Below are 110,187 nucleotides of genomic sequence, written 5' to 3'. Positions count from 1 at the left end.
AGGAAATGGCACCAGTTTTGCGACTGTGATTTCTTATATCCATGAGGCTGCCTAGCCAGTCCTGTGGTTCTCTTCCAGGCCTTGCTTCATTAACAACTACGACAATAAGACAGGGTTGAAGTTTCTATGCTGTAATTAAGAAAGTATCAGTGTCAACACTATAAATTCCCTTTTTGAGGGATTTATGACTGAAATGTAAAAATGTACTCCCAGCTGAACAACTCTCTTTTCAGATCTTATTGTATGAATTGTGATTATATTTTTTAGCAATTCAAAGAGCCTTTTAGAATTATAAGAAGAAAGTTAAGCTGAAAAAGAAAAAGAAAAAAAAAAGGAAGGAAGATTTTATTCCAGTGGCTAACCTTCTCCTCCTCTTTAAACACACAGGCTTTGCTGGGGCCAGATTCTTCAACTCAGAGAATTAATTCTCCCAGACACCTCTCCTCAGCACATGCATACAGGGGTTTTCGCTAGAAAACCAGAAGAACTGAACATGTTACCTGATAATTATCCGTGACTGTGAGGTCCATGCTCTTACAGGAAATTCTGTTTTCTGTGTGGGTCCCGCTTTCAAGGTTTGAAAGTTGGATGGCAGGAGCTGCTGATGCTGGCAGTAACTTTGAATCTTCTGTTGTGATTGCGAGGGTGTCTGAGTACTCTTACTCCTGGTGTACTGGATGTGCTGAGCAACAGCTGCTGTTTCTAAAAGTTACCTTTTTATTGGTTTGGTTTTAAGGATTGCTTACTCCATCTATATGGCTGAGATATTGTGACCTTCAGCATTTTACCGAATTCTATGTTAGGATCCCCACTGCAGCTAGAATTTCCTTCCACGTACATATTTGCTTTGAACATATAACGACTCTGCAGCTTTAAGAGAGAGAGTTTTATCAGGGAAGTCTAAGGTTGTGCAAGAAATGCTGGGAGTTGGTAGGTTTTATTCTTCCTTCCAGGACGCCACTGAGGCAGAAGCACACTGCAGTATCTCTAGACCAAAGTCTGGTACACTTTGCAGCAGCGCTTAACTTCCGCGGCACGATCTCCGAGTATCATCAAGAAGGTCAGCGCCGCGCCTGTGCGGCTTGCAGGTTGTTCAGGGGTGGTTCCTGCGCTGACGCTGTGCCGTATGACTGGTGAGGAGACTGTTGGTACCTGGCCTAGTGAAGCAGAACCAGGAGGGGCTGCTGAGGCTGGTATTTGCTGGGACTTGGATTCACTGTCCACATACCCAGATGAATCCTGGATCTGGCAGCTGGGATTCAGAGAATACTCTGATCTCCTGCTTGTGAAATGTTCGGGATCTGCACCTGCATCTTTCTGTGGTGTGTACCTTTGACCACACAAATGTTTTGGTGTTAGCTTTTGCAGCTGGTGATGTTGGCCACTTGATGCTAGCATTCTGTCACTGTTCATGTAATTTCAAAGGCAGCTTCAGCACGAAGTTTTGAAGGCTTTAGAGACAAAGAGCTAAAAATAAATTGTGGGAGAGACACCTTGGTGGGATTGATACATATTCTGCTATTCTTGTTCTTTTACTATCATGTCTCCTGTAAGATGTTGTTCTGTAACTGCATCACATGTTATAAAGAGGAGAATTTTCCCAGGTTTGGCATCCGGAAAAAATGTGAAGAGTCTTTAGCAAGATGGTTCATGAAATAGTGAACAATGATGAGATTGTAGTGGTCATCTTTTTATTTTGCATTTAAAATGATCCACGCCTTCCACAGATATTGGGCTTTAGGCTTTTTTCCTTTTGTGGTGGTGTATTTTGAATCCACTCTTCAGTTCTGATAAATCATGCTCATTTGAAACCCTGTGGTGCTTTTAACTGTGATAAAGGCTTGTTTGTTTTTGGGAAGAGTTTCCTGAATTGCTCCTACAGCTTTTGTTAGATACAATGGTTGTTTTCTTCTCTTTCTGACCTAAGCATCCAGGTAGTGTTGCTGCTGGTGTCTGTTGCAGACCTTTTCACTACGCTGTTCCAGGTACCATTTTGTTCCAGTGCTTTCTAGACTGTAGGGTGAAGGTATTAATCAAAAATAATGTTTGACTACACTTCAGTTATAAAGCTGACTGAAATGATGGAAAACTTTTCCTCTCAATAGATCAGACTAGATTCTAGTCTGTTAAAAGACACGTCGTTTTCAGTCCCTTGTGCCAGCGAGCAGTGTTGGAAGAGGAGGAGATGAAGAGCTACCTCTGCCAGACTTGACCTCTGTGTTTGGGAATCAGCGCCTGGAGCGCGGGTTCTGCTGCCGTACCACGGAGAGGCCCTGGCACAAACGGCCGAGAGCTTCCTTGGCGCAGGGACGTCCGCTCCCTGCAGACACGGGGCCATCCCCAGCTCTCGTTTCTAGGCGTCCGTTTCGCAGTCTGCGCTGGCACGACTCGCTCCCCGGGGCGACTTCGGTATTCTGCCTACGGACGTGGGAGTTTTCCCCAGCTTTACCCCACAGGTCTGGGACAAGACCGATACCTCGGATCTCATGGGCTTTGCCCGACAGCAGCGTGTCGTGTCCGGTCACCCCTCTTCTGAATCCCAAGCAGGGAAATGTTTTCAGTCTCGCCAGCCGTAAGCTGACGTGGTTGTGATCTCACGCACCTTGCAGTGGATCCCCTCAAGCGAGCTGATTTTAGCCTGAAAACGTAGCTCCAGTGGCAGGAAAGCTCTAAAGCCTTTTCCTAACCTCTCTCTCTCGGTACGGTGCAACCACTCGGCGATGCTCAGCCGAACGAGCAGGATCTCCCCCTCAGAGGAGCCGCAGGGCACGCCGAGCCCCAGCGGACCCGGCCGCCGGACCGCCCGCCGCCGCGCCGCTCCTCCCCGCCTCAGGTGGCAGCCGAAGGGGGACAGCGGCAGCGGGGAGCTCGCCTTGACGCCAGCCCCGGGGGCGGTGGAGGGACGGGGGCGAGGAGCCCCGGGGCGCGGGCCCCGCGTCCCCGCTGAGGGACGGGAGGCCGCGCCGCCGAACCGCCGCCCCGGCCCGCGCGGCCCCGCGGGGGGGGCCGTGAGGTGACACCGCCCCTTCCCGGTTCCGGCAGAAGCAGAAGTGGGAGCCCCGGCGAGGCGCGGCGGGAGGCGGGGGGACGAGGCGCTGCCACGACGTCGCCGCGGGGGCAGCTCCTGCCGCCGCGCAGGTGAGGGCGGCCCCGGGGCAGCGGGGCGGCGGCGGGAGGCTGCCCGCGGCGCTGAGGGGAAGGGCGGCCCCGGCCCCGCTCGGGCCCCAGCAGGTGCCCCCGGGCTGGGGCGGGGCAGCCGCGTCCTGCGCCGTTGAGACCCGGCGGGGATGGGTGGGCGTGAGCACGGAGGGTCTGCGGAGGGGGGCGGCGGGACGGGCGTGAGGGACCGAGGGGACCCCGCCATCCCGCACCTTCCCCGCCGCGGGCCAGCCTGCCCGAGGAGAGGGACGGAGACCTGCCCGGGGCTGCGGGCCGCAGCCGGGGTCCCCGGCCCGTGCCAGGCCGCGGCGGGCGGGCAGCCGTCTGCTGCCGATCTCCTCCCCGGCCTTCCGCCAGGCCGCGGGACCCTGCGGGCAGCACAGCGTCTGTCGGCTGTTACTAATTATTAGCGTCGTGGTAATGAGCCGGTGCTGGTGGTGGGTATCCGTCCTGGCAGTGCCTGCTCGGGTGAGGTGACGCCCCGAACGCATCAGAAGGCAGAGCTGGGGGCAGAGGATCCCTTTCCCCGAAGTGGAGGCTTCAGAGCCTGCAGCACATGGGAAAACCTAGCAAGGGACCCGAGTGAAACTTCGGATTGCACTTCTTGGTTGACCTGGTGTGCCTGGAAAGCACCGGCTCTGTCACTGGGGTGAAGTTACAACAGAGCGTGGATTGAGCAGCGTGATCTCTGCTAGCCTGTGCCTTTATAGTTTGCCTTTACTACACTTTTCCCTCTCTTTCTTTGTTTTATCACAAAGAGAGTTAAGAGTTGTAGGCTGATCTTCAGATAAGAAGGGTTTGTTTTCAGAATTCTGAAGTACTGAAATAAAGTAAAAGTAAATATACAGGTTTTTGGATAGACTAAGCAGGTTTTTTTTCCCTGTGTCTGTCTTCACTTGGTTACTTGCAGTGAGTCTTTCTTTTTAGTCCAGATTAGTCAGGCTCTTCAATAGAAAACAATATAGACAAACAGTAACAAATGGTTCCAATTGTGTGTGTGGTGCAGGACACTGTCACAGTTTTGCTCCTGTGGTGCCTACAGTCAGGGGGAAAGGGTTACGTGTTGGTGTCTGTGTCTCAGCTAGAGCGTATGGTATGTGTCTGTGGCTGTTAGCTCACTTGCTGAATCGTCAAAGTGATGCTGGACCCTTCCACTTTAGGCTTCAATCACTCTTCGGTCGAAGAGCTTCTGTTGCACGTAAGGGTGTCTTGTAGCTCATACCTCATGGGTTTAGAGGTAGCCAGGTGATGAGGGTCATGACGGAGTTCTGCTGCGTGAATGGGTAGAAATACTGTTGATTTGAGTAGCTGTGCAGTTGTGGGTGCTAGAAGGCTGAGGGACGTCTGCGGGGGGGTGTGAACAGGACTCAAAAAGATCAGGTCTAATATCAAGGGCTTCCATTGGCTCTTTTGAGAGGTTGAATGTGTTTTACTGTTAGGAAGCTCTCTGTGACGTTGTTCTTAAACTGGAGCAGGTTGCCAAACCAATGTAGGAACGGTCAGTTAGATTGATCAAATATTATGATATTCTTCCCACCTTCTACTGATGAAGTAGATATCCGCAGCTATGGTACTGTTTTGTAGTAAGTTAAAAGCTTGGCTTATGACTTAGGATTTAAGTTAGACTAATAACACCATTTGCTCTATTTTTGGAAGAAGGAGCTACTCTAAAAGGGGAAGTCCTGTAGATTATATTCAGCGGAAACTGTTTAAGAAGCCACCTCTGAGAGGCAGTTGCCTTGTACTAAGGGACTAATCTCTCAAAAAAACCTGCTGCGTTACCTTTTATTAAATAGCTGTATTTTGAAACTCTTTTTCATGTTGTTCTAACTCATGTTTAATTTTACAGCTACACCTTGTACTGTAAAAGGCAGAGCGGAAGTATATTTTGTTATAGTCTCCTGAAAAACTACATTCATTTAAAATTTGAGGTTTTTATTATTGCAGTGAAGTGTTACTAAAATGGTTAACCCTTGTTCCAAATCATGGCATATTCATTTTATTACAGTTCTTAATGAAAAGAGCAAAGTGAGAAGACAGGGCTTCTTTTTTTGTCAGAAAAGAGTACAAAGATTTTGTTTTAATTTTTTATTTTCTCATCCTTTCATTTCTGTTCTTACAAGCTGTTGTGGCAAGACAAGATGACTATGGCTCTCTTGTTAGGTGCAAGCCCATGATAATTTAAATGATTATCTGATCAGTTCCAAGGAGTTGAAAGGGATCAGGTGCATTCTGGCTAAAATCTGCCATTGCTTACTACCCTTAAAAGCTGTCTGCTCTCTCTCAGTTGCAGGATTGGGGTATATGTATTTTTTCCAGTGTTATAAGGAAAGGGTACTCCATTTTCTTGTTACAATAACAAGCTTATAGCTATTAAACACCAAAACCTGTGTGATACTTTGCAAAACATGGAGTGAGACATGGTTCCTGCTGTAGAGCACTTCAGGTTCACTGTGGGCAGTGCAGAAGAGGCCACCCTGCAGGTAAGAAGCGACGATTATTTGCTTCTGTGTTAGCTTACAATAAAAGTTGTTCGTTGAAGTGGTAGAGTTCAAAAAGGGATTGGAAAGATTGCACCAGACAGCTTCAAAGACAGACAGATTACACCAAAAGCAGTTAGTGACATGATGTTGAAAGACAGTTTTGTGGCATTATTGAGAGACAGCAGAAAAGAGCGCTCTTTAGTGAAGAGCAGGTCAGGAGATAGTGACATGGGGTGAGGGGGAGGAGGGTTGGAAGAAGTTATGAAGGGGAAGCGAGAAGTGGCATGGTCGAATTAGCTATCAGCACGGAAACTGAAACTGCTTGTGATGGAGAGTGGTGGACTGCAGAGAGAGGAAGAGAACCGGAGGAAATACTGTGGCTGGTGGCTGCATGTGGCCAGAGGTTCTTTAAACCTGTCCTGCTCGGGGATGTGGTTAAGGGGGATGGTTGGGAACTGTGTGGCAGCAGCTCTTGCTACATGTGTGAAAATGATATGCTTCCTTCTTTGTGCATGGATGAAAAAGCAAGTTCCAGGGCATCCTGTTTGTAAATAAACTTGCTGAGGAATAATCAAGCTTGTAATTAGCTGTTTGATGCAATGGTGTGTGGGAGACCAAAGCACAGAATCTTACTAATATTTGTGAGAGCTGCTGCGTATGCCTCTGTCTTTTGGCTGTTTTGTGCCAAGATGTGTCCTGAGTGTATGCGCACAAATACCTGCCACCTGACCGGAGAGTAAGGAAAAGTAGACTGTGTAGGAGAAACATAGCCATGAAGTTTTAAAAGTTCGTAAACTGAGACTTTCTAGACATAGCCAACATTTGTTTCAGTATTTACTCATATTTTCCCCTCATTTTCTTTACAGTTCACAGAAAGACAGTTAGCTGGTTTGAATTCTCGTATAGGTCAGACTGTAAGAGTTTACGCAAGCTGATGTCATAATTTCTTGTGTTACTTTGTCATTGGATTGCCAGGCTTCAGTGATTAGCACTTTTTCTTAGCTCCTCCTAATGTCATCTCCTTGATGTAATATCAAGAAGACAGCAACACTGGCTGCAGAGCCTGTGAGGCTTCTCAGATTTCAGAGGTCTCTTCAGGCAGAAAATTGATGCTTCTTTAGGAATATAGGGCAAGAAGAAGAACAAACCTGCGGCAGTTCACCATGGGGACAGCATTTTGGTTATCTGAAGATAGCATTGGCAATATTTAAAAAAAAATAAATTCATGGGAGGGTAGAAACATTTTGAGTATGATTCAAATCTGCTGTAAGTATCTCTTCTCATGCTGATATCTAGATTGTCAACACGTAGGACAAAATGGATTTCCAGATATTTCTTACAGTAGTGGAAATTAAATTATCCTTTGTTTCAAGAATGAAAAGTTTAACTTCCAGCTCGGATAGAACTCATGAGGTTGTTGTGGGACATAATTCTACAAATACCATAAAACAATAAAGAAATTCCTATGGGAATGGTGATTTCTGGTAAGAGCTGCTGCTGTCTTTACGTCAGTTAGAGAAAATCTCTGTGAGCAAAGCTATCTCACTGTATAAAATAAATAAAAGCAGATCTGATGCTTGAAAGGAATTTGGTAGGGTTGAAGTTTGTGGTTTTTGATGTCTTAGGATACTTGTGAAGTCATCAAATAAAGATGAATATAGTCAGGATTGGAACTTCATTGAAGGTAGCATCTCTTACTTTGGACCTACCAGTAACAGTTGCAATTTTCTGCCGAAAAAAACAGTATTGCTGTTTGAAGGCTTCAGAGGTGCTGTTTTGGTAAAGGTGCATTTGGATAGAATGTGTGGTGTGTTATGCTTGCATTTTACATTTGATATGCATGTGTGATTTGTAAGTGGTATACTTACTACAGAAAACCTGCTAGATATTACAGAAGAGGATTCTATGCGTCATTGTACTAGGTACCATTTTTGGCTGTCTAATCAACAGTTGCTTGTGTAACCGTCCCAGGAAGTAATCCTTCCCGGCTGCTGGTTATACTGGCAAAAAAAGCTAGAGGCTTGGTAAGTGAAATAAACTGCCAAGGTCAAAGCAGTTTGTGCAGTGTGATTGCATTTAAGCTATTTTGGGGTAGGAGATGGCGGCAGAAAATGTTACTGAAACACCAAATATTGCTCCTTTAGAAGATGTTTTTAACATAGTTCTGCTTTAGTTTGAACATTTTTTTGTGTGTTTCCGATGTGTTCTTTAGTTTTATTTAGGCTTAAATACTTTGTTTCTTGTGACCTAGGTATTATTTGTTCTGGCATTTCAATGGTTTGCATTCTTTGTGTTTTTCTCTTTTGCGCTTATTACTCAGGTATGCTTACATGTGGTATTTCTTCCAGGTCTTCTTTCTTGTTTTTTTCCCTGTGCTTTTTCTGTCACATTTTAGAGATGTAAATCTGTGTTTGTAGCAGTGGGGTTGTACATGCCGTTAGAGATGTGCATACAAAAGCACAGGGGGAGTTATGGCCCTTAACGTGATTTTTCTGTATTTTGGGCTAAACAGATCTTGGCTGACTTTATTTTGGTCTGGAACACTGCGTACTTCTGTGTTAGAAGACTGAGAAAGCAGTTAGAGGTATGGTGCAGCTGGAAGAGAGGCACTGGTCTTGCTGGGATATTTAGATCACAATTCATTGCATGCAGTAGCTGCTCCACCCAGCTCTCAGTTTTTAATAGATTCTGCAGCAGCGCGTCTACCAGTGTCACTGGTACCGCTCTCTGGGAAGGCTGTTGGGACTTTCTTTCAGGATAAAATGGCAAGGATGCTGTTAATGTTAGCCATGTATTTGAATGGACAGGAGTCTCTGTGAGGTTGCTTTAACTTACACAAATGTAATTTTTAAAGAAATAAAAGTGCTATTTTAAATAGTGAATGTTCTCACTTTTCTTTCCTTTCCTTTTTTCTTTCCAGGACACTGAAAACTACAAAAGTTTGATTAAAAAAAAAAAAAATGCCCAGAAAGAGTATTGACTATGGAGTGCTGCCGGAGTATGAGAAAAGCCAGATCAAAAGGACCTTGGAGCTGGGAACTGTTATGACAGTATTCAGTCTTAAGAAGAGTAGTCCAGAAAGGAGGACTATTCAAGTCATAATGGAAACCAGACAGGTAGCATGGAGCAAGACAGCTGACAAGATCGAAGGTTTCTGTGAGTATTTGCAAAGTGTACCTGAACTTGGAGTTATTAATAAATTGATGTATTGATTTAATGAGACTTTGTTAACATAATGAAGTTTTTGGCTGAAAAGAGTCTGGTAATTTGCTGAGAATTTTCTGAATTGTTGCAATGTAGGTGAAGAATCTTCTGCAGCTCATTATTTGGGTATCTAACACTACTTAAAGATGATTAACGTGCTTTTACCTTAAGCCCTGTTCTCAAAGTTTTCATCTTTGAATATGACAAAGCTTGTATTCTCTAGGAATTGCGTTACCGAGTGACGACTGTTTTCCATCATTAAGCCTCCGGAAGTATTGTAAATTCAAGCAAGTAGTACTTCTTTACCCCTTCTCTCTCCAAAAAGGAAAAAACTCCACTACAAGGAAACGGAATTCAAATTTCCATTTTCTTAGGGAATTTGCTGTTTCAGGATAGAAATCGTTATTTAGGACCATTATTGGAAAGTACCAATGACTTAGGAGGATGAAGCTGTGAGGTGTAAGAGGTGGCTTCAAGGTCCTGAGCTGATACTCTTTAGTTGATGTTTCAACTGACTAAATGAGATCAGGAAATAGAAAGGGAGAGTAAAGCTACATAGGACTGCAAAAGCTATGGTACAAGAGTAAAGTGAGACTAATTTTCAGTTCTTACTGAACACAGCTGATGTCAACCAAGCTCAGCCTGTGCTTTTTGGGATTTGTACAGCCCCTGTTAGTATAGTGTAGTTACAGTGCTTGCCTATGACTATGTGGTAATGAGTTTTATTTATTGCGGGAATGATTTTACTATGCAACTACTAAACGGTGTTTGTCTTCAATAAAGGTATTGAATTGTTTGCTGGAGTTGCCAGAATCATTTATTGGTCAGCCTCAGCTGATACGAGAAGCTTGGAGTTGAGGAACTGGGGCTATTTGGGAAAAGGAATTGTAATAAGAAGTGGGAGTTTGGAGTTGGAGAGCTGGGAAGGCTGAGCAGGTATATATCATGCTGTTTCAGTGCTGTTTCAGTTCTGTGCCGCCCACAGAGCAACCGTGACTGGCACCAGTTACTCCAGTAGTGCAATGGACAGGAGCTGTGCTCCTGGTATTCTCTCTGGATGTGAGCACACACAAATGCGAGAGAAACTGGGAAGGAGCAGAATGGAGTTTTGTCTGTCAAGTTGTGGATTTTTAGAAGGTTTTTTTTTGTAAATACACAGTAAGTTAAAAATGGGTCGATCTGTAAGGTTGCAAAGACAGGCACTGAGAAGTTGCATAGTTTTTGGATTATCTGTGCAGCTTCCCTTCACGCTGCTTACTTACAAGCATTAAAGCTCTGTTTGCTACTGTTTCCATTGGCTCCTGTCTCATTCCTTGTGCAGAGCGGACCTGCAGCTGGAAATAAAATGCGATGGAATGAAAGACCGGTTGTCTGGAGGATGATTTTGTCATTGGTGGTGAAAATGTGGTTATATGCAGTGTTCTGGGGAAAAGCAAGCAGGGCTGGACACCCTATTTAATAGGTACTCTGGATCATAATCTTGCAGTGCCCCTGTTTCTCGTGTGGAACGTGAGGCTAATTATCCTTTCCTATAATGATGTGTGTGAGTGCAAGTACGTTACTGGTTCTGATATGCTCAGATCCTGAAGTGATGTGTGCCAAAAAAAGAAGTCCTGAGAGGAGATGAAGGTTTCGGTTATGAGAGCATGGCTTGAAGATGCTTAGTAGATAAAGCCTGGGGTTACACACAGAACAGCAAGATTAAAACAAAATAGAAAATGACCACTTAGTGGGTGAACGAAGCATTGTAGTCCTCTGGCAAAACCAATATGTGATCACATAGCTGAAGACTTACTGTAGCCATTTGCACAGAGGGGCCAAATTTAAAGCCATGCAGGCTGTGCATTCCAGATTTTGGGGTCAACTTTGTCAGGGCTTGACTTGTAATCTTCTTTTATCAAAGCTTCCCGAGGGTGGTGTGTGTTTGTGGTAATGCATCCTGATAATTAAAGAGGTTGCTCTATGCATAGTTTTAAACTTTTACAATAAGGTGAATATTATAACTTAATTCTTATACCTGGATAATCTAGCAGGGTAATGGCTTGCTTCAAGTTACACAGGCAGTCATTACTAGAATGGGAAATATAGCTATAGACCTGTGATTTACCCAAAGGCCATCTGCCTCTCTTCCTGAAAATTGTAGTACTGTAGCAGTTTTTTTCAATTGAGCAACATTCAAGTGGCCTTTATAACGATGGAAACTTTAGGTCGGAGAATATGTTGTACTCTAAAGCACTAATTTGTAAAACATTGTTTTGTTGTCTGAAAGAGCAGTGAATCTGCCCAAAACCAAGACGTATTTTGCAGGCATTGTTTCAGAATATGATGTGTAGAGTTGTTTCAGTTAGCCATGAACTATATCTGCTCTACTTGAAACAAAAGCCACTGCAGTTTTAACTTGCTGACTGTGTTTTTCGTGAAGAGGAAGGAAATAATTATTTATTTATTTAAATTTTGCTACTGCTTCTTTCGACTGAGGCTCAGGCTTCCTTTTTGCTTGAAAAGTGGAAAGATTACGGATTTGAAGCTTTCATATTTGATATTTAAATAGATGGACTTCTTGAGTACCGACGACGGGAATTAAAATCTTTATTTCTCTGGAACTATACTGAGGAGATGGTACCGACTTTGTGATAGGAGAATAGTTGATTTGGCTTGTATACATGAATGACCCCAAGTATTCACTAGTGGATTGTGTTGACCGTGAAAAATAAAACCCATGTTTTTGTGTGTGGGTTTGGGTGGTTTGGTCTTTGTTTTTTTTTTTTTTTAGTGGCCGAGGGCATAGAATTATCATCTGAAGTAGTATACTGTTTAATATGCTTGTCCTGTCTAAGAAATAATATTTGCAATGTGATCTTAATGGTTTTTATTTGCGTGTGCTGCAGTCCAATAAGAATTAATATCGAGTATGGGTGGGAAAGTTAAGATGGCTTCCTGTTGTGTGTGTGCGTGCCTTTTAACGCAAGTTTGGCAACTGCTCTTTGCAGAAGGCAGAAAACTGAATGTTTGCATCTGCTGTGGGGTTTGTATTTCTAAATCAGATAGTGAGGAGAATTCTTAAGCTTTGGGACACAAAAATAGGCTGCTAGTGGGTAGAGAAGATGGAGACCGACTTTAATACTTTATTTTAATACTCTTCCTTTGGAACTGAAGAAAAAGATTTTTTTTCTCTCTGTAACTGCCCCATATAGTGTTGGAAATTTTGCATGTCATAGTGATTACTTTCTTGCTGGTGAACTGTAAATGTGTGAAGCATGCTCAAATTCCTCTAAGCCGGAGTTGCTCATATTTATTACAAGGGCCTTTTTCAAGTTTGGTTAATATTATTTTGGAAGTGGTTTAAGTTAAGCCTTACAATAACAAAAAGGCAGCTACTCTTATTCTGAAATAAATTGACCTGTGAAAGGGACATGTAGGATTAGCTATACTGATATAAATGTTTAGACAACCCCATGGCCCCAAAAGTGGCAGCACTGTGTATTTTAAATTGCATTACTCTTGAAAGGGTCCCTTTCATTAAAAACCTGTCAGCATTTCTGTTCAGAATAGAGCGAAAGTGTTGCTAAAATTATGGCTGTTTCCTGCTCAGTGCAGATGTGTTTCTCTGGATGAGCAAGTAAAATGGAGATACCTTTCCTTAGCAAATTCTTTCTAGACCCAGGCCTTTGGTGTGGTAACAAGTGAGGATGTACAAAGGCTAGGAAATCTGGTTTAAACAGTCTCTGTCTTCATTGTGCAACTCAGACCACACAGTGTCTAAGTACTGAAGGTTTTACATTGACCTGCTGAAAGACTTGAATCACCATATACAAAAGCAATTTTCTAACAAAAATGAACTATTTCAGCAGTAGATCAGAAGGCCAAATTTTAAGCTGCTACATATCAAGTAGGTCGCCTCACTTTGATAGAGCAATTGAGATTTTTAGTCACTTTTTTTTAGCTTGGGAGTGACTGTGGGGCTGAGAATAGTGCTGCACAATTTCTTGTTTCTTCAGATGCAGGGTTTTCTGTTAGCTTCTGGTAAGTTCTAGCTTTACCAATCAGAGAGGGAGCATTATGTACCAGCTCTTCCATTAGTGCTAGTCCTTCCCTGCTCACTTGCAAGAGAGGGGAAGGAGCAACCCATCAATGTCTGCTCACACCATTCCTGAGTTGTCCTAAAGGTGTTGGTTAACCTGGGCATGAACAGTCTTTCTTTCCTGTAGAGCTGTGCAGCCAAGAGTTGTTCAAGTCACGTGAGTTCTTGGATGGTGTCTCAGTTTTGATGAGATCAAGCTAGCTGTTGAGCTTGTCCAAGATAATCAGACTTGCTGAAGATGGTAGATTTTGCTGTTTGTAAGGAAACTCTGATCCTCATGTGCAGTCTGCGTTTCTTGGGTTTACTGTGATTCTGCTGTTGTAAAATGTAATGCTTTGTAGGCCCAAACAAAGATTAAGTTATGTGACTGCAGGCTGTCTTTCCTTTCCTTTTAGCCTGTAAGGTTAGGATGGACTGGTAAATGAGCACCTTTCAAGAAAAGTTAAATCAAATTAGTCCATGTTTTCCATTTTGTGGGAGCCTCAAGTTTCCGTCTAGATGAAAGCGGAAAGATTAGCAGTGGAAAGAGAGGGGCTGCCCATCCTGGAGTGTTTTTCAGGTTGACTGGAGGCCAGGAAGGTTTTTAGTGCTGCTGCTCTTTCAGTCACCCGCGAAGACTGCGGAGTACCTTACGCATACCTTTCCTACATCAGCTGGGTCCAACACAACCCATTGCCAAAATCGAAATGGATAGACAGGAGGTAAATTTGAGAAATGTTTTTATTGTGGATGTTTGGCGTGCAGGGTTTCGTTAGTGTATTAAAATGAATGCCAGCAACATGTGCTTCCTTATGTGGGCCTGCAGAGAGCTATGCAAATAGCTGAAAGAAGCAGGTCTGAGCTAGACGTGGCTGTGTTCACCCATGCTTGGCCTTCTTTCAGTCGTCTTGCTATTGTTCTATACATAGAGACATTTTAGATGCCCTAATAGCTCTAAGATCATCTGAGGGAAATACTTGTAGACGCTGGATACAAAATGCCGGAACTTTTTCTTCTGCCTCTTATTAATAGCATTTCTTAGCATTCTCCATTGTCCTAATTTTAAACTGTTAAAGATAGCCGAAAGTTTGCTAGGTGGCTATTGGACTGCTCATGGGGCTCTGAATCTCAGCTCTGTTGATCTAAGTTAGCTAGGTCGTCAGTGCCAGAAGATTGGTTTAACTTCTGATGTTTTTCCCATGAGGAGTTGTGTGGTTTTTGTTTATGTGATTTTTTTTTTTTTGCTTGTTTTGTGTTGTTCCCCCCCCACCCCCCTGCTGTGCTTTGTGTGCTGCAGTGTGATATTAATACTTCATCGGATCACCCATGCTTTGAAGCCGTTGTGGTTCTTTTTTTCCCCCCGTTCATGTTTCTTGATCTGCACACTAACTCTGGTTTCAGTGGAGTCCCCGTCATTGATTTCAGTAGGAGAAATTCATCTGTTTCTTGGATAGGAAGCAAGTTTGGGTGAGTGTTGCAGGACTGCTGCCCTGTGAATAGACTGACCCGTTGAGAGGTTAATGACTGATGCAGAATGCACGGGGTCTTGGGGAGTGATGGCTATAAATAGGAATAGTATTTCTGACTGCGTATGAAATAACTTTGAGGTAGTATTTTCACAGCCTAATATTAAGCAGATGACTTACAAGGCTAGTCTCACCTGTCCACCCAGATGGTCAGCTAAGAGAATGAAAGGATCCTTCAGAGTGAGGTTTAGTTCCTGCTCTGAATTACTGTCTGCTGGAGTCCCTTGCTCTGGCCACTGAATATATAAAAAGCGTGTAACACTAGCTTCCTAACTGTGAGTCAGTGTGGGTTTTTTGTGCTTTGTTTCTTTCATCTATAGAGTTGGTTTAAGTATGGGAGTTCTATTGCAAAGCATTGTAAATGTGAAAATGTAATTTGAACTTTGAGAGGAATTTTGAGTGTAAAAGACAGCACAGAAAGCAGAAGCGCTCTTTGCAGGGCCATGGGTCTAAAAACCATGGCACTAGTTCTGCGGCTGGTATCGGATATCGTTGCCACAAACAATAAGCAAATCTCCTCGAAGTCTAGGGTGGATCACAGGCTTCCCCCACTACTTTTCCTTGCTGTAGCACAACCTGACTTAGAAGTTGCCTGGTGCTAGGGAAGGCGTTTGGCAACTTTAATTACGTCGCAGGGGAAGGTGTGTGGTGGGAGCATGTGGCTTTCACTGAATGAGACCCTAGTGCAAGTGGGACCCAGTGTGACTTGGCTACGGAGTGTTTACCCATAGGTTTTGTTCACCTATGGTTCATGGGTTTGCAGTTTCAGAACTACAGATCTTGGTAACTATAGCAGAGCTAAACTAGCTTTTGCTTTGCCAGCACATGAGAGAAGGAAGCTTCAGTTCCCTTGTACGGAGGGAGTTGATTTGCTCGTTTAATTTGTAACAGGCCCTTTTCTTGCGGAAACTGATTTATGCATACTGGGTACATGACTGCGAGGCTGTGACTTAACCAGCATGATTTGTTGCAGTGTGTTGCTCAGCGTGTCACTTCCTTATGGTTCTGCTGTGTATTTTATTACATATTTACCCTTTACAACCGTGTGTGGGTCTGCACAGTGGCCTTGGGTCACACACGCCCTGTATTTTTTCTCCCCCCCCTTCAAACTGTCCCAGGCAAGCCTCACAATGGACGTGTGTTGTACATCCCCGTGCTATCTGAGGGTCACTTTTGCCTCCACATCAGCTACTCTGCTGCACTGTTTCTTTGCTAGGATACCAAATGGCCCACAAACAACTGCACTGTCATAGCTGAGACAGCGCTGGAGGGAACTGCTGGATAGCAGTGAAAGGCAGAGGGGAAGGGAGGGGTGGCCAAGAGGGAGAAGGACTCGTCAGTCCTCTGCCGAGAGGCACGTCGGTGCGACCAGCACCTGGGGTTTGCTGACAGAGAGTACGTTTCAATAGTACTAATTAAGGCCTCCCAAATTTCCTCATATTGTGGTATACGCATTTATATGCATGTGAATGAATTAGGGCCCAAAGAGATTACGGTATTTAATGTAGAGCAAGTAGGTGGCAAGGTGTAAATCTCCAGCAAGCTGATCCGTAGTGGGTATTTCATTCTTTATCAGACGCAAAGTGCTTAAGGAACAATTATTGAGGGAAAGTTTGTGGCCACTAGAGTTTGGTTAGTCACTGGAAAATACGTGGGTTTCTTTATACTCTTCCATGAACCCGTGTGTTAAGTGATGATTCACAGCCAGGAGAATTTATGCTTGGAGAAATCAGTGATGCCTTCCCTGAATGTGCAAGCATGTTTCTCCGTAATAAAAGCACGCACACTTCAAGGAAGATTCTGTTGAGGACATAAGAAGATTTCTCTTTTTTGATTACCTAGGATTTTTTTTTTCTTCATGTAAAGAGGTGACCTACATTTGTAAAATTATTTAAACTATATTTTAATCCCTTAATCTTTGGAAAAGAAAGGTCACCTGTCTTTATTGATGTTCTTGATTTATTGCAAAATACTCAAGAAAAAAAATGTAGTGACCATTTAGTTGCACAAGAACACAACAAGAAGTAGGTTTAAAGCATTGGAGGGCAGTGTTTAGAAAAAGGTCATATATCAGCTGTTACAATGCTCTTGCTGTATGTGGACCACGGGGTTAGGGTGTAAATAAGGTTGGAAGAGAAGGGAATAGATGTGTTAGTATTAATTTATTCTGAAAGCCTTCTGTTTCTCAGAGAATGACATACCTGTTTGGGAATGGCATATACAGACCTATTGTCAATGTAATTGCAAAATTACAAAGCAGAGGAATAAAGGCTACTTAAATTGAGGCTTTTGATGCTAGTGATAAGGCTCACTGTAACACATAGTCACCATTTCTTTTTTCTGCAGTCCAGACCTTTATTAATGCAGTAAGATTGTCTTACAAGTTTTTTCAGTTTTAGTAGAAAGTTGTGACCTACAATGTATAATGCTTTATTTTAGGATTAACATGGGCTGATAGTTTCACATTGTCTGTCTTCTGTTTTTTCTGTAATATTTTTCCAGAGTTTGTAGAACAAAATGACTGTGGCCTACTTTTTAAATACATCTGCCATCTCAAGTTCATTTAGTATTACTGATCTTTTATGTAACCTATGAAAAAGAAGTATCAAAGATTGTTAGGTTTGCTTGAGATTTTTCTTCCTGCTGAAAAGAGGAAATTTTATAGAATTTGTCCTCTAGAATGTGATTAAAAAAAACAACACAAAAAAACAAGTTGAATTTTTGTGTTTCACAGGTATATTAAGAAAGGGAGTGAATGGAAACAAAGAACTAACTTAGTAAATTCATATTATATGTAGAATTAGAACCTGTGGGAGCTGCTCTGTTTTTTCTCAATCTGCAAGATTGCACTGTGTTTCTCTTTTAAGGGTGTGTTACATTGCCAAGCAGAAATCACTAGTTTCTGCAAAATGTTGCACCTGGATATTGGATGATCAAAGCTCACTGGCGACGCGGTGCATCTATGATATAGTCATGTAGATAACAGGACCAGGTCTGGCCACATACAATTTACAGGAGAAGGTGAAATGCAGGGATGTACAATTTAATGTAATGGCAATCTTATGTGTGTTGCCACAGGTGATGCTGTTCTAGCTAAGGGTTGTTTTGTTTCGTTTTTGGTCTTTATTGTTGTATTTTGTGCATTTTATCCTGCAGCATGTTTTCCGTGAATTTAAATTATGCTAATTTTTCTCTTAAATTCTTTGCTGAATTTACCTGCCAAAGAGAGCAAGTTTAGATTCCATGCATCCTTTTGGCTGTCAGATACACTGGGAAAATTAAAAAAACTAACACCTAAGAGACCATTTTTGCTAGTGGCTTAGATTCTTAAACAGAGCTGGGGGGTTTAAAATTTTTTTTTCATAGGTTAAACAGCTAAGTCATTTAATTAGTAGAATTGTTAACGCCAGTGTGAACTTCCTCTGTGGTGGAAAACTTTCCCCCCCCCCCCTCCCTGTGGAGAATATGATATAAACGTTTATGGTATCTGTAGCTTTCTGGGAGAAGTGATGAGTATCTACATATTCTGCTGAGGAGTGTGAAATGAGTGCTGCTTTTGGCTTGAATGTTGTATTTGACCTTGCTAGTTTCTAGTAGTGACTTTTTTTTTTTTTTTGGTACTAGCAGAATTTCTTTCCGTCTGAATTTCCTTACTGTTTCAGACATAAAGTAAGAAGAAAATTTAACTCGCACTGAAAATCCCAAGTCCATATTCTGTCATTTCCTTTCTGTATTCTGAATACTGTTAAAAAATAGTATGTCATTGCAAAAGTGAATCCAATTCTTGCTCTTTGTGAGTAGCTTTTCAAAGGAACCTTTTTAAAATTAACCTTTTTTCTGTTTAGAAATTGCGATGTTTCAGCTGTTACCCCCAGGGTATGTTTGTGTAAGTCTTCAGCTGAGTATTTAGAGCTTGGTTTCTGTGGTCAAATGAAAAAATGAACGTGTGTAGCCTTTAGCTGTTTTCAAATCATTTCTTCCCTTTAGCAGCTCAGTTCTGCAATGTTTAATGCTAACTTACAACGACCAGACTTCCTGTCATGGCCAGCCAGCGAAACGAGGATGGCGTGAACCTCATAGACCTGAGCACCCCTAATGTGATTGATCAAAGTGAGTGCGAGATGTAGGTATTCCAGTACACTTTCCTCAAAGTCAAAGTTTTGTATGGCAACATTTTTGTTTTGTTGCACGAAGCAGAATGTAAACTTTTATGGGCCCATATGTAAATTTTACCCTATTCCTACCTCATTATGTGAAGGCACCTTTTGATTTTTAATATGAAACCAATAGCTGTTGGAGATGTATGGCCCCTTGAATTCAGAGCTTAAACTGGGAAGGGCCATAAGATGTTTTTGCTCTACTGAGCAGTCTGGTGAGAAGTTGCTAATTTAATGGTAATTTGTTGTTAGTGCACGACAGCTCTGTGTGACCTGATTACTTAAATCTGTGGGTTTAAAAGGTGCACTTCTCTAAAGCTTGTGTCAGTCACACAGCTAAACTCCCAGAGGACCCCTTGGAAAGGTAGTCATATGTGCTTTCTCAAGATACACCGCACCGTTTCTCATATTCCATCCTTGTAACTGTCTTTTCTGATAATTTTGTGGCTTAGCTATAATGACTTCCTTGGGCCGCTGAATGTCTCGCTCAATTTCACTGCTTGTATGAGCTGAATTACTTTCCATGCCACATCTGTGCTGTTGTGCTGCAGGAGATTTCTGCTTTCATGTGACTTTGTCCTCTGTGGGAAGCCTCACCTTGTTCACTTTAGAGTTGCACAAGATCTGTGTTTCATTGCTGTACACCTTGTGTAGTTAATCTTTAATTCTGCAGAAGTGAGAACAAAGCCATTGTCCTCACTAAGCACCATGAAGTACATTTGCAAAAGGGCACTAAAGGCTTTCTTCATTCACTGGGCGCTCATTTGCACATAGCCTGTGTTGCAGTGGGCTGTTTCTGCCTCTCCCAAAATGAAACCTTCTTTGGAATATTTTGTAATGCAAATTGTTGGGGAAAAAAAAATGAATTCTGAAAACTGGTTCTGAAGTGCAGAATGTTGCTATATACACATGAAAATGCGCATATATTTATATAGAGAATTCCCACCTCATGTCTTGGTCCACAGCACTTAGGTTATCAGAGCCCCTTATCTTTCTCTCCAAAGCATTGCCAGTAGTTTCCCTTTACCCTTCTTGAGACTTATTGAAAATACCTGCCGAAGTAAATAGTTCTCATGGCCTGATTTGTGACTCTGTAAGCCTCCTTTGAATCTCTCTGTAGGCTTTTTCTTCTCTTTCATTAAGTACAGAACTCTGAGCTCTGATGCAAGCATCGTTTGTGGCCACAGATGTTGAAAGACTCTTGGGGACTTTGGACTTTGAATCGGGAGCCTTGACTTACAAGACTGTAGTCCGTAATGCCAGTCTCAGTTGAATTTTTACACTGTTTATCAAGACTCTTCTGTCAAGGATACCTTGCTAGGTTGACAGCCTCTAAGGTTTTTTGGCTTACCCTATTTACATACAGTCTGCCTGACTTTCCAGCCTAAAATTACCTGAATTGACCAAAGCTGATCTACGCAAACATGCCTTCCTACAGTGAACTTACATGGGCACTTCCAGCTAACTCAAGGTGTTCTGCTGTTGTCACTGGCTGGTTTTAAGTAGGGTCTGTTCCCTAACCCCATTGTTGGTTTGGGTGCTGAATGCTTGCATTCCCAACCAGAGGTGGGTGTTGCGTGGTGAGCAAAGGGGCAGAACTTCTCCCTTTGAACAGCAGGGCTGGTTCTCTCCTGGAAGGAGGAGCACAGTGTTGTTTTGTACAACAATGTAATGTTTTTTGCAGTTCTCCTGATCACATCGTTCTCTACCTGTATATACCTTATGTCTTGTCTTCTGCTCAGCTTGCACAGCACCTACTGTAGTGGAATCCAGGTTCTGTTTTACCATCTGCCACTAAGGGTAACTGAAGGAAAGGTAACAGCAGTCAATACCTAGAAGTGTGTAACCAAGTATGATCCCTACTGCCAGGTTATTTGAATGGAGAGCAGTGGAGATGTCAAGGATCAAAAGTTTATTGTTACGTTTATGGCAGCAAAGAGCTCTGGAAGGCACTGAGCAATTAATCTGTGCAGTCTTTGGAAAGTAGCTATGTAGTAGTGTAATGATCCATTGAATTAACTGATTTGCTGAACAACAGACAACAGCAGGAGCTGAAGTTCAGCAGCTTCAGGCTCTGAACTGCCACAAATACTGCACATCCAGATCAGAGCCTGAAACAGGATGGTAATTGAAGGTGCCTTGGAGTATGGTCTTGTTAAAGAGCCACTTGAGGGAGCTGTCAGAATCAATAGGTGACTGATGAGGCTGCCAAGGAGATCCTGGAAATAACCACATAAAAGAATTGATGAAATATAAACTAGTATTGTAGGGTTTTTAGAGTGGCACTAGACTTCTGAAGTGTTTGTCTGGGGACTGAATGCGTTGGAAGCGTCCTCTTTGTCTTGCTGGATGTGAGTCAACTTCTCTACAGAGCATACTTTGATTGACGTTTCCTTGGGAAATGCATTAATCTTCTTGCACTGTTTTATGGAAATTGCACCTGCAAGCGTATTGGATTTGAACTGACACTGCAAGCTGCGTGTGTCCAGGTCTGTGCTTTTTTCAGGTGTGTCAGGCTGCAGGAGCCTCTGTCTGCGAAGCCAGGTCAGGGTATGGCTCTGCAATTTGCACGTGGGATTGAGAAGAAGGAAAACTCCAGTACTTCAAGTAAGAAGATAGAGTGTCCAAGGCGCTGTGCTTGTAGTTCTGGCACAGGCATGAAGTTACATTTTAATTGTTCAGTGACAGATTGTGCTACAAAAAGTTCACAGTAACTGTGTAACAGCTAAGGTGGTACAGCTCATTTAGTAATCTGAGTCTGAAACATGTTGCAGCTTTTCCTGGCCTGTTCCTTTCTTGGTTCAGTTGGGATCAGCCATTCTGAATTTAGTGGGTGTTGTGTGGAGGGTGCCAGGTGACTCCAGCCTACCTGGGGAGACAGCAGAGCTTAGCGCGAGACCAAAGTTTGTGTGTGCTGTGCACGTCTCTCTTTCCCCCCCTCTTGATTTTCTGCCGTGGCTTTTCTTTCAATGATATAGAATAATGCATCCTAAATGACACTATAAAATGTCATTAAAATATACGCAGGTAGTTTCTATTAATTTTCTGAAACTATAACGTGTATTATAGCTTTCTTTTTGTAAAAATGTAAAGAGTGTTTAATAAAGCTTGTGTTTTGTACATCTGCTTCATATATTATTTAAGTAAACGTAATGATATCTTGCCAGAATTTTGTAAGACATATATAATATGTTACCTGAAAAGTACAGGAATGTAAAATTCTGAATTTGAGGGGTTTAAATATAAATATCCCCCCCCCTCCGTTTTGTTCTGTTTCTGAACCATTCCTCTGTGTACTGAATTTTTAGCAATTAGTGTACATTAATTTATTTTTCAAAGATCAGTCAGAGAAACATTAATACAGTTAGCAGTGTGAAGCCTGTGCATACAAAAATCCTTGTGCCTATATGTATATACACATTCACGCAGGAGAGTGGGATGGTAGGGCTGAAAGGCTGTAATGCAAGGAAAGAACTGTAGTGAGTACATGTAAGTGAGGGGAGACATTGAGTAAGTTTGTGTGTTTGTTTCAGAGGTCAGTATGAGGTAAGAGCAACTTGAAATGATAACAGCAATGCAGGTTGTGAAACCTGTTTTAGCACTGCTTATAGTTTATACTTTGAGGGGGTCTTTGTGGTGTGTTCATATGTGTGGATTTATTGGAGTGTGAAATGAAAGGTGTGCATCTCTTTTAAGTTAAAACTGTTTTTTGGCAGGGATTTGTTGGGTGAAGGGAAAGCAGAAGTGACTGGGGTTGCTCTTGCCCATGATTAGAACGAGCCAGCATCGTGCGCAGTCCCATGTCGTTTATTGCAGCCATGCAACCTCCTTCCCTCTCCCATTTGGGTGCTTTCTGTCTCTGCATCCTGATTGTTCTCTGCTGATACTAATGTGAATTGGTGGGCTTAGATCGTCTTTTTCAGATGGTGGCGTTTTGGGATAGATATTTGGATACACCACTAGGGATCGAAGTGAGATGCTGGGTGGTAGGGGGATCAGAGTCACCACGAGGAGCTTTTTGTTGCTGGTCATTTATGGTCGTGTCATGAATTTATTTTGGAAGTTTGCATCTAAATTTAGGGGCCTTGACCAATGAGATATGCAGATCTTAGGAGATGTTTTCAGGGTTTGAGAGGGTGGTTGAGACATGGAGGTTGAGACATTAAAAGCTCTATCTTGAAGATAGTTATACTTGGAAAAAATAGTTTAAGAAAGCTGCTTGTGTCCTGTGATTAGTTCAGGTTAATCTTTGAGGTCCCATTTTCCCAAGGTAAGTTGTCTAATGACTGGGAGAAAGGAGTGTCTGGTGGAGAGTTTGGCCTGGGATACTTTGCAGAGAATAAGAAATTCCAAGATGAATTAATGTTTCGTTATCAGGATTTTATTGATGAACTTCCTTGCCAGTCTCTCCCTCCTTTCTATGTTGGTATCTTAGAAACTCAGCGTTACATAGGCTGAAGTTTTAACCAGTGTTCAGCTCCCCCTCTGTTGACAGCAGGGTTGCTTTTTTGTTATGTTATTAACTGTGTTCTGTTACTGATGAGGTGCTCATTTAAAACAGTTTTTTTGTTGCGATTTTTTTAAATTCACAGACAGAAACCCTCGTCTATTTTCCTTGGATCTTGCTAGGTCCGATAAACACATTTCAAGAGCAGCAGTGAAATGTTTTTCTTCACTCTTCATCCTGTAGGTTGTAAGTTAAGACTGTCCAAAAGTGGGAAGAGCTGTTTATTTGTCTGGTCCACAGGCAGAACAAAACCACTTCCTCAGTTTTCTAATAAGTATCTTATCTTGAGGGTGCACGTATTTCTGTTTCAGTGCTGTCTCACTGCTGTTTTGCAGGCCATGTAGCAAGGGTTTGATAAAAAGGGAGCTGACTTGAGAAAATGTGTGCTTGTGCAGTGTTCCCATTCTGCTCTGCTCTAATATGTACCTGTGTGCTGTAGAAAGCAATAAGCTGAAAGTGATACAGCAGGTTATGTTAGATGACAGAGATCTCTGGATTTGGCCAGGAAGGAACTCACAAATGTTTTAATTGTTAGGCTGGATTTTCTCTTTATATTCCTACTTTAAATATTGCTCTTACAAGTGGCAGTGACTACACTAGCTGACGAGGTTAGCTGACTATCTAGGATCGGATGCATAATTTTTAGATGAGTAAGTTAGAAGTTGTATCTATTTTTTTTTGTCTCTAAACAGTCGTCATGGCAACTGGAAATTTCTTGCTTTGAGTAAATGCCATTTGGGAAATCATGTCTTCTGTAACCCAAAGGGGCTATGTGTATACACTTTGTCTGTGGATAGTCAGTGACAATGAAAAATATGACAAGTTATTTTTCTTCATCTTTTGGTCCTTCTCTACTGTTGTCTGTTGGTCAGTAATACATTTAGTTGTGGATTTGTGGATTGCGACCTGGTGCAATTTGCATTTCTTGCCCAATAAAGATCTGTAAGTTTATATGTTTATATATTTAGATATTTCATGTATGTATGCATGCTTTGAGTTGTTCATCTTATTGTTTCAGGCTCTGCTGGAATGCAAGTGCAGTTGTGCTGACTGAATGTTGTTTTCTTTCAGTGGATCTGATGGAAATAAAAGAAATTCGCCCAGGAAAGAATTCAAAGGACTTTGAGCGTTGCAAAGCAAAGCAAAGGGAAGAACACTGCTTTACTATTTTTTATGGTACCCAGTTTGTCCTCAACACCTTAAGCTTAGCAGGTACTTTTTTCTTCTTTGTTTCTTCTATAAACCTACTGATGGAACAGTGATGCAAAGAATACTGTGGTTTTGACTTCTGCTGTTCAGGAGTGCACCAGATGTTTACAATGTGGAGACAGACCTTTTACTTGGCCCTTCGTGTCTGTGAACTACTGTATTTGTAATGCTTTGCTTTCAGGTAGTGTATCGTGTGAGTGTAGATTCTGATTTGCTCAATCATTTCTGGCAAGGTAGACTTTCGCTGGTTAAATATCTCCAGTGAGGTTTTCAACACTGGTTTACAGGCTGCCCAGGGAGGTTGTGGAGTCTCCTTCTCTGGAGATATTCAAGACCCGCCTGGACAAGGTCCTGTGCAGCCTGCTGTAGGTGACCCTGCTTCGGCGGGGGGGTTGGACTAGATGACCCACAGAGGTCCCTTCCAACCCCTACTATTCTGTGATTCTGTGATTCTGTGAAGAGCAGAGGTGACATTATTCGCTTCAAAGCCAGCAAAGGATTTGCTGTTGTATTCAGTGTGGCCAGAATATTGCCCTAGCACTTTGAATCTGGCCAAAATGCTTCTGGAAACAATAACCATAAAGAGTTAGACTGCAGCTGTATCACAGAAACTTTCCTATCACCAGTGAGCAATTGCAGACTAATTTGGAAAAATGAAGTTCTGTTTGGGTTGTGTGTGCACATGTCACATGGTAATATTAAACCTCTTCTAAAGAAGTACTAGGGGACCATAAATAAAACTGGAAGGTGTTAAGTTGAAAATGAAGAAATCTGTGTGAAACAGAGGGAAGTTGTATGCTGTATCTGTGGGAAGGGTTGGGGCATTTCATATTTCAAGTGAGATTATCCAGGGTTGGAAAACCAAAGATTTTGAAATGAAAAGGGATAGAAGTTCTTACAGGCTAAGCTGAATACAGTTTCTCACCAGTGGAGTTTACAAAGAGCTTTCTATTCTAAGAAGTTTGTGATGGATCCTTGGTTTAGAATCATACAGACAATTTATTGGGAGTGGTAGTTCTCTCTGTCCTGTGCAGGAACACACTTGTCCATTTAAATAATTAAATTAATTTCAAAATCTTAATTAGAGGAGTGCTTTGTAAGCATTTCAATGTGAACAGTAGCTTTAAATGGAATTAATTGCCTATAGATTGCAGTACTAGAAGACTTTTTTATGCAGTCTAATGCACTGGAAATTAAGGACTGCTTGTGACTAATCCATTGTTATACGATTTTAACTCTAAATAAGTTTTACTGTTGTTGGCTGCAGTCTGTGAAAATTTTGAGTAAGCGGCTGTGCTGAAGTGCAGCTGTGCCAGGTACTTCAGACTGATTTCCTCAATCAGCCACCGCCATCCCTCCTCCATGGTGGTTCTCAAAACCAGGCCTCTGCCAGTAGCTTGAGAACACGCGGTACCAGGAGATACGTTGTTATACTGCCAAACTGCAGAACAACACAATACTACTTTCAATTACGGGGGAAATCCTTTTTGTTGCTGAAGTGCTTTGTTGCGGTTTCTTAAAACAGCATAAAGTAATTGTTACTTAAAGGGAATGGTAGCTGTCATAAAGGGCAGAATTGTCTTGGGAGAAGAATTGGTTTGGCAGAGGTAGTGGGTGTTCTTTCTGAAATTGTGACCAATTGAAAAACATTTCCATGGGGAGCTGGGGCTGGGCTCTAGCTTCATCCTTGGGGGATAAAGCATTGTTTGGAAGCATGTTTCAAAGAAATGTAATCTTCATCTTTTGAGAAACTGTTTTACTTTGAAGGCAGTTAAAAGAATTTGCACAGATTACAGCTTCTGTGTGAAAATAATTTTTCAGAACTGCTTTAATTAAGAATGCCTTCCTGAAGTTTCAGAACCAGTGTGCGAAAGGAAAAGGACTTTGCCCAACTGAAGGCTGTAGTGATAGAATCTCATCCAAGGCCCCCAAAATTGGTTTTGGCTTAACTGGTGTTCCCTGGGGAAGGCTATACCCAGCAAGCAGTTTGTCATCTTGCTTCTGCTGGGTCGAAGCGTTACCAAATGCAGTCATGTTAAATGATGTGGAGGACTCTTCTGGCTTGGGAAATGGAAACTATATTTAAAACAAAACAAGACAGTGATAAACCAATTTGTAAGGGAGGAAGATGTACTTGGCTTCTAGTGTTAAGCCGTGTAAGGAACTTCAGATCTTTTTTTAACTTAACTCATATTAAAGTGTTCTATATAAGCTACACCAGTTTTGGTCGTTGCTCCCTTCCTGTTCCTCTTGCCTAACTCTAATCTGAAACAATCTGTGTTCACATGCATGGTTGGGATAGACAGGACGTGGTTGTATCCATCAAAACCCAGTACCATTTTCTTGAAGGTTGCTGGAGTATAATGAACTAGCTTTATGCTATAATACACCGAGTTCTTTGGTCTGTGCACTTCAGGTTGCTCTGGATCTAGATCCCTGGGCTTTTGCCACTTCAGAGACAGAAGATAAGAAAATGAATTTTGATTGTGTCACTACAAGAGCTCAGCAGTAGTTTCATAGTCTTTCTGCTGAGATATTGACACTTGCCTGCCCTGATAAGCAGGCTTCTAAAAGGAGGTATTTTTTGACAAAGCTTCCAGAATTAACCTTCCCACCCCCAGATTTGTGCTGTTTTTAATTAGTTTTATTATTAGCAACATAAAGCTATGCAATGAGTTTTATCAAAGAGAAAGGTTAACCAGCAGCTTTGTATACTAGGGTTTATCTAAATATCACAAGTTATGTCTTGGTTTTGTGTTGATTTTGTTTTGATGTTTCTCATAGCCTATTGATTTTTTTCAGCTGACTCTAAAGATGATGCTGATAAATGGTTGTGTGGCTTGAATATCTTGTATCAAGAGGTCATGAGCGCTCCCACACCTGCGATCACAGAGAGGTATGTGGACATATTTTCACTTTGTGAGGCTTGCTGTTTCTTTGGAATTGAAAGTGGAAAATCTGAAAGAGATTTTTAAGGTGCAACAAGTGGTGCCTGCCAGTTAGCTAAAAAACAACTAGTCTCCAGTTAGTGTATGATACAGAAAGCTCATATGGAAATTCTCCATGTCTATTTTGCTATATACATGTTCTGGAATTGCACTCTGTGGCATCCATTGTTGTGGACTTGCAATTTACCATGTTCTGTATACCAAAACCAAATCAAAACAACTCAAAAATCTCTTAGTGAGGTTGCAAGAACATCTGGTGTAAGTGTGCATTGACTTCTTGGAAAATTCAAATGTCTTAGGCAATCACAGTAGGCTTGCTCTGCTAGATGTCCATGTGTCCTGCGTCCCAGTAATGCACAGGTGCTCTTTTGGAGTTTCTCCTTTTTATTGGACCCATTCCATTGTACGGCAATGTGGTCAGCGGACTCGCAGAGCCAGGCTGAAGATGAACATTTTCAAGGATTACTTTTGAGCAGCCAGCCAGATGATGGTGAAACTGTGCCTTGAATGCTTCTGAGGATGTTGCACATGAAACTGCTTGTGCTCAGAATGCCAGCTTTATTGACAAGATTTTAATGCCGTCTCCCTACCTGATTGCTTTTCATCAGTGCTGATATTTTTGTTTGTGGTCACTGCTGTTAGCTGTTGTGAGCCTATACCCTGTCCTCACTTGTTACCTGACCAAATTGTGGCTTTTACATTCGTGTTGTCTCTACCAGCTGCCCGTTCCAGTTGTGGAGAAAGTGTTTGTATTTATTCTTATCTGTTGTATGGCATTGCAGCAAGCTGTTATCCAAAGTGCTATGGGGTTCCAGGCTGTTTGTGCAGCAGAGTGATTCCCACAGAGACTGAGGATAAGCTTAATAATGACATGCTGTGTTCATACATCAGATCAAAATCGTCTGTGGGTATATTTACTTTTAAAGCTGCTAATAGTATTTTGCCATGTACCTAAAAATGATATGTGCTTTAATGAGGATTTTCTCTAAAATTCTCTAAACTGCTCTTCTTCCCTCCTAATTTTTATATATCTAACAGATCTTTGAGCCAGCAGCCTCAGCTGGCATAGATTGTTGACTTGATGAAGTTACTCCAGTTTAGATTAGCTGAAGTTTTGGCTTGCTTTATCCACTTATGTTTTTACAGCTTCTGGTTGCTCATTCTTTTCTGTCCTGTCCGCCCTTCCCCTTCCTGTGTTGTTTATGTGACTTTAAAATGCAGTATTAAGCAGCAGAAAAGCATGTATTTACAAATACGGTTATGAAACTGGCTGAATCCTTAGATGTTGTACTGTAAATATTTTTGCTTTATTAAAACAGATGTATCTTATGATTTTTAAATATTGCTATTCATTTCATCTATGGATTTTGGTATTTCATTGGCTGTGTTTTTGTTGTAATTCTTAGCTTAAACCTTTTTTTTCCTCCACTCTTTTCCATAAGCTGGCTGAGAAAGCAGATCTATTCTGTTGATCAAACCAGAAGAAGTAGGTAAGCTCTCTATTTGTTCAGTTTGTTGTTAGTGAACTTTTGTTGCAGATTCTAACATGGAATGAAAAGAAAATAATTCTTCATCCACGATGTGAAATATGAGACCCCTGAAAATGGCATTTGTGCTTGCTTTAACAACTTGAGTTTTGCCTTTTGCTAAATGCAACATGTTCATAGCACTCACTCATATTCTTGTACGTGGTACACTGAGGAAGCAAAGGATGAAAAGTAAATGGTTTTGCTTTCAGCCTAGAATTACCCTGCCAGAATGATGAAAGAGAGTTGTCTTCTTCCAGTCTTACTGTAGAGATTCAGCTCAGCTGTGTGGGTATGTTAGGCTGCTTGCTTTACAGAGGCCTTTGCCCTTGCATAGCCAAGTTGGAGCGCAGCAGCTCGGACTGTATAAGCTGCTGTGAGCTTTCCTGTGCAGCTATGCCACCAGTTCTTCCTTCATTGCTGAAGCGTGTTTGCATTGGAGTGACTACACTAATTTAGGCAGACCAGAACCAGCTTTTAAAAGCTTGTTTGGTGATTCAGAACAGTGAAGCTGCATAAGCAGAGTTCAGCATGGGCTGTTCAATATCTGGGGCAGATGTTTAAATTATTAGCCTTCCCTTGTTCCAGTCCTGGTGGGGTCTGAATATGGCTAGTATGTGTGGTGTCTAGTTTGAAACTAGTGACAGCAGCGGTGTCAGATAGACCCAGAGGTAGGGTTGTCCCAACAATAAGATGAAATCTTTCCTGGAGGAGTCAGAGCTATGAGGAGGACAGAACAGAATATTAAGGGGGAGAGGAGGGAGCAGAGATGCCTGAGGATGTTAGGGCAGAGGAGGAGGAGTTCTGGTATGACAGGGTAGTACCATGTGAAAGAGTTATTTTAACAGTGGGAAACAGAAGATACTTTTGAGGATAGATATAGAAAGAAGCCAAGTTAATGGTTTGGAATAAGGGCAATTTTTTTTTTTTTTTTCTCAGTTGGCCTGGCTACATGGGCTTGTCTCGTTGCTGCATATTCGAATAGGCCAAAGCCAAAGAATCGCCTCTGACCTGGTGCTTCTCATGTGAAGAAGTCCCACGGGTTGCAGCTGCCAGTGTGCTGTGCAGCTTCGTATGTTTGAGTTTCAGTAGTTCATTTCACATTCATGTGTGATGTGGGTTTGTAGCTTTTGCACAGCAAAGGACACTTTTTTTTTTAATGAATTCAGCTGCATACCTCTCCTTAGAGTTGCCAGAAATCATGTGACACTGAGAAGAACGTTAACCCGTCCTCCCCCATGTCTCTTACTTTGCCATGATTTTGCTCCTTGTCTGGAACATGCATTTTATTCTGAAGTGTAATTCAGTGTAGAAAAGTACACGCGTTTCCTCTCATTTAGGCCTTTTCCTAAAAGCAAAATAAAGTGTGGTGTTTTATTGTGTGAATGAGACTGTGTTATTGCAGGAAATAACACCATTCTGCAGACAGCCTGTCGCATTGTGCAGCTGGCTTCAGCATGAGCTGAGACACCATTTCAAAGCAGTATTTCCTAGGCTGGCCAGAGTGGTGAAGGGGAAAGTAGCATCCTTTACTTGTATCTCCTGATGTATTTTGAAAAACTGGCCCTGCAATGGCAATATGTTGGCGGGGATCATGAAGTAAAAGCAAGTGTTAGGATAGAGAAGCTGTGGCTGACAGTGTATGTCTACTGAAGAGGTTTCGTTTGTTGCTTTAGGGTTGTTTCATCACTACAGGGCAGTCTGGTTAGAATCAAGGGGACTTGCACTGTGAAGAGGGCAGTTTTTCGTTCACTTGGTAGGTGATTCACGCTTTTAGAGAAATTCAGGAAAGTGGTTTGGACGGAGTTTCATTGTGTTTAGTGTTGCAGTTTCTAGGGAGGTTAATTGTAAAGGTTAGGCTTCCAGGCAAGTCCTGTTTCACAGGTTGAGTTTTTTCCAGTGGTAATGAAGTACCAGCTCTTTGTTTCAGCTTGCACTTGTCTGGCTAGAGGAAATTGCTTGTGCCTGGTGTTTAGGGTACAAACAGTGTTCATTCTTGCTCCTAAAAGTGTGTTTTTCCAGAGGTCTGGCGACAAGGCGGAAAGCCAGGAATTTCCCGCGTTCTAATCTGGCTTTGTCATGGACTTTGACTAAGTTCCTTTTGCTTTGCCTCCTTCCCGCTCTACACAATGGAGATGAGAATATCTCTCAGGGCAGCTGCGTGCATGGGCACTGTGGAATAGAAGTGTTACTTTTTGTCTAGGTGCTAGTTTTTTTTGTTGCTTTCAAGTGACACTGTTCTGACCCTGAGTTTGCAGGGTGTTAATGGGTTATGAATTGCACTGTAGGTTAAGAGTACCTTAGTCTTGTTTTCTCGCGTACTGTTGGTATTACCTTAATGTTTTATGGGCATTGGCAGTAGGACCCACAGATGTTGTGCCTGCGTTCTCTTGACTCTTCCCTGCTTCGTTTTGCTGTCATGAATTCTCCTCATCTTCTATTCTAGAACTTGTCCCCATGCCCTTCACATGTCCCACTGTAATGCTGTGTCTTGTTGAGAGCTCACATCAGTGCCTACGCTGAATACCTGGAGTTTGATACTGTGTCCTAGAAAATGTGACCTGATTTCCGTTCCTTGCTATCCAAAGATAAGTTGAATAGCAGGTGACTGAAGTGGGGCTACAGGAGACAGCTGAGTTGGTGTACCAGCTTGGTGCTGCTGAATGGATGAAGTCTCAGTCTTTCCTTTTCTAGCATCTCGACATGCTGCTAATTGGGCACTACAGCCCCTTTTCTTATTCTGGCCATGACGCTGGTCTGGGCATGAGGTGAGCTGGGTGACCTCATGAAGCCGGTAGAAAATGTGCTCTCTCTTGGGCACAGCAGTTTTCTGCTTGCCTAGCAAGTTGAGTCAGGTTAGCAGAAAGTTTGATGAGTGTCACAGCTGGCCTATGGAAGCAGTGGGACCATAGCAACAGGAGAACAGCATGGGGCACAAAGAGAGCAGTTGGGGTTGCTTCTTGTAACAGCAGTGAGCTGTTAGATCGGCTCACCTGTACCTATGGCACATTTAAAATGCTTTGACATCCAGCTCCTTTAGAAATCACCCCTCTCTCTGTTCATACATGAGTTACAGTAGCATTCCCCTACCTTCTATTTCGTTTTGATGATAAGTATAGTAAATATTGTGAGCTCTGAGCTTGCAGTGAAGGATGCCATGGCAGCAGCACCTAGGACACTTCAATAAAATCTGAGGTAGGTGAGAACTGGAAGATGTGAAGGAAATTGAGATTTTCGAAATAAGCTATTCACAGGTTTGTTTCTAATACAAAGCCTTCCTTCACCAAAAGCAGTTTGATGTATACATCATACATGATTTGATGCATAGTCACAAAGTATGCATGGCCAGAAAATGTTACAGTGATTAATAAATTTAGCTTTACATGTAAGTATTGCTGAAATACTTGGTGTATGTATGCACTGTGTTGCTTAAAACCTGAAATAAGTATGTCTTGCTTGAAAGGTCTTGCTGGTATCTAGAAAACTTTGTTTTTTGAAGTGTTGCTGGTATATCACTGGACATTCTGAAACTCTGTAAAAGAGGTCAGCAGGTCTGTGTAAATGGACCTGGAAGGCAATCCTCTCTGGGAAGACTTGGTTGTGAGAGGAGGATGAGGTCATGTTCAGATGTTGCAGAAAGGGAGAGTCTTGCTGCTGCAAATCAATTTTGCCATCCGAGTGAATAACAGCTGGAGAAAAAAGTTATAATGAAAACGGGAGCTTTTTATTGTCTGTTTCTGCTCGTTCCTTTGGTATATCCTTTGTGTAATGTTTTCTGTGTCTATATTCCAGTTTCAGTGGGACTGGAACAATGGAAGAAAGGTTGCAGTTCATATGACCATGTGTAAACATCTATATTTGAGCTAATCATCTAGATTGGATTAATTGTTGATGGAGAGAAATGGGTGTCTCTGCAGCATGGTTCTTTTCATCCTAACATGGATGCCCAAATTAAATGAAATGCCCATATTTCTCCCCACTAACTAGAAAACATGTGTAGCTTGCTCGCATGTGTTATGTTTATAGAAGTTTACAGTTATGTGAGATGAGCCCTACCCAAAATGTTTCAATAGTCACATTTTTGTGTTGATCGAAAATAAATTAATAGTTGACTAGGCACAGCAGAACTGTGGAGTTTTTACTATCTTTTTTTTTTTTTCTTCTTTTTTTTCCCAGTATCAGTCTTAGAGAGTTGAAAACTGTCCTTCCCCAAGTAAACTTCAAAGTGAGCAGCATGAAGTTATTGAAGGATAAATTTGCGGTAATTGCCTGATAACTTATATCTGTTTAGTGTTATCTTATAGGTATTGGTTGTTTTTTTTTTTCAGGATACTGCCTATATTTTTGCTTCTTGCCATGTACAGTTAAATAAATTATACCAGTTAATTTCTCAGATTGGCTTTGCCTATGTCTAAGGCTATAAGAGAATATAGACATAAGTGTTCCTTCTTTCCATTGTATGGTTGACCAAAGCCAACACTGGGTTTTAAGCTCCAGTGCTGATGCTGTGCAGGTGCATAGGAAACTTTTATGTTTAAGATAAAATTAATGTATAAGAAAAAGATTTTTTTTTCAATAGGATCAAGTAATAACCTCTTCACTCCAACTTGTGCTAATATTAATAACTTCTGAAGGTAGTTTCTGTTCCTAAAGGAATTTTAAATATCTCCACCTTTTCCTGCTTTCCACCTCTCCACCTTTAAAGCATACATTCTTGCTTCTGTTGCTCCAGCTAACAATGACTACATGAGGCACTACTTCACTCTCAATAACGTGGCGGAAATGGAGTCAGAGTACAAAATGCAAGGCCAAAGATGTAGGCTAGGAGCCCTATGTCACAAACCAAGAATCTGTTTACTTGGTTGTATCCTTACATAAATAAATAAATTTAAAAAGCCCAAGTGGTTATAACAAATGAAGTTGGAGTAGAACAGAATGCATGAGAGGGTGGCAGCTGGAGTAAGAGTAACTTGTTTGCTGTGCAAATGCAGTGCAGGGAATTCTAAACTAGTTATGTGATACTTTCTGTTGTAGGAAATAGGCGCTCACAAAGAAGAACTTAGTTTTGAACAATTTCATTTGTTCTACAAGAAAATTATGTTTGAACAACAGAAATCGGTAAGCTTTTTCATAAGTCGTCTTCATACTGTTAAACTGCTTCATCAGAATAAAGAATGAATGCTGATTATTTTTTTGCTTCTGTTTGTTACTAATTTTTTTTTTCCTCATTCTTGTAACAGAAAAACGGCATAGTACTGTACTTGATGTGTAGATAACAGTCACCATCAGCAGTTGGCTTAAGAAAATGCAAAAGTCATTGCTGTTGCTGCTTGTGTGTTGGCAGTAGAAATATGCACAGATATAATGGGGTTTCTAGGAAGAACTTTTCTTCTGAGTATGTTCAGGATGGAGAATGTCTTTTTGTTAGGCTTGGCTGATCTCTTTTCTGAGAGGAACAAGGTTCTTCCATTCTTGTATTAATCTTTTATTGCTAAGAACATTCTGGAAATCACGGGCATGTATCCTCAGTATCAAATAACAGCTATTGTTCTCATAGTCTCTCATGCTCGGAGACTACCAGTGGTGAGTCCATTAGAAGATGGACATCAGTCAGTCCTCGGGAGGCATGAGTGCAGTGGAACTACATTTTAGCTAATTTATACAGGAAACTGCCTGAATACTGTTTCCATGCATTCATTGCACAGATTTGTGAAGCTGGTGGAAACTGCATACATTTAGTGACTCTGAAAGTTAAGAACCCTTTGAAACTGTGTGAAAACATGTAATTTGAAATTACTTGTATAAATGTCCTTGTTGACGATGTGCTTATTGTTGATTCAAGTTGCAGTTGCTAAAATAGAAGCTTCGATAGTCAGAGTCAGTGCTGTTTCTTTTGGCAATTGAGCTTTCTTGTGCTGTTTAAAAGTGATGCTGAAATTATTGTGAAGTAATAAAGAATCTCCATTTAATTACAAGGGTTTAGTTTTGGCCATGAAAGTCTAGTTAATTAGCTTCAGCAGAAAGTTGAAGCGTAAAACACAGAATGAGGTGGTGATCTGACTTCCTTAAACTTTTGTTATCGCCCCTTGTGGATCATTTCAAAGAAACTCCTCAGTTTGCTCAACGGCTGCGTTGGGTCAGTTGATAAGTTTCCTGCGATCTGTAACTATGTTGTGCCAAGCTGGAAACAATATAGGTTTTCTATTCTCATGAATAAATGTGATGGATGGTACATAATTCCATTTTTTCTGGGATATCAAACAATAAAAACTCCCCAGAAGCTTGACTGATTGTATGTATAAGGTGCCTTACCAATAGCAAGTTTTTTGCCTGAAAATTGCGTGTGTTCACACTGAAAGGCCTGAAGTACAGTCACCAGCCTTGGCAGTAGGTTTTTTCTTATGCATTTAGTTCAAAATGGGTCTTGCCTACTTGTATGCCACTTCTCTGGAGCAGATAGGCCTGTATTTCCCCTTCCCAAACCAACAGACATTATTAGATGGAATTAGATAGAAAATTGCATATTCTTTTGTTATTTATCTTTTCCCCCTTTTTTGTGTTTTTTGTTTGTGCTGTTTTTTGTTTTAAGATTCTTGATGAATTCAAAAAGGATTCCTCTGTGTTCATTCTTGGGTGAGATTCTTCATTTGTATTATTTTTCCACATTTTCATATGGTTGTAGTGCTGCAGGATTGTTTTTTAATGACATCACTGTGTTTTTTTCTTCTGATGCTTTAGTAAGTGAAAAGAAATGCTACATCTTTTTGCATTCAGAAAAATGAACTTATCGTGGACGGAAGTTCTAAATATAATTTGATAAATGTTTTTTACTTTCTGATAAGAAAAAAATGGTATGGACTTGAACAAGTGGATTGCCTATCCTCTGATTTTACTAAGAGCAGAACAGAACTATGGAAGGACAATTTGATGGGGGAATTTTGACTTCAGTCTGGAGACTGGTGTGGTGCACAGGCTTTGCCTAGACTTGAGCAGAATGCTGATAGTAACAGTTTTTGCATCTTTCACTTTATGGACTTGAAAATTTTAAGATGTGTACAGCATGAAAAAGGAGGTCACAGGCATTGCTAACATTTTGACTGAATTAAACTAGCTTATCATGGTTTTTGAATATTACACTAACAGATTAAGGAAGTTACTTAAAAAGTTTGCTCTGAGTATACCGTATATTTCCTTAGCCCTTGGTCATGTCATATGAATTAAACTGCTTAAAAGCACATTTTTATCAAGGATGTGTAGGCCATAAATACCTTATTGGTACCAAATGATGTGGCATTTGTGTCCTATGAAAGGGAAGGCAGTGGTGCAGCTGCATCTCGCCTCATTTTTCAGGAGGTTTTGATCTGTCACAGTAGATCATCTGAATAATACATGAAAGGAGTTATTTGTGGAAGTGTGGCTCTATGATAATTTAAAAGAACACTGTCTCTATATGCCTCAACTAAACTTAACAACACCCCAGTCAAGTGAATGCTGCTCATTTGCTACAAAGCGGTGAGCACAGATTTGGTGCTTTTCCCAGGGAAACACTATCACAAGTACATCAGGGATTCAGGATGCTTTATTTAAAGGCTCAAAATGCAGTGATTAGATAATACAATATTGTAAGCATAGTCTAAATTTCATTGAAGTTACAACAAATTTCTTGATGGTGTCAACACATTTATACTGTAAATCCAGGATACAAATCCATGCCATTTTCTGCTATAACATTGATGACACTTGCTTTCTTATTTCTTTAGCTTCACTTTCCCTTTCTTTTTTTAAGAAATACTGACCGTCCAGATGCTTCAGCAGTTCATCTCCATGACTTTCAGAGATTTCTGCTACATGAGCAGCAGGTAGGAAGGTTGCAGAAATTCTGAGTTCATTTTCTTGAGGTTGTCTCACAGAATTCTGTGCTCATTAAAAAGAAATGTGATGCATCATAGACTGTGATTGATGTCAGCTGTGATACTAGGCCTTGGAAAGATTTCTCCTTCTTTGTTGCCATTGAAGTTCAAAAGAACTATTATTTTTTATCTGTATAAAGACTCTGAAGTTGCGCCAGAGGACGAGAGGGAGAACAAAATAAATAAGGTTTAAACAAGTCTCCATTTATTCATGCAGATAAACAGAGAAGGTTAGAAATAAGCACCGGATGGATGTCAAAGATAATAGCTTGGCCTAGTTACAGCTGTCATCGTGGGTATATCTGGGGTAATGCCTTGGCCATGGCCCCATTTTAGCAATTTTTAAATAACAAGCTGAGCTGACTGCCTGCATTCAAGTCAAAGGTATTTTTCTATTGAATGGAGACAGTTTGATGTCCCATAGCAGCAAGCAGGTAAGTATGGAGGCAGGGATTGGAACTGTGTCTTCATGGTCTTCTGTAATGTTATGTAGCACAGACACCATGGGAAAAAATTGTGTGACATTTCGCTAGGCATTGCTAAGCTCTAGGTTTGCAAATATGATTGAAAAGTGAGACCTACACTTCTTGTATAAGCTTGCTACTTTCTTTTTCTCCCTATTTCATGGTGTTAAAAGGGTGTTCAGATTGCATTTAGAAATGAGAGATATTAGAAGTACGTATGTAGTATGTATCTTGTGGGCCCCCAGCCTATATAAAGGTACTTAGATGGAGATCTTCTTTTTCCTCCTTAGACATCGTAGAGGAAACTCTGAAGGTACGTGGGTACAATAAAATATATTGGCAGTAAACTAGTCAGATGAGAGCAAAGTAAATCACATCTGTAGGTCTCTGTTCCTTATCTGATTTTTATATAGAAGAACACCACTTTTAGAATTGTGGGGGGGTTTTTTGTTTGTTTGTTTGTTTTTTACTGTATTATTGTTACTATCTGAAGGAATCTTGGGCACAAGATCTCAGTAAAGTCCGAGAACGAATGACAAAGTTTATTGATGACACTATGAGAGAAACTGCTGAACCCTTCCTCTTTGTTGATGAGGTGAGATAGTAATACTTCTAATATTTCCTTGTGGACTTTTTTCTTTCACTGCTAGTTCCTAGTTTGTTAATTGGGTGGCAGATCCTCTAGGCTTCTCTTGCTATGTTGCTGGGTTGCTTTTAGCCCTGTATGGTAAAAACATTTAAATTCAGTCTCTCTCTTTGTATTGTAGTTCCTCACTTACCTTTTTGCAAAAGAAAACAGTATTTGGGATGAGAAATATGATTCAATAGATGCACAAGACATGAACAATCCTTTGTCCCACTACTGGATTTCTTCCTCTCATAACACGTAAGTTACCAAAAGTCCCATTGTGTATCCCTGTTCAAACAGACTTAGCACATGTTAGGAGAAAGTAATGCTTCTAAGCTGTACCAGAAATATACTATATGAATGTGCGAAACATTCCTGAAGCGTGATGTAAATGTGGCAAATAGAGTTTGTGGGACTCCTTTTTCCCCTTCTTGTAAGATCTTGGAGGTTTTGAGGTATAACAGAGCTCAGCTGCCAGAAAACCCAAACCCTGAATCCTGTTACAAAAATAAAAAATCTTGAGTTGAAACTGTTCCAGCCTCTGTGCTTTCAGTAATTAAAATTATTGAAGGAGCTTACATATTTTCCAAGCACCAACAGCCTCGTTGAGCTAGTGTCAGCATTAGTTGTAACTGAATGTAAGAATGTCGTAAGGACCCATTTGTCCTGTGTGAAAATCCCATACTGTTGGTGTGATCTGAAGGGCAGTGGATTTGTTGCCTTGGGAAAGGAGGCAGTGATGTGCACTATTGACAGATACTCTGACAGTTTACGGTGTCACAAAGTGGAAAAGATTTGGTCCTGAGCAGGAAAGGAATATGGAGACCTTAAATTAGCACATCTGCTGAGCAGGACTTGGCTATTCATGGTCTTTGCCTGGATGATAAGGATTAGAGCAGACAGAGGTGCCTGAGGCAGAGGAAGAGTGCAGTTTGCTATTCTTACTCTTCTTTGTTATTTGGATTTAAAGTCAGAACTTTGAAGGCCTGGGGACTGTATTTTTTTTGTTACTGTTTTATAGAGTTTTATGCTTAGTAACTTAGCTGCTGATTTCTGTGGTTGGTGTCTAAGGTATCCAGCCCTTTTCCTTGACAATCTGTGGTATGCAAGCTCTTTAGCCCAAGTACAAATCTATGTGATGATGAGTTTGAACTGTCTTCAGATGAAGGAGATTTGCTCATCTACCATTGTAATGAAAAGAAAGAAGGTCTAAAGAGAGGGAGGAGAGATGAACAAATAAAATATTGCAGGGAATGAAATAAAGTGGGTGTGGATATAGCTTATAGATATGTTTTGATGTACATGGTGTGGTATCACTCTAAATACCCTCCGCATCCCTCCAACATGATTATGCCTCAGCATGATGAGGTTTAGGTATGTTTCAAAGCTCATGATTTCCTCTCCAGAAAAGTGTCAGTTAGAGTTGATTGGTATTTAGATAGAGCCTTTAACTTCCTAGAATTTGGTCCATTCAGAAATCTGATAGCATCAGGTTCAGTGGAATCCAGTTTTTCCATTGTAAGTAAAAAAAAAAACCACCAACATACATTCTGCATGACAACAAAAAATCTCGCCCAGTGAGCGAGTGGGCAGTTGTTGAAATTGACTGACTGCCTTTTACAATTTCTTTTTACTCCTTAGATATCTGACAGGAGACCAGCTTCGAAGTGAATCCTCCACAGAAGCTTACATCAGGTGCCTTAGAATGGGATGTCGATGTATTGAGTGTGAGTAAAGAGCTTATGGAGTGGTTTGTAACATGCTGTCCATATAAGCAGAGGTTCCCCTGTTTACCAAGAAAGAAAAAAGAACTGAAATCAAGAACTAGTTTGTTTTCTGAAGTTGAAGTTAGTCATATAAAAAACACCGATTCCCTAAATTGCTTTTCTTATGCCTCACTATTGCCCTGTTCACTTGCTCTGATTCTTGCTCTCTTGGAATTTGAAGCTAAAATTTCATCTCACTGTACACCAAAAATTCAATCTTGGATCTACTATATGAAAGTGTAGCATTTAAACTGAGTTACTTGTGTAGCGTAAATAGGTAGATAGTTTATTTGCCTTCACTGTAATACAAACAAGCCTTAAGGCACAGAGATTTTTTTTTTTGCAGTTTGGTGCCATTTGCCATCCTGTTTAACATCCTTGTAAATCAGTTGCTGTCTTTGTGCATTTGTTTTCTGCAGACTGTGGATGCATCTTCATCCCTATGCTTAAAAAGTTTGACTTTAATTTCATGTTATTTCATCAGTTACTTCATAAAACTAGTTGCTACTGCCTGTTCAATTTGGCTAATGCAAAATGTATCTCAAGTTAGAACTTCAGGGTTACAATCAACAAAAAAGATAAGCTGTCAACCTGACAGCTTGTTGGAGTGTTTTGTCCCTGGAAAATTATTGTTAACTAGCAGACTGACAATATAGCTGCCTGAATTCCTGATTTCCAGATTCCCATATGATAATGCTTCGGGAAAATTTTATGTTGTATTTTATTTGTATTGCTCTTACTTAAGTGAACTTAATTTCCCCTGTGAGAGATACAAATTCAAGTAATAGAATATTTTATTAGAACATTAAAGTCTATGACTCAGTATGCAGAACGCTGAAGATTTGGAAGTATTCTTTCTGCTAGAGTTATTTAAGTAACTGCTTGGTCTCTTCTTTTTTCCACTGCTTGTCTTTCCTAGTGGATTGCTGGGATGGTCCTGATGGGAAACCCATCATTTACCACGGATGGACACGGACAACAAAGATCAAATTTGATGACGTAGTACAGGCAATCAAAGATCATGCCTTTGTTGCATCTGAGTAAGCTTTGATTTTTTTTCCTTAAGCCTGTTTTTATATGTTTAGACCTACCTGAATTTTCTCTGTGATCTACAGCAAAAAGTAATAGGAGAATAATGAGGTTCCAGCAATCTTCATTATTGCCAAATGTGGGTCTTTGATGGATTCAGTTTTGAGGAAAAGTCCCATTATATAACAATTTGATGTTAAGGAAGATACTGAGTACCCTAAAGTGGTTCCCATCTCCTTGCTTTGGTTGTCTTTTACTAAATTCAAGGGTGAAATTTCAATGCTGAATAGTATGTCTTAAATTTTTTTAAAAAAATAATAAAATACTATAAGTGACAAGCACTTTGTCTATCAGGTGATGTTTGTATTGTAGGGGAGGTCTTAGCTGAGAAGATGTAGAATTCATAGCATGCTTCCTGAACTGATAACATGGGTTTAAATCTGCATCTCTGCTCTGCCCTTCTGTAACTTGGTGCTGACGTGTCCTTAATGTGACAAATATCACCCCGAAATTGGGAAAGAGATAGGGCTGTCAGTGTCCTGTTTTTCCACTTTACCAGCTGGACATAGAGAAGCGTTATTTTCTCATATGGGACAGTGTCTACACAGGCATATTGTGTTAATGGCGACTATAATACGTGATGCATTATGGTTTCAGACCATCAGCAGTGAGATGCTTTCCCTGCTTGCATTAAGGGATAGGCTATCCAGAAGGAATATTGAAATTTTTCCTGGATATGCAGGGACAAAATTAGAAAAGCTGAAGCTCATCCAGAGATGAAATTCGTGAGGGTTTTGAAGGACAGCAAGAAAGACCTCTACAGGTATAATTTCAGCAACAGGAAGATTAAGCAAAATGTGAGCCTGCTGCTGAATTGGACAGGAGACTTAGTGCCTGGAGAAGGCTGAAATATGCAGTGCTTTCTCTGCCTCAGTTTTCAATATTGGGGCCGGAGCACACAATACCAAGGGGTTAGCTCACAGAACTAACTTCTAACCAACTAGCTTCAAGAAGAGGTTAGTGAGCGAGTCTGAGTGCTGTCTTCCACTACCCAGTGGATGATTATAGAGAAGATGGAGACAGACTATTCTGTGAAGGGAAAGAGACAATTTTCAGGAGAGGAGGAACAAATTGACACGTAATAGTGCCATAGCACTGAAACTCTGCCCAGAGAGCTTGGAAAGAATCTTTGTCCTTGCAGATACTCAAATCTTGGCTGGACAAAGCTCTGAGCAACCTGATCTAACCTAGGAATTGGGCCTTCCCAAAGAAGGGGTTTGGACTAGATGGCTTCCAGAGGTCTCTTCTGACCTTAATGATTTTATGGTTGCACATCTGTTATTATTTGTTGTGTGTCTATCTCTATTCCTTTTGTCGTCTTGTTTGCTTTAAATATTTTCTTTGATCTGGGAAGGGTGAAAGAGGATGATGTTTTCCTGACCTTGCCAGTTGTAGCAAGAATAAATTGTCTTCATTCACCTTTGTTTTCTCCATCAAAGATACCCAGTCATTCTGTCAATTGAAGAGCACTGTAGTGTGGAGCAGCAGCGACACATGGCCAAAGTGTTCAAGGAGGTATTTGGGGATCAGCTTTTAACGAAGCCTATTGAAGCCAGTGCAGATCAGTTACCATCACCAACCCAGCTGAAAGAAAAATTCATCATCAAGGTAGGCTTGCTTTGTGTGCTGGTAGATAAAATAGGAAAAGGAGCAGGAGCCAGAAATACTACTACTGGCTTTGCAGCTTAGCTGTTAGTTTCTGTTGAGAGACAAGAAACCATGTGCTTGTAGTAGTGCAAGTGTGTACTAGTAACATTTTGCAATACTGCACAGAGTACTGTAAAATTACATATTAAAGTGCTTGCTATTGGTGTTCTTTGCAGTCAGTCTTGCTAGTTCAAGTGCCAGATTGAAAGTCAGCTCTTTTTTAAAGGTATTCCAACTCCTGAATTGTTGCTGTTAAATTTCAGCAAGGGTTCACTGCTGAGGATGCTCATTATAGACTTCTTACACAATGTGGCCTGCTTAAAAATGATAAAAGGGTGTTCTTGAATAGAAAGTTAGATTAGTGTTATTGACTTCTTTTTCAAAGAATGCCTTTCATTCAAGTGAAACCCAAAGCACTTGCAGGCTGCACACTTAAGTTGTCAGGATTGCTTGTAAGCTTCAAAAACTGATGGGTGTTTACTAACTCAGCATGATTTAAATATGCAATTTTGTGAGCCACTTGTGAAAGATGGAGGTGCTCCTGTTGGAAGGGAGTCACTGTTAGAGTGTCTTACCTTCTGGGCAATACAGATGCTTTACTTAGTACTGTTGTGCAACAGCATAAGGCAGATAACCAAAATAAGATTTCTCAGATTGAAAGTGCAGTAGGACTTTTTGAAAGGCAAAATTAGGTGGAGAATCTGAGGGCTACTCATGATCTCTGTAGTAAAATAATAATTACTTTTGTCCATGCTTCAGTGTTCCGGCTCTTGTAACTGTACTGCATCTTGTGTATTAAACTTCTGCACAGAAGAAATAAGGGTAGATAAAGTGTGCAGCTCTTGAATGTAAGACTGGAAATAATAGCACCTCACTGTAAGATGCAAAAGTCCTGTGCTTAAGTTTTTTGGGTTTTTTTTCCCTTCCAAACTGTCTCTTGTTTCCTTGCAGAGCATAGAGGGGAGTTGCATAGGCACATGAATAATAACATGACAGATCTGATTTAAAGGGAATTACAAACTACTACAAGTCTGCACAAGAGAACATCCATATCACTCTGTCCTGTCTAAAAGAGCATTAAAGAGTCTTTGAATAGATCAGCACCTGCCAGTGAGCTAGTTGTGTTATTTGGCTTTTGTTTGGAAAATGTCGTCAGTAAACAGTCAGAGGCAACTGCTACTTCAGGGGGCTGTGGGATTTTTCAGATAAGCCTGTCAAATTGAGATCGACCTACAGCAGGCTGTGCAGAACTGAATGTAGTTGAGAACTGCTAGGTAGGAGATGAGTAATCCCATCGTTAATTGTAGTTAAGTATTTGATGTTACCCTTAGCCCCTTGCGCCACCATTTTTTGTGAACACTCTCAAGAAAGTAGAACTTACCCCTCTTTTCATAAAGTATGTCACTTCTGCTCATTTTTCTTGTAGGAGAGTGAATTCCCTGTTCTTTTTAATTCTTTATCATTTTGTTTTGGGTTTTTTGTTCCTTATGTGTTGCTCTCTGCAGAGGGATTTCTTGTTTTATCTGTGTTTCTTGGAATATGTCACTTCATGTTGTCTGTCCTCTAAAGAACAGTGAGCTCTTGGGAAAGTATTTGTTTCTGTGTTGCTTGAATGATACTTCTGCTAAATTTTTAACCTTTATTATGAGATTTAAATTTTAAAGAAAGAAATTCCAGCCAAGTTGCATAAAGTCTTGTGGAACTGCTGCTGTTATGGTAATGACAGAAGAAGGTTGTGCAATGGAGGGAAATACTTCCAGTAATACTGAGTATGCTGAAATATTGTGACCAATTTTATATATGATTCTGTGTGCGTGTACGAGTGTGGTGAGTTTCTTTTGTTTTTAAGCACAAAAAACTGGGGCCAAAGGGAGACATTGATGTGAACTTGGAAGACAAGAAGGAAGAAAAAAAACAACAAGGAGAACTTTACATGTGGGACACAATAGAACAGGTATTATTTATATGACATTTGCTACAGTTTGTTACTAAGTTGCATTATACTGGAAATTCACATGGGTTTTCTCAATATTTGTGTAAGTAATGTTGTCAGTTGAACAGAGGTGAATGAGGGGAAGAAGGTACTTTGTTTATTGTTACACCTTGTTTTGAAATTGTGGTTAGTGAGTTTCCCTCTCTTGTTAATGGTTTTAATATCTCTTGACTTTTAGAAATGGACTCGGCACTACTGTGCTATTGCTGATGAAAAGCTTTCATTCAGCGATGATATAGAACAGAATGCTGATGAAGATTCGTCAAAGGTGGTAGCTGTGTTTTGTTGTTTAAGCATGTTCTCTTTATTCTCTCAGATTATTTCGGTGTCTACAGATGCGTATTTTTTTATGCCAGTGTTGAAGTTGTAGAGGATCTGTGTCAGCTAACAAGTGTATCAGGAAATAAAAAAATTTAAAAGGGTCTTTGCCAAGGTACCCTATTTTTAATAAAATAACATTTTTCCATGGCTAATTGTGGACTTGCAAAGAGGAATACAAAGACAATTAAATATAATTTTGGTACCTAAATGCTAATGCTGAGGCATACTATGACAATCAAAGTTTTATATGCCTTTGGCTAAGTATTATTGCTATTCTCAAACCAGGCAGTAAGGTTTGTTGTGTTAGTAATACAGCACACCTCTTACAAGTGCATGTTGTTCATTTCACATTTCAAAAATGTTTGTCACAGGTGAGCATGTGTTGCTTGGCTGTTGTGCATGGTGAAGCAGAAGCGTGAGACTCAGTAAGGGTTGCAACAGCGGTGATGTTCAGCATGGTTTCCTGTTCTGATTTTTCGGGTTTCCATGCACGCTCTTTCATTGCTAACATGTATGTGCATGGTTCAGAGATCTCTGCACATGCAGAACTTTTTACCCATTCACCTAGATGTTAATGTCAGTAAAATAGTTAACGTGTGACGAAGAACACAGATGAATCCTAGAAAAAAAAACCATTAGAAACTCTGTGAATTAGCAGTAGGGTGTTTTGTCTTGAAAATGTAGATCAGTGTTTGCATTGCTGCATTCTTTCACTTTCTGTTGATTATATATTTTAATAAGGCTGAAGCTGATCACAGCTCCAAAGAAATGACTTGACTGGGGAGGAGAGGGAAGGGTGACTATAGAGGCGATCGGCTTGTTTGTGGAAGGAGAGTTCAAGGCTAGGAAGAGCTGAAATCCCGAAATAGTAGATTGTTATATCCATAGCAAGTACTCTGTTTCCAAATCATAAAATTAGACAAGCGCTACAAAAATTCTTATTTTCTGGTCTAGGAGGTGAAACGGACTGAGCTGCACTTAAAAGAGAAATGGTTCCATGGGAAGATGAAAGAGGGGAGAACAACTGCTGAGAAACTGCTTCAGGAATATTGTGCTGAAATGGGTGGCAAGGATGGGACATTCCTAGTTAGGGAAAGTGAGGCTTTCCCTAATGATTGCACCTTGTCATTCTGGTATGGTGATTGTCATAAAAATTGTATGTGGGTTTTGTTTGTTTTATGGCATTGCACAAAACCGTGTGTATTTTTCAAGTATGTGTGTCTAGGAGAGAGGAAGTAGGAATAAGGAGTTGCTACAATTACTAGAATGTTACAGGTGGGATTGTGAAAGACTACTTTCTAAATAAACTTCAGTGTAGCATAGTGCGTTTTGGCAGAGTAGCCTTTATTTGGAATGTTACAGTTGTCAAGAGAGGACTGACTGGTTTGACCCACCCCATCCTCCAACTTTTCTAGTGCTCTGGCAGGGTATAGGATTTATTATTTCCTTAATGAGTGGGCTGAAATTTAGTCTTTCAATTTAGGGATAAATTACTGGTTTCTACACAGAAAAGGGAGTTTCATGAGTGTACCTTTATTAGCAGAGATTGATCTCTTCAATGAAGGGATCCTCTAGAGGGAAAATAATAAAGAACTTTCAAGGATGGGTTTTATTTGGCTTTTTGGTAGTCTGGGTTGTTTTTTTCTTTGATTCTGGTTGGGACATTGTGAGGAGTAGTGTAGCAGGTGGTTTTCTGACCCAGAGAGCTGTCAGAGCAAATTTTGCAGGAAGTAAATGTATGCCAGATTTTAAACCATTGTGGGTTGAAAATCATTATTTTTGGTCCCGTAATCTTGTCAGGATTTTTATTGCTGTTCTTACTTTGGTTGTTTTATGTGATGATACAGATTTCTTGCCGCCTTGCAAGCTCACCAAGTAGTTGACCAGGAACGGGTGAGGAAATGCTTCAAAAGCAGAAAACCTGCTGTAAAACCTTTCTTTTTCTTATGCCCTTCTTAATTTGTTCAGGAGATCAGGTAGAGTCCAGCACTGCCGGATCCGTTCTTCAAGTGATGGGGACACTGTGAAATACTACCTGACGGACAACCTCACTTTTGATAGCATCTATGATCTCATTCAACACTACAAGGAGGCCCACTTGCGATGTGCTGAATTTGAGCTGCGTCTGACTGATGCTGTGCCTAATCCCAGCCCTCATGAGACTAAAGAGTACGTACAGGAGAAGGCAAGCACCAGGGTTGTTACGTCAGTGTCCTTTGTATTGTTTTAGATGGTGTTGGATTTTTGCATAGAGAATTCCCTGGATTCAGGAGCATGCCTGAGTGTCCACAGATGTCATAGGAATAGGCTTCCCTGAAAGATGCTGAGTAAGATCACTGGCTTTGAGAACCTGGTACAACAGAGAGCTGTCACTGGGAAAGCAATTTACTAGCAGCGACTAGGAAAATCAGCGAGAACTGTCGTGCTGTGGAAGTGTGCTAATTCCTTCTTTCTCTGCTCAGTGTTTTACAACACACAGTGGGTTGGATTAGATATTTAGTAGTTGCCTGCGGTCTGGCAACTACGTGGTCGTGGTCTGTGCCATCTGGAAACTCTAACAACTCACCGGGGCAGTGAGGCCAGTTATGTTTTGCTAATCCCGCCCTCCACCTCACCCCTGTCAGAGTTGGTTAGGCTGACTTCGCCCCATGCTGATAGGAAGTAGTATAGCTTGGTGTTAGTTTCCAGCTGGTATTTGCCTGATGTAGTTCCTGGGCAGTGCTAGCTCTTGTTTGCTGGCACAACAGTGTAATCACTGCCCTTTGTTCTGTTTTCTTTGCAGTGAGGAAAAGTAAATTTCCTTTGCATGTGAAATATTAATCTGTGACTAAAACTTCTTTTTTCACGTCCCCTCCAGGATCTGGGAGTCACTGACCAGCCACAGATAACTTTGGAAGCCAGTAAGAGGGGAGGGTAGAGTTTGAGGGTTAGGCTTCCCTGCCTTTCTGTGTAAGCTGGAGATGTCCTGCTGGTATAACTGGCCACAGCTTCACTGAAGGCACATTAGATTCAAGATAGGTCTAACCCTACAGTGAAAGATTAAAATCAAGCTCTGAATAAAAGAATTCGAATGCCTGGTGTTTTTCTTTTGTCTGTGTTTGGGCTTTCCATTAAATCTGCTATGTCAAAACTGAATAAACTAATGCAAACTGAATGGCAGACTAAAAGCAGGATCAGTGCCTTTGTTTCAGGAAGAAGTACAGATTTGTATTTGATCGTTTCAGACAGACAAGGTGTTCTGATATGTTCTTGATGCTTTCATCCAAAGTAAGCTGCTGTGTTACAATGTTTTGTAATAAGCTGCTGTCATAAGTGGCAAGATGGGGAAAATCTAATGTATAATTTTTCTTGTAATGTTTGAAACTCTATTGTAATAACACTGTCCATTACTCTTACTGAATGACATTTGACAAGCTTTGTAATCCTTTGTCCATTTTAACTGTTGTAGTTGGTACTATAGCAACCTGAGTCGGGGAGAGGCAGAAGACATGCTGATGCGAATTCCTCGAGATGGAGCTTTTCTGATTAGAAAGAGAGATGAGCCCGATTCCTTTGCCATGACTTTCAGGTGAGAAAAGGTTTCAGGTGACTATTTGACATAGTAGCCCAACAATGTTCTGTTTTTTCGTGTTTAAAAAATACTGTGGTATTTTTAGCATCATAAAATTCATGCTTTCAAACTTTGAGTAATTAGCATGGTTGATTTGTGCAGGAGGTCCATGTATGAGAATGTGTACAAGAGATAATTTGTGACTGGAATAAACCTTTATGCTTTTATAAAGAATATTTGGGCACCGGCTGTCCCTTTCTTCCCATACAGAACTGTACATGGCTCTTCTTCCCTTCCTTGACGCTCCTTACTACAGGGTGTTATTTTTAAGTTTTCTTTGGTGCTGGTTCAGCAGTGATTCTAGGTCCTTATCCCCTGGAAATCCTACCCTGTCATATAGCTGAACAAAATGAAATGTCAAAATGAAATTGCCAGTTTTTTTTTTGTCAGGGAAACTGTGGTTCTTGCAACATTATTATTAAAATGTATAGAATTGTGTTCTCCACTGTGCCTTGAAATCAAATTGAGTTTCTTTGAAAATGCATATTTCTGCAACATACAAAATTGCTTTGGAAAAACAAATACTTGTTTTCTCTTGTTTGCATGCCTTACTGTGTATTGAAGATGTCCAGAATTCCCCAGTCTCCTGTGTAGTTTGGCTTTAAGCTTTCTGCTGTTACCAAGGTGGATACTGAAGTAACTTGAGCTGCAGCATCTCAGTAAAACCATTTCACAGTGGCAAAACAAGAAGTACTGAAGCTTCAGCAGCTTGAAAGGGATGCAGGAGCCTTCTGTGGGTGGGTTGGTTGTCAGTGGCTAGTTTTACTCCTATCAGTGCAAGTACAAACCTTGTGTTTAAGCACAAGAGGCTTTTTTTTTTCTTTTAAAATTGATTCCAGTAGTTATCGAAATGAGTATAGGGAAGAGACAGCTACTCGTTCTGAGGGGAGTGTGTCTGTCGCTAAGGGACAGCAGCAGACCATCATCATCAGATTCCAGAGGGACTTTCCATCTGATCAGAGACCTCTGTGCTGGTATAAAGATGACACCTATCTGTAGAGGGGAAAAAAATAGGGAAATTTAGTCTAAGCAAAACCATGGATTTGTCCCAAGATCCTGTACATTGTAGAAAAGTGAGAATGTAATTTTGTGAGTTCAGTCAGGCAGCTGGAATTCAAGTTGAATAAAAGAGGCTTTGGAACAGGGAGAAGTTATTTCACATAACCAGTTTAGGTCCAGCGTGTAGCACTGGTGCTCTCACTGCAAATACCAATACCTTTTACAGCACCTGCACTTGTTTCACAGAGCGGAGGGGAAGGTGAAGCACTTCCGAATTCAGCAAGAAGGTCGTCATTTTGTGCTTGGAACCTCAGCCTATTTCGAGAGTTTAGTGGAGCTGGTAACGTACTATGAGAAGCATCCGCTGTACAGGAAAATGAAGTTGCGTTACCCGGTGACGGAGGAGCTGCTGGAGCGGTACAGCACGGTGAGTGATGGTCTTTGTATGAGTGCCGGTTGCTGTAGTGGGCAGAGTCCCAGATCTAGACCTGAGGTGGTGGGTTTGGTTCTGGCTGTGATGGATGACCTTTGGGGGAGGTTAAACAGGTAGTTTTCTTACCTGTGAAACTGAGATGGTTATACTGACTTCTCTCACAAAGGTTTCGAGATCGGTGAAGGAAGGAGCTTCATCTTTGATTACAGGTCAACTCTCGCCTTCCTCATGATTTGATTAGACAAACTGCTCTGTGATGCAAGGGGGGATTGTTGCTCTGCTAAAACGAGTTTTTGACAATAGCCTCACCTGCTGTTGGCCCTGTCGTTTGTTGCTGGAGCAGGAAGAGATCTCACAATGATCATACAGATGCCAAATGCTAAGCATCTCAGAAATATTCTGCTGTGCCTCTTGCTCTGGATGGACAGTGGTGTTCATTTCACCGTGCTGGAGCCATCTCAGGGGTGGTGTCCAACTGCCTTCTGTGGTAAAAAGTGAGAGGTATCTCTGAAGGCTCACTCTTTGAGATAAGCATGAGGAAATCTCCCCAAGAGATGTTGTCTCTGTCCATTGACTAAAATTGAAGCCTGGGTAATCAGCTTAGGATAGAGGTCTGCTTTCTGGATGGATGTGTTTCATGACGAGAGACCTTTGCGGAGATAACTGGCTTTGGAAAAGCCTGAGATGCTGCCTTTTGTTTTCAAATATATATCTGTTAGAAGCTGCAGGAAAAACACATCTGGCTTGTCTGAGGAAATCAGTCTGGGTTTTTTGTTTCTTCTGGGGAGACTAAAAGGGACAGAGAAGATTTTAAACCTCAGGATTTTTTGTAATGTTGCCTATAGCTAAGGTTCTGTATCCTAGGACTGGATCCAAATGGGAATGCAAGGAGAGACAAAATTACAAATATAACTGTGTATATTGTTTTAAAATTTTTATCTAATAGTGAAACCAATACTGGAAATTAAGTACTGTAATACAGAAATTGTAAGTGTAGCTGTTGTCTTCCCTGGTTGCACATAGAAGGGTACTCACAATCTCAAAGCTGTTTGGCTGGTTAAGAGATACCTTTGTGAGATGTTGTTGTTTCATTGTGTTTTACTGTTTGTTAAACTGAGACATAGACAGGTTAGATACCAAATTCATGTTCAGCTATGTTCAGCTATAGAAATGAGCATAACGTAGGTGTCTAGCTTTCCTCCTCTTCTGTTTGCCTATGTATTGTGAGAAAGGTGGTTTCAGCAGTGAGTGTTCTATTAACATTAAGTACCTCTATGATTTTTGGTTCCTGTAACTTGTTTTTTTTTTTTCCTCCTTCTTCCTGTTTTTAGGAAAAAGATATTAACTCCCTCTATGATGTCAAGATGTATGTGGAACCCAGTGAAATCACCCCAACAGTGGTATGCTTAAAGAGAGATATTCACACTTACTGTAGACTTCTGAAAATTTATGAGACTTGTTTATTGATTTCTTGTTAGCAGTAATGAAAAGGATAATTGAAAGTGTTAGGCTGCTTGATTTACAGGGGACCGGACAGCAGAAATTTAAAGAGTGTGACTTTTTTCTAAAATATCTTTAAAATTTATGTCCACATGTTTTCTTGTGTGCAAATCCCATATTGATTCATCCATACTGGGAATTTGGGCATTTTTTGCTATTGGGTCTGTGGAGGCGATATGATTTGGCATGCTTGATGCCCCCAGATTAAATAACCTGTGAGAAGGTTCAATTTGAGAAGGCCAAATCTTCATGGAAGGGAAGTACAACATGTAAACCCTAAGTGTGTGTGTCTGCGTGTTTATGAGCACTATTGTTTGTGCACAAAATTATCGCAGTTCCATTAACAAACATGGCATGCACGCACAAATAGGTGCAGAGTTTATTTATGTGCTTTCTATATGAAAATGGTGTCTTTGGTTTATTAATGAGTTATTAAAGTTTTTCTTCTTTTAAGATTATATATAATGTTTTAAAAACAAGTGGCACAGCAAACATCTACTTACCTCTAATTCTTGTTAGGGCTTGGCTACTTGTAAATTCTTATAAAAGTTCACCTGCTTATAAATTTTGTGACAGTAATTATTTTTAGTCTTTTTGGCCAATGAATTTGCATTGCTGCTGAAGAATTTGGGTAATAGTAAATTCAAGGTAAAGAAATGCTTGTTCTGCTAAAACTGGGTGCCTTCCTAAAGGAAATGTGACCGGCAGGATGGCTGATGTAGTTTTGAAGTGGAGGCTTTGTAGGCATATAAGCCTACAAACTCCAACTGCATATATGTAATGAAGATAGAGGATTGATATTTCACTGTGTGGTTTTCTCCCCCCCCCACCCCCCCCCGTAATTATGTTGCAGCACCCAAAAAAAAGAAAGATTCCTTTTTCTTTTTTCCAAGCTGATACTTGAAGAATAGTGGTTAAGTTGCATCACTTGCTTCCACCAATAGATGTCACTCTGAAACCTGAGTATTATGTTTTCTAAGCTTCATAACAAAAAAGGGATCAATCCCTCCCCGTCTTTTTTTTTTTTTTTTTTTTTTTTTACGATTGCATTATTGATCATTTTATGACCTGTCCCCCTGGATGACCCCTTTGCCCTGTTTCTCTTAAAGCCTCAGAGAACGGTGAAAGCCTTGTATGACTACAGAGCCAAAAGAAGTGATGAATTGAGTTTCTCTCGAGGAGCTTTAATTCACAATGTCACAAAGGAAACTGGAGGCTGGTAAGGACAAAGATTCCTCGTAGGAGAACTTCTGGTGACTTACTAGGTGGAGTGAAAAATTGAGCTGTGGGTAGTAGTTTTTACAAACTTTGCCTGTTGTCTGATTTCTGCTTATTGACTGTGGCCTTATAAATCTTAATGCTAGCATATTTGAAAAAAAGCAACAAACCAAACCCCTCATCTTCAGGTCTCCTTTTGCGTCTTTTCCATTTTTCTATCCTACATCAATAACCTCAGCATGCAGAACCTCCATAGCCCACTGTATCCAGTATTTTTCCTTTACTACATTCATCCTTCCTGAACACCTGTATATTCTGGGAAGTCTCGCATCTGTTACCATTGTTGTCATTGCTCTGTTTCTTTCCTTGCTCTGCTAAGTACTTCTCAGGAATCAGACCCACCTTTTTTAGTTATCTGTACAGTCTCCTGTTAAAAGACGTTTTCTTTCTTAGCTAGCTTGTAAATTGCTTGGAAAGCTTGGGAATCTAATTTTTCCCTGTAGTTTCTGCAGGGTAATCAACCACATAATAGTATTTTTAGTACTGGATGGGGAAAAAGCCTCTTAAGTCATTAATTGCAATTTACAATAGCTATAATCCCTCTGAAATCATCTGTTACTACAGTTAATGATCACTTTGTTAGAGCTTTTAGCTGCTTCATCACTTATATTTTGGTGATAGCCAGCTAGACAAGCTAGTATGGGGTATTAATGACCAATTTTTTTTAGGATTATTGCTTCATTAATGGCCTATTGAAGCTCTTTAACTATTTTTTTCTCTATGTATGCTTTTCTTTTAAATTCAGGTGGAAGGGGGATTACGGAGAAAAAGTCCAACACTATTTTCCATCTAATTATGTTGAAGACCTGTCATCTGGTAACTCTGCTGAGCTTGAAAGCCAGGTGAGGGTTAAGGTTTGTCCGCTGTGTTTCCCTAGAAGATGCTGACTACTGGAAGTGGAAGTCTGGTTGATAAAATTATGACTCTACATGCTGTGTTTGAGAGAACATAGCATAGAGAAATGAGTGCATTCTTCACTGTTCTCTGCTGCTGGATATTTTTGTCAGGACATCCCTCAGAGAGTACTACTTAAGGAGGTAGCTCATTTGGTGGGGTCTTAGGAGATTAAGATGGTTTCCTGCTAATGAAAATCATACCAGTTTAGATTTTTCAGATAGTTCAGCTAAGCAATAATGTGCCTGAGACTTAACTAATTTGCCTGTATAATTACTGCCTTAATATTTGCAAATAAGAAAACCATATGTCCCAACATATCTTACTAGCCATTTCGCACTCCATTATTAAGGTTTTATGTATAACTTACCCTATACTGTTTGTCAAAAGTGTCTAAAAATCTAGTCCCAGAGTCTTGGACCAAGAGATCTCTTCAACAAAAGAAAACAAAACTCCATATTAAGCAGTTTTGGCATTTTTGAGTTTTAAAAATAAAACATTGAATTCTTTTGTTGTTCTGAAGCACTTCCAATGATTTTCCATGAGTCTTTGGAGGAAAACACATGTGTTAGATTTACCCCCTGGGTCACTGGAGCCTTAAGCTGACTTGAAAAACGAGGATTTGTGTCGGGACAGAAGCTGCACTCCTCATTTTGACGAATCTCGCTATAGAGATTCTCATATGTTTCTCAAAACGGGAAATTCTTGATATGGGAGCAGGCTTTTAAACATTATAGTGAGCATGCTTTCAGTGAAACTGAGGTTAGATTTAATGATGTGTGTTTATTATTTGTTAATGTCCTGCGGATATTCACACAAGAGAAGATTCAAAATCAGATTTAACTCATGTTTTTTCAGATTATCGAGGACAATCCATTAGGCTCTCTGTGTCGTGGCATACTGGTACTCAATACATACAACGTTGGTATGTATCTTTTGATGCTTACACGTGGACTCCTGAGGTTTCTGCATTGACTCTTTTATGTTTAGCAGGAAAGTTTTTTTGTTTTTAAAACAAAACACCTACTTGTATTAACATAGCTAATACAATTAATATGATGACACTTTATGATACTAACTGTTGCATAAATCAACAATGACAGCTTAGAAGAAGAACTTTTGGATTTTAGTATAAATTTCTTGCTACTATGTTGCCTAACAGTGAAAATGCCGCAAGGGAAACACAAAAAGCCTTTTGTCTTCATTCTGGAACCTAAGAATCCAGAAGATCCATGTGTTGAGTTTGCAACTGATAGAGTAGAAGAACTCTTTGAATGGTACCAAGGTATCCGTGAAATCACTTGGAAAACTGCAGAAGAGGTATTGATAAAAATCTGTTGTTTTTTATAATGTACTGCTAAAAGTTCACAATATGATTTGTCTTTAGCTGCCATACGATGCTAAACCTTGCTATCACTTGGCCGTTCGCTCTCTTGCATATTGCTGTTTGTCTGTTCATTTTATCGGTGCTGTGAATCTTGTTCCCTAAACTCTTTTGGGAACGATATGTAAATTAGCATTTTATGTAAATTTATGTTAACAGGAGTTTTTCAACAGACTACTGTCTGTTTTGCAGCCTGCACCTCAGTGAAGTGTGCTAAGTAGTACAAAGTAGATACCATTACAATTTAATATCTGATTGCACTGGTTCAATCCTAGTGTTAAGCAGAAGAAACTCGGGTATCAGACTGTTCTGTTCAGGCTTGTGAATCCACTAGTGAGTATATGTGAAATCTGAGCTGCCTTTGGCTAAACTATTCTTAATCCTGTTTACTTACTCTGCTTTCCAGTGAATGCAACAGCATTGATAGGCAATTGTTTGGCTAATACTTCATTTATTTGTAACTAATAGGCACTTCCTGGATTTCCCAGATCTTCAGTAGTAGTATTTCCAAATCCTTGCCTAAAGATTTAAGGATTCTGCCTAAATTTAGCTTCTACGACTTTCTACAAGTACTGACAGTTGAAGACATTCTTCAGAACTGGTTTTTCCTGTTCTGACGTATTAATTTACCCCCCTGTCATCTTTTCTAGTATTTAAGAAGTCTTTGACATGACCAAAAAGCTCTTACAGAGACTATGCTTAAGTATACTTTTTCCTTTGTTGCTTTTATTCACTTTTTATTGTTAGGTGGGTGATATGAATGATGGAAAATGTGTTTCAGTACCATGTTGGCTCGTGCTGTTTATCTGTCATCTGGAGTGGTAGTGCTCTGAGGGTCATCATAATACTATTTATAGCAGGCAAGTTGCTGTCTCAAGCAGAGGACTGCAAATTCAGCAAGGGAAGAAGCAACAGGAGCTGTTGACCTGTTGTTTGGGGAGGAGGGATATGGCTCTTAGGCCAGGCTTTCATTTAGAAATAAAAATGAGAAAAAGAGAAGCATAACCTAGAAGAAGTGTCTCTAAATGGAATGTTTTTATGGTACATCAGTGGGTCTTCAGGAGCTTGGCAGCTTTTTCTCCCTCTGTACAGTACACCGTCTGTGTTCAAAGATGCTTTAAAATTCATTTCTGTCAATCAGGAGGCTTTTCTGACAGTGTGGCCTCTAGAAAGTTCGCATGATAGACTGCTGCGTGGGGAGGGGGAAAAGATGAGGAAAAGCCCTTTTTGCCAGTAGAGTTAACAGGCTGAATTTTGCAGAAGGAAAAGGCATAGTGAGTCAAAACTATGCTACAATACGATACAGGTCTTTTATGAGTTTATTTTTGAGCTGTGTCCATTATACACAAAAAGTAAAACTAAGCTTCACGTATCTTGTCATCTCTGTTTAATACTGACACTTGGCATGCTCTAGGCGTGGTTGTTCATTGCTAGTTCTCCTGCTTGGTTATCACTAGAGGGTTATGTCTAAAGATGAGTTCATGGCATCTAGAAGTGGTCCTTTGCTGTTTGGACCTCTGATTACTGTTGAGCAATGTCTGGGAAACTGGTGGATCACTAAGTACAGTGAGGTTTGTACGGCTTTTTCCCAAGGTTATTTCCAAGTTTAAATACCGTATTGTTCTTTGCTTTTCTTAGACTTTGATGTATAATCTCTGGTTCAGTGAAACATTCTGGAAACCCATGGCTCCCTAGCTCTGATTTTCATTCCTCTTCAGTTTGTGCTGTTGAGGGAATTCTGTTGGAAGACTTCCTAATTGCTGCTGCTTCATAACTTCTTGTACCAAAGCTAATCGCTGTTCAGTGTGGGACTCTTCTAACATGTTTTATCCTGTAATTGCTTCTTATGTCTGAAAAGCCTCCAACCCAAATGTCTCCACTCAGGACAAGTCTTGCTGATCTCAGTAGCAGATAATAAGATTGCATGTGATTTTCCATACATAACATTACTTGTTTGGTGCGCAAATAGAAAACTACAGGAACGATGCTCATAGGATTTGAATTTAGCTGTTTGGGTGTTACTAACAAGAATTAACTCCTGCTCAGGACTGTAAATAAATAGACACTTCACTACCCTGTGCATTTTTTTTTTTTTGCATACAGTTGCATTTATATGTGATATAGAGTTGAGAATGTAACTAAAATTGAGTAGAGCCACATTAGAAGAAAAAAAAAAATTGTTGCCAGGATTCTGAGTAGGACTAATTGGGGAAGCACCAAAATACTGGCTTAAACAAAAAAATCACCACCACAAACCCCCTCCCCTCACCCCCCTGCCCCGGAACGCACTGAAACACACTGACTTAAATAAAAAACCACAACATTACAACCCCCCGTCCCCCCCAGAAAAGCACCCTCAACTAAACCCTAAAACCACTTGGTTAGCCTGTTCTCTGATTTGGGTCTTAAAATACACTAGATCTGTGCAAGTGCCTAAAGTATCAGATAGGAATCTGGGCAACAAAGAATGTTCAACTTTGTCACTTCGTTACAGTATACCCTGGAGTTACTGTACCATAATACTTGGTGTATCTATAATCTAAAACTTTGTTATGTTTTACAGGAGAACAGGAGGAAATACTGGGAAAAGAATCAATTGATTGCTATTGAATTATCTGATCTGGTAATCTATTGCAAGCCAACAAGCAAAACCAAGGACAATTTAGGTATTTCCTTCGATATTACATCTGAATTTTACCCTTTCTACTATCTTTACAGATGTTAGTTGAAATTTTAGAACTGAAGATAAATTCTGTCCTTTCTCTACTGGAAAACAAAGTTCGGCCTCACCCATGCAGTTTTCAGTGTCACTTTGAAATTGAACACTAGGGAACTTGACGCTGTTCAACTGTCACAAAAAAACTGTCACAAATTTCTAACTAGTTAACTAGAGACACCCTCCCATTGGTGTCTTTCATAGGGAAGCTCACTAGTTATGTGTCAGTTGACTTTTTTGAGATGAAAAACTCTGGCTGAACACTTCTGATTTGTTTGTAAAAACCTTCAGAAGGGATTTGTTGTGCATTATACAATTTTACTGTAAGAATGTGTTTGCCGTATATGTAAGCTATTGGAATGCTACAGTTTCATAATATAAAGGAGAACTGAGGTCTGTGTAAGTGCAGGTGTGGAATCTGACACTGAAATTTGTACTTCTTATTCCAGTTTTTTGTCATTGCTGCTGGAGAAGCCAGCAAATGTGCCCTCCTTCCTGAAGTTTCTTTGCAGATGTTTTTAATAAGCTGTCAGTGTGGTTAAGACATTATAGTCATTGTTTGAGGCATTGGCTAACCCTAGCTCACCCTGTCTTCTCCCCATTTAAACCCAGGAAAAGATGTCTCATTTAAATATGTGTTATAGTGGTCAGAAGTGCATTATTAGCAATGTTGAGATGAGAACATCAGTATAGACTCTTGTGTGCCCTGCTGCAAAGCATGTGGCAGGCAGGCAATTTTAACTTTCACACTCGATGCTCATCCAATTTGACGTGTCTGCATTAAAACTGTGCCAATTATAGCATTAAAGGAAAAAGCAAAACAAAGTAAAACAAAGTGTTAGTAGAAATGCAGTGTAAATGTTGACTTCTTTCTTGCTTTAATAACCACTCATTTTTCCTCCCTACCCTGTGTAGAAAATCCTGATTTCAAAGAAATCCGTTCTTTTGTGGAAACCAAGGCAGAGAGCATTGTTAAGCAAAAGCCAGTTGAGTTGTTGAAATACAACCTGAAGGGACTGACGCGTGTCTATCCAAAAGGACAGAGGGTCGACTCATCCAACTACGACCCATTTCGCCTCTGGCTTTGTGGCTCCCAGATGGTGGCTCTTAACTTCCAAACTCCAGGTAATATTCTCTTTAAAAAAGGATCTAATCCGCCTACCATTTCACCATAAACGAGCCCCTTTGTGGCCCCTCTGCCATTCTCGTGACTGTGACTGTCCTGTTTACTGGTACTTTGCAGCAAGAAAAGATGTGCAAGAACTAAAGTTTGGTTTTAAATGTGTGGATCGCCTGTTAGAGCTGGTCCCCGAAAATCAGTCTCCAAAAGCTCTATCTCTGAGCCTAACTAGCCCCGAACTCTTAAAGGTTTACTTCCCCTTGATCTCTTAGTGATAAGCAAGCAGAGATATCCACAGTAAGTTTCAGGTGGACGAACAGTTGTTCAGCCACAGGGAAGGCTGTACTCGACTTTGTGGCAAGGGCCAGCTAGCTTATAACACATCGATAGGAAACTAATTATGAATGAAGATGGGTTTATCAGGATTAAAACTGGTGAGAAATAGTCTGTCAGGTTCAGTTACCGAAGGGAACAGAGTCTTCCAACTTACCTTTACAGCTCTTTCTGATAAAGTGGTGACCAGGAAGAACTGCAGAGAGGAGCCACTAGTCTGGTACTTCCTTAGCTTTATTCAAATGGAGATCTTCTGTTATGACTGTTTAACTCTCTCCCTAGATAAATACATGCAACTGAACCATGCCTTGTTTTCACTTAATGGACGCACTGGCTATGTTCTGCAGCCAGAAAGCATGCGAAATGAAGAATATGACCCAATGCCAAATGACTCGAAGAGGAAATTGCAGATGATTATGACAGTGAGGGTAAATCTCTTTTGTAAATTATGTTTTTACAAGTCATAAATATCTATAAAACTAAAAATAAAGCTATTACATTTCAGAGAAGATCTGACAGATTGTCAAAATACTGTTTTTAAATGACAGTGTGTTTGAGAATAAAATTAATTCCACAGGTTCCTGGAAAGAAATGTATACCTTTATCATGCTAATGAGGTACATGCTATAGGACTGAAAACACAATCCTGGGATAATTTTATATAATTGCAAATGAAAATTCCAAATGAACTAATTTGCATTTCCAATCTAATGACTTCTCAATAGAAGGGTCCTACTGGAGATGGGTTAGCAGCAGACTAACTAGTTCAGAGATTTCCAGCGTGGACGAAAAATATTTATAATGAAATATAGAAACTAAGCAGAAAAAATACGCTGATCCCTCCCCTCATCATATTTAGTACACTGACTTAATCAGTATGTCATTCTCATTTTTCATGGAGAGATGGGTTTATCATTTGAAAATTATGCCATGTTGTCTTCTGGTGCCAAACAGGAACTGAACTTGTTTCGGTTCTCAGTTGCTATACAGTAAGACAAGTCTTTTAAAAATACGTTTTCTGAGAAAGAAGAAACACATGAACTACTTTTCACTACAGTTTAGAGAAGAGGTAAACAGGGGCTGTGAATGTAAAGCAGGAAAGTCTTTAGACAGATATGTAATAAAGGCTGAGGAAAGATAACAAAACTTCTGTTACAGGCCTGGTCTGGAACTGCATACTGTGTGTAATGAATCGTAGAATCATGGAATGCTTTGGGTTGGAAGGGACCTTTAGAGGTCATCTAGCCCAGCCCCCCTACAGTGAGAAAGGACATCTTCAACTAGACCAGGTTGCTCAGAGCCTCGTCCAGCCTGGCCTTGAATGTTTCCAGGGATGGGGCCTCCATGACCTCTCTGGGCAATCTGTGCCAGTGTTTCAACCCCCTCAGTGTAAAAAATTTCTTTCCTTGTATCCAGTCTAAATTACCCTCCCTTAGTTTAAAACCATGACTCCTTGTCCTGTCACAACAGGCCATGCTAAAAAGATTGTCCCCATCTTTCCTACAGGCTCCCTTCAAGTACTGAGAGGCCACAATCGGGTCTCCTGGCAGCCTTCTCTTCTCCAGGCTGAACAGCCCCAGCTCTCTCAGCCTGTCCTCGTAGGAGAGGTGTTCCAGCCCTTGGACCATTTTTGTGGCCCTAATGTCAGCAACAGTGTCTTACAATAAAAATCATTGGGTTACACAAACAATGAAAGATGATATTATTGGTGGTACAGATAGTGTGTTCAATATGTGCAAACATATTCAAGAGAGGGAGTGTGTATTTTTGCATGTTTTTTGGATTCCTCCCCATCCCCCCAGTTCTGTTGGCTACCTGCTGTACGGAAATAATGATGCCAAGTTTCCCTTGGAGGTGGTTATAATTTACAGTTGCTTTTGTAGGTTCTAGGTGCTCGGCATCTCCCTAAACCTGGTAGAAGCATTGCTTGTCCTTTTGTAGAGGTAGAAATTTGTGGGGCTGAATATGATAACAACAAATTCAAGACAACAGTTGTGAGTGAGTATCTGCAGTTTTCCGTCTTGTGGGGATATGCTTCCAGTGTGCTTAAATAAAGTGAGTAGAGGATGACCATGAATTTATGTTGTTTGTAACTGGCCAGCAACCTATAGAGGGAGAAATAAGTTAACTGTTACTCTGGACTGATGAATCATACAGTATTATTCTCTTGCTTGCCTCAGGGCCAGTGAATTTGAGAAACTCCAATGTATATAAAATTTAGGGAAAAAAGTACTGTTGCAGTTTGTTTAAAAGAAAAAAGTCACATTTTTTTTATGTTTTCGCCTATGCATAAGTTTGTGTATTTGCATATTTTACAAAATTGCTCTCTTGAAAATGCCGCCAAGAGTGCCAGTCAGTTCCCAAAAGTCTGGCCCAAATTGGGAGGTACTACTGCGAGATCCAGACTGTATTTATTTAAACTTGGATTCTAAGACTGGCATCCCTTCAGAGACTGCTTGGGTGTATATGGCTGTAAAGTAGTATAACGTGCAACGCAATAGAATTTTGATCAAAGCGCAGTCCTGGTGAGTTCTGGATAGGGGATGTGTGTTTGTGTGTGCCAGTGCTTCATTTAAGTGCACTGAAAAGGGGCGATATTTCAGCCACTTAATATTTCACCATTTAATATTTCTAGATGCAGCAGTGTTCCTCTAGTAGACAAGAGACTTTAGTTCTAATTATCCAAACCACTAATACCAGTTGAAGATAAACACACGATCAGAGGCAGAATGTGCGTTGTGGCTCTTCCAGTACTTGAGTAGAGGATTATGATTTTAACTTTTTGTGGGAAGTGACCGAGACTTTTGACAGTAAACTTCCTGACTGTGTCACAAATACAAACTTACTCTGTGTTCCGTAAGTGACTATACAGATTGGGCCATTGTACATTAGTCTTCCCAGTGCCCTTCATGCTTTTATGCTGATACAGAGCATGAGGCTCATGAATATATAGCAATGAATTAGTTGTGTTTTTTTTTTTTTTTTTTTTTACAAAAGACATGTCCAAGGAGGTTTTATATGCTTAAATACAAATAATAGCTTTTCTTCATGGATTTCCATCCCTGCCAAGTTTCATTCTATCTCCACCTGCAAATAAATAAATACAAACCTTCTGAAGCAAGGTTACAACAGCAGACAGATGGTAAATAGGATTTTTGGGCCTTTATATCCCCAGAAAATGTCCTGGGATACATACCCATATGTGAATGAAGTGAAATTATTGCTTCATATTGCAAATGTTTCCTTTTCATTACAGATGACAATGGCCTCAATCCAGTTTGGGCACCCTGTGCAGAGCAAGTGAAATTTGAAATTTATGATCCAAATCTAGCGTTCCTGCGCTTTGTTGTTTATGAGGAGGATATGTTCAGTGATCCCAATTTCTTAGCACATGCCACTTTTCCCATCAAAGGAATCAAATCAGGTAAGATCAGTGGGTAGAATAAGGGGCTAAGTCAGAAAGATGCTGTTCAGCATCTTTATATTGTGACTTCGCTCTCAGTAGCAGCTACAACATGCCAAAGAACAAGTGCTCTATTGATTTGAGTTCCTTTAATCCATTGTTTATTATGATACTGTGTAGCATATGAGTATTTAAAATAATCTGCTCACCCTCTTGAGATTACTTTTGTTTAATTTGAGGTAGGAAAGCATTATGTAGAATAATTTGAACTGTCTTTACTGCATACTCCATTTCAACGACAGATTTATGTGCTCAGAGTAAAATCTGGGAAGCTTCTTTTTCTGTTTTGGTGTCAGTGCATTTGTTTTGTTAATTACCTTAGATGTGGATGTATGTAGAGCAAGTTTTCCACTTTGCTCTGCTTCTGGCTTTAGTTTTCAAGAGCATGTGAAAAATCATGTGTTTCTCAATTTTGCCATTCTTGCCTTTTGCTATGACAATTACAGGGGAGAAAAGCCTGCCCTCAGCAGTGAAGCATTTGAGCAATGAAGGATCTGTTAGCCCTCAGGATTGAATGCACTATTTTTGTGACTGCAGATAACCCTTTGCCTTAACTTTAATTGTCCTTTGTATATATCCCCCCCAGGTTTTAGATCGGTTCCACTCAAGAACGGCTATAGTGAAGATATAGAGCTGGCCTCACTCCTGGTTCACTGTGAAATGCAACAAGTTCTGGTGAGAAGCACTGGGATGGTTTTGTGCACTTAGAGTGTACGTTATCAGTTTCTTGTGGAAACCAGGAAATGAGGATTTAGTTTTCTGTTCTGTGCCTGATGTGCTATTGTCAGGCATTTCTGCTGTAGGTACTGGGGAAGACCAGTAACACAAACTGAGTTACTGTCCCTCTGGGTGGACAGATTACGCAGTTCTTAAAAGAAATAATGCACTAACAAAGCCTTGTTACTTCCATTAGTTTTTGATGTAACAGCGTGGTCATTGTCTTCCCCTGTTAACTGACTGATGCCATGTGAAGCTGGCTAAATTCAGCTTTGACTTTGTAGAATAATCTTTTTTTTAAAGGGCCTACATAAAAAGAGATCACTTTAGGAAGAGAAGATAGTAATTTCTCTCAGTATTTCATTAAAATAAACAACCCGTCAGGTGGAAGACATATTCTGGTTCCTACAGAAGTGCTAATCTGCTTCTTTTAAGCCTTTCTAAAACACCTAATTGAAGTACTAGTGGTTTTAAACATACAAGGGGGAAAAATAATGATGCATCCTTGCTCATGAAGCCAGGCATTAAAGTGGCTGATTTGTGAATAGCATTTGTTGGTGTTCCAAAGTTGTGGCTGTATATGTTGATTTGAAGCAAGATTATTCTCAGACTCCCTCTACATCTGAATAATATTTTATGTAATTTAAATACAGTAGTGTGGAGGCCATGTGATGAAAGTTTAAAGATGCTTCTGGGAAGTGGATATTTCAGGGTGCTTTCCAGTACCCTTGCGATTCAGAGAGGGAAAAAAAAAAAGTCCAGCTTCTTGTTATTTGTAGTCTTTTACAACCACTCAGGCTTACACTGCAGTTTACACCAGTGTGCATTATTTTTCCTGATGAAAACACCAACTTCTGCTAACTGTAAGTCATTATGTCTCTGGAAGGATTTGTGCCTGCAGTTGCATACACTGAAATGGAAATTACTGAATTCAGTCACATTCTTCCTCACAAAGGAGTAGCAGCCTTTTTCAAACATCCTTTGTCAAGATTTTTACAAAGCTGCCTTGTAACACATGATGTAAAATGACTGCATGTAAGGACAGAGTTTGGCAACCATGATAGGTCCCTTCTGTTGGCTGGAGTCACGAGAGCAGAAGAGGCCTAGAAGCTGAGACCAAGAGTGTGTGTGTGTAAAGAAGAGGCCTGCGTTCCTTGAAGATAATGTTTAAAATGTTCCTTTTTTATGGATACAAGTCTGATAGAGGAGGCCTGATAAACTGCTATTTTTTGGCTTGCTGCCTTTGAGAAAACTGGCAGCAACTCACCATCGCCTAGTAAGTTGAGCATGGACATCACTTGTAGATATATTGCACATTCCTCCTGCCGTGGTTTCTCTTCAGAAATTCAGATCGTTATTTGCCTGGGGCAGGAGTAGCTCCTGAAGTGTTGTTCATAGCAGCAGTATGTCTCCCAATCTGTCAGCACAGAGTCCTTTGACAGTAGCACATTTCGCACTCTTGAAGCTCCTTCTGCTTGTTAAGCCAAATGAAGATGCAGCACAGCTCTGCGTTTTTACAATGTCTGATGTCTCTGGGTGGTAATGAAGTGGCAGGAGAACTTTCAAAAAATTTCCCGTTTGTTTGGCAGTCTGCAACAAACCAGGACTTGCCATGGTTAATCAGCGTCTAGAACTTTTGCCAGATAATTCAAGAAGCATCAGAAAAGATCAAGGCTGTCTCCATCTGTTCTTCTGACCTTTTTTTTAAATGATGCCCCTCCATAAAATGATACAATTTAATAACAGGCCTGTTTATATACAGAGCCCACCTGCATACTCTTGGAGATGAAATACAAAATTATAAAGGGGCATTACAGATGGCTGTGGAATTTCTCAGGAATAGAGAAGCAAGAATATTGTAGACGTGAGCATGCACATTTGTGAATTATTATGTGGGGCCTTACGCATTTTCTGTTGAAGTTAACTGGTTTTCTTGATATTGTAGAAATTGTACTGTACTGAGGTTGCTGTTACATATAGAAGCATGTCTTACTTGCTTGAAAATTGATTTACTTGCTTCAGAAAGTGTGTGCATCTCTTCAGCATTTTCTGATTACAATCAGCCTCAATGATGTATATGTTTTTAACATGAAGATTGAAGTGGACATTCTTAAATGGGGTTTTAAAGCCTAGCTTTGTGGATACATTTATTTACAAGAACAAAGTAGTACATATGCATCTTGATGATTACACCTGCAGATTGGTAATTGGCAATCTGCTTTTCCCTTTGCAATCTGGGAATGCAAAGTTTCCTTCCCCTTCAAAAGAATAAATAAATAAAATAAAGTAAATTACTCTTTAAATCTCTATCAGTAGCATTGCACTGAGGAAGTTGCAGTTGCTTCAGCCCACACCTGGGAACTGTAGGAATGTGTTTTAGGAGAAAAAACAAGGTTTAGGAAAGGATCTTGTTGCTCTAAGTGAAATCCCTTGGGTATGTTGCTAACCTGTCAGTTTTCCTAGATCTGGACTGAGTGCAGAAAGAGGTATTCTTATTAGTATGCTGCCTCTGAAAATGTTTAGATTGATTACATTTATTGATTGCATGTCATTTCTTGTAGGATGAGTATCTTGTTTTGCTGATGATGTGAAAATTAAGACTTCAGTCCTGCCACTACTATTCCCCACTAGTAACTCTATAAAGGAGACAGCTTTTGCATCCAAAGTTTTGAAGTATTGAAATATTTTGAAGCCATAAAGGGAATCATGATGATTATTTTATGCTTGTGGAGTATTTTGAGAATTTCTGCTGTGGGCCACATATAACAACAGAAGCTCAGACTGCTGCAAAATAGTCTTCAAATACATAGCCAGTTCCTTTGCAAGTACTGAATTGCCATATCTCCATGCAAACACTGGATTTGTCCTGCTTTCTTGATCATCTGAGTACTTGCTGCTATCAGGGGTCCTATTTACTAGTTGGTATTTCCACCTTTATTCTAGATTTCAGTAGGAATGCACCAGGATTGGTAGTATGTCACGTGATACACAATTATGATGGAACAGTCAAAAACTAAACTTTTTTCAAAAAGTATTTTTAAAACTGTTATAATCTGATATCCCACTATGATGCACCATTTACTGTCCTGTCCTCAACAGATTGACATACTTTATTAGGGAAAAATATTCCAGTAGATGTTTTTAGATATACACATTTCATAACTTGTGCTGGAATGTCCCTGATGCCCCTGTTAGAGGGTATGGCTGTTCATTTAGTGGGGCTGGGGTTTTTTTTAGTGCTTTCTTAGTTACTTTGATTCCATAAACATTCCAGAAACATCTTGTAAAACTAATTTCATAAAACATTCTATATAAAGCTAATGGAATGTGCTTAGGAATACAAAATAATCCCCCAAACTGTTGATTCTGTATCATTTTGGGTACATGTGTTACAAGTTACATTGATTTCTGATATTCTTCTGAAGGAAAGTGAAGAGGAGCTTTATTCCTCATGTCGGCAACTTCGGAAGCGCCAGGAAGAGCTTAATAACCAGCTGTTCCTTTATGACACCCATATGAATTTAAGGAATCCTAACAGAGATGCTATATTAAAAGAATTCAATGTGAATGAGCACAAACTACAGATATATCAAGAGACATGCAACCGCAGGTGGGTTGATAATCTTTCTTTTTCCAAGGCAGCTCTAGCTAGACATGATTTATGGCAGGGAAATTGCAGGTTTATCAAAACAAGCACTTAAAGAGTGAGCATATCTGAAGCAAACAGGGCTTCAGTGAAGCAAGGCTGGCTGCAAGCCGCTAGAGGCCAGCAGATGCTATGAAATGCCTGCTCAGTGAAATCTCAGTTTCAGTGATTGCAGTGAAACACGTACTCCTGTGAGTTTATATTCCTCTCTTCTGCTTTCCAGGAGGAAAGTCTGGAAGTATATACAGCCACATAAATAAACCACCTCATTCTTTCTATACTATCAAAGTTATGTCCCTGGAAATGTCGTTAGCATATTAGATGTGGGGGAACAGAACATGCTTCCAGATACTCAAACCACAAAAGATAAAAACAGTATTGGTTTGTAAGAGCATAGAATTGTCAGTTAAGTGTCAGTACATTATCCATAGATTAGGGAAAGGATCTTTCTCCTTCGCTGCCACCTTTGGGCTGGCTGTGAGGGAGACAGACAGAGGCTTCATATACCAGGAGGAAGTCTTGAGTAGATCTTAAGATGGGATGGGAGGAAGACTTTTCTTTAAATATTTTTACCCAGTTTTATGAATCACTGGTTTACTCCCATTTATTGAGGAAAAAAAATTGTAATATTTGTTGCTGATACATTACTCGCCGTTCATATCTAAGTAAATTGAACTTGGTAGACTGTTTTCCTCTGACAAATTCATAGTAGACTTGACTTTTTCCTTTTCTTTTCCCTTAAGATTAAAAGAGAAGAAAGTCAGTAACAGCAAATTCTACTCTTAAAGCAATTGGTCTTTGACGCATGCTTTATGGTGCAATTCAGGAAGCGACATTAATTTATCCTGGTCATCCTACTCAGCGATGGTCCCATCAGACTGAGTGACTGGAAGAAGAGGAGGAGGAAAGATGGGTTTCCTTAATAATTTCTTGTTACAAGAAAAACTGTTTTAATTCCTAGTAATTTATATTCTGCACAAAGCACATGCTCTGTGCAGACTAGACCTTCTGTGTATTCAAGATTTTTAAAATTTGAGGGCATGTAGTTGGATAGACCTCACTTCTTATTTTCCAGAACTGAAGTGCAAGTATAAATCATCTACTGTATTTGTGTATGCAGGCTATAAGTAAGACATTCACAACAATTTGCATGCATGGAATCACACCACTTTAACAACCTCGCTCCTTGAGATTAACTGGTAGTGAGTTTTTAATTTATTAAATGCTATAAAAGCACTTCTGCACCAGCATTGTCATGTCATGTATGTTACAGTGCCCAAGGCAGCAGATTGTACTTCTGATGCTGTATAAAATATTTTGGGCAGCTGATAGCTCACACCGTATTGTCTCTTGTTAAAAGTCTTCTGTTACATTTTTGAGAACGAGAAAATATGTTAATTTTGTTGAAACCAAATGGTCTTTGTGACTGTAGTTGTGTTTTTCCCATTGAACTCTCTGTAAATGTTGAAGAAAGGAACGATGTGCGAACCTCTACTCATAGCCCCTGTGAACATAGGTTCATAACCTCAAGGCACTGGAAGGAAAAGTTTTAAGATATGCAGTAGGAAATAACTGTTTGTCTGCGGAAAGGAAAGGTATTTCAAAGCATTTACATTGGTGTAGTATCATTTTGCAAATCCTTTCAGCTGCTAATGTGCTTAGAAATTATTTTTTTAATGGACTGCCCATTTTTAATCTTGCAGTCCTACTTAGACGATAGCGTCAGATGATAGTGTTCTGTAAATGTAGGCTGTTTTCCCAAAACATATCTAATCTGAGAATGATAGTATGCAGAAGTATAGAGGTACATCGGTCTTGAGGCTTTAATCAAATGAAGAACATGGAGCTACAGATGAGAAAACTTGTTAGATTAGCAGGTGTTTTCCTGCCAGAGCAGAACCAAAGTCCTTTGGTGGGTATTTAACACCAATGGTCTTAATTTTTGTATGTGTTGATTCTTTGTACTAGCACTATGTTATTATTATCAAACTCCTAGTTGCTTTATCTCTACATGGGTGGAGTTTTGCTATCTGTATGCTTGACTGGAACTTTCAAATGTGTGCAGAGGAGTTAAGCTTTTGTAAGTGACTGCCTGAGGCATAAAATGCTGCGTGCATAGTGCTGTACTTGTGATCACAGAAAACTTGCATGGATTTGGGATTCATGGCCTGATGAAGCTGCCTCAGCAATTTTCAGTTTCTCTTGCTCCCCACGCTGTGACTTCTGTTGTTTCAAGTGGCACTTAATTGATGCCATTGTGCGTTCACAGATGATGGTTTGAGGAAGCCCCTTGAGGTTTTAGTTATTCTGTAAAGATGGTCTTGTCTCGAAGATGAAAGTGCTATAATAGTGTGTCCCACAATGGGGTGGCTTCTGTAAATTTTTTATCATAAGGAATTTAATTACTAGTCATCCAACCGAAAAAGAGAAGACAGCAAAGTTAAAGGCAATTCTCTGCTTTGCTTCCTTCTGCCTGAAATCTCTTCAGTATACAGTTGTGATTGACCTCTTTAAGGGTTAGATGGGTGCAAACCCCCCTCAGACAAAGAAAAAAATCACATCAGCTGTGGATTTGGGAGGTGGAGCTGTAACCTGGACTGCTGTACAAAGCTGGGCTTATCTGCGGTATCCAGGTGTAATGGAGTGATCTAGTTCCTGCTCCTTAAGGGTGAAGACCTTCGGTGTGCATGCATCCTGTAGCATGTTCCAGGACGTGGTTAGTTTGTCATACCATCAGTCCCTGTGCTATGTACTTCATTCAACAGCCTCCATGATTCCCATCTGACGTTGTGAGAGCAGTGTGGTGTCGGTGTTGATCAGACAAGGTGGCCCAAAGCCTTGTCTGGAAGGTCCTGATGTTGTTGCTACAGGTGGGACAGGATTTATAGGCAGCTGAGTACCAGCTAGGTTTGGACTGACCACAAAAAATAGGAGACTACAAGACGCTAGGCCTTAGGAAGATCAAAGCCTAGAGCTCGAGGCTGTTGCTGTGGTGGGTTGTTTGTTTTGTGGGGACTTTTTTTTTTTTTTAAAGCTCAGTTCCATAGCAGACATAACCAAATTGTCCACTTGTCCTGGCTTTGTTCGTTGGTATGTATATTCCTAACACAGGACAGCCATTGTGTGATGAACACAGGAATTCCTTGTGCTGCTGCTATGCAAATATTTAAAAATTATCACATTTTATAGTCCTTTGAAAAGTCCTGTGCACATTGTCCACACATACGTGATATCAGAAGTTGTAAGAGGCACTCTCTTGGTGTTTATGAAAATGCATTTCATTTTATAGTAAGACTTTTCCCCGCAGTATAACGTTACACGATATTTGGAAGGAAAGTACTGCACTGACTGTTTTGTTGACTTGCAAGTGATGGGCAAGGCTGTGTTCTAACTCTCTTATTTCTTGTGTTCTGTGTTTTAACTCCAAACCTCACCTCTCAGTTCTTTGTAGCAACTTTTTCACAGTTGCAACTGTTTTAATATGAAAGTAAGTTTGAATGTGTGTGCTAATTTTATAATCTAGGAGGAAAAACATTTATAAATTTTTTGAAGTTAACAATATCTGTTAAATTGTTATATTCTTATAGAAACTGTTTTAAATCCTTAAAATAACTTATTTTTAATAAATAATTTTTGATATCTCAGCAGTGATGTGAATGATGCCAGATGCTTCTTTGTTTAAGCATTGCTCATTGAATCTCATTAATTTTGCCAGTTCGTTTGAGGCAGTATGAGTGAGTTCTTATCGAAAAGTGGTTTGCTGGTGTGAAATGGTATGTTCTGCTAGAGGTTGGAGGAAGGGCATTTCTGTGCTTTTAAGACGAACTGACTTATTGTTTCCATAGACGTGGTTATTGTTGCACTTCATCTGGCTGCAAACAAGCAAGGCAGAAGAAAGAGGTCAAAGATCGTGTTTAACTTGCAGCTCCTAACCCACCTTTTTCAGTGATAGGTAGATACAAACTTCAGCCCTAGTGAGCATCAGGTTTGGATCAGCTCAAACAGTAAAGTCCGAACAAGGCAAAGATAAGTTTGTAATAATTTCGAAGCACAATAATCTTGACGTTCAGCATAAGATTATATCAGCATTATTTCTGCCTGTGAGGTTGCCTTCATCCCATGGGCAGAAGTGCTGCTGGGTGAATGCGCGCTGTCTTTGTGTTGTGATTTTCTTCATTGTTGGGAGTCTTGGGAACAAAATTTTTCTTAGTTTTTAAATAAAAAATATCTACATATTGAGCAGGAATCAATATGATGTATCTGCAGCTTAGATCTTCTTAGAGGAAGTGATGAGTGAAATGGTCTTTATCGCCTTTTAATTTGTGAATATTGGTATGCACGAGTTCTGAAGTCCCCAAGAATTGCTTCATTCAGGTGTTTTGTTGCCTGTGTTCTCACATTTTTCCACCCCTACGCATCTGTAAGTCTCTCTGTTGCAAACGTTTTTTTTTTTGGTTTTTTTTTTTTTTTTTTCAGTTCTCAAACTAACCTTCTAGATGGTGAGGTGGCATTAGCTCTGTACCAAAGATTATCTTTCAATTCTTCAAACTAGTTGTAAAAATCTGAATGCGGCATGGAAGCTGAAGTACGTTGTGGAATTCTGCTGTAGTCATGTGTCAGTATTTCCAAGTGCAGTCCAACTAGCTGACTTTGTTCCAGACTGAAATTCCATTTCTTTCATTAGAAATAGAAGTTACATATGATGAAAATTAACCTTCAGAATCAGCTGGGAGCCAAATTTATCTTCTGATCCATAACAGTATTTATAAACATGCCCAGCTATTAGTTTTAAAAGAATTTGAAGTGCAGTTTCATTCATTGCTAGTCTATGTTCCTAGGTGCTACTCCAGCAAAACAGGGAATCATGAGCTTGACCAACATAAAGCAGAAGTAGTTCCCTTAACACTTGTGTACTCCTGAATTGCAATTTAATCCCCATATCTCTTGCAATATGTGTAAATTATCAGTGTTCAGGACACTTTTCTTTGAAGATCACGTTATAAACTATTAAATATGCCAGTATATTGTTGAAAGTATGTGGAAATTAGTAATAAATAGAAATGAAGGAAAATTTTCGTTGGGTCTCTTAGGAGAAGGCATTATAAAAATCTGGTCTACTTTAAGGATGATTGACATGTCATGATGTCTAAAGTTTTACCCTGACATGCTGTGCACATGAGGTTAAACAGCTGACCAAAGATTCTTAAACACTTAAAACATCAGCATCATTGTTTATAGTGAGGCATGTATCAATTGTTAAATAATTTTGAGGACTAGGAAAAATTGAAACTGTGCTTTTTCAGTTTTTAGATGCATTTCTGGTAATTCACTTTCAGGAAAACAGGTAATAGATTAAAGTTTGGAAACAGACACAACACTTGAATTAATTAACTTAATTTACTCAGCTATTCATGCGAGAGTAGCAATAACAAAAAACGGGAAGAAGGTGAGCGAATTCTCATTGTAAAATAGTTAAAATAGAGCAGCTGTGACTGGCTCTATACATATGTAATTTTCAAGCAATTTTAAAGTACCTCCTTAAGCCACAGATTTCCTATTTTCATTGTGGAAGGAGGAAAGGTATCCTTCAGATCTTATGTAGTCAGGACCTTGCTTTTTTTACTAGATGGAGCTGAATGACAGGGAATTAATGAATATACTGACACACTGCTGATGGCCCTGGGGTAGCCATTGCCAAGCCGCTGCCTGTTTCTCCTAACAAGTACCTGATTTAGTGCCCTGTGCTCAAGCAGAAGTCATGGGCTGTTAGGACAAAATAATGCCTCCTGTTCTGTTATCAGTGAAAAGTTCTGTCCTTGACTCCAGACAAATGAAAAGGTTCATGTGCTGAGCTCAGTTTCTGCAGGAGTTCTGGCATTCATGGGGTCTTTTTTTTTGTCTTGTCAGGAGCTTCCTCTTCTGTTGCACCTAAAAAGCGATCCAGGGCTTTAACCTCAGCCAGCAATAGCAGCGTGGATTTGGGCTCCATAAGTTTAGGACCCTTTCACAGATTTTTCCACCAACCCCACCACTGAGATAATTATGAATGGCAGTAGCTGTGTTTTGCTAATAAAAAGATTGCAAATGACAGAAGAGGCTTCTCTGGGGCACAGGAGTTATGTTCTATATCTTAAAAAGATCTTTTTACAAGATTTGGCATGGAATACTGATACTATGGTTCTGTGCAACAGCTTGTGCAATTTCTTGTACATTTTGGTTTTGCCTCTCTCTTATTATGTTATTTTGGATAACATTGTGTCAAAACCAGAGCACTTAAGGGGAAAATAATGAAATGATTTTCACTTGAAAAAACAGGGCCTGTTGGAAGGAGAACAGCGGTCCAGTGCTTTCATGAGGTCACAATGGTCTTTTTTCTGTTTTATGAGAAAGAAGGTTTCTTCTTTTTGCTGACTATGATAATGTATACTAATAACTTCTGGAAGGCAGCCCTTCTTCCATCAGCACTCTGTTGGAGGCACATAAGCTCTTCATAAAGGAGTGCAACACTCCTGCTACACAAACACCGCTGCCCCAGGCCCCCTCAGTGTAGTTGCTGTTACAGGGCTGGAAAAAAAATCGAGTTCTCTCTTGAGCTGTCCCTCAAGCTAAGTATTAAATTTAGTTTCTTTCACGGTGTGCACACTGGCAGGGGAATGAAGGAGAAGGAAAGACAGATTTTGAGCAAAACAAAACTTGTAGCTATCAATTGTGATGTTTTTGGTTTTTTTTAAGGTAAACTTCTCACAAAAAGAACTCAACATTCAAAAAATTATGCTGTCTTCAGTCATCATTAACTACTACATAACTACTCCATCTTCTGAACATGGGTGGCAGTGGACTTCTGGTTTGATTTCTCCATTTAAGCATTTTTGTTTTCTCAGAATCCTTTCACAATGCAGTAGAACTACTGTCTGTCTCTTCCTCTTCACTTCCCCATTTAAATTGCAGTGGAGTTTAACAGAACTGAAGTAACTGGAACTTCCACAATATTAAGATCAGTGTAGTTTCAGCTATTAAAATGGAAAGACTGAAGTTTAAAGAGAAGTGTGAACTTCTTGAGGGACTGTCCTTTTATCAAGAAGTACTGAAACTGTAGTGCTGGTGCGGTAAGGGAAAACAACTTTGTGATTTTAACATTTTGATGTGAAGTTTCTCAGTAGCTCTTCCTATATTAAACTGAGAGGTGAGGGAGTTGCTAGAGACAGTGGTGACCTGTACTTAACAAGGTCTTATTTTCTACTCTTAAAACTCCACAAAATTATGAGTTTCATTGTATCAAGTGTTCATCATCCTACTACAAAGATGAAGTTCTATTCAAATGCTGTCGGGTGTTAAAGAAATATTATTAAAGGCTAAAAATGTTTTATAAACAGTGGAACATGAATGTAATCACTTACCAAATGTGTTTGATGAATTATTTGTTTAACCATTCAATAATGCTGGGAAAAAATCATAGGTCTTATTTATGAATGCACTTTAGCTAGCTCATTCATTTTAACAGGCATATTTTACTGTTAGAAAAATCTACAAATCTGTGCTGCTTCAAGCACTCTGCTATAACTTAACCATTATGCATTGTACAGAAATGTCATTAGATATCACAGTTAACTCAGAAAAGCATACCAGAATGTATTCATTAAAAAAACCCCATTTATTTATTGTCTAGCAGGTTATCAGTTAATCGTGGTTAGGCATATATATATATCCAAGCTGGAAAGCAGAATTTGGTTTTGGAACGTGATCAAAGAATGAGCTGCTTCTCCTCCGGATCGTGTAGCCCAAACTTTTTAGGAATAAATGCAGGGATCAAGAGTATAATCCCATGAGGAAGGAAGGAGGTTCAGTCTAAGGACACTTGTTCCATTCACTGTAGTGTGCTGTTGTACCTGAAAATAAAATGCTATTTGCAGTAATACTAAGCTTTGTCTTGCTAGTGATCTGATCAGTTTTACTCTGAAGAGGACGTATGTATAAAAATTATGTCTTTTTACTCAGCTTTTCTGTTCCTCGGGGATAAAACTGTGGAAGATATTTACCTGAATGACACAAATGTTTATTTCCCTTGTGTGGTGTTTTTTTTTTTTTTTTGGTTATCTGTCAAAATCAAGAGTATTCAGAGAACACAATTAAATTCTGTCCTCTGTACTCAGTGTTTCATCTTTCAGAGTGAAAATGTAGCTGCAGATGGAAACCATGAGACCATCACAGCAACCAGCAGCAAGAGCAATCCTCCATCCCTCACAAGACGCATAATGGTGTACTTTCTCGGCTTTCGTCCACATCCCTGAGACCTAAACCACTCAACCACTTCATCCAGGCTATACTGCTGAGGCTTATAGCCCAGCTCCCTTCTGGCCTTCTCCATACTAAAATAATGTGTGACACCAGTTTTGTAAACCTCTGTGCGAGTGAGGAGAGGCTGAAAATTATAAACGTGACCTACAAGAAAATGAACTATTTCAGTAAGGAATGCAAAAAAATAGACAAGGGAGAGAGGCAGACGACAAGTTGGGAATTTGTAACCCAAACCTTCCACTAGTGGTCGGAAAAATTCAAAGTTATTTACAGGCCTGCCATCTGAAATGAAGTAGGCTTGGCCTGCAGCTACGTGCTTTCTGTTGGGTTTGAGGGCCTCAGAAGCAAGGATATGAGCCTGAACTAGATTGTCTACGTGTACAAATTCTACTAAACTAAGAGGATCTCCATACACAAATTTAAACAGGCCCCTTTCAACGTAACTAACTATTCTTGGAAGATGTCTTTGTTCTCCAGGCCCATAGATGCCTGCTGGTCGGAGAGCACAAGTCCTTAATACACCTTTCCCATTTCCAAGCTCAGTACCGTTTGCCTCCAGCACCTTCATTTCAGCTAAAGATTTGGTCCGGGAATAGTGATCTGGATGGAGGTGAAGAGGTAGGTAAGGCAGAGATTCGTCCCCATTTTCTATAATCTGGCCTCCAAATATCACGTTATATGTACTTGTATAAACCAGACTCGACACTCCTGTGCTCTTGCAGGCTTGGATGACATTTTCTGTTCCTTTCACATTAACATCTTCTATAAGTTTTCGGTTCAGCTGCTCCCTGCCAGACATCCCATAGGAAGCGATATGGAATACGCAGATTACATCTCTAAGAGCCTCTTCCACTTCAGACAGGCAACAGACATCCCCTTGCATGAACTTGATTCCCTCTGGCATGGTTTGAAGTGGCTTCACGACATCAAAGAGAATCACATCAACTCCCTTTTGGTATATGGCACAACCTAAACTAAAACATGATAGAATCCATATGTTAGTATACATAGCACAATGATGCATGAAACACTTCATCGGGAGGCAAGAGAAGACTATTAACTATTTTAATACTGATTGTTTTTTTTCTTTTTTTCTTTCCAATGGGAATCTTTTAAATATTCAGCCATCTGATATGGGGAAGATTCAACTGTGATACTTGAGATACTGAACTAGTTTCTCATGCTCCATTAATGCTTTGGAGAAAAAATAAAGGAAAAAATAGGTCGAACTGCTGTAAACGAAAATTCAGGACAGAAATAACTGAAGTGCTTTCAGCAGCCTGTGGAAGAACCCAGCTATTACTCTATTCCCTACAGATCTGCAGTAGCAAAACTTTCAGATGTAAACCTGTAGACAAATACTTAAAAAAAAAAAAACAAAAAAAAAAACAAAACCAAAAACTTACTGCTTTTTCCTTACTGCTCTCGTGCCATCCCAGTTCTGTCAGAACAATAGGTTGGTCTTCGCCATTGTGTTTGAAATGTATGGAGAAGGGGCTTGAGATGCCTCTAAGCTGGTATGAATATTTTGCCATATGTCTACATTTAACTCAGGTCACTGGCATAAACATAGATACGGACTCAAAATATAAAACTGGTATTCTTCTCCCCCTTCCCTACAACTGTTGTATTTCTGTAGTGCTTAAAGGCGGAGGCGGTGGAGGAAAAAGCCAAGCAGAAGTCAGATAGCTGTCTTCTGAGATTTTTTATCTTCCCCTCACTTGAAATTTACTTTTTGGTCCTGACTATAGTCTCTCTCACCTACGTAAGCTGTTATAACTCTGAAGGTACTCTGGAAGACAGTCTAGGGTTCAAAATAGGATTTTTTCTTTACATGGCCTGCACAGCCACGGATTTCACTGAAATAGGTACCTTATTAACAGCTCTAATCCTAAAACATCACTGTCCATAAAAATAAATATGTTCTTGAGAATAGAGAGCAGCTGGAGTATTCATATAGCTAAGCATGTGCATAACTATTTGCAGGCCACTGTCAAAAGAAAGACCTGCCTGTCAGCGTAGGGTTGCTCTTCAGAGTAGGCTGAAAGATGATGATCTAAATCCCCATTGCAAAGGGGACCAGACAGGTAGATGTCTGCAAGTCAGTCGATACTTGACAGTTGGAAACAGAATAACATATTTATTTAAAATGCATGGAAACAGAGTAACATGTTTGTTTAAAACTGAGGTCCAAGATGGGTTAAACTGGAACAGGTATCTCAGGCCACCAGTTTTCTCTTTTACGGACAGATTTTGTTGCCTCACCAGCAGCAATCTATGACATTTATTCTTGGATGTAATAAGTTTTTAATGCACTAACCGGAAGCCAAAATAACCACCTCCTCCAGTGATGAGGACTGTTTCCTTGGCGGTGTTTTCTTGTTCCATCCTCGCTCCGTTGGCACTATTTAAGGAAACTGACCTATAAAACACATTGTAAATATCCACATTACAATCAATCCGAGTTTTAATGTCACTACAACTCCAGTTATTCCCAGATTATCATTCACAGGTCTATTTTCGTGTTTTAGTGGCAGCCCTTCGTTTCGCCATCTGCCAGGCGAGGCCTGAAACGCGTTCTGCCCTGGTATTCCTCACCACAGAGGTGACACTCGGGGAAAAGACGACTGTTGCGAAAAAAAATCAGCACTGTGGCTGCCGTCAGGAAGCGTTCGGTAACCTCCCTCCCCGGGCCCCACCGGCGGCAGGCGAGGCGGCAGCGGGCCCCGCCGCACGGCCACCCCCCCCAGGGCCGCCGGGGCCCTCGGGAACGGCCCGCGGGGGGCTGGGGGAGCCCCCGAGGCGGGCAGGGGCCGGGGGAGCCGCCCGCCCGTACCTGCCGCGCCGCCGCCGTCACGGGAAGCGGAGCTCCGCGGCGCCGGGGGGCGGGCGCCGGGCGAGAAGATGGCGGCGGGGCGGGGAGCGGCGCGCTGGGCGTTGAGCTTGGCGTTTTCCGCGTTGTGTCGCTTGGCGTGGCGGGAAGCTGCCGCCTTTCCCCTGCTCGTCCCCAGGGACGCCCGACCAGCGCTTGGCTGGCAGCGTGAGGCACCGTAAAGCCGTGACCCTCCGGCTGTGTCGCGTCCCGGTGTCGGTGCTTCTCCCTCAGCGGGCCCCTGCCAGCGTCAGCGGCGCGGGGTGTCCGAGCGGGGGTCCTGGTGGCGACGCAGCCACCCGGTCTGGGGTGCTGCGGGCAGACGGGGGGTTTCTGGCCTGGCTGCTGAACACGCTGGTACGAAGATACCGTGGCCGCCTTCGAAGAACCCGCCGCGGCCGGGAGAGCTGCGGCCCGCCGTGTCTTGGGGCCATGCACGCAGCAGCCCCGCATCCCGGCGCTCCCGTCGCGAGCCTGCACCGCGGCCCACGCCCGCGGGAGCCCGCCGTGCCTCGTGCAGGGCCCGCCATGTTGGCGGCGGCGGGGAACGGCGCCCGGCGCTGACCGGCTGCAGCAGGGTTGCTCCGGGTTAAGCGCCGCAACCCGCTGCGAGCTGTCGGTGAGAGCCGCAGTCGGACGCCAGCGCAGAGTGACCCTCTCAAAGTCTGTTTTGTGGTGTTTTTCCCTTTTCTTTCGCAGAAGCATGAGTCAGTTGGGGAATGTTAGAAAGAACTCAAAAACTGGATTCAGTGTCAAAACTGCTTAAAACCCACAAGTCTGTGTTTTGCCAAACCTTGTCGGAAGCAGACGCAGTATGCTGTGGTTTTATTTTGATTGATGGCCAGCAAGAATTAAAACTAAGCAGATTCTCGAAAGAATTCTGTGAGCATTAAAGAATTTATTTAGCAGTGACTTCTTGCTGGTGAACCTCTGTGACCCTTAAATAGCGTTTCAGGCACAAGGCCTTGTGCTGTACAACCCGACTGCGCAGAGCCGCGGCGCCTGTGTCGGTGTGCGGAGTGTCTGGCTCGGAGGGCATCCTGCGATCGTAGCTCGCTTCCCTGCCTGCTGCCTGTGCGGGCAGGAGGGTGGGTTGGAGGCAGCCTGGAGGCATCGCTTAAAAGGCCACGCAGACGTAGAATCAATGGGGCGTTCACAGAGGTAGGAGAATTCTATCTCAGAAGCAGAAAAACCACTTATGTATTCCTAAGTACTAAATATGAGAACTCTGTAGCGCTGTATATGTCTTCTGGATTTATGCGTAATACCTTGATCTACTTGATGAAGATTTTTAGAAAATTTTCCTAAGTGTTTAATCACCTGGAAAGTACAGGAGAGTCCCGAATTTTCCCTGAGATCTGGTATCACAAAGTGTTTTATCTTTGAGGAGCCTCACAGTAGATTATGGCAATTGGTGTCTGCCTTCTGATCAAACAGATTGTGTTTGAATGGAATATCGCAGAATAGTTGAGGTTGCATGGAAATGCTGGATATTGCCCAGGCTGAACCCCCTGCACAAAGCAGGTGCAGCCAGAGAGCTTACTTGGGGCTGTGCTGGTATTGATTATCTCCGGGAATGGAAACTTCACCTGTTCAGCCACTTTCTCCTGATAGCTTATAGAGCTGTGTGCTGTCTGAGTGTTGTCTCTGACCTTGTGCTCCACGTTGTCTAGGTAAATCCTTGTGTTTGAGCAGGCAGCTGTTAACCTCAGGGTGACGTTCTGTCCTCTGGGCTTCGTGATACGTCCACGCAGGACAGTCTGCGGGATGGAGACCTTGCTTTCTTTCTACATTCTGCTTTCTCTTGCTTTGTACCTGGTATGTTATCTATGGTGAGTGAATTGCGTCAGTTTGTCTCATAATTAGAGTAAGTATTATGAATTATCTCATCATTAGAGTAAATATTATGAATATAATAAAGCTGTAGTTAGGATACTGTAAAGCTTCTGCTGTTGAACCACTATCAGTTTTATTTCTCGTTATAGTAAATAGTCATCTTCGGCTTCCGAGAATAGTAAGGAACATTCATTCCTTCAAAATGGTGACATCTGTGAAAGCTGTGGGTAAATATTGTCCTCGTTTTACATTGACAGATTTGATGTTAAGGCCTGATAGTCGATCTCATCGTTTTGCACAAGTGATTTGTTCATGCTCTTTAATTTCTTATGAGAACCTGCTTTTCCTAAGAGTTTCTGGATTTTCTGAATGTGTCATGAATTCTGTATCACCATCAAATAAATGCACTTCCAGTTTTACTTTGTGTATAATGGTACGTTTGTCCTGGGATTGTTTCTTTTTTTTTAAAACATGTAAACTCAGTCTCCACTACCAATTTTCACTGTAAAGAACCAGGCATTTCGGAGCCTGTGCCATGCGGTAGCAGGCCTTGCGCATGTCCCAGCACGCAGAGAGTCGGGCTGTGTTACCGTCACTTGAAGAGATCGTATCGATACGTGGAGTTGCAGGCTAGAGCAAGATGTGTCAGGACAGAATCATCTGCACTGTGAATGGGGTGTTATCTGCCACAACCTGAGCTGAAATGAACCTGTAATAGACTGCAAAGAAATTCTTAAATCAGCAACTAAACAGAGCTAAGTAAGCAGCTGCAGTGAACAATGCAAGTTAGAAAGAATGAGCAATGAAGTCATTAATTATTCTTTCATAGTATGTTAGTTCATCTGGCTGCCTTTCTAATTTAAAATACTTAGCTAGTAAAATTATTTTTGTCTTAAAAACACAAAGCATGCCAACAGTACTGTCTCAGGAAGCAGGGCAATATTTCATCTGGGGAAAAAAACTTATTCTATTGGTTTTGTATTATTTATTTGATTTCTTTTTAGTATTACTTCACTGCTTTTTTTTTTTCATTGAACAATGGGATGAGAGAAGAGAACAAGACTTAAAACTAGGTCAGAACCAACCACATTAATGGTCTTACTAAAACATAAACCCAATTGATTAGAATGGTACTAAAAACATAAAAACAGCATCTCTGTTGCCAGTGGAAGCAGAGAGAACTGTAATGTTCAAAATTAGAATCAGGTATTCAGTCTAGATTAGACTGGAATATTTATAAAGGGGGTCAGGGTTATAGACAAAAACGCTAGTCTGAGTTTTATTCTTGGCTCTGACAGAGGTTTCCCGAGTGACCTTCAGAAAATTGATTTCTGTTCTGTAGCAAAGGTGGCATTGCGCTTCTTCACTGCCCAAGGTGGCGGTGGTGCTTGTTTCATGTGTGCTTCTGAAGCTCAAATCAGAGTTGCTGTACAAATATTAATAAAGCAGGAGATCAATTGTATGGAGCTTAAAAAGTTCAGGCAAGTATGCAAGTTAGACCCTCTGAAAATGTTAACATGGATTTCTTCTTAGGACACTTGTTCATTGCTTGTGGAAAGTACATTTGCTGATGTGGGGATGACAAACCAAAGTACTTATAGTTTCTTCTTCTGCGAATTCCAGTAATGCAAAAACTTATCCTATGTCTTCCACATTGAGGAAAAGGATTTCAACAATAATGGTATTCACTGTTTAGTGAACACCATTCACCATGGCTGAAATTGTTCATCAGAACAGTTGCTTTGTATCATTTTCCTAATCTAATCCTGTGTTCTCATTTTAGGAGATACAACTTCATAAAAATTCTGGTCCTGACTAGAAAGAGATGCAGGGAGTAGTGGATTCCTTATCACAATAGCAATTAACAAAGTGGAAGGTGATTTCTACTCAACAGAGCTCTTGCAAAGGGTCAGACTCCTTGCAGACTGCTTTGAGGTCCTTGGGCAGAGGAAGAAGTTTGGTATGTGTTGCACTGCAGATGTGCAGGCTTTGTTACATAGTTCTTCCTACACTGTCAAAAAAGTAAATCTCGGTTTTATTGTAGTTTTGGGGTTCTCTTGAATGTGGATGCAGATTTTGGGGTGAAAGTGAACCTGTAGCTAGCAAATTCCTTTTCATACACGTCCAGAAGGATGACCCAACAAAGGGCCCACTGAGGGAGTCGGATGTGATGGTGGCAGCGGCAGCGCAGGGCCCTGCTCACAGGTTTGTGTCCCCCCTCGCTGGGTCGAGGCAGCTCTGCTCGAAGTTGTGCAGGCAGGAGCCTTTCAAGCCTCCTCTTGCCAGGCAATGACGGCGGCTCTGCCTGGTGGTGGTGGGTGTGGAAGGGTGCAGTCAGCTCTTCAGAAGGTACAAACTGCTCAAACTTTGGCTGTTTTCACCCCAATAGATCAGGTCAGGTCGAAACATCAAGCAGTTGGCAGTTGAACCAGCTTCTCAAGGTGTCTGGGGGATTCCTTTTGCAGTTACGTATTCTTCTGCGTGACCTGAGACAGGGTGCTGTTGTACCACAGTGCTGATGTAGCACAGACATCTGACATCATGAATATCAGCATTATATTTGATGTCGTGATACCAGATCTTACAGCTTAGTTACCAGCTAGGTATTTCGTGCAATGTACCTGCACTGTCTTGTGAACAACAGGATTACACGAGTCAGCTTACTTTCCAGATAGCTGCTCACAGATCAGAACAGCCTAGGCTTAGTAGTCATGCCTTGACTATCTTGAATTTTATGGGTGGGTTTCACTGTGGTTATCTTTAGTGCATTAGTTATGAGCAACCATTTCTATAAAAGACACTGAAAATGTTTTGAACTATTTTTGCAAGGATTTTTAAAGAACAAGCTTGATTCTGAGGTGTCTTCAGTAATACGAAGTGATGCATGCATTCTGTGAAGTCATCAGAAATCAACTTCTTTTCTGTTCTGTAATGCTTTGGGAATGTAGATTATCATATTTTCAAAAGTAACATTTAGTTATTTATCCTAAAAGGGAGGGAAGGAAGAAAGTTTACATATTTTAGGAAAAGTGAATGGCTAGAGCACAGGCCCGAGAATAACCTGAGTTCTCCCTTTTTACTCTGATACCAAATAGCTCTTTATGGTCTGTGTGTCTGCAGAGCACACTGATAACCCAGTTTTCAGAATGAGTGGATGTTGATCTCCATAACCTCCATTGAGCTAAACAGAGTCTCAAGGGACTCTGAACAGCCACTCCTAAGCATTTCAGCCTAGGTGTCTGACGTAAGTGGGTGCTTCAGCAATATTGATTTGAAGCTCACTTAAGCCTAGCAGGTTTTTTTAAGTTGTAATTTGACCCAATGTATTACCTGATGCTCTGAGGCACTAATACGTGTTTGCAAAATATGTTGCAAACTTATTAGTATTTAACAATATAAAAGGGTTCTATCTAATAGAATCGCTGCACCTTAAAGGTAAAAAGCCAAATTTTAGCCCATCCTGTAGCTTCATGAAGAATTTCAGTAGTGCAGAGGAGGCACAGAGGACTGCAAGGGCTAAAGGATTGACCCTCTTTGTACCTGAAAGGATCATATGCTTTAAAAGTTAGAACATTAAGAAACATCTTCTGAAAGGACTAGCAAAATATTGCTGAAAAGACTTTCATGGATGTTTTTGCTCTCAGACTGAGGGAGAACAGATTTTGGAATGTAGCGCTGAATGTCTTTGATTCAGGTACTTAAAGCAAGTCTTCTTGTAAGTTTAAAGAGACAACTATTTCAGAAGGTAATTATATACCTAAGTTTCAGTAATTGATTCGGTTTCAAGTGTGATTGATGTGCATCCAGCTGCCCTTATTTACCACACTGATAATGAGGATTGGCTTCCCTGTGGCTTCTCTGTTGTAGTAATTTATAATCTAATTCAGCTATCCATAGGTTTACAGAAACCTTACCCTCTCAGCTAGCAAAAACAAGATGAGGTTGATCTACTGGGAATCATTGACAGTAATAATTGAACATCCAGCTGATGGCTGGAGGTGTGCTACTTTGACCTTTTGGAAGGATCTCAAGGACCTTTCAGCTTCAGAGGAAACTAATCATGTGCTATACTGTACGTCGAACAAACTTGAGGCAAAATATGTTCTTTAATCTTCATTTTGTACTGTGTTAATTTTCCATCTGTGAATGAGGAATCTGCAGGTACTGGTGGTGAGGATGAGAAGAGATGTGTCAGCAAGAACACCAAAGCCTGAGTTTGTTGTATCATTTCTGTGGGTTTCTCAGTGGAAGCTGTATTTGCTGAGGGGGAAAGGAAACATATTTGCTGAGGAAATGTTATCCATCCTCACACTTACTTCTGGTGCTTTCATATTCATGGTACTATATTCAAGGTCTAGGCAGTGCTCTCCTGTTTTCAGGCACTTTCTGCAAGAAAGCAGAACAGACACTGGCTTAAAAATGGTACTACCCATTTTAGTTCTGTAATTACCTTGAAAACATTGAAAAAATTACAAAATTTTGCAGAGGAAGGATTAGGTAAGAGTTTGAACATGTAAGTAAAGGAAAACAACCTCAAAAAAAAGGCTGGAATCTCTTTCTTGCTTCAGCTGTGTTGAAATTAGATAACCTCTATAGGGCTTACTTAATGGCATGTTGGTATTTACAATTGCACAGCATTCTTATCTATCTGTGATGCTATTTATTCTGTTCCACAAAGCTTATGATTGTAGAATTCAGAATTCATTAGCATTTTATCGTGGCCTGATGTGTGACTTAGTTCTGAGCTGTTTCAAATCAAGTGGTTTTGGCACAAAACTGAGTTTTCCTTTGAAATGGATTTGTTCAGAACCAAAAATTCTGAAGGTCAAAGATACGTGGTCAAAACAAACAAACCCCTTAACTCTACAATGGGGTAAAGTTACTAAAGTTACAAAGACAAGATATTTATAACATGCATTTATCTTCTGTTCAGAAGCCTTATTTAGATGTGTTTTGTCCTGGAATGGTGACATGAAGAACATGTTCAAAGTGAGAGCTATTCAACTGGGAGTGCGAGCGTGCTGTAACGTGATTTACTGCAAGGTATTCTTGCTCTTAATTTTCATTCCACTTAGCGGAAGTTGTGGATGCAGCACCTGGTTATAACTAATTTTGAATTTTTGCTACTTTTGAGGGAGAAGCAAGATCTGAGTAACTGGGGAATTCAAGTACATGATTTTTTGTTTGATTCTTGCAGTGAAAGAATTCTGACGGAGCTTTGCATTTAAAGAGCTACTTCTTTGTCTTTCAGACAGTATCCAACCCATTGAGACAGAGTTTGTGCCAGTCGAAAAAGCTGGATTAATTCCAGCACATACATCAGCTTAATCCTTCGTTCATCCTGGGAACATGGACGAATCAAACATAAAACACATTATGGACAAGCTGTATAAATGGAAATGTTCTTCTAAATGACTTAGAAGAACAATGTGTTCTAGAAACTGAATTTCTTGTATAATGAAAGTTTCTCAAGTCTAATATGTAATCTTCAAGTTACCGAAAAAAAAAATTCTACCTAAGGAGTTCTTTATACACTAGCTGAGTGTAATTATATAGAGGAAAATTACTTGCTTAATCAATTTAGATATTCAGCTTTAACAACTTATCATTATTATCACAAGAATGCCTGTTTTAGCAGCTGTTATTTTAGCACTTCCAAGAGAAGGCATTATCTAGTACAATTCTTGTCCCAAGTCTGTCACTGACGTTGCCTGATCTTGTTTGCCTTTTTAAAAAATACTCTAGGAGAGCCTGGGAAAGCAGTCTGAGTGGCTGGTGAGAATCCTGTCAGTGCCATACTATTAACAGTAAAGCCACACAGACTTCGCTATTTGTGTTTCTTGTGTAGTTTTGGTCCTGGCTTTCCCTACCATCATAAATAAACATTGTCTCTGCCAGGAACAGGCATCAACTAAAGCAGGCAGTTAACCACACTTGAGCAACACGAATGTTATTAGCTTATCTGGCAGAATCATCCCACCTCCCATGGTGTTTTATCTGTTTATGAAGAAAATGTCTTCCATAATTGTAATTATGAAATCAAAATGACTCACCGTTCGTAAGTGTTAATGAGAATATATTATGCAGCCAAACTCTCCTTGTGTCTTGGTTGCAAAGGGGTCACACTGCTTTTGCCTTTTCAGTAAATTTTTTGTCAGTGATGGACTTCTCATCGTGTCCTGAAGTTTATTAACTTGAATAGAATTTCAAATTTGGAATGACCCTTGTGAGAACAAGCATTCCTTCCCTTTAGGTAGGAAACCTGTTCCCCTTACTATCCTTGGTAAGAAGTGAAGCAGCCCAGCCAGGACAGAATAATGAGGCAGCCCTCCAGATCCTGGAGGCACTCAGTTAACATCTGCTGCCACTGAACCCAGCTTTTATAGGTAATGTTGGTGCAACATTCCATCATTAATGTGTTCCATAATTTAGACTTAGAATTATTGGATAGATTTATTAATTTTATTTAACAAGTTGACCGCTGGGTGCTTCTGGCCATAGTGGCTGAATTTAATATCACGGCCTGATATCTTGGGATAAAGGTGCTGTGGGTTATGAACTTTTAATTTACTTTCTCCTTCTATGCAATAAAAAGAGGAATATTTAGTACAAAAATTAAGGCTAAATTAAACATGTGCATGTAAATGGTACAGACAATACTTTGCGTGTAGTGGCGATAGCTTCTTTAGTGCACCATGCTGGAGGGCTGCACAACGGCACTAAGAAAGGTTGTCGGAGTAATTTTTTTTTCCTCTGGTGCATGTGTTGTGTGGCTGCATTTGCAGCCTTGGAGTTATGACTGTTGCATTTCAGTTGTGCTTTCTGGAGTCTCTGTGCGATGGAGCTGCCCAATTTTGACTCGTTTAGTAGCTGAAATGTACTCTTGAAGGTGAGGTGCCAAATGTAAACCTTCAGTACCATTCAGCTAAGGCTTCATGTTCCTTTACTGTAAGTAGGTACAGTTTGTGTGCGAGTGAGGATCTGGGATTTGAGACTTGTTCTGCTGGCAAGTTGGTTCAAGTCTGAACATGCTGTGCCTTCAAAACTAAACGAGTAAGTAGGAAGAGCCTCACATTTAGAATTTTTAAACTTCTCCCATATTTAAAATTTAATTTATTTATTTTGAGTAATTATGCTTGGGTTTAGCAATACTGAAACTTAGTTTATGATAACAGACGTGAACCAAGTGGGGATGATAACATCAGAAAAAGTAAATAGGAGAAGAGGAATATCTTGTGTGCAGAAAACCCTTCTGTGAGTCACACCAGTGAGGCCAGGTGTGTCATAGTTGGCAGTCACCCATGGGCAATATCTTCATACAATAACACTTTTTATTCAGGCTTCTGGCATCATTCTCTTGGGTTACTAATATCTTTTTTCCTTGGCCTTCTTTGTAAAAGCAATTTTTTTGCCACTTGTGTCTGTCCCTTTAGATAGGTATGTCTTTATCTTCTACACTTATCTCTGATTCAGCAGAGGGATGCTAACACCCTCCTTCGATGAGCCTGCAATTCCAGTCTCCACTGCTCACTTCTTTTTTCAGCTAGGCATCTTCCTACTTTTTCTCGTGTTTCTCTCATTCTCCAGAGGAATTCTGTACAAGCTTCTACAGCATGATTCTCTGCTGACCTTAAAACTCTGTTATGATGTCTGTAAAACATTATTTGATGCTCCTTAGGTTACTTGTACTCGACGAGCACTTGCTGTCAAGCTGATTGCTACCGACAGCGTGTTCAAGCAGCAGGGACCAGGACTGAGTGCCATGATACAGGAGTTTTCATCTATGATTTTTTGACTAATGAGAAGATGACCGCTCTTTGCTTCAGTTCATTCATGTGTACTGTGAGAACAGTTTAAGGCATTTATGACAGCTAAGTGCTTAAATATTCCTGAGGGAAAGGAGTGCCATTTAAAGAGACATCATGCCAGCATAGCTTTTCTTCAAAATGCGTTTTTCATCTCTATTTTCTGCTGTGAAGTCCAATATCTAGAGGTTCTAAGACTGCTTATTTCTTGCCTGTTTTTCCAAGTGTAGTTGGGTGCCTCATTTCTGTTTGCCATTTTGAATATATCTGTGGGGATAGAAGACTGATAGATGAACCAGTTATCAGCAATTCAACACACAGAGGCAAAATTACACTCCTAAGTACACAAAGAGATTCCGTGTTTTAGGCTACTGTAATTTTTTTAATTTAATTTGAATTTGACTTGTGAAGATTGGCCAGTATCTGCCGATTTCTACCAGTACTGCCTGTGGTCCATTTTTCTCTCTTCTCTAGAGTCATCGGATAGCTTTCTCTGGGACAGTCTCTCCTTATTTTGCACAACTCATTTTCAGACTGCATTGTTTAACCGAAAGTAATAGTAATCATCTCCTCTCTGTAACCGGTTATAAAGGTAAGAACTTTTAAACTTTTATATGGCATTGAAATTCTAATTTTAACAGAACAAAGATATATTTGACAGTAGCTTTTACTTTATTTAAAAAGAAAATAAAAACCCAGTTTAAAGGAAGCAAAAATTGTTCCTAGACTGGTACTTTTAAATCCTAGTTTCAGTCCATAAATTTGATTGTAGAGTTAAATTGAAAAACCAGAATATTTAACAAGTAACAAAAAATCCTTAAGAATTGGAGATGCTTTCTGCTTTAAAATGTTGTAACTCAGAAAAAGGGAAATTGAAAACACATATGAGCTCATCATTTATAGTAATTGAGATCTAAAAGCCATCTTGGATACTTGTGTATATCCTTTTAAAGTTAGTAGGAACCATATCATATATCTGAGAACTTTCCTAAAAACACATGTCTGGGATAGCTGTTAGGCGTGGACTATCTAATTATACTCCAGCTTGTTAGAATATAACTCCTGTAACTTGGAATATCTTTAGGTTGATTCAAAACACTGTCAGTGACTTTGCAAAAAGTTTTGCCCTTCAGTGACTAGTAAAAATGTGGTTCAGCAGTGAGTAAAAATAGCTGCCTGCTGGTGGCCATTTGCATCCCGTGCTTCAGTTCAGTTCACACAGACACTTGTTCACTGTGGAGGTGATATCCTGACTTGCATCCCTAACAGAGAGACAAAAAAATATACCTTACCACAGAGCATGGGTTCTACCAGCACTGCTGTCACCGTGATGGGTTAAGGGTTTGGGCTACAGATAGCTGTTCATTTTAATAATTGTGTCCCAAATCTGCCCATATATATATGTAAATATAAAGAAGTACAAAAATCCCAGAAGTCCCAGGGCCAAGACGCAGAATCTGTATGCCATCTGACAATTTTGACAAGCTCTCCAGAATTAATCTGCCTAAGAGCTACTATGCTCAGCTTAATTATGGAAAGGCTGCATCTGTGTTCAAAGCTGTTGAGAGAGAAAGAAGAGAGTAAAAATGTCCACTAGGTTTGATTGACTGCTTTCAGCCTGATGAATAAAGACAGATGGTTACTAGTTATTTTCTCTTAATGGATTTTGGAGCTCCATTTAGTGGATGGATTAAAGTTATAGGTCCCAAGTCTGCCTTTGAAGCTACACCTGCGTAGCTCTTGGTGATTCTAGCAAAGTTTGCGTGCATCCAAGAGAGAGATTTGCCCCAAGGCTGTCATGTACGTTGTTAGAAAGCAGTTTTGAAATAAAAACTAGAAGTCAGGTGATAGGTTACAGTATTATTAAAACAAGTTACAAACTATGCACAGCTCAGGAAGGATTCACCTGCAAGGGATCATTAGTGTCAAGTGCCTGTGCAGACTTATCCCCATAGAATCTGTGCCTGTGACCTCCGCCCGCAGCTTGACAGTATTTTAATCCTAACTTTAAAACTTGGAGAAGTTCATTGAAGTTGCACTTGATAGTTTTGTCACCTGGAAAACGGAATAAATAGTTTTATGTTGTAGGTTCATTTTCATGAATCTCTTGGCATGTCTCAGATCCAGGTGGAGGAGGTGTTTAAGACAGGATCTAACTCTGCGGTGTGCACTTGTTTAAATACGTGGGTATGAATATTTGTGTCCTTTACTTGGGTGTGAATATCTGTGTTTATTTTTAAAGATGTACGTAATTGTCTGTGGGTTTGGTCTCTCAGAGGAGGGTTAGACCTAGTGGATATTGGGACAATCATTCAGCAAGTTATTAAATCATCTGTCTAGTTTTATGTGAGGATAGTCATAATGATTTTAATGGGATTAGATATGCTTGCATCTAAACAATTTTTGAGTCAGGGGTTAAGGTTACTGCATGATATAAAATGTCTAAGATGGACAACATAATAAAGGGAAACAAAACAACAAAAAATGACACAGAATACACAGATTTTTTCATTGTTGGTGGATTGCCTAAAGAAAAAATACCATTTAACTAAAACGCTACCTGCCATAGAACCATCAAAACCCCCCACAGATCCTGAAAGGGACTTTGAGAGGTCATTTAGTTTGTGCCCCTGCTCAACAGGAGGATCATCTATCACGAAGTCATTCCTGACAGAGAGCTGGTCTCGCTGACAGCAGACGGACACGATTGCAGCAGTTTACAAGCAGCACAAACATCGCTGAAAAGCGGCGGGAATGCCCTTCAGATCAGCAGCATTAAAGGAGAAACTGGTGACATTTGGTATGTAGCAAACACACATTCAGTCAAAATAATAATGTAAGTCATCGATTACACACAGATTGAGGTCATGATTCCTCAACAGGAAAAATACATGGCTTCACCATTCGGAAGCTACGAATTTGTCCTTCAAGTGACAGAAAACAGAATGCACTCAGGGCAGGTGACGCTTAATGCTTTTTGAATCATCGCTCATTTTTCCTCTCGTTTTGTTTCGGCTTTCATTTCAAAGACTAGCTCATGTAACTGTGAGGAAAATCTAAAAATAAGAGAAATCTCTTTATGAGAAGCAGAAATGTTTTTAAGAGTTTGCAGATGGGAGGGAAGGCATGTTGCAGATGTGCATAGTTAATAACCCAAGTGATGATGGGGAGACACTAGCACTCATTTTCTTTCATCCACTTTGCAGAATCCATGCTCAAAGCTCAGAGACATGTTCTGGGGCTCCAAGTTGTACGTGATTTTTTTTAGTGTTACAGCTTTCTACCATGAATGACGAGTCATGCTGGTGAAGTAGTAAATCCCCCCCACTTTAAAGGGACTCTTTTCTGGGGGCAAAAGAGAGAAGTGCAGCTAGACTTGGAGCCAAGGATTTTTTTTTTTTGTCAAAATATTGCTTTGGACAATGTTGGTCCATGTCTAGATTGCACTTACAGGCCTGATTGAAGGTATGTGTTAATGCTAGCTGCAAGATAGCACTACTTGGTTAAATGTTTATAAGGCTGATGTAGGGCCTAGATTTCAATAGGAACAAATAATCTACCACATGTACCCTGAGTCCTGGGTGAGCTGGGATTGCTGAAGCCTGCATCTCCATCACTACTATTACCTGTCTTAGCTACTCAGTTTGTCCACCCGTGCTTTAATCAGGCTTTTGATTACCCTGTGTGCCTCCATATTCACATTGCTATTTATTAATTGGACTATGATAAAAATTGTGTGACTTTTGCATGGACAGTACATAAATATTTGAAAATGTTTTTGTGGTCCTAATATTAACATGCGTGGAAAAGGTTGGATGTAAACCAGATCTTTCTCCCAACCTGCCATTGTTTGGAGACATGCAGGAGCAAAAGTTACAGAAAGAAGATGCAGAAGTGTAGGGTTTTTTTCTGGTGTTGATATAGTCTATATGACTTGCAGTTAGGAGAAACCATCTAGAAGTAAGGCAGGCAAAATTGCAGTTGCATTTCAGGAAGCACCTGCAAAGAAACCACCAGACTGTGGGCTAGGAAAATGTGGAAATCCTTTGTTTTCTGGGTACATAGATGGCCCCCATAATCCAGGAGGAAACAGTTAATGACCTGCTACGCTACCTGGGCACTCACAAGTCTATGGGGCTGAATGGGATCCACCCGAGAGTGGAAAGGGAGCTGACAGAGGAGCTGGCCAAGACACTCTCCATCATTTATCAGCAGTCCTGGTTAACAGGGGAGGTCCCAGATGGCTGGAGGCTTGCCAATGCAACGCCCGTCTACAAGAAGGGCTGGAATGAGGATCTGGGGAACTACAGGCCTGTCAGCCTGATCTCGGTGCCGGGGAAGATTAAGGGGCAGTTAATCTCAAGTATGCTCACCGGGCATGTGAAGGACAACCAGCGAATCAGGCCCAGCTAGCATGGGTTCATGAAAGACAGGTCCTGCTTGACCAACCTAATCTCCTTCTATCACCAGGTGACCTGCCTAGTGGATGAGGGGAAGGCTGTGGATGTTGTCTACTTGGACTTCAGTAAAGCCTTTGATACTGTCTCCCGCAGAATTCTCCTAGAGAATCTGGTGGCTCGTGGCTTGGACAGGTGTACTCTTCACTGGGTAAAAAGAGTTGTGGTGAATGGAGTTAAATGCAGTCAGCGGCTGGTTATGAGTGGTGTTCCCCAGGGCTCAGTTTTGGGGCCAGTTTTGTTTAATATCTTTATCTGCACGAGGGGACTGAGTGCTCCCTCAGTAAGTTTGCAGGTGACACCAAGTAGGGCGGGAGTGTTGATCTGCTCGAGGGTAGGAAGGCTCTGCAGAACTATCTGAATGGGCTGGATCGATGAGTGGAGGTCAACTTTATGAAGTTTAACAAGGCGAAGTTCCAGGTCCTGCCCTTGGGTCACAACAACCCCATGCAATGCTACAGGCTTGGGGAAGAGTGGCTGGAAAGCTGCCCAGCAGAAAAGGATTTTGGGGTACTGGTCGACAGCTGGCTGAACATGAGCCAGCAGTGTGTCCAGGTGTCCAAGAAGGCCAGCGGCATCCTGGCTTGTATCAGGAATGGTGTGGCCAGCAGGAGCAGGGAGGTGATCATCCCCCTGTACTCGGCACTGCTGAGGTCACACCTGGAGTACTGTGTTCAGTTTTGGGCCCCTCTCTACAAGAAGGACATTGAAGTGCTGGAGCGTGTCTAGAGAAGGGCAACGAAGCTGGTGAGGGGTCTAGAGAAGAAGCCTTATGAGGAGCGGCTCAGATTGTTTATTCTGGAGGAGGCTCAGTGGAGATCTTCTTGCTCTCTACAACTACCTGAAAGGAAGTTGTAGTGAGGCAGGTTTTGGTCTCTTCTCCCAAGTAACCAGCGATAGGATGAGAGGAAACAGCCCTAAGTTGCATCAGGGGAGGTTCAGATTGGATATTAGAAAAAATTTCTTTACTAAAAGAGTGGTCAAACATTGGAACAGGCTGCCCAGGGAAGTGGTGAAGTCACCATCCCTGAGGGTGTTCAAAAAATGTGTAGACGGGGCACTTCAGGACATGGTTTAGCAGGCATGGTGGTGTTGGGTTGATGGTTGGACTTGATGATCTTAGAGGTCTTTTCCAACCTTAATAATTCTATGATTCTATGATTCTATGATTCTATGCTACCATTAACTTCATAGATGCAAAGCTGTAGGAAAGGGAAGGGAATAGAGAGATATAGTAAAAATCTAGTTGGAAAAACAATCTAATTTTCCAGTCCAGATTATAGCTTACATCTTTATTTCTCATTGAGGCACCACTATGCTGCGCTCTGTCCTAGGCAGGGCTGGAATTTTACTCTGAATGTACCAAAGGAAATTTTAGAGAAGAGTCTGTTGCTGTCAGAGGAGTGGACTAAGATAAACTGCTATCTTTTCTTTTCTACCACTGATGGTTCTGTGAAAGCCATTTCATACTATCGGATGACAGAAGAAAGGCGGGCAAGTGTAATTTCTCATGAGGATAACTGAGAGATGATTGCTAGCTAACTTCCCAAAGAGTACATAATTGCCTTTGGGTTTTCTGATTCTATCCTCTTTTTGGAAAATAATGACAATTGGGTAGATTAGAAATGACTTATTTTGGAGAGAGTGCAATCTACTTTTAGCTGTTTCTGAAAGCCTAGAGATACATAGATGTCTGGAGAGAAAGAGAAGAAAACCTCCCTTGCAAATACAAAGGAGTGCTCATAGTCTTAATGATTTCTCTGATTTAAGATGTTTTGTCTATTGCAGAAAACTTACAAAGGGTGATTAGAGTTCATGTAAATACGGAGGCAGAAATTACAGCCCATGGCTTCATTTCATATGGCACGTTATTACAAGACCTACTGCTTCAAAGCAAAGATAGGGCTGCTGCAGGCACTGGATTCACATGGGAAATGTGGGCTCCGGTTATTTCTTTGAAAGATTGTATAATGCTAAGGTGTGTGTTCTAGGGGTACCTGCCAAAAGGATTTACAGGTCCAGTTTGGCCATCAGTACAGAAGTTCCTCACTCTAAGGCTCTTACACTTGAGAAAGTAACAGGAGATATAGCTGAGGAAGTAATTATTATTGTTATTATTATTAGCTTTTTGTTAGAATGGAATATTAAGAAATGGTGAGCTACGGCTGTTTCTTCACTGCCAAGTGATCCTCAGGAATTACTCTCTATCTCTGAATTTATGAGCTTTACAATTACTGTATTTCTAAAAACAAAATCTCCAGTAACTTAGAAGTAAAATATATTTCTTACTTTTCTTTAATGGATACAGACTTTATTTGACAGCAATAATTTTCCCTAAGGGTATATTAAAGAAGTACTTTGAAGACAAAGAAGAGGTTACAGAGCCTTATTTTCAGTTGCACGTTTATTTTTCTTGCCCTTATTGAGTACATGCTTGTGAGTTCAGAGATCTTAATTCACAAAGGTACTTGGCTATGTACCTAGCTTTAGGCAGACTACTAGTTTCATTGTCTTTACTGGGACAATTCATGTGCTTCCAGAGTGCATGAATAGATAACTGGCTGAAGGCAGAGGATTATCTCAGCCTTTGCAAAGGAGTTCAGTAGTATTTGTAAGAGCAAAGTCTGCTTGCCCAGATGAGTTTTGTGTATGCAAGTTCAGTAGCTTCTGCATCCAGGACTTATAGCCTAGCAAGTGCTTGTGTAGCCATTAAGTCCACCAAAATCCAAATGTATGAAGGTGTTTATGTACTCTCAGAAGCTGTAGTCAATCAAAGTAAATAATTCCATATTTTTTCTGCTCATATGTGTATTTACTTACAAGTATAATTTTTCTATCTTGGTTAATGACTCATTTGGTGAAACAGATTCCAACGTATCTTCTGCTGAAATTATTTTCCAAGAAAAGTCTCATAGCCAAGAACCTCCCTAGAGAACTTGAAGTGCAGATCCCCTATGCAAGTCACAAAAGCACACAAAGCACATGGAGCAGGGGCTCTCAGGAGCAACAGTCATTGCATTGCACAGCTGAAAAAGCCTGAATCAGCAAACAAAATAGAGTAAAATGGAAAACTAAAGAGTTCTGTGAGAAACTCTGGCCTGAACTGAAAAACAAATCTGTGACTGGCAGAGGCAGAGGAAGCTGAGATTGAGATTGGACATGTAGAAAAACTGGTTCATGCTTCTAGACAGTGTAATTCATGTTGCAGATGGGACAGAAGAATATCGACAGACAGCAACTACTGGATAAGGCACATGGTACTTCTGGATGAAGGGAAAGTGCTGAAAAGAAAAATAATGACTAGCAAATTACTGGAAAGTGCAAAGAAACCACATGAGAAATGTGTCCAAAGAAGTGAAAAACGATGCAGGAAAGGTGACAGAGACGTTCTGAAAACCTTGTGGTTGAACTGGAAGCTTCTACTATGCTGGAAAGTCACAGAGGCTTTAAAAAAATAAACAACAGGAGATCTGAACCAGAAATGGAGCCATGAAAAGCAAAGACAGAAGAGTGCTCGTTACCAGGGTAGAACAGAAAAAGAGCTTGGTGGCGCATTTCAAAGGAGTTGTGAACAGGCTTGGCTTCAGCACATTTCAAAGGACCAGGTAAACTCAAACATTTTGCCCTTTTTTGTGTTAAGAACAGAAATCGAAAGCACAGGTTGGAGCCATCATGATGAAAAACATAGAGCCAGTTAACATGACAGGAGAAAAGCTTAAAAAATGGGAAAGAGGTAAATTGAAATCTGGGAAGAAGTGATTGTGCCTAAAGAGTGAGAACATGGAGTCAATGAGTGGATGCCTATTGTAAAGATCCCACTCATTGGAGAGGTGTCCTTGCTTTGTCTTGGGGAAAGTCTGCTGCAGTGATACTTCACAGTCTGAAAGATGCGGTGACTGTAGAGTTTGGAGAAAAACAAGCTGGATTTGGACTCAAGAGATGCTGTAGAGATTGGCCATTCATGTTGCAGACTACCATGGAAGGACTGTTCTCCATGAAAGGCATCTTCTTTTGCCATTGCTTGAACTGACCTTCAAAGGTTACCAATTAGCATGACGAGACTTACGTGGCAGGGCACGCTTGAGATATGCAAAGGCCCTTTTACAAACATCAGAAACGTGCACAGAGATCAAAGTGCTCATTGAGGGTAAGCAGTCGCACAACAGAACTGTTCAGCGAGGAAGCTGGTCTGAATTTTTTCTCTGCTGCTGTCTGGCATTGGCATGGGCAGACTATGGAAGCAGTGTTCAGTCGTCGGTATAGAGTATGTAGATTACCAAGGCCTAAAGGGTAGGGCACTGAGTTATTGTCTGATGGCCCCGAAAAGCTGGGGAGAAAGACAAATGTCCTGGCAAAGGTAGAAGGCCAATCTTAGCTCAAAATCAATTAGCTCAAATCCATTCCCCTTATAAGTCAGGTGTCAAGTTGAAGCGACATCCTGATAATTTGGAGGAGCCACAGCTTTGCCAGCAAAACTATCAAGAATGAGGTGAGATAAGGTTGGATATTTGTAGGATGAGTGGGCATGCCATAGAGAGATAGGAAATAATGCAAACTCCGTTGCAATCTTGTGTTAATGTACAGCTGTGAGAACTGGAGACACACCAAAGTGGTACAGAGGAAAGTAGATGCTTTAAGATGGATAGTGGGATGAGACGATAAAACCTATCTCATTGCAAAAGTGTGCTCAAAAATCCTCAAGCAGCAATCTGTCTCTGCTGGTGTTGGAGAAAGTGCAGGGGGTTCATGAGGTGAGTACTTCAAGTTAACGTTTCTCAGCCAGTTTTAGATCACACCCTCCTTTCTGACAGCAAGCTGCCTCATGGTGTGTATGAGCTATGCACTTACACAGAATTTTATTCACACACCAGGGTGAACATGTGGTCAGCTTCTCATGAAAAGAAGCCTTCAGTGGTATATTTTGTACTCAAAATATAAATTCAGAGATGAGTCCGCACCAGCCCTTCCCCCAGTCGTTCTGCAGCGCTGTGGACGCAGACGGGCGTTGTGCCAGCGCACCGCAGCAGGCGTGTGTGCAATGCACACATACGGCATCCCCAGCAGTCCCTACAGCCCCCCACCCGCTGAGTCAGCACGTGACGGAGAGGGTGGGCACATGTGCATATCAATGGGGGACGCGGCAGGCGAGCGTGGAGCAGAGGGGAAAGCTCAAATGGAGGTTGCTCTGCAGGGACCAGGCATGGTGGCCACCACGGCTTGGCCCCTTGCCTACCTCTGTCCCCTCCCCACAGGATGAAGGGGCCAGGGCAGACATTAAGCTGGAAGTGGGCACTTCTGCCCCTCTTCCCACTATGCAAAAACTCCAGCTTTCTGTATCCTCGTGTGAGAGCGGATGCTTAAAATGCCAGCACATTTCTGATCATCTAGAGCATGTGATAAAGACCGATCAGGGACAGAAAGCAAAATTCTGCAAGGAAATCTTTAAGAAGATCCCTTAATGGAGAGTAAGGTGCAACTGACCTTGACACCAGCGTGCTCCTAAAAGCAGAAGCAGCAAATGGCAAAGGGCAGTGAAAATAGTTTGCACTTTGTGCGCTAGTGGGGGAGGATGGATGAAGGAGTGCTCGGGATAGTAATGAATGGCAAGCAGACCTCGAGGGTAATGTTCCTTTAAGACAATGACCTCATCTCTAATGTAAACCACCTATAGAGGTATGTAAACATCTTCACTGGCTGTAAAAATTTCTATTCAACAGATTTGTCATCCCATAAAAACCCAAAGGAATAACGGAACGGAAATGTGCTTGTGTCTCATGTTAGATTTGGGCCCTGCACGTTAATATTCTGGGTCTGTCTAAAGCAAAATAGGTCAGCACTACATTTTCTTTCAGAAAACCAGCTACATCATGTTAGCTGGTTGTGTGATAACTTAGGCTTGTCTCTTAAACTGATTAACAGGGATTTTTAAACAGGATTAAATATGCCTAAGTTGTATTTCAATCTTTTTAGCCAGATGGATTTTTAAATTTTCTTATTGTTTAAATAACTTCCAGAGTACACCAGAGAAGGTGTTAGATCTCTCAAACACATTTCCTTGGTTACATTTCTTTCCCCCAACTTGCTGTGGCTATTGAACCATTGATTCCTGTCAAAACTCAGGTGAATGTCATCACTGGAGGTCACCTGAAGACTCAGTCTCAGGTGTGTTACATGTGTTCACTTAACAAAGTACCCCTAATGGCAAACCAGCAATCGCCCCTTCCCAGCCTCCCAGACCCCCCTGAATGTCAGTTAGCCATAGGTGATCACCGAATGTGGAGTAGGTAAATAGCCAAAGGTGTGCACTAAAGCAGGGAAGGTCTTTTGGGGCTTTTTGTTGAAAGAGGAGAGTGGCCATATGTGGTGAAGCCCAATGCTAAAAACGCAGTTTGTACTACAGAGAGTAACTCACCCTGTCCTGGCTCATTTTTGTCACCGCCCATCAAAAATCAGTTCCACTGAAACTACACCCAAAGTTTTTAGGCAGGAAATTTTAACTGTTTCCCATAAAGGAGACTGTTCTTTTTTTACTGTCTAGGAAAATGTACTTTAAACATACAAAACATCTAGCAGTTAATTTTTTCCTGAAGCCAGCACTTGCTACATCAAGTCCTTTTCCAGTGCTGTCAATCATTATCTAGCCAGCATATTGTTCAGAAGGTGGAGCTGTCAGGCAGAAGGAATAAAAGGCAAGAAAAGGAAGGCTTCTGCTTTTTACTGATGCCAAGGGTGAGATTATGTCAAACCTTTAAAGAGAGTCCCCTTTCTCTGCCCCACCCCCTGCTCCTATATAACACATGCTGCAGTTAGCAACACCTGATTTTACCCGGCCCCTGGTGGGGTGTGTGTGCCTGCTCTTGGCCCCTGGTGATGGATGCTCTTGCTGGCAGCCCCCTTGGGTGGCTCTGTGTGGGTGTCACCGTGCTGTTTGGGGTGGCTGTGCTCCACTTGGCCAAGTGGAGCCCGTCGGAGCAAGCGAGGATGCTGGTGTGGAGCCTCCTGCCCGCCTGGCTGGGGCTGCTGTGCGTGGCCGTGCTGGGTGCTGGTGGGGGGCTGGCCATGCTGTGCGCCGCAGCCCTCGCCGTGGCCCTCGCCTCTGCCGCGTGCCGGGGCAGCGGGGCGATGCTGCCTGTGGGCGACAAAGCTGTGCTCGTCACAGGTAAGGTGCCGTGGGCGCGTGCTCGAGCAGAAACTGGCTTTTCTCACAAGGGGGATGGAAAACTTTGTGCCCTTGGGTTATGTATCTGTGAGATGCGTGCTTGTAAGGTTTCCTTTTAATTTTTTTTTTGCTAATTTTATTTGCTTTGCCTGGCATGTTTTTTCCAGGTAAATAAGTGTTCTGACATGAAGTAGAAAAGCATCTTAATAGATGCTATTATTTTTTAGTGTTTTATTTAATCTTTACAAATAGCTTTTAAGACATACTTGTGAAATTAACTGGTGCAAAAAGCATAGGAGTACTTATGATGGTTTAATGTTATAGAAGAGATGTTAATTTCTGGAAACCCTCAGAACACTACATTCATACATTACTTTTGTTTACTTGGATTTATTGCATTGGCTACGGATGTATGGTTATCTGTTGATGTGTGCATTTACACAGTGCACGCTGGGTAGACCATGCACGTATTTCAAGACACTGGTTTGGTGCCATCTCCTTGAAACAATATATGAAATCATTCCAGGATGAGTGATTTCCTTCACTAGCAGTGAAAGTTCAGAACTAATGAATTCAGTCTGTATTAACATTCCGATCCACTCAAAACCCACTTTTAGTTTGCAGGGATGGCATTTTTGTAGTTTAATGACTTTTCCCCTGTTTCTTCTAAAACTTTAAATGTTGTTTATTTGTGTTAATCAAACCTTTAAACTGCAGTGCCTGCCAACTGCTTCTTGCACTGTTAACTTGCTCTTTTTTTGCTTTATTTTCTATTTTTCCCCTCTGGAAAGCTGAATTAAGTTGCTGTGGTTTATATAGCTATTTCTTGCAGAATTTAATTTCATTTTATAGGGACACCTGGAAATAATTTAGATTTGCCTAGCCAGCATTAATGTGGGGATTAAATACAAAAGTTAAGAGAGGACAAGATGAGCAGCACGTTCTCCCCTCAGGATTTACCTGCAAGCTGGGTTTCTCTCTGCAGGGGTACCAGATGAAGATGGGTATCGGGAAAGGGGGGAGCAGGGAGGACTCCTTCCCCACCCCTGAAGCCGTGGGGGTTGTGCTTGTGCATCTTCTTGCTTTTTGCAAGATTGCAGTTTTTCAGGAAAGACCACTCTCTTAGCGCTTACCTGCTCTAGAGAATTTGAATTAGAGCAGTATAGGGGTGTGAAGAACATTTGGGTATATTCCAGCAAGTGAATGTTCTTTCTTTGTACTTGTGTTGCACCTGTCCTGGAGAAACGCAAGTTTGGACACCTCTGACAGTCTGAGGAGGCTCTGCTTGGTCTGTATTTGAATCCAGACTGATATGCAATCAATCAAGCCCTCCATCAACTGAAAAGAAAGCTCTGCTCAACACATTTCTTGGTTAAATTGCTCTGATTATAGTGCTTTTCCCTTTGCCAACTGTAGGAGGTGTGTCTGTGTGCAGGTGCAAGGTGCCTTTAAATCAATTTTTGTGTCATTTTCTGCAATTTAGACAAGAGTTGATGCGGGTGCTTCATGGGAAATGGTGATTTATTTTCTTCTTCTTTTCCACTGTTCAGCCCCGCAGGGTTGAGGAATGCTGCTGTGCTCTGGGCAGCTGCCACATATCACTCGTGAGCCGGCTGCCCTCAGCCAGAGGATGGAGTCATCGGTGTGCTTGCCTTCCTGGGTTTTGTCAAATACTGTTCTGGTCCTCTTTGGATGTCCCTTGTATGGGTTCTGCAGTGCATTATTTATTTAAGCCGGCAGTTTGCCAGAGTACCACAGTAAGGGGAAACTGTTGTCAAAATGCTTTTTCAGATGAATAACTGCAGGCATATGAGCAATCATAAAGTCATCGGTGAAACATTTCTTTTGATCCTCTTGCTGGGAGTGAGTGCTTCAGTGTCCTTAAACAGGAGCTCCTGGGCAGGCGAACTTTAGTGTAGTTTGGTAGACCTGGTAGCCAGCGTCCCTAAAAATTAATTTACCATGAAGATCCAAAGTAGCAGGAGTTGTAAGATTCTTGCCTCGGTTATTCTGAGTGCAGTGGGATGAATTTCTCCAGTTAACTTGGTCTTTTCACTTCTGGTGTGGGACTTGGTGTTTCTGATGCTGAGTGTGTCAATAAATTCTTGGTAAAGATTCAGCTACAGTCAGTACTGCCAGTCTGTCTTACAAATCCTCTCATCATTCACAAATTGTTATTGTTGACATAGAAGCAAGGCAGGGGGAATTTGCTATTACTTCCCTGCAGAGACCTCTAACTACTGTTTGAATTTTGAGTTGAACAGTAAAGTTTCTCTGGACTTCAGGTCTGAAAATCAATTCAGACTTGTTCTGATAAAAGCTGGGGACAAACCCAGCAGCAGGCATACATAAATGCTGCTTTTTATTTGCTTCTTGGGGTTGCTACACCCATCCCTAGCGGTTGAGCATCCTGCCCCTTCCCAAGTTAAAGCTGTGTTGTAAAACTTCAGTATTATGTAGCTCTGTGGCCATGTACTTGCTGGGAAGGATGAAAGGGGAAGCATTTGATCCAGAAATAAGGTTTTTCGCTAAAAGAGAAAGGAGGAAAGACACCCCACCCCCAAACCCAGAAATCTGTTGTGTCTTCGGGATATTTGCAGGCCTCTTCATGTCTCTCTAGGGAATTCCAAGAATGCAGGTTTGCTCTCTTCTCTTTCAGGTCAGGGCTGCGAGAAACTACGTGTGATATATGTGGTGCTCTGGTGCATCTTCAACAAACCACAGACTGCAGAAATGCCAAAACACATTTTTTTTGAAAAGGGATTAAGTAGAGCATGAGTAATTCTTTTCAACATCTTCCACTGATTGATCCAGGCATTTAGTACATTTTTCTTTCAAGTCACCCTGAACTAATTTTTTTCACCTTTCAGAACTAAAGCCCCGATGTAAAGACAGAACCCAGAAAGGAAGATCTAGCCTGATTAAGATGAGTCTCTTTGGCAGTGAAATTCAATTAACTATTGATTTTCAGTGCAGGAGGAGGCCTGTGAATAGCTATGATAATATCCACCTTGGTGTCCCGAAAGGACTGTTTAAGCTGTATAATTTTCTGGAAGGGTTAAGTAGGGAATATGACAGCTTTTTCACAAATGAGGAAATCGTAATAAAAAACCTGGCTGGAGTCCCAGCCCTTTGTCGTGCTTTCAGACTTCCAGCCATGCGGGTGAGTTTGGAAGCTGAGCATTTACGTAACAAATAGCTATTGCAGGAGATAGCCAAGCCCTGGGATAGCTCCACAGATCTCGGGGCACATCAGCATCCAGGAGTGCTCCTTGCTGCAGTTAGTGGAGGGTGCAGTGCCATATCACGGGGCATTCTGATGTATCTCTGCTTTATAGTATAAAAACTGCATTAATTTCTTAAACTCCTCGTTTTCCTCCTGGTATGGTCCTTTGCAGCACTCCTGCAGTACAGTCCCTATAAACTTCTTCCCTGTCTCTAGCAAAACCCCGTGTTGCTTCATTTGGATCTTGGTGAGCAGTTGGGCGAGATGTTTCCTCCCTTGCTAAGGTGTTTCTCTGTAGATGGGAAGAATGGAAACTGGAATGAAAAAGCACACTGGAAGAGAAAACACTGAAAAGTATCTTAAGGTGGTGGCAACGAAGTACTATATGAAAGAGAGAGATTTGTGAATTAATCAAATTGTTTGTTAAATATTCATTGTTACCTGGTGGGAGGAACTGCACAATTGTGATTGCAGAGATCGTTGTTGTGCGTTTGCTTTAACGGTGCTTCCAGCATTTGCTAGTTCACTGCTTTATAGGGACGAAGTCTGGGAACAAGTTTGGAGGGAAATAGAGAGGATAAGAGAAATTCTGATGCAAGTTTGCATGAATTAAATAGCTGGCAGTATTTGGCTCAGCCTGAAAATGCCATTCTGAAGCTTCTTATGGTTTCAAAGCACTGAACTCCTTTCCAGTTAAAGAAACAGTTGCTTAGCTTTGCCTTGGTGGGAGCATGTGACAAAAAAATAATTATCAGGAGGATCTGGGCAGTAGATGTTTGAATAAAATAATGCTACTTCTTTGAATGAAGACAGAGGACCCAACAATTTATTTGAATATCAGTGCCCTATAATTGCTTTGTCCATCTGAGATTTCAAGTTACAATATTTCTGTGTGTTTTCTTGGTTTGTTTTTTTTTTCCCCAGATACTTTTGTTATCAGATCTCGGCCTGAATATTTGTATAAACCCAATCCAGGGTTTTATTTCCTCTGTATGTATGAAATAAGTCTTAGAATCTGTCTGTGGTAGAGCATGAGCTGATGCCATCAGCTCTGAGCCAAGAGAACATGGTCTGTCAATATTTGTGGAGCATGCAAAGGTCCGGCTCCTCACACCTTCAGGTCTGAACATTTCTTCCTACCATTGTATGTATTTCAGTGACTTTATTTCATCATCTTTATGGTTACATTTGACTGTATTTCCAATGCATGCCTTTGGTTTGTTGTGTGGGTGTTTTTGGATTTTTTTTTCGGTAGATGCTGGTTTAGGGCAGACCCACTTTTCAAGTGTCTTTTTGATGCTTTCAGGAAGCGACACTGGGATTGGGCATGCGCTGGCTAAATACCTGGATAACTTAGGGTTTGTAGTGTTTGCTGGGGTTTTGAATAAGGATGGACCTGGAGCTGAGGAACTGAGACGGACCTGTTCTCAGAGACTCTCTCTTCTGCAGCTGGATATAACAAATCCTACCCAAGTCAAGGAAGCCTATCTAAAAGTCTCGGACAAGGTGCAAAATACAGGTATGGCTTTTTTGCCATTATAACGGACATATTAACGTGCCTGCTTACATCTCTTACCTGTTCACTGCGTTGCGGCTTATGTGTGTAGGTGGTTTCCATGCTGCAGTCGCTGAGCAGTCAGGGTATTTATATTGATGACTCCTGCTTTCTGGGACATACCAAAAATGGTGATGACTGTTCAAGGAGGGGATACTGTGTATCTGTATCTGCAGATAACCTCTGCTTTGATCTCAAGGCACCATCCAGCTCATCAGTTTAATCTTTATGGAGATGATTTCCTGCTCTACATTAGCCCTGTGCTTTCTTCTCTTCCCAGGGCTCTGGGGAGTTGTGAACAATGCGGGCGTCCTGGGCTTCCCTGCTGATGGTGAGCTGCTCCCCATGAGCATGTACAGGCAATGCATGGAGGTGAACTTCTTCGGGGCTGTAGAGGTGTCCAAGACCTTCTTACCGTTACTTCGGAAATCCCAGGGGAGGCTGGTTAACATGTCCAGCATGGCAGGTGAGCTGAACTAAGGCACCAAATAAATTTCTGGTGCAACAGGAAAAACAACAAATTCACTTCCTTGGCAAAAATGCAGAGGAAGGTGTCGGTCAGCCTTACTTCTCAATACACCTAGGAAACTGGGACCCAGGTAATAAGTGCAGGTTTCTCTTTTGTTTGGGGGACTATTGCCAGAAAAAGCCCTGAAAGCAGCAGAGTTTAATATGGCTAAAAATATGCTGTTATATAAGAGGCAGTAAAATTGGGATCTTGTGTTATAGATAGATGCTCTAAGTGATAGCTTTGTGAGCTTCCAGAACGACCGATGGTAAATCACAGGTGTTTCTATAACACATTGCAGAGGTCTGTGATCTCCTCTGTTCGTGTGTCATTGAACCACATTGTGGAGATGCCCAAAAGCTGTCTGCCTCTTCAGAGACAGGCTGTCTTCCATTTGGGCTAGTTACAGCTAAAGTCTTGGCCTTTTTTTTAATACTTTGGGTTAAAATTGAAGCAAAAACATATTTCAGGTAAGTTCATGACATTTGCCATTTGTAACAGTCTATAGGCTGTTAGACATTTCAGCTGGGCAGCTCCACCTCTGCACTCTTGTAGAGCTCAAGTACTATACTTAGTGAGAAAGCACAATGCTAAAACACCTGCTGTGGAGAAACATTTAGCTCTTTGAGAGCAGAAGGCAGTTTTATATTTTGCTGCATCCTATGTTTCTTTCCAGAGTGCACAATCCTAGAGCATTGTCTGCTAATAACCTGGGAACTGCAGAGGCTGTGTGTTTATATTTCTCTGAAAATATTTTGGATATCTTCTTAAAAATACTTGAGCCTAATTTATTAGCAAAGTGGTATTTTTTTCTTGAATGAAATAACTTTTTAAAAATTAACAGCATATGTGCTTTCCAGTATTGTCCCATGAATTGGATCCTCTGCTTACTATATATATGCCTTTATAACATGACCTTCTATTCTAGGGGGACAGCTGAGATGCTAAGATGCGAGAACAGCAGTAATACAGTATCTGGTAGGCAACAGCTGAGGAGCAAGAATGCTGCTTTGAAAATGAGACCTGCTAGAAGCAGGATGTCATGATGCTGGAAAGTATTTTGGTTTAAGACATTTTAAGGATTTACCACATCCTCTGCTTCCCAAATTTTCCTTTGCTCTCTCTGCTTGGTCCCTTACTTCTGTGCAGTTGGTGTGCACCTGAAGCCTGCTATATTGCCGGGGTGGCTTGTGAAGGTGTTGCCTTGCGTTCATGGCTGATGTTGAGGATGTAGCCTCAGCCTAGTTCTGACACTGTTGTCTTCTGTTTTCTTTTTATAATCCCAAGTGTGTTTTGTATCTGCAGGGTTGTGTTTATGGTTCATTGCTGACACTTAAAGAAATCAGGACTGAATTATCAGAAGGACCTTTCTGGTGCTGCTCTGCCCACCAGCCCTTGCAAGCACAGAGACAGAGGACAGACCTCTGTTTTCTCTGAGCACCTAAGTGAAACTTGCACTTCTGGTGTTTTGGGGCAGATGTCTTAATTCTTGGCATGAATTCCTGAGCTGCCTTGCAGGGTTAAATGGAGAGCTTCCCTGTGCTGAATAATTTGCCCTTACAGGAGCTGATAATGGCCCTGCTTGAACTATGGGCTGGTTTGGGTAAGCAGCTTCCTCTTAACGCAGGGTCTGAGGGTCCTTTGGTAAAACATTAGCAGAAAGTTAGTGAGGTCTCGTTGTGCTGAATCTATTCCTGTCTGTGTAGAGCTAATTTAACTGGACTCGAGGTTAACCTGACCTCAGAGGGAAAGAGTATGTGATTCAATTGGCTCAAACCAATTGAAACTCAAACTTATTTAGATGCATACAGAAGAATAATTAATGTATAATTGGCTTGACTTCTTCAAAGAAGGAGTCTGTGTAAAGAAGCTCCTGTGATACCTTGATCATTGCAGTACAAAACCTAATAAATGTCACCAGTGGCTTACCTGAAAATTCCCCTGTATCAAAGTATTTTCTTTTAAAAGATTCAAATACATTGAGATAAATGTGTAATGTTTGAAACAGAGGCTGTACTGGAGAATATGCAGGCAGGAGGAGAAGTGACGTAGGTCAGGGAGAAGGATTGCCTGTTCTGTTCCCCCCTCCCCACTGTGCCCCGGACCCCTAGATCTGGCAGTGATATTCTGTGTGGTGATAACACCAACCCTGTGGGGCTGAAGGGGAAGATGCTCAAATCAAAGTGTCTTTGGATTTTTCTAAAGCTGAAGAAGTAACAGTCTGCGAGATCTTGGAACAGAGGAAATATCTGTATTTGGAAGATAGTCCCTTCTGGAAGCTTTTGTTTTGTAAACATATCAATTTATTTTAAATTCACCTAAAATACTGGCTGTCTTCTATCTTTTCCATCTGAACAAATGCTTCTAGGATTGGAGAAGATGGGATGTAACTTCAGGCAGGGGATCTGCTGCTATAATGGGTCTTGGAGTCTTGTCGATTCCAGCTGTGGTTTGTCCACAGAGGATTTCCCCACTCATGCACTGTTGTCTCTGGTCTTTCCAAAACTAGCTGGAAAGGTCTCCAAGATAAGTTGGCTTTTTAAGGCTAGAATTGAGATTACTTACCCTGTTGTAACTGTGGTTTATACTAGGAGCATGAAATGCATGTTACAGTGACAACAAAAACAGTGGCATTAAACTATTGCTTTACTATTTACATGAACTAAAACATTATCTGTGTTTCTGAAACCAACAATCATAATTTTCAGCAGTTTTTACCCGTAAATGCAATACAGTTTATTTTTTCTGCTATATGAGGTGTCTTATCAGGTGTTACTGAGCATAACTGCTGTAAGTAACTCCTAATTTACAGCTTGCACTTTTTATAACCTCCAGAAAGAAATTATTCCCTCACTGACTTGTCTTTAACCTCAGTAAGAGCTGCATAATTTTGGTTGTGCTGTAATCTTCCTTCTAAATCACGAAAATAAAGGCTGGAAAGAGCTGCCGTTGAGCTTTATCATGTTTATATTGCTCCTACAGGAGGCATTCCACTACGGAGGTATGCTGCATACGGTGCATCAAAAGCAGCCCTGTCCATGTTTTCTGGAGTAATGAGGCAAGAGCTTTCTGATTGGGGAATTAAAGTTGCTGCAATTCATCCGTCAGGCTTCCGAACAGGTTGGTATTTGACATTTTGGGTAGTTCTTTCTGCCTCGCCTCTTTCCCTGTAGTCCAGCATCCTCAAACAGGGCTCTGAGTGATTCTCAGCAGTCAGACTTTTTTCCCATTCTTCACATTGGTTATGGAAATTAGGATCCACGTTTTTTGGGGGGGGAGCTGTTCCCTCCAGTTCTGCACACAGCCTGCCTTTGCCTTTCTCCTGGGTGGAGGGGAGAGCTCTCTTTTCTTTGAGACAGGGCAGCGTTCAGGCGGTTGGTGCTTTCCCGCTGCTCTAGCTTTTGTTGAAGTTAAACCAAGCATTACTGTGTGGTTGATTTGAGAGTTACAGCTGTCTTGTCCTGCATGAGAGCTTCGGGACTCAGTCACTTTTACCTTTCTCAATCAGAGCTCTTTATCGAGCTGCTCTGTCTTGCATTGGAGTAACTGCAGCAATACCGGTCATCTGCTTGCTTGCTGTCAATATTACTTTACACAGTCCCGAGCTTTCCTCTCCACTCCTTCCCTCTGCTGTGCTCCTGCTGCTTTCTGTTCCAAATCCTACCTCCTCCCTGAGGGTACAGACTCATCTCCTGCTGCGCCCTGTGCCCACAGGGTGGGTGTCACACAGGTCCCCGCTCTGCCTGGCAGCTACCTGAGGACAACATCAAATCCTACTGCTGCCTGCCCAGAAAGTCCTGGTGACTTCAAGGAGACAATTTTTCTGTTGATGGAAAGCAAAATGGTCTTTTTCATAAAATCCTGTGCCCTTGAATGCCTCTGCTCCTGGTGAGGGGCCCTGTGGACAGATCTGCAATCGTGCCTTTTTAGGTAGAGTTGACAACCAACCGGTGTATAACCTCCAAGCTTTTCACATAGTCTGTGCTTTGTGCTTTCTCTTCCCTGCCAGGTAAAAGCCCTCGCAGCTAACCAGCTGTTCTGTCTGTTCTTCACTGAGCCAGTTTAGAACAACTGTGAATAACGGTGGTGGTGGTGGTGGTGAACAACTTATTGGCTATTAATTATAGATGACATTTTTTTTAAATCCAGCCCCAAACCCACTTGCTATGCTGTGATGTTGCTGCTGCAGGTATACTAGGCACACCTGAGCTGTGGGATAAGCAAGAAAAGGAGCTGATGGAGAACCTCCCAGCAGACACAAGACGAGACTATGGTGAGGACTACCTGCTGGGGCTGAAGAGCTACCTCCTGCACGTGGCCGCGTACTGCGACGCTGACCTCTCCCCCGTGCTGAGCGCTATCCTGCACGCTTTGCTGGCCAAGAGACCACACGGCTTGTACAACCCTGGCAAAGGGGCTTATGTGGCCCTCTGCGCCTTCTGCTACTTGCCTCTCTGGTTCTATGACTTTTTCGTTAGTAAAAAGCCGAGTACTGAGTCTGTCCCAAGGGCTCTGAGAACATCAGGAGCTGAGAGCAAGAATCTTTGAGGTATCCATCAGCGTTTGTCTTACTTGATAGGATAACTGGGAAAAACTCTATTTTAGGGCACTGCTATTTATTGTACTGTCTTTGTTAAATTGCATTTGCACTGCCTTGCAAATACAGGTTAACCTTTGTGTTAAGAGTAATGTTCAGGAGAAGTGGTGAATAAGCAGGAGTAGAAAGCTATCCCCAGATGGGGCATTTTTGGAGGAAGTTCAGTTTATCCGTGATATCTTTATATCCTGGCTTCTGTATAATGTATCTCCCAAGGTTACACAGTTCTTGTCTGCTTCAAGAGGCACCACCAACACACGGATAGCTAATCTGTTTTTTAACAGAAAACAAAAGACCCTTGGGAGCTGACAGCCTCCTTAAACATTCTATGAAGCTGCATATATTCATATTATTGTAAAGATTTAGAAGAGTCTAATGCAAATCTTTCTCAGGGCAGCTTCAGCCCAATACAGGGTTTATTTTGTGTCTGTTGCTGTTGGACCTGAGGAATGATTGACCTATTTTTCCCCCAAGTTTTGTGAAGTATAATTGTGATGTTTATAAAGTGTCCTTTTTCTAGACCAAGCAAGGTAAGTTAGTTGTGGGCGGGGAAAAAAAGAACGAAGACAGATCAAGACCTTCACAAAGAAACAAATCATCTCCTTCCCACAGCATCACAAAAAGTAATAGGGAGTACATTGGCTAATAATTTGGTATCACTGCCTTGGTCATTCTGTGCTTTGCGTGTATATGCTTGTGTTGCTTTAATCGTTACTAAACTCTGATTGCACTTCTGCTTTTTGTACGATTCCTTGCTCGGTTCTGGGTTTGCAAAGAACTCGTGATTTTGCCTGTTTCTCCTGGCACCCTCCTGTTTACCCCTCTGCTTTGGGAGAGTTTGTGCTCACTCCTCTAAGATCAGTCAGTCTTCAGGTTGGTTTTACTGGAGTCTAGTGTCCATCTTCTGATAAGTTTTGGTTGCTCCCCTTGCCTGAATTAGTTCTAGGAGTGTCAGGTGCCCTCCCTGCTGCTGGTTGTCCCTGCACCCTCCCATAAACCCCTCGCCAACGCCCAGAGGTTGGGCAGCACGCCTACATTTTCCTACCCCACCCTCTTTTTGCATTGCCTGTCACATCATCTGCCTTTGAAAAGCTGTGATCTTTGGAAAAAGCCTCATCCCCCTGCGTTCCCTGGCTTGGTCAGCTGTCGTGTGCCTTGCTTTGGCAAGATCCATTTCTTTTCAGATG

At 41.1% G+C, this 110,187-nt stretch overlaps 3 protein-coding genes across 6 annotated transcripts; 2 read left to right on the top strand and 1 right to left on the bottom strand.

Annotated features, from left to right (window-relative positions):
* Positions 1-3,050: 3,050 nt before the first annotated feature.
* On the top strand, positions 3,051-74,740 carry PLCG2 (phospholipase C gamma 2). 3 transcript variants are annotated; one of them, XM_075433369.1, is made up of 33 exons: positions 3,051-3,138; positions 8,563-8,798; positions 24,168-24,308; positions 27,108-27,201; positions 28,696-28,743; positions 32,956-33,040; positions 33,814-33,897; positions 35,369-35,412; positions 36,566-36,638; positions 37,647-37,748; positions 37,921-38,039; positions 39,423-39,508; positions 40,467-40,587; positions 42,076-42,244; positions 44,133-44,237; positions 44,455-44,544; positions 45,552-45,730; positions 46,566-46,766; positions 48,046-48,165; positions 49,453-49,633; positions 50,971-51,039; positions 52,249-52,358; positions 53,163-53,259; positions 54,170-54,236; positions 54,474-54,631; positions 57,259-57,361; positions 58,327-58,536; positions 59,147-59,292; positions 60,748-60,862; positions 62,121-62,288; positions 62,914-63,002; positions 66,470-66,654; positions 67,434-74,740. In XM_075433369.1, the coding sequence occupies exons 2-33, from the start codon at positions 8,603-8,605 to the stop codon at positions 67,474-67,476; spliced, it is 3,798 nt and encodes a 1,265-aa protein (XP_075289484.1). In that variant the 5' UTR covers positions 3,051-3,138; positions 8,563-8,602; the 3' UTR covers positions 67,477-74,740. The 3 variants fall into 3 exon arrangements, with proteins under 3 accessions (XP_075289484.1, XP_075289486.1, XP_075289485.1); XM_075433370.1 differs by lacking the exon at positions 3,051-3,138 and adding an exon at positions 8,382-8,462; XM_075433371.1 differs by lacking the exons at positions 60,748-60,862; positions 62,121-62,288; positions 62,914-63,002; positions 66,470-66,654; positions 67,434-74,740 and adding an exon at positions 60,371-60,740.
* Positions 74,741-74,754: 14 nt separating this feature from the next.
* On the bottom strand, positions 74,755-77,889 carry SDR42E1 (short chain dehydrogenase/reductase family 42E, member 1). Of its 2 annotated transcripts, none has more exons than XM_075433372.1 (3): positions 77,822-77,889; positions 77,306-77,407; positions 74,755-75,959 (listed from the first exon to the last, which is right to left on the bottom strand). In XM_075433372.1, the coding sequence occupies exons 2-3, from the start codon at positions 77,371-77,373 to the stop codon at positions 74,852-74,854; spliced, it is 1,176 nt and encodes a 391-aa protein (XP_075289487.1). In that variant the 5' UTR covers positions 77,374-77,407; positions 77,822-77,889; the 3' UTR covers positions 74,755-74,851. The 2 variants fall into 2 exon arrangements, with proteins under 2 accessions (XP_075289487.1, XP_075289488.1); XM_075433373.1 differs by lacking the exon at positions 77,822-77,889 and adding an exon at positions 77,584-77,629.
* Positions 77,890-98,825: 20,936 nt separating this feature from the next.
* HSD17B2 (hydroxysteroid 17-beta dehydrogenase 2) lies at positions 98,826-109,353 on the top strand. Its single transcript, XM_009945340.2, has 5 exons — positions 98,826-99,114; positions 103,647-103,859; positions 104,176-104,361; positions 107,386-107,523; positions 108,593-109,353. Exons 1-5 carry the CDS (start codon positions 98,826-98,828, stop codon positions 108,949-108,951), a joined length of 1,185 nt encoding a protein of 394 aa, XP_009943642.2. The 3' UTR covers positions 108,952-109,353.
* Positions 109,354-110,187: the final 834 nt, after the last annotated feature.

The sequence above is a fragment of the Opisthocomus hoazin genome, chromosome 12 (genome assembly GCF_030867145.1).
Source record: "Opisthocomus hoazin isolate bOpiHoa1 chromosome 12, bOpiHoa1.hap1, whole genome shotgun sequence".
In the NCBI taxonomy this organism is placed as follows: Eukaryota; Metazoa; Chordata; class Aves; order Opisthocomiformes; family Opisthocomidae; genus Opisthocomus; species Opisthocomus hoazin.
The sequence above is the reverse complement of the archived record's forward strand: the minus strand, read 5'-3'. Positions and strand labels throughout refer to the sequence as shown.

Excerpts from the sequence above, each read along its gene's own strand:
- HSD17B2 (XM_009945340.2), top strand. The coding sequence starts at position 98,826 with ATGGATGCTCTTGCTGGCAGCCCCCTTGGGTGGCTCTGTGTGGGTGTC. Across the intron at positions 103,860-104,175 it reads GGACAAGGTGCAAAATACAG|GGCTCTGGGGAGTTGTGAAC; the intron begins GTATGGCTTTTT and ends TTCTCTTCCCAG. Across the intron at positions 107,524-108,592 it reads TCCGTCAGGCTTCCGAACAG|GTATACTAGGCACACCTGAG; the intron begins GTTGGTATTTGA and ends TTGCTGCTGCAG.
- SDR42E1 (XM_075433372.1), bottom strand. The coding sequence starts at position 77,373 with ATGGAACAAGAAAACACCGCCAAGGAAACAGTCCTCATCACTGGAGGA. Across the intron at positions 75,960-77,305 it reads GGTGGTTATTTTGGCTTCCG|TTTAGGTTGTGCCATATACC; the intron begins GTTAGTGCATTA and ends ATCATGTTTTAG.
- PLCG2 (XM_075433369.1), top strand. The coding sequence starts at position 8,603 with ATGCCCAGAAAGAGTATTGACTATGGAGTGCTGCCGGAGTATGAGAAA. Across the intron at positions 27,202-28,695 it reads ACACCTGCGATCACAGAGAG|CTGGCTGAGAAAGCAGATCT; the intron begins GTATGTGGACAT and ends CTTTTCCATAAG. Across the intron at positions 52,359-53,162 it reads ACAAAGGAAACTGGAGGCTG|GTGGAAGGGGGATTACGGAG; the intron begins GTAAGGACAAAG and ends TTTTAAATTCAG.